The sequence below is a fragment of the Xenopus laevis genome, chromosome 9_10S (genome assembly GCF_017654675.1).
Source record: "Xenopus laevis strain J_2021 chromosome 9_10S, Xenopus_laevis_v10.1, whole genome shotgun sequence".
NCBI lineage: Eukaryota > Metazoa > Chordata > Amphibia > Anura > Pipidae > Xenopus > Xenopus laevis.
The window spans coordinates 108236445-108380623 of record NC_054388.1 but is presented as its reverse complement, the minus strand read 5'-3'; the positions used below and the strand labels follow the sequence as shown (position 1 = coordinate 108380623).

The 144179-nt window shown below is 42.2% G+C and overlaps 3 protein-coding genes across 4 annotated transcripts; 1 reads left to right on the top strand and 2 right to left on the bottom strand.

The window, feature by feature from the left end:
• Positions 1 to 65553: 65553 nt before the first annotated feature.
• Positions 65554 to 72690, bottom strand: cd2bp2.S (CD2 (cytoplasmic tail) binding protein 2 S homeolog). Of its 2 annotated transcripts, none has more exons than XM_018239374.2 (7): positions 72543 to 72690; positions 71139 to 71211; positions 69373 to 69511; positions 68325 to 68482; positions 67153 to 67756; positions 66909 to 67003; positions 65554 to 65872 (listed from the first exon to the last, which is right to left on the bottom strand). In XM_018239374.2, exons 2-7 carry the CDS (start codon positions 71208 to 71210, stop codon positions 65762 to 65764), a joined length of 1179 nt encoding a protein of 392 aa, XP_018094863.1. In that variant the 5' UTR covers position 71211; positions 72543 to 72690; the 3' UTR covers positions 65554 to 65761. The 2 variants fall into 2 exon arrangements, with proteins under 2 accessions (XP_018094863.1, XP_018094864.1); XM_018239375.2 differs by having other exon boundaries at positions 72428 to 72556.
• A 9289-nt stretch (positions 72691 to 81979) lies between these two features.
• Positions 81980 to 105285, bottom strand: LOC108703265 (TBC1 domain family member 10B). Its single transcript, XM_018239373.2, has 9 exons — positions 103159 to 105285; positions 99219 to 99318; positions 98587 to 98694; positions 97955 to 98061; positions 96881 to 96995; positions 95639 to 95704; positions 94867 to 95056; positions 89509 to 89663; positions 81980 to 83021 (listed from the first exon to the last, which is right to left on the bottom strand). Exons 1-9 carry the CDS (start codon positions 105003 to 105005, stop codon positions 82383 to 82385), a joined length of 3327 nt encoding a protein of 1108 aa, XP_018094862.1. The 5' UTR covers positions 105006 to 105285; the 3' UTR covers positions 81980 to 82382.
• Positions 105286 to 133915: 28630 nt separating this feature from the next.
• Positions 133916 to 138768, top strand: mylpf.L (myosin light chain, phosphorylatable, fast skeletal muscle L homeolog). Its single transcript, NM_001090540.2, has 7 exons — positions 133916 to 134018; positions 135281 to 135376; positions 136480 to 136555; positions 136836 to 136940; positions 137628 to 137706; positions 138238 to 138286; positions 138383 to 138768. Exons 1-7 carry the CDS (start codon positions 134016 to 134018, stop codon positions 138485 to 138487), a joined length of 513 nt encoding a protein of 170 aa, NP_001084009.1. The 5' UTR covers positions 133916 to 134015; the 3' UTR covers positions 138488 to 138768.
• Positions 138769 to 144179: the final 5411 nt, after the last annotated feature.

Genomic DNA, 144179 nt, shown 5'->3' with positions numbered 1-144179 from the left:
CTCCTGATGCTTTGGAAACTAACTCCTCTAGTTTTTTTCCAAACAGGAGTTGTCCCTGAAAGGGCAGAGAGCAAAGTGCTGATTTAGAGGTGGTGTCAGCCTCCCAAGACCTCAACCACAGAGCTCTTCGTGCCGAAACAGAGAGAGCTAATGATCTAGAGGCCAAACGAGTGGTATCAATGGAGGCGTTGAGGAGAAAAGAAGCCCCAACTCTAAGTTCAGACAATCCTTCCAGGATGTCATTCTTGTCACGTCCTTCCTTAATGGCAGTTTCTAAATTGTCTAACCAGATTTCCATGGCTTTGGCCACTGAAATGCTAGCTACAGCAGGTTTGACTGTTTCTCCTGCCAGGACAAAGGATTTTTTCAAATCCGCATCAACCTTTCTGTCCATGGGATCTTTCAGAGTTGCTGTATCTTCTACAGGCAGTAAGGTACTCTTGGCTATGTTGATAACTGGGGCATCAACCGATGGAACAGTCCATAAATCCTTTAAGATTTCTTGTTTGAAAGGATATAGTCTGTCAAACTTTGTTTGAGTTTTAAGTTTCCTTGAGATCATCTCCCATTCGCTCTTGATGAGCTCACAAACTTCCTGATGTAGGGGAAAAGTTTGACTTTTCTTTTTTATTCCAGGAAGAAAGGAAGTCGAAGGTACCTGATCATCTTCAGCCAATCCTAGGGATCTCTTCACAGCTTTAATTAGGGGTTGAACCATGGAGAAGTCAAAGGAAGGAATATCATCATCTTCCGATTCTGCATCAGAAGAAGAATCAGGAGGCTGCCCTGCTTCTTCTCCTGCTAACTCCAAATCCGACTGAAAACACCTTGATGTAGCCGAAGACACTTCCTGAGAAACAGCTAGTTTAATCCATGAAATTACTTCAGATTGAGAGAATGAAGTTCCTGCTGCTGAGTTTAAACAAGATTGACACAATCTCTTATCCGGAAGGGGTGGCTCCCCACATGCTGCACAAGAACACTTCAGTAGTTGTAGTGTGTCTTGGCGATGAGTCCTTTCCCTTCGGATTGGGCTTGGCAGACTTCATCACTGAAAAAGAACAAGTCTCTTTTAATACATTAAAAATAATCCTTTCCCCTTTTTTTTTTTTTTTTTTTTTTTATATACCTCAACCTGAGAGTAGACTTTTGAGGGTGGCAGCTGGTGACCCGGGAAAAATAGCCTATAAAACAAAAATTATAGATTGAAATATGGCTAACGCCAGGAGGCATAATACACCTAGGTCACCTACTTACTAGTGAGACCGCAGGAGCAGCAGCGTGGCGGCTGGGCAGGTAACACACAGACGCTAGCACGCCGTCTCTAAAGAATACTTCCTGGTAGGCGCGTCAGTTCCTGCAGTGCGCTCCACCAATCCCCTTCTGCCACCCTCCCCGCCCGGCAAAAATGGAATGCGCTAACTCGGCGATGACCGGAAGTGACAGCCCGCCGCGCTCAGCCGCCAGCGGCATTACCGCTCACTGGGAAGACCGCCGGACGGGGGAACCTGAGACTCTTCCGGTGCGGCAACGCTGGTGAGCCAGCACCGCCGCATCCGATTTGTGCAGCTGACACCATTAGTAGGAAATGGGAGGACAGCGGACTCGTGCACAGAAGTCTCAAACGAGGAAAAAAAAAACCCCGGTTCCAAAACCGCATTTCCGCAGGTCTATGCTACCCTCAGGCAAAAAATAAAAGAGCTCCTTCCAAAAGGAGCGAGGTGAAGAAAGAACCAAAAAAAGACGCGGGTAGGTACCTGAGCTGGATATTTAATTACTTGTGGGAGTGGTTCTTCATTGAGGTGAGGGAGGGGCTAACCCGATGAGTGCTGATATGGAGAGGGACCAGGGAAATGAAGCTACTTCTTCCTCAATCTTACTGTAGGTCAGGGACATCATATCCTATATGACGGAAATGCATTGAAGGTGTAAAAAACGCTGGCAACTTTTTTTTTTAAAGCGGGATTGCCTTCAAAAGTCCAAAACTATTGAAGATGTATTAAAACGTATTTGAGGGGCATCCCACATTTATTTAAGGGTGGGCTCATGTCTAGGGCATTAGAGGATCTCTATTGTCTTTATTATGGCTCATTGGGCATGTGTTTGAAAAAGTGGCCACCTCAAGCATTTGCACCGACATTACAATTGAAGACATCCATTTGACTTTTAGGTACCCGCCCTATTCAAATTAACATAAGCGCAAGAGTGCTGGTAAAGTTTCGCTAGGCAAAAATGAATGCTAGCAAAAATTCGCTATGAAATGCTCACCCAGCCAAAGTAACGCTAGCGAAAATTTGAGAGCATTTGGCTGCTGAGACGCAACTTTGCATTCTAGTGAATTTGCGTAGTGGTAGTGAATTTAAGCCTGGCAAATTGGCGCGAAGTGTGAGAAGTGGTCGCTGGCGAAAATTTGTCCTTTTGTGAATTTGTCCCAGAGTGTTTTGGAAGAGTCACAACCGATCATTTACAGGCAGGGCCACCATTAGAAATCACAGGGCCCCATACAACAACATTTTTGGGTCCCCCAAGCCTTACCCCAGATCCCGTACACTCTACATCACAGTTAAAAGACCACACAGACATCAGCGCTAAAAAAGGTAACCCCCCCACACACACACAAGTTATAAAAAGCTATTGGTGACAAGGGCCCCCCTATAAGTAAAAAAAAAAAAACACTGGTGCTAGGGCCTCCCTTACAAGTTAAAAAAAATTGGGGCCCCAAAGAATATTTTTAAAAAAAAACATTGGTGGCAGGGGCCTATAGAGTATTAAAATAATACATTAGTGGCCAGAGGATTAAAAAAAACACGAATTGGTGTTCAGAGGAATTGAACTCGTGGCTTCAGGGCTTCAACTTTCCTTCCTTTCGTGACTTTGGGCCTTTTCGCCGCTTCAGGACTTCAGTTTCAGGTGTTTTCATGACTTCAAGTCTTTTCGCCGCATCGGGACTTCAATTTCGTCTGTTTTCGTGACTTCGGGTCTTTTTGCCGCTTCGGGACTTAAATTTCGTCTGTTTTCGTGACTTCGGGTCTTTTCGCCGCTTCGGGACTTCAATTTCGGCTGTTTTCGTGACTTCCGCTCTTTTCGCCGCTTCAGGACTTCAATTACGGCTGTTTTCGTGACTTCAGGTCTTTTCGCTGCTTTGGGACTTCAATTTCGGCTGTTTTCGTGACTTCGGGTCTTTTCGCTGCTTCGGGACTTCAATTTCGGCTGTTTCTGTGACTTCGGGACTTTTCGCTGCTTCGGGACTTTGGCTGTTTTCGCGACTTTGGGTCTTTTCGCCGCTTCGGGACTTCGGCTATTTCTGTGGCTTTGGGTCTTTTTGCCGGTTCGGGAATTAAATATCGGCTGTTTTTGTGACTTCGGGTCTTTTCGCCGCTTCGGGAGTTAAATTTCGGCTGTTTTCGTGACTTTGGGTCTTTTCACCGCTTCAGAACTTCAATTTCGGCTGTTTTCATGACTTCGGGTCTTTTCGCGGCTTCGGGACTTCAATTTCTGCTGTTTTCGTGACTTCGGGTCTTTTCGCCGCTTCAGGACTTCAAATTCGGCTGTTTTCGTGACTTCGGGTCTTTTCGCCGCTTCGGGACTTCAAATTCGGCTGTTTTCGTAACTTGGGTTATTTTCGCCGCTTCGGGACTTCAATTTCGGTTGTTTTTGTGACTTCGGGTCTTTTCGCTGCTTCGGGACTTTGGCTGTTGTCGTGACTTTGGGTCTTTTTGCCGCTTCGGGACTTCGGCTATTTCTGTGGCTTTGGGTCTTTTCGCCGCTTCGGGACTTAAATTTCGGCTGTTTTTGTGACTTCGGGTCTTTTCGCCACTTCGGGAGTTAAATTTCAGCTGTTTTCATGACTTCGGGTCTTTTCACCGCTTCGGGACTTCAATTTCATCTGTTTTCGTGACTTCAGGTCTTTTCGCCGCTTCGGGAGTTCAATTTCGGCTGTTTTCGTGACTTAGAGTCTTTTCTCCGCTTCGGGACTTCAATTTCAGCTGTTTTTGTGACTTCGGGTCTTTTCGCTGCTTCGGGACTTTGGCTGTTTTCGTGACTTTGGGTCTTTTCACTGCTTGGGGACTTCAGCTATTTCTGTGGCTTTGGGTCTTTTTGCCGCTTCGGGAATTAAATTTCTGCTGTTTTCGTGACTTCGGGTCTTTTCGCCGCTTCGGGAGTTCAATTTCGGCTGTTTTCGTGACTTTGGGTCTTTTCACCGCTTCAAGACTTCAATTTCGGCTGTTTTCATGCATTTGGGTCTTTTCGCCGCTTCGGGACTTCAATTTCTGCTGTTTTTGTGACTTCAGGTCTTTTTGCCACTTCAGGACTTCAATTTCGGCTGTTTTCGTGACTTCAGGTCTATTTGCTGCTTCGGGACTTGAATTCCGGCTGTTTTCGTGACTTCGGGTCTTTTTGCCGCTTCGGGACTTCAATTTCGGCTGTTTTTGTGACTTCGGGTCTTTTCGCTGCTTCGGGACTTTGGCTATTTCTGTGGCTTTGGGTCTTTTCGCCGCTTCGGGACTTCAATTTCGGCTGTTTTCGTGACTTCGGGTCTTTTCGCCGCTTCGGGACTTCAATTTCGGCTGTTTTTGTGACTTCGGGTCTTTTCGCCGATTCAGGACTTCAATTTCAACTGTTTTCGTGACTTCAGGTCTTTTCGCCGCTTCGGGACTTCAATTTCATCTGTTTGGGGGACTGTTCGGCTTTTCAGCACTTCCGCATTCAGGACTTCAGGAGGGGGCACGGCTTCGGTGCTGTCAAGGGGTCCAGGCTCTTTCAAAAGTTCAGCACTGCCGGGCCCCCCTTCAGGCCCGAGCCCAATACACTTGTACCCCCTGTGCCTCGCTGATAGCGGCCCTGTTTACAGGGTATCAGGCCTTCACCTTCTGGGGAATCAGAATGTTTTAGCAGGTTATCTCTGCACAAGGCACTCCTGCCTCTGGTCAAGGGACATGTCACAAGGGCATCGAGTGCTTCTTGGGCATTTCAGGCTGATATTATATTTGAACAAGTTTGCAAGTCAGCATCTTGGACTTCAACTAAACCATTGAACCATTATCATTTGGATTTATTTTCCTCAGCAGATGCAAATTATGGCAGGAAAATATTAGAAGCAGTTTTTTTCTTTTGGAAACTATTTTGACTGATATTGTTTAACCCACCCTGTCTGATTACTACGGTACTGACCCAGAGGTGTGAAGGCTTCCATGGTAACCAGGGAAAACAGAAAATTTCTATCATACTTACCGTTATTTTCATTTTTTGGTTACTATGAGCTGTTAACTAAATTAATAGTTTTTCTATCCTATTAGTAAGTGAGCATAGAGGGAAAAAAAACAGATGTGTAAATGCTGCCCATAGTAATCAGGACGCCCAAATTACAGGAAGTAGTATCTTCTGGTAGAGTCCTGCGCGGGTCCATTTTTTGGGACCCGAACCCGACCCGTACCCGCAACCTGCAATCCGCAGCCCGGACCCGCAACCCGCATTCTTACCCGCTTGGACCCGCTACCCGACCCTACCCGCAAGTACCTTATCCGCAAACCCGGACCCGCGACCCGCTGACCATCAACAATCAGGAAGTGCTGTCATTGTAAACCGGAAGTGACATCATCGGAAGTAGACATGATCAGAAAAAAAGGAGTAAAACAGGAAGTGCTGTCATTGTAAACCGGAAGTGACGTCATCGGAAGTAGACGTGACCAGAAGAAAGGAGTGAATATCGATATTGAGAAGACCTGCGGCCCGACCCGCAAACCCGCAGAACCGCCGACCCGCGGGTATACCCGCACCTGGAACTTCTAAACGCAACCCGCAGGGTACCGCAGGTTTTTGCGGGTAACCCGCTGCAGGACTCTATCTTCTGGGGGCAAAAGCTGCACTTCCCAAATTCAGCATTCACATTGTAAATGATCCTTGGGTAACATCACTGCACCCTCCCTTTTCCTCTTTATGACTCAGATCCCCAATATGGGCATGTTCAGCTAATGCACATGTGCTATAATGGGCCGGCAGCATGGGCACGGAGGGTAGGGGAGGACTGGGAGAATGTTATGTATGTGCAGTCAGCAGAGCAGGGTACATAGGGCAATATAACATTTTGGCAGACTTTGCTCAAGGATAATACATTGGCTATAATAAGCTATTATAACCGTCAGTCTGCAACTTTAAGAGATTCTGTGACGGGTAAACATGTTTTTTTCAAAACACATTAGTTAATAGCGTTACTACTGCAGAATTCTGCACTGGAATCTGTTTTTCAAAAAAGTAAAACAGTTTTTTTATATTTAATTTTGTAATCTGATATGGGACTAGACATATTGTTAGTTTCTCAGGTGACTTGTGCTCTGATAAACTTCATCTTTTAAGCAGAATGAAGGAGAATAAAGTTGTAAGCCAATCTATAGTAATTGCAAATTTTTATTCGTTTTAAAGTTATTTGTCAATGTAATTGCTGTTTTAAATATGTACCTTGCTTTTTTTAAAAATATATACTCCAGTGTGCAACAAGGGGTCTTTGTACAGAATGATTCCAACCATTTAATCCATAAACATGAATGTGCTTTTAGCTGCAACAAATACAGATATGGGATCTATTATCTGGAATGCTTGGGACCTGGGGTTTTTTTTGGATAAGGGATCTTTCCGTAATTTGGATCTCCATAGCTAAAAATCTCCTCAAAAACAAGAACAGAAAATATCATTGCTCTGTACAGTATCTAGTAGAATTAAGTCAACTGGACATTTAGAGTTTTTCTTGAAAACATTTCACCACGACTGTGAGTGGTTTCTTCTAGGGATGCACCGAATTCATTATTTTAGATTCGGCCAAACCTTTGAGAAAGATTCGGCCGAATATCGAACCGAATCCGAATCCTAATTTGCATATGCAAATTAAGGGTGGGAAGGGGAAAACATTTTTTACTTCCTTGTTTTGTGACAAAAAGTCACGTGATTTCCCTCCCCGCCCCTGATAGGCATATTCAAATTAGGATTCGGTTTAGCTGGGCAGAAGGATTCAGCCGAATTCGAATCCTCCTGAAAAAGGCCGAATCCTGGCCGAATCCCGAACCGAATCCTGGATTTGGTGCATCCCTAGTTTCTTCAGTTCAACTGAAGTGGCAGGGAACAATGATGATAACTGATAAATATCAATAAATGATTTTATCTCCAAACCTCTCTTGATCCTCCAGAATATCTTCTTTAATATTTTATTTAGTTGCTCTCTTTCTACTTCACTCTGCTGCTTTCTCTCATCTTCTAGGCATCCATGTTGTGTTCCTCACCATTATCCTGCTCTCTGTTATTCCCAGAACACCACATCCTCACCCATTAATTCATGTTGCACATCATTCTATATCTTCCCTTTAATCCACTTGCTTCTTCTCAGTTTAAAACTCCGGATACGCTGTTGGCTACAAAGGGCAATGTGTTCTGAAAGAGAATGTCCCCGCAAAAAGAGATTTTGCAGCCTACTGGGCTCTTAGAACTTTAAACTTATTTTAATTATTTTCCTTGCAGATAAAATAGATCATCTGGGGCAACCTGAGGGAACTGATCTCCAAACATCTTTTTCCACCAGAATTTCTTCTATAATATTTTTAAGAGTTGCTCTTCCCTATTAGACCTACATTTCCCCACTGCTTTCACACCCCTTCCAGCCATCTGTGTTCTATTCCTCCCATTTCATCCAATTATCCTTCTCTTATTGGCACACTCCTTTCCCCATCAGGGGCAGATTAACCAATGGCAGGTCCCTGGGCGTTGCTACAATTATGTTTACAAATAGATGTAAAACCAGTGAAAACATTTAACATATATATGTTTGAAAGTTGCCTAAAATTCCATTTTGTTTCATTATGGAAAAATGTTTTGGGTGGAGGAGCAGTTGAAATGTGAAGTGGTCATTTTCCACTGGAAAGCAGTAGACAAAGTGCAACAAAATGGGCTCAATTCATTTTTTTGCAAGATATTGTTTAGAGTAAGGAGACCTGTAGCCACCCCTATAAATATAGCAGCCAGAAACATATCAGTGCTCCAACCAGGACGAATTCACACTAAGTTTTATAGGGGTTTTATACGTTTTATTCTTTGATTCCAATCAGAAGACCTCACTTTATCCATTCTGAATGTATTCTGCCCTTTAATTTGAATTCACAAAGCCAAAGATAATATCTCATGTCCACAGGGCAAAGGTGATAACAGAAGCAGAAGAGAAGATTTGGGAGTAGACTGTATGTTACAATTATCCTATCCCATAAGGGATACAGTCCAGAAAAATTGTAGTTTAGTGGGAGCACTTACCGGACACTGGACTAATCGTGCTGCACACCCTGCCGCCATCCCATGCGGTCAATTGATTGCAGCCAGGGTTCACTGCTGCTGTAATTTGTTTTTATATGTATACTAAATAAAATGTAATTTTTTATACTTTTACTGGACTCCATGGTGCTACGCTGTTTTTGCTCTTTCATAAGGGATACAGGCATGGGACCTGTAATCCGGAATGTTTGGGGACCTTTGGGGACCTTGGGTTTTCCAGATAATGGATCTTTCTGTAATATGGATCTTCATACCTTCTGACCTCTACTAAAATCATGTAAACATTAAATAAACCCAAAAGGCTGGTTTTGCTTCCAATAATGATTATATCATAGTTTGGATAAAATACAAGCTACTGTTTTATTTTTACAGAGAAAATTTTTTTAAAAATGTGGATTATTTGGATAAAATGGGGTCTATTGCAGATTTCTGGATAATGGGTTTCCGGATAACGGATCCCATACCTGTACTTACAGAGTAAATCAGTTTCTGGGCTAATTCCTGCTTATTTAGTTAGAACCTTCCATGACCTATCAGGGACTAATGCTGTTCGAATTCTCTCCCAATTTATTGTACAGGCATGGGAATTGTTATCCAGAATGCTCAGGACCTGGGGTTTTCTTTATATCTTAATTCAAAAGTACTGTTTTATTATTACAGAGAAAAAGGAAATATTTTTTTAAAAATTGGAGCTTTCTGGATAATGGATTTCCTCCTAACGGATCCCATACCTGTATATAATATGATAATTGGACATAAAATATAATAATATACGTGTTTCAGGAGAATTCTACCCACCTCATGTAGATCATTGTATCTTATAATGGGATCAATGTTAGGGATGTGCGGGACTGTTGATTTATAAACTTGTACCCACTCCATCTCTGATGTAATTGGAGGGAGCAGAGTGTGACTATATGAATGAGTGCTTCCACGTTACCAGTGGGACTTCATTGGACTTTTTTAAGGCATTCAGTTCTTCTATAAGAACAAACAAACAATATATAGAATATTTCCTTAAATAAATAGCTCAGATAAGGGTCACATGTCACTAAACTGCTCGGAGGTAATGGTAAGTAAATGAACGGAAGAATCCGGGTGAGTAACCTTGCCTGACCCTGCAAATATGTCCCTTGGTTATTATTTATTTGCCTAAGAGCAGGGACAAGTGGTATTTGCACCTGAATAGCGATGATCAAAATGTTTTTTCTTGTGGGCGTTCTTTCTCTGCAAATTTTGAAAAAAAAATCACACATGGCGAAATGGGGAATTTTGCCGCAAATCCATGGCTGGCGAATACATTCGCTCATCACTACACCCAAGGCATTACTACTTGCTGGGGCACCACCGTCCCACTCACTGCCTTCAATGCAGAACCCCTCCACCACTCCCTGCTGCTCTTGCTCCCTGCTTGACTCGCTGGAAAATAATCCACTACATCCCCATCATCAACCCCCCCAGGTGGCGCATTAACAAGTTGTGAGGCCCCAAGGCGACACTTTCCACAAGTCCCCCTCTTCTAGGCAGGAGATCACGTGCATGCCTGGGGGTCCAGTGTGATCAGGTGCCCATCTAGCTTCTATTAAAGATATTATCTTTCTTTCCCAGTCTTTACATATTTATTTTTCCTTGCGCTGGGTGCCACTGCTCAGGAAGCCACTATCCCTAGTATCGGCCCTGTATCACTCTCTGGGGCATATTCACTAATCTGCGGAGTTGCGCTAGCGCAGGCTTTGCCGCACTTCGCCGCACTTCACCAGGGTGCCGCTAATTCACTAAAATCCGAAGTTGCGCTCAGGGAGGAGAACGGTAGCGAAGTTGCGCTAGCGTTATTTCGTCAAGGAAATGAAGTTACGCTAGCGATGCATAATTTGCATACGGCGCCAATTTAAAGTACAATGGACGTATGTGTAGCAGCAAATACATTACACTACACAAGCCTGGGAAAGCTTCATAAAATAAAATAGAGTTGTTATTTTGCCCTATACATGTGCCCACTGTATAGTTTAGGTGCCATATGTTAGGAAATGTAGGGGGGAAGGAGGGTACCCCCACAAAAATGTACAATCTTTTTCAGCCTATCACCATTAAAAAAGGAAAAGACGCCAGCGTTTTTTGGAACTTAGAAAAAATTTCAACATTTTTTGAAGCAATCCCTATCTACTCTATTGCACTTCGCCTGGTCTGAGGTGGCGAAGGCAAGTCTGGCGCAAGAGGTAACGTTCAGTAAAATGCGCAAGTTAGTGAATTAGCGTAGTTATGTCGTCCCTTCGCCATAGCGCAACTTCGCCTGGCGTAAGGGTGCGACGTAGCGCTAGAGTAGGTCCACTTCGCTAGCGAATTTACGCCAGCACCCGTTAGTAAATCGGCGAAGTAACGAAATGACGTCACGCTGGCGAATTTGCGCTAGCGTTAGGCGCTTCGCACTTTAGTGAATTTGCCCCTCTCTCTCTCTCTCTCTCTCTCTATCTCTCACACTCTCTCTCACACACTCTCTCTCTCTCTTTCTCTCACACTCTCTCTCTCTCTCACACTCACTCTCTCTCACTAAAGCTGTTGCACTAGGCCCAGACCAAGGTTGCCTATATGGTAGATATGGCCCCGTCTTTCTGTCTATATTAGGGTTACCAGATTATATGAAAATACAGCAAACATCTAGAAAATCTAGAAAATCCAGCTAGAAGGGCTGCACTGCAAGTTAATTTATGCCCTGTATCGTGCATTTATTAGACGTGTCCCTGGAATTTCAAAGGATCTGGTAACCTCGGTCTTTCCATCTTTCTTCTGGGCTCAGTAGGGACAGGCATGGGGGGGGTAATGACTAACCTTTGGGGATCACATCAGGGTTAAGGGGACATAAAATTAATTTATGTTCTGGGGCCTCAGCACCCAAAGTTAGACAACTTAGTCCATGTTAATGATTTTGAAAGTTTTTATAATTTATGCACTAGATGGATGTTTTAAGGGCTAACACTCGAATGCCTATGAAGACATCCAGGTCATAATATACAGTATCTAATAGGAATAAGTCTCAGCAAGTCCAGTTGCTTTACTCACTACTAGTAATTAATGATGTTACTGGCAAAACCCCAGAGAGGAGATACGTAATAAAAGCACTGTGTATTGTGCAGAGAGGGGAATTCGAAGGCATCGCGCTGTAAATATTGATATTGCTTTGAGATTTTATAATGTTAAGTATTCTGCATTACAAGTTGTTTGGCACTGAAGCAGTTATCTGGTTGCTAGTGTCCTGCTGATCATAGTAACTGGTTGAAGAAGGACACAGTGGAAGATGAACAGGAGAGAAGTTGAATCTATAGTAGTGGTACAGAATGGATTTAGGTGGCCAAAACATGTGATTCCAGTGTCGGACTGGGTCTCCTTGGGCCCACCATCTGATATCCAGAGGTGCTAGCCACTCAGTTACCATGCAGGCCAGGGAAAGACTCAGATGTCACCTCCACAACCAGAAAATGTCATTACTCTGTGCTAAGAAAAACAAAGGAGTAGTAGAGAAATAACTGATGTTCCTTCAGGGCTGTACATGGAGATGAGCCTTAGTCTGAACATTACACATTGCCCCGGGTGGAAGGCAAACTCCTAGCAAAGGGCAGAATTTGCAATGGCTGAGGGCCCCAGGCATTATGGGGGGGGGGGGAATGTTTCATGAAAAACATCTTTCTCCCAAAAGGTACGCGTCTCTAAAAAGATATTGCTATGGGGGCCAATATTCTTGTAAGAAAATTCTGTGCTGTACTTTTTCTGCCAAGACCTTTGGGTCGCAGTTCCAGAGCAGCGGGTCGGAGCATTCATATGTCAGCGCTTGGGTTATTCTGCATTTTGCAACTGGCTAGTTCTACAGATAATATACAGCCATTATTGGCACACAAAGAAAGGGGAAAATTGCCAAGTGGTAAATATATGCATGAATTATTATAAAAATGTGGTGCTGCCTGTACATTACAGAGTCTAATGGGCAGTTGATCCTTCCAGCAGACCCAAGGTCATTAACTGAGATTAGAAGAAAGGAGGTTCTATCATAAATGGGGTTTATAAAATGGGGGTGTGAGAGCTGGGGAGTTGTGGGATTCTCTCCCTGAATCAGTTCCACTAGAAGATACATTAGATTGCCTCAAGAAGGGGTTGGAAATGAGAACATACAGGTTTATTAAAAGATGATCAAGGGACTGGTTGCCTTCTCTTGGAGTAAGGAACAATATTTTTTACTCCTTTGAGGCAAATTAGAGAGGCCTCAGATCTTCATTTGCCTTCTTCTGGATCAGCTAGCAGTTAGGTAGGTTTCATTAGCCCAAAAGGTTGAATTTGAGGAGCATGTGTCTTTATAACCTAAAAAAATGTTGCTTCAATACAACCAGACAAGAAGTGATACCAATTAAGGATAAGTTACCCTGAGAGAGTCACATGTATCACATGCTCTACCGGGAGTCGCAACTGCCCACATCCAGGTTGGTTAAGAGAAAGAAAGTACTAGGTACAGAACCGAGAGAGAAGCCTGTTTTCAAAATAGTGTTACATATATGCAATATATTGTGACTTACCCTAAGCTCAGGTAAGTGACAGCAGCCCAGAGCACATGCTGGGAATAATGTAGGAGAGAAGATGGGGAGATACTGAGGGGCACAGATCTTCCCTGCTTAAGGGCTTTGTCCAAGTGGTTACATCAGTGGTTCTGTTACATTTATTTTATTCATTTGAAAGACAGAATACAGGTTTAAATGAACAGTATTCATTTTGCATACCGAATGTATTTTTGTAGACAAAATGTGCTAAGGACAGAAAGCACCCCGTAGGTCTGTGTGTTCACAAAATATGGGGTCATATGGGGTCCCTACACATATTTAACAGAGACCTTAAAGAGATGCTAAAACCTCTTAAAATACAATGCCAGTGTTCTCCCTGCAACCCAATATCCTTGGGGTTGCAGCAAACGGGGTTATGACCTATTTCTCCTCTATCAAAAGTATATTGATCCGTCAATGATATGCCACTTGGTGCCATTTACAGCTAACACTGGCATTTGCCAATATGGTCTAGGTCTAAAAACCTGTCACTGATGGGCAGCTGGATGAGGGCAATGGTAGTAATGGGAGGCCAAGCAAGTAATACAGAGTGAACACAACCCTCTCTGGGGCCTAGATAAATATTTTCCCTTATACAAACTTTACAAGGGCTCTAAGGTGACAGCCAGAAGCTAAACTGCTGCATATGGACATTTATTTGAATACTGACCTGTCCATCTGGTTATTGTTTTGGGTTGAGGGTTGGAGGGGAGAAAGGGGAGTGGGAAGGAGACTGCTGGGTATAAAGGGAGAAGGAGAGGGACAGTCCTGTATCCCAGTGAGAAGGAACAAGATGAGAGGCATTATCCTGTGTGCTCTGTTAGCCACCGTCCTGATTCAGGGTAAGTGAGGCTCACCTGGGAAGTGATCTATGGCAACTAATCAAGTTTTTTTACCTTCAACTGGATAAATAAAGCTAATTACTGATTGGTTTTTAGGGTTATTGACAAGGTGAAAAAAAACAAGAGGGGTAAATATCTGTTTCTTAGACTCCAGACATTATAGGGATCAGTTATCTAGGCCACACAGTAAAACATAGTAAAGTATTGAGAGCCCCTTAGTCCAGGTACTCCAAGTCTTATAGAGAACAGAGTGAGGCCTATTTGCTATTGGAATATTACACTTTCCATTACTCAAGTCCAGTCTGACTCGCTAGGGTGCAACCCCCCAAGTGGTTAAACTTCTACTTCTGCTTTAATCATAGGTTATGTTGTACAGACTCAGGTTATCACGTTTGAACAGTATAAAAGCTAATTGAAATGTAACCTGTTACATAGAGCAAAGTAATAGTGTTAAGGACCAACTGCAGAGCTGCAGAGTCTGTGTAAATTCTATGAGGGCAATAAGGAGGTAGTAATGGGGTCAGTTCATGGGGAGGCCAGGAGTACAAGGGGCCCCTACAGAGGAGCAGTGGGGGTTGGGGGCCTGCAGGTGTGCACCAGGTCTCCCATGAAGAGAAAGATAAATATAGTATCTTATACTAAAGTCTGTCTCTTTCAATATCTGACTTGCAGAGACTCAGGCATGGGAGAACTGCTTTCCTTTTTTTCTTCCCTCGTGTATGGGAAAACGAGAAGCTATGAAAGGACCTAAGGCAAATGGTAAGTTTTAATATCCTTAAAGGGATACTGTCATGGGAAAACATGTTTTTTTCAAGACACATCAGTTAATAGTGCTGCTCCAGCAGAATTCTGCACTGATATCCGTTTCTCAAAAGAGCAAACAGATTTTTTTATATTTAATTTTGAAAGCTGACATGGGCTAGACATATTGTCAGTTTCCCAGCTGCCCCCAGTCATGTGACTTGTGCTCTGATAAACTTCAGTCACTCTTTACTGCTGTACTGCAAGTACACAAGATAACAGCTGCCTGGTAGATCTAAGAACAGCACTCAATAGTAAAATCCAGGTCCCACTGAGACTACATTGAGTAGGAGAAACAACAGCCTGCCAGAAAGCAGTTTCATCCTAAAGTGCTGGCTCTTTCTGAAATACACTGATTGGTTCAGGAATAAAATTTTATATTGTAGAGTGAATTGTTTGCAGTGTAAACAGTGTAATTTAGAAATAAAAACGACATCATAAAAATCATGACAGAATCCCTTAAATACCAACCCCCTATTTCACTCCCTACTGCTACAACTTCTCTTCCAGCCATTTATATTATGTCCATCTCTGTGTCACTCCATGATCCTCCTCCCATCTGTGTCCTGCACCCCCCACACCCTGTCCCAATACTCCCGTCTTTCCATCTCTCTGTATATTTCTCTCCTAGATCCTCCCTGATCCTCTCCCTAGGGCCAGCTCTCAACTAAAACTGTGCTTTGAATTTGGATCATCTTGATAAATATAAGGAAAGGCGTGACTATAATAAAGAATGAGTTCACCACTTATGAATTAGAAGTTCAAATGTTTCATATGTTTGTATCAGTTTCCCTCTGTAATGTGGTGCCCTGGGTATTCCAAGAAACCAACCATGTTCTTCTTCATGTGATCCCACCCCAACTGACTCACCCCCTCTCCCCACCAATCTAAACCTTGAGGCAGAGCTAAAAACACAATGAAGCATTTAAGCCCCTTAGCCCAGGGAGAGTTTATAGTTGCTGAGACAGGAATAAAGTGACTCCCCTACTGGGATGTTAGAACATATTATTATTTGCCTTGCAGTGGAAAGTGAAGCTCTGGTGCAGCCTGGGGGAACTGGTAAGTATCAATATCGTATTTCCTTATTTCTCTTGCTTACGTCTTACTCTCTTCTACTCACACATTCTGAAAACTCTGCATCACCTTCTTCTATATATTTCCTTTAATGGGTTCCTCCCAGTTTAAAACTCCAGGACAAGCTGTTATCTAAAAAAAAAAAAAAAAAGGGAAATGCAAAATATAGTTTATGGATTATTCTGAAAAATGTAAAGAAAATAAGTGCAACTATTATCTTTGTAATTAGTCTTTAGGAATGAAAAATCCCCCCTATTTCAACTGCACTGGGCCACATTTTATCTTTGGGGACATTTAGGCCTTGTATATCCACTATTGTGTCCCATATTCCAATACTTTGTGCTTCATATCATTCTATTTCTTTCCTTTAATCCATTTGGATCTGGCAGACATGAGTGTAATAGAATACAGATAAGTCCAGAGCTGAATACAGGAGGAGGGTAACATCATTTATTTTAACTCTGTGGGCATAAAGATATTACAAAAACTTTCCTTCTCCTTTAATGGGGTGTTTTCTTTTATCAACTTGGCTCCTCCCTGATCACCTCCCTAGTCCCAGCTGTCAGATAAAAAGCTGAATTACATTTGGAACATAAAAGGAAAAAAGAAATTATATTGGATAATAGTCACTAAAGCCCCTTAGCCCAGGCACTATATGTTTTTAGGAAGGTTGATGAGAATGGAATAAAGTCACACATATCGGGCTGATAAAACTTCTTATTTTACTTGCAGAGATAGAGGAAGCTCTGATGCAACTAAAGGGACCTGGTAAGTTATATTACCTTTATTTCCAAACCTCCACCAGAATATTTTCTATGATATTTTTAATGAGTTGTTTTTCTCTTTTGGGCGTACTTCACCCCACCGCTTTCACTCCTCTTCCAGCCATCCATGTTTGATTCCTCACCATTTCATCCTATTACCCTGCTCTTATCTGCACAATCTTTCCCAGAGCCCATTGTTCTGGATTCCCAATGGCAGAGCTCTGGGCATAACCCTGGCCTTAACTTCCCTGGTTCTACCCCAATCCATTGTGGTTCAGCCCACCCAAGCCCACCTCTGTCAACTGCACTGGGCCTCATTTTATCTTTGGGGACATTTAGGCCTTATGTAAATCCATAATTGTACCGCATATATCCCAACACTTTGTGCTTTATATCATTCTATTTCTTTCCTTTAATGCATTTGGATCTAACCAAGATGGCAGACACAAGTTTAATGGAATACGGATAAGTTCCAGAGCTGAATACGGGAGGGGGTTATTATAATCTATTTTATCTCTGTGGGCATAAATATGTTGCAGAACCTTTTCTTTTCAATTAATGGGGTGTTTTCTTTTATCCACTTAGCACCTCCCTGATCACATCCCTAGAGCCAGTTGTCAGATTAAAAGGTGAATAGAATTAGGAACATACAAGGAAAATAGAAACTATATTAGATAATACAGTCACCAAAGCTCTAGCCCAGGTCCTATCACATTTGGTTGCTGAGACTGAACTCAAATAACTCCTATTGGACTGTTAGAACGTTAAACTTCTTATTTGCCTTGCAGAGATAGAGGAAGCTCTGACGCAGCTTAAGGGTAAGTTTCAAGAACTTCATCCCTAAAACTCTCTTGTACCACCAGAATATCTTCTATAAAACGTTGGTGAGTTGGTCTTCTTTCTTGGGTCTACTTCACCTCACTGCTTTCACTCCTCTTCCCCCGTCTATGTTGCATTCCTCACCATTTCATCCATTTATCCTGCTGTCATCTACAAACTTCTGCCCAGAGCACCATCATCAGGGGAAAAGAAACCAATGGCAGGTCCCAGGGCATTGCCCTGATCCCCCCTGATTTCACCTTAACCCACCCTGGTACAGCCAACCAAGCCCCACTTCTAACAAATTATACTGGGCATCATTCTTGGGATGTTTAGCCCATATTTACATCCATTATTGTGTCCACTATTGTGCCCCAAGGTTTCTTTGGTTGCTGAGAATGAATGAAGTGATTCCTATTGGGCTGATAAAACTTCTTGTTTGCCTTGCAGAGACAGAGGAAGCTCTGAAGCTACTAAAGGAAACAAGTAAGTTATATTGCTTTTATCTCCAAACCTCCACCAGAACATCTTCTATAATATTTTGATGAGTTGCTTTTCTCTTTTGGGTGTACATCACCCCACTGCTTTCACTCCTCCTCCCATCATCCATGTAGGATTACTCACCATTGTATCCTATTACCCTGCTCTTATCTACACAATCTTTCCCAGAGCACCAGCCCATCAGGGGCCGATTAACCAATGGAAGGTCCCTGGGTGTTGCTGTATGTTTAGAAACAGAAATAAACCCAGTGAAAACTTGTAATTCTTATATGTTGGAAAGTTGCCTAAACCAACATTTTCCTTTATTATGGAAAAACAGCTTTGGGTGTAGGAGCAGTTGAAACATGAAGAGGTCATTTTCCACTGGAAAGCAGCAGGCAAAGTTCCATTCACTGTTTTGGACCCTGCCTTCCCAGATCAATGAGTTACTAAAGAGAACTGTGTTTTGTTTAGAGCAAAGAGACCTCCATGACTTTAGTAGGCAAATACTGTACATGCCCCAACCATTCAGAATTCAGTATGTTTGTCCAAGGCGCTAGGTTTTTTAAGTTTTGATAGGTTTCATTCTTTGATTCCAATCTGCAAACCTTAGTTTATCGATTCTGAATGTATTTTAAACTTTAAATCCAATTGACACAGCCAAAGATAATATCCCATATCTGCAGGACAGAGGAGATAACAAAGGCAGAAGAGAAAGTCTGGGAGTATAAGTTACAATTATCCTATAGTTCTAGGTGCTTCTAGGTGATACATTGACACACAGTGTAATACGGGCAGTTTATTTCTTTGCAGAACCGAATGGGAGGACTTTAGGTGGTGGATACTAAACGTTCTCATTTAATATTTTGCTTGCAGGGCACAATATTCCGGCAAGATTTCGCCGTCACTTGTCTGTTTCTTAAGACCCTATGTCAGATGGTAAGTTTCAATATACTTAACTCCAAGTCTCTCGGAAGGAGAGAGAGACACAGAGAGAGACCCAGAAAAAAAAGCAGGTACAGAAAGAGAATAGTGAGAGATCTATTCAGAGTGATCATATTCAAACACAGGGCGTTTGTCCTATGAGCAAATACCAAGGTGCCCTTTAGACAAAGCCTTAAATTAGAGATGCATCGAATCCAGGATTCGGTTCGGGATTCGGCCAGGATTCGGCCTTTTTCAGCAGGATTCGGATTCGGCCAAATCCTTCTGCCCGGCCGAACCGAATCCGAATCCTAATTTGCATATGCAAATTAGGGGTGGGGAGGGCAATCGCGTGACTTTTTGTCACAAAACAAGGAAGTAAAAAATCTGTTCCCCTTCCAATCCCTAATTTGCATATGCAAATTAGGGTTCGGATTCGGTTCGGTATTCGGCCGAATCTTTCACGAAGGATTCGGGGGTTCGGCCGAATCCAAAATAGTGGATTCGGTGCATCCCTACCTTAAATGGCATCTAAACCCCAAAAAACTGAACTGAAATAATTTTAGACTGCTGTTACCAGGCTTTTGGCTCAATAGCTCTCTTTGAATAACATAGAGTCAGCAATGTTAGGGTTAACTGACTAGTTAAGAAGCAGCAGATGAGCAGCATAAAACTGCTAATATCTCAGACACTGCCTATGGGGCAACTACTAAATGTAGGAAGTAACAACTGATGTTTCAGATTAACTGCAAAGCTGCAGGGATCCATTAGCTGCATTGGGGGCTATAAGAAGGGGACCTCATTTAGATTTGAAAAGGACCCCTAGGTCTTTAGTTCAGAGAGTTAAAGAGAAGAAAAGACAGAGGAGGGAAGGTCGGGCAGTGTTTGGAAACTTGTCTCCATATAACACACAGACACACGGCAGAGAAGACGGCACAGTTTATTTCATTTCAGGGAAAGAATGGAAAGTGATAAAATACTAAACTCTCTCAACATTTTCCTTATAGGGAATGACAGCTGTGAATGCCGGAAAATTTTCATGTGATTTTTGCAAGACAGAAGTAAAAGCCTGAGCTCTGCATGACAAATGTTTAATTTCTGTTACATTTCCTCATCTCCCATTAGTTCTCCCTTTCCTAATCTCAGTTATGTCCTTATCCCAGGCATGCCGCCCCTCATTGCTTATAATTCCAGACACTTGATATCTTCCTTTATATCCACTTTATGTCCTGCCTGATCCTCTTCCTATTGATTTGACTTTGGAACTTCTTTTTAAATACAATGAAAAAAAAAAAGATACAGTTGATACCATTTAAATAAAAAAAAAAACGTCAGTGCATGATTTAAGTACATTTTGTTATGTTCTTGTAATGTGTGTTACCCTTGTTTCTTCTCAGTGTTGTACCCTACAAATTAAGGGCCAGTAAGTGAACAACCTTATCTGTGCACAATTTACTAGCCAGTGCCAGTCTTTTAATCTTCCATATCTAGTCAAATATTTGGTGCCCAATTTTAGTGGGTGCTGAAGGTTTAAGGAAGACAGTTGCATTGTGTGTGTAGGGAATAAGGTGACCCTATAACTGTGGCCCTGACTGGCTCTGTCTGAGTACTCGCCCCTCTTTACTCTTCAGTGGAGCCCAAGCTGCTCAGCCAGTTTATCCACTCCTCTCTCACTAACTAACGGTGGCCATATACTATAAGATCCGCTTGTTTGGTGAGGTTGCCAAGCGATCAGATCTCTTCCATGATATGACGGGCATACCAGCCATCAGGACGGGGACCACATCAACTAGCTAATCTGGCTGATTTTTGGCCAGATATCGGTTAAATCTGCCCATGTGTGACCACCTTAAGGTGAGCTTCACTGAATCTGCCCTAAGTCCGGCCTAACTAAATAATAAAGATGGAACTTCTCTGAGGTTTTCACTTAATCATTTTTAGTGTTACCATGGGTTGAGGATGAAGGGCAGGCAAAGGCTGCAGGGGTATGAGCCAGTGAGCAGTCTGTAGAATGACTCCTTTCATGTAATGTTGCAAATGGATGACTATGGAATTTGGTGGTCATAGTGGTGCTCCAAATGAATGGGCTGCTATAATTAAAGCTGGATATATTTGCACCACCTCTCATTCAGGCTTCCCTAACTGGCCCTTTTAATGAGGGTCCTAAATACGTCCCTAATATGTGTTGGCCATGGAAATCTCCCCTTTTTTCTTTGACCAATGCATTTAGGCCTATGTCAAGTCATTTTTTTTGTTATAAATCAAGTGAAACCTTCATTTTCTGCATCTGTTTCTAAGATTTTGTTCACCCAGGGACTTTTCCCAAGAATGATACAATGGTAACCCCCCCCCCCCTTATTGTGATACTGGCATTTAAACATAAATATATATATATATATATATATAAAACTGTCAGTCTTTACTTAAAGTGGAACCCACTCAAAAATGGTTTTATAGCACAATGAAAGAAAATGTCACTCTAAGCCAATATACATTAAATTACTTATTTAAATTGGATTGAAGGGGCAGCTTTCATTATAAAAAAATTTACTCCATGATACCACAAGGGTTCTTTACACAGAGCAACCTCAACCATTCCGTCCATATATATGAATGTGCCATTAGTTGATAGTTTATAGGGTACAGTTTTGAAAACATAACAAGTGTTGTATATTACATAACATGTAGTTATATTACAGACCAACCTCATTTTCTGCTGGATAATTAGTGACGAGCCCTAAGCTTAGCTTCTCAACAGCCAATCAGAGCCCACTGAGCATGTGAGTGTCACAGACACTTTCCAAGATGGTGACCCCCTGTGACAAGTTTGAAGTCCTGGATCATTGCTGCTATTGACAAGCAGAAACTTTAGGCTGGTGCAACAAGTTCAGTATATAGAATATGGCATTCTTAGCCACATGGATTTAGTTGTCCTTTAAATGTTTTTATACAAATAAAGAGGTTCAAGATGGAATCTGTTTTCTCGTAGTAAAAAAGATTCAAACAGGAGATTGGCTTCTGTCGTTAGTCTTAAAAATTACAAAATTCATGTACAGAAATCTACCTCATATGAGATCGCTGAGATTTGCAATAAGCCAAGATCTCCATTACTAGTCTACCTGTCTCCCTATTGGGTTGGCAACCTCTTCTCACATCTTTTCAAAGATTCGGCAATCACTCATAGCGATCCGAATGTTTCATTATATCAATGATATCCTGATGATAGCACAAGCTCTAGAAGTCTTAATTGGTCTGAAGGTTTTTTTATTATCCAAGTTCTTTATGAACATGGTTGGATGGTTTAACCTACTTAGGAGCCCGATTTCTAACAGCTCAGAGTTTTATAACACTACCGGACAGTAGAAGTAGAAGCTGAAGATGACAGTTTGGACTCTGATGCAGAAACCTTAGAGTTCAGCCACAGAAATGAGCAGTGTATTGGGTCTTCTGACTTCAACATTCCCAATGCTGAAATGGGCAAGGTGGCATTTCAGACTTTTGCAGAGGATTTTTCTGAATCAATGGGACTCAGTCTCACAGGGTTGGAATCAGAGAATCTTTATGCAAACCCAAACCAAGAAGGAGTTGAAATGGTGGTTGATGGAAGTCAATGTAGAGCAGCATCAGTCATTGAGGGACATCAGGTGGGAGGTATTGACCACAGATTCCAGTCCACTGGGTTTAGAGCGCACTTAGGACAAGCTTCTTCAGGGCTTCTGGCAAATAAAGAACAGGCGATTCCTGTATATGTATTGGAACTGAGAGCCGTGTGGAAGGTGGTTGAGCGTTGTAGTCACATTTTGAAAGGGGCATCACTATTAGTGAAGATGGACAATACAGCAGCAGTCTCCTACATAAGGAAGCAAGGAGAGACTCACAGAGTGTTTTGGAAGAGTCACAACTGATCATGTGTGCGGGCAGAGAGGAATTTACAGGGTATATCAGGCTTTCACCTTCAAGGGGAAGCAGAATGTTTTAGCAGATTTTCTCTGTACAAGGCACGAGTGGGAGATGAATAAAGAGGTATTTGCTCAGATTGTACAGATGTGGGGCCTTCTGGGTGGGGATTTTATGACCACTGCAAGAAACTGGAAAGTCAAAACATGTTTTTCTTGATTTCACTGCATACTTACCGTCATTTTAATTTTTTGGTTACTATGGGTTGTCAACTAAACTAATAGTTTTTCTATCCTATTAGTAATTGAGTATAGAGGAAAAAAAACCCAGATGTGTAAATGCTGCCCATAGTAACCAGGAAACCAAAATGACAAGAAATAGTATCTTCTGGGGGCAAAAGCTGCACTCCCCAAATTCAGCATTCACATTGTAAATGATCCTTGGGTAACATCACTGCACCCTCCCTTTCCGCTTTATGACTCAGATCCCCAATATGGGCATGTTCAGCCGGCAGGGTAGGGGAGGACTGGGAGAATGTTATGCATGTGCAGGCAGCAGAGCAGGGTGCATAGGGCAGAGGACCAACGGAGGTTTTAAAATACAAAAATATTATTTAAAGTGCTCATCAAATAAAGCCTTTATTTTCTCACTGCAATGTATTGCATCAGTATCTAACATTTTGGTGGACTTTGCTCAAGGATAATGCAATGTCGATAATAAGCTATTATAACTGTTAGTCCGCAACGCAAAAACGTCGTGTTTTTTTCCCAAAACGCACAAGTTAATAGCACTACTCCAGCAGAATTCTGCACTGGAATCTGTTTTTCAAAAGAGCAACAGCTCAGATTTTTTTATATTTAATTTAGAAATCTGATATGGGACTAGATATGTTGTTAGTTTCCCAGGTTCCCTTAGTCATGTGACTTGTGCTCTGATAAACTTGTCTCCCTTTATGTTATAAGCAGAATGAAGGAAAATACAGTTGTAAGCCAATCTACAGTAGTTGCACATTTTTCTTAGTTTCAAAGTTATTTGTCAATGTAATTCCTGCTTTAAATATGTACATGAATGTGCTTTTAGCTGAAACAGATATGGGATCTATTATCTGGAATGCTTGGGACATGGGTTTTTTTTTTGGATAAGGGATATTTCCGTAATTTGGATCTCCATTGCTAAAAAATCTCCTCAAAAACAAGAACTGAAAATGTCATAGCTCTTTACAGTATCTAGTAGAAATAAGTCAAAGACAACTGGACATTTAGAGTTTTTCTTGAAAATGTTTCACCATTCATCCAATCAACTTCTTCAGTTCAGCTTAAGTGGTAGGGAAGAATGACGGTACATTGAAATATTTAAAGCACCTTAGTCCAGGCCCATTAGGTTTTATAGGTTTCTATGGTTGCTGAAACTGGAATGAAGTGACCCCTATTGAGCTATTGAAACTCTAAACTTATGTCTTTTATTTTCCATGCAGATATAAGTGAAGAACTGGAGCAAACTGGGGGAACTGATAAATATCAATGCCTTTATCCCCAAACCTCTCTTGATGCTCCAGAATATCTTCTTTAATATTTTAATTAGTTGCTTTTTTTCTACTTCACTCTGCTGCTTTCTCTCATCTTCTAGGCCAGGGCTGTCCAACTGGCGCCCCCCCCCCTTCTGTGGCCCCCCACATGCTGTGTCTGTTTACCATTTGTAAGCATTAAAAGGTATCACTACAGAGATTAACTGGCCCCTGCATAGTTTAAACCTCAAATTCAAACTGTAACCACATGCATTGTTCACACCTGTAATCCCCCCTGTATTGTTCACACTTGTGACACCTCTATTGTTTATATCCTAAAGCCTGTACTGTTCTACCTGAGACCCAGACTGAAACTGCCACATTGTTCACCTGTTCACACCTTACTCAAAATGCTAACGGGGCCCTAGGGATGGGCGAATTTTTTCGCCTCGTTTCGCCAAAAAAATGACACCCATAAACTTGTATGGCAGTGTGCGTCAAAAAATAAGACGCGCGACAAAACAATTTCGCCGCGCGACAAAAACTTTTTGACGCCCATAGACTTTAATGGGCGTCTGCGACATTTCGCCGGCGGCAAATTTTTGGCGAAGCGAAACGGGTCAAATTCGCCCATCCCTAGGCCTCAGCACTGTGTCACTGTATGTAGTACATATTAGACTGGTCCTGATTTCCCTGTCTCCTGCTCTGTTCTGCCTTCCTTACCTGTGTGTGCCTCTGTATGTAGCATGCCAACATCTTTTGCAATTTTAGACAAATGGTTTATCTTATATCCTTTTTCCTTGAATCTCTTCCTGGAATTACTGGCAGTCCATACTTCGTCTATAAATTAGACATGTATTTTACTGCAATGTTATGTATCACAGATGTCATTTGTTCTGTTGTGAAGCATTTTTGGAGCTCTCGGCAGGCTCTTGGAGCAATGCCGGGGTCATCTATTGCCTCCAGGACTTGAAAGGCTATTGGACATTTACTCACGTTAATCTTCGGACTTTCACAATGAATTGATTGGACTTTTAATCTCTTGGACCCCCAAGGACTAGGCCCTTAAAATGTACCCCCAGGGCAATGGCTATTTGGGATTCCCAGTGTTCTACTTCACTTTTTTACTACAAAGGTGTGGGGGTGGGAGATGTTACCTAATTACCACTAATTAGGGGTGGAGATTACCCTTTAAGTAAGTACTGGAGACAAACTGTTGTTATCACTTGAGAAAGAGCTCAGCTCGAAACATGTCGTGACACAATAAAGCACTTGAGTTTTGCAGTAAAGTTCTGCGTATTGGACCTATTATTAACCACCACCTCTAATGTTTGAGTATGGTTTGCAGTGGGTGTGGTTTAAAGGGGAGTGGCCAACACTGACTTCCATTATCTTAAACAATGTAGGATAGGATGGAGCTGACCAGGGGCGATCCTGGCCCCTCTGCCGCCTGAGGCAGCAGTTGCTGCTGCCCCTCCTCCCCTGGAAATTCGCTCTTAAAATACCAGGAGCAGCATTTTTCCGCCCCCTGGTACCTAGTGGGGCGCTGCTGTCTTAGGCAACTGCTTCAACTCGCCTCATTGGCGAAGCAGCCCTGGAGCTGACAATCTACAGGCTCTGCTGCAAAAAATTCCTTTATTTCCACAACATGTTTCGGATCAGCATGGATTCTTTTTCAAGTGTAAAATACAAATGGCAAAAAACACACTTTCAACACCAAATCCACTTCATTACTCCTCCCTTTGTGACATCACATGTTCTTCAATCAGTCCATAGTCATCTCTGTTTGTCCATAGGAAAAGTGCAATACCAACCCCCAAACCTAAAGTAGTGATTGTCCACCAGAGGAAATGTGCACTTGTCACACACTGTAACATTAAAAACAATGTAACCATTAAAATGTAATATCCCCAATGTTTTATGTTTTATGCCCAGCAGCTCCAGCACATAAAAATAAACAGAGATTTCTAGGGACTCCCAAAAAAGGCACATTCCCGTGTTTAAACTGCATTTGCTGTGCCTTTATTATAAAAGGTGACAATATCGATCACCCAACACAAGGCACAAAGGTTAAACTCAATGACTATGCGACCTGTGATTCTAAAGGGGTTATTTATATGCTGAAATGCCCATGCGGGTTACTATACGTAGGCCAAACAATAAGGAACATCAAAACGAGAATAAAGGAACACAAAAATGAAATACGTAACTGTAAACAGAATACACAGACTGATACAGTGGTGGCCCGTCATTTTAACTTAGATAAACATACACATGGACAACTGAAATGGGTAGTTTTAGAAATAGTACAACCATTGAATAGAGGGGTAATTTCTACCAAAAACATTTAATTTTGAGATTAAAGGAGAAGGAAAGGTTAAAACTAAGTAAGCCTTATCAGAAAGGTCCACCTAAATATATCAGTAAACCCTCAAAGTAATGCTGCTCTGAGTCCCCTGTCAAAAGAAACAGCACATTTCTTTCCTTCTATTGTGTACTCATGGGCTTCTGTATCAGACTTCCTGTTTTCAGCTTAAACCTCATTGCCCTGGGCAAGAGCATGCTCAGTTTGCTCCTCTTCCCCCCTCCTCCCTTCTCTACTGTAATCTGAGCCCAGAGCAGGGAGAGACTCAGGCAGGAAGTGATGTCACACCATGTTAATACTGCAGCTCCTATCCTAAACAAACAGAGAGTTTCTAGAGCTTTTTACTCAGGTATGGTAAAACATTCTACAGAATAAATATAGCATTCTAGCTTGCACTATTGCAGCTAATCTATTGGCAATAAAATGCCTCAGTAGCTTTCCTTCTCCTTTAAATGCACTAGCCCTTATTCCTACCCCGGAAAGACCTGGGCAACCTGCAAAGGACAGCGGACTTTTTAGAAATGCTTGTGAAACTTGATCAAAATGTGAGTGTAAAAAATTTTTTATGAAAGTTTTTAAATATTTATTAAAACGTATTGCACAATATACGTCTCTATTCCATGTGGGATCGATCGGAGGAACTGAGAAGGAGTCGTAAAATAATACTACATGCGAGCCACATACTAAGGTCTTGTAAGTAGGCACTTTAGCCGCTGTTTGGTGAAAGGCACAGAAATTTGTCGTAAAGGGAAAAGGAAAACACTACTATACGTTGTTGAAACAATAAATGTCTTGTAAGTAGGCACTTTAACCATTTGTTGGTGGAAGACGCACATGCATGTTGAAAATTAAATATTAGTCACAGCCCCCGAAATGGAGGACTAAAAGAAAAGGAATTTTTTGAAAACAAAAAGGGGAACAAACACAACAAAATATATATATAAAAAAATCTTTTGCACAGAACAAAAATGGGAAGTCTTTAAAATGCTGCTTAATAAATATACTTGTCAGTATATTCCACTTGTAAGCAAGGAACGTCGTTGCAAAGCAAAACCTTTTTGGTTCAATAGAAGCATTGGTGTTGAGGTGGGTAAGAAAAGACGTGCTTTTAAGGCTTTCAAGTTAGCTGGTACAGCCGAAACATTTATAAGGTACAAGGAGGCCAATAAATCATGCAAAGAAGCTATAAGGCAAGCTAAAATTGCTATAGAAAAGGATATTGCAGCAAGCAGTAAAAAAAATCCAAAATTATTTTTTAAATATGTCAATAGTAAAAAAATGAAGCAGGAAGGGGTGGGACCCTTACTATCAGAGGGGGGTCAGCTGGTTGATGAAAACAAAATAAAAGCGCAGATTCTGAACTCGTATTTTTCATCTGTGTACACAAATGAAGAACCAGTAAGTGAAGGTTTCCTTCTTAACAGTCCCAATTCTAGTAATACAACTAATGATGCATGGTTCACACATGAAGAAATTCAAAAGAGACTTGAACATGTTAAGATTAACAAAGGTCCAGGGCCAGATGGTATTCATCCCAGGGTAATTAGCGAGCTTAGCTCTGTGATTGCCAAACCTCTTTACTTAATTTTTCAGGATTCATTGAGATCTGGCATTGTGCCGAGAGACTGGCGAATTGCTAATGTGGTGCCTCTATTCAAAAAAGGATCCCGTTCTCAGCCTCAAAACTATAGGCCAGTTAGTCTGACGTCAGTATTAGGAAAGCTTTTCGAAGGGTTAATAAAGGATAAGATACTGGACTTCATAGCAAATCATAATACTATGAGTTTGTGCCAGCATGGTTTTATGCGTAATAGATCTTGCCAGACTAACTTAATTTCTTTTTACGAGAATGTAAGTAGAGACCTCGATTCTGGGATGGCAGTGGATGTGATTTACTTAGACTTTGCTAAAGCATTTGATACAGTGCCACACAAAAGGTTACTGGTTAAATTAAGGAATGTTGGCCTGGAACATAGTATTTGTACCTGGATAGAGAACTGGCTAAAAGATAGACTACAAAGAGTGGTGGTAAATGGAACATTTTCTAATTGGACCAGTGTTGTTAGTGGAGTACCGCAGGGCTCTGTACTAGGTCCCTTGCTTTTCAACTTGTTTATTAATGACCTGGAGGTGGGCATTGAAAGTACTGTTTCTATTTTTGCAGATGATACTAAATTGTGCAGAACTATAGGTTCCATGCAGGATGCTGCCACTTTGCAAAGTGATCTGTCTAAACTGGAAAACTGGGCAGCAAACTGGAAAATGAGGTTCAACGTTGATAAATGCAAGGTTATGCACTTTGGCAAAAATAATATAAATGCAAGTTATACACTAAATGGCAGTGTGTTGGGAGTTTCCTTAAATGAAAAGGATCTAGGGGTCTTTGTAGATAACAAGTTGTCTAATTCTGGGCAGTGTCATTCTGTGGCTACTAAAGCAAATAAAGTTCTGTCTTGCATAAAAAAGGGCATTAACTCAAGGGATGAAAACATAATTATGCCTCTTTATAGGTCCTTGGTGAGGCCTCATCTGGAGTATGCAGTTCAGTTTTGGACTCCAGTCCTTAAGAGGGATATAAATGAGCTGGAGAGAGTGCAGAGACGTGCAACTAAATTGGTTAGAGGGACGGAAGACTTAAATTATGAGGGTAGACTGTCAAGGTTGGGGTTGTTTTCTCTGGAAAAAAGGCGCTTGCGAGGGGACATGATTAGACTTTACAAGTACATTAGAGGACATTATAGACAAATGGCAGGGGACCTTTTTACCCATAAAGTGGATCACCGTACCAGAGGCCACCCCTTTAGACTAGAAGAAAAGAACTTTCATTTGAAGCAACGTAGAGGGTTCTTCACAGTCAGGACAGTGAGGTTGTGGAATGCACTGCCGGGTGATGTTGTGATGGCTGATTCAGTTAATGCCTTTAAGAATGGCTTGGATGATTTTTTGGACAGACATAATATCCAAGGCTATTGTGATACTAAACTCTATAGTTAGTATAGGTATGGGTATATAGAATTTTAATTAAAAGTAGGGAGGGGTGTGTGTATGGATGCTGGGTTTTCATTTGGAGGGGTTGAACTTGATGGACTTTGTCTTTTTTCAACCCAATTTAACTATGTAACTATGTAACTATGTAACATAAGCATCTGGTGTAAAACGAATATTTCCAAAAATATTACACTATGGGGCAGATTTACAAAATTCGAGTGAAGAATTCGAATGTAAAAAACTTCGAATTTCGAAGTATTTTTTGGGTACTTCGACCATCGAATTGGTTAAATTCGTTCGAATTCGAACGATTCGAACGATTCGAAGTAAAAATCGTTTGACTATTCGACCATTCGATAATCGAAGTACTGTCTCTTTAAAAAATACTTCGACCACCTACTTCGGTAGATAAAACCTACCGAAGTCAATGTTAGCCTATGGGGAAGGTCCCCATAGGCTTGCCTGTGATTTTTTGATCGAAGGATTTTCCTTCGATCGTTGGATTCAAATCCTTCGAATCGTTCGATTCGAAGGATTTAATCGTTCGATCGAACAAAAATCCTTCGATCGATCGATCGCAGGATTTGCGCAAAATCGTTCGACTTCGATATTCGAAGTCGAACGATTTTAGTTCCCAGTCGAATATCGAGGGATAATTAACCCTCGATATTCGACTCTTGATGAATCGGCCCCTATATGTCGATTTTCTCTTTTTTTCTCCCATTCTTCTTCGATTCTGTTGAGTTCGACTCCGTTGCCAAAGGCGCTGATCCACTTTTTTCTTATACTAGCCCTCAAAGGCTTGAATGAAGCGTGGCGTGTGAAACGCTTCCTATGAATAGTAATTTAATTTATGAATTTTCTTTTTCTAGACTCCTTTGATCCCGACTCCCATATAATTATATGTAGGTACAGTAAGAGATATTTATTTACTGATCCTAAATGTACTTGCTTAGATCTAATGACATTTATATAAAAAAAAAATGTATGAGAAATGAATCAATACTGTCTAATAGAAAATTGTAATAGGGTATGGGGTCGGTAGACTCCAAGGAGAGTAGGAACTATTTTTCAAGTAAATTGTAATGAGATATCAGGAAGTTGGAACAGTTTTATTTATTGTAACAATTATTGCAAATATTTATTAAGGTTACATTTTAATGGTTACATTGTTTTTAATGTTACAGTGTGTGACAAGTGCACATTTCCTCTGGTGGACAATCACTACTTTAGGTTTGGGGGTTGGTATTGCACTTTTCCTATGGACAAACAGAGATGACTATGGACTGATTGAAGAACATGTGATGTCACAAAGGGAGGAGTAATGAAGTGGATTTGGTGTTAAAAGTGTGTTTTTTGCCATTTGTATTTTACACTTGAAAATGGATCCATGCTGATCCGAAACATGTTGTGGAAATAAAGGAATTTTTGCAGCAGAGCCTGCGGATTGTCAGCTCCAGCCTATCCTACATTATTTAATTATTACGTTTGGTCTGGCTGCTGTGGGCTGAATAGGAAAGTGAGCAGCTACACAGGTGGAGACCGTTTCAACAAAACTTTATTTACATTCACTTCCATTATCGGCCTTCCACCATATAGGCCAGTAAAATTTTGGACTGTTGGACGGTTCAAGGTGATACATTGACACACAGTGAAATACGGGCAGTTTATTTCATTGCAGAACAGAATGGGGGGACTGTAGGTGGCGGATACTAAACTTTCTCATTTAATATTTTGCTCGCAGGGCCCAAGATTCCGACAAGATTTTGCCGTCACTTATCTGTTTCTTAAGACCTTATGACAGCCGGTAAGTTTCAATATACTTTTTGTCCTAAGTGTAAATACCATGGTGCCCTTTAGACAAGGCCTTAAATGGCCTAAACTCCCCAAAAAACTGAATTGAAAAAATGTTAAACTGCTCTTACCAGGCTTTTGGCTCAACAGCTCTCTCTGAACAACAATCAGTAATGTTAAAGGGGAACTCAGGCTTCCAAACCAAAATTTGATGAAGAGGCCCACATAACACAGAAACCCCTAATATACCCATCATAATTACCAGTTTCTTAAAAAGTCTGAATAAATGGCATTTTCTATGCTGAAATCTATCTGTGTAACAGTTCTTCTCTTTCTGCATCATTTGAAATCCTGGCAGGGAAGGAGGGACTGAACACTGATGTTACAAATTGTAACAACTTCTCCACAGCTTACAGACAGCATGCAGGAACTACATAACCCACAATGCATTGCACTGGGATGTTCCTTTCCTTATTGAAATCACGTGCAGGGAATTGTGGGGTTTGGAGGATGCAGGCTGAGGACAGATGGCTGTTGATACAAAGTAACAGTAGTCAGTCAGCTCAGCAAAGTAGTCAGACAGATCAGCAGGAGAGCAGGGGATTACAAATGAGGGAATGTAGGTTGATCTGTCAAAAGACGGACTGTCCCTCTGATAATGGGACAGTTGGGAGGTATGCGAAAACGGTGATGGATATTTTAGAGATTTCTGTGTTATGTGGGCCTCTTTATCAAATTTTGGTTTGGAAGCTTGAGTTCCCCTTTGAATATTAAACTCATTGCCTGTTTGCTATAGGCGGCAGCAGGGGAGTGATGGGAGGTTGGGATGTGTGTCAGGTCCCCCCTGAAGGGTGCGCTGCTGCGGCAATGTATTTAATTGCAGAGAAAGATATATATATTATTAAAGAGTAAAGTCTCTTTCTTTCTGATGTCTGACTAGGAATGTGACAACCTGTTTGGAGTTGAACCAGGGAACTGGCCATTCCCTCTGACCTGTATATTTTGTTTTGAACCTTTAGCTGTGTTTGACACACATTAAAACAAAAATTTGCCTAATCATGGCTTCTAGTCTAGATCTGCAATTTAAGGGTAAACTCTGGGTTATTCAGCATAGAGGCTGCTACCTGCCAGTCTAAGGGGCACATTTACTAAATGGGGAAGTGACTAATTCGCCAGCGTGACGTCATTTTGGAACTTGGCTGATTTACTAACGGTCGCTGGCGTAACTTCGCCAATGAAGGAGATAAGACTGTAGCGGTAATTCTATCCCTAACCCCAGGCGAATTTGCGCTCTGACAAATGGACATAACTACGCAAATTCACTAAGATGCGGATTTTACTGAACGTTACCTCTTGCGCCAGACTTGCCTTCTCCACCTCAGACCAGGCGAAGTGCAATAGAGTAGATAGGAGTTCCTAAAAAAAATAGTTGAAAATCTTTCTAAGTCCCAAAAAATGCTGGTGTCTTTTCCTGAGTGATAGGCTGAAAAAGTGTGTAAATTTTTTTGGAGTAACCAGCTTCCCCCCTACATTTCCTAACATATGGCTCATAAACTATACACTGGGCTCATGTGTAGGCAAAATAACAACTTTATTTTATTTTATTAAGGTTCCCTGGGCTTGTGTAGTGTAATGTATTTGCTGCAACAAATTGAACTTTAACTTCCCACCGTATGCAAATTAGGCAACGCTAGCGCAACTTTGCCAGTGTTCGGTGCCTGGGACACAACTTCGGATCTTAGTGAATTAGCGTTGTCCTGGCAAATCTACGCCTGGCAAAGTGTTGCACTGTGAGCAAAGCCGTCGCTGGCGAATTTTCGGAGGTTAGTGAATTTTGCCCCTAAGTGTGATAGTGTTATAGAAAAAACTCTGGTTTCTGTATGTATTTTACCCTTTAAACAAAGCTAAATGTCATATCCAATATCTGCAGGACAACGTGAGAAAACAAAGGCAGAAGGGAAGGTTTGGGAGTATATGTAACATTTATCCTATTATGAAACTTCTAGATAATATATTTATACATAATGGGAAGATATTAGGTGTTAAACACTTACTCACTATTTACTTGCAGGGGGTAAGGACTTTGCACGCTATAGTTTGCTTTTAAATTCTCAGGAAAACACACATTAGGCTGCAACTGGTAATTTTCTCTGTCCTCCAAACCTCCACTGCACCCCAAAAATCCTTCCACCTCCCCCCACACATGGATGAACCCCTTCTACTCATGGGTCAACTGTAGCGGTGGGCGAATAAATTCGGCAGACACAAATTCACTTTGAATTTCTGCGTTTCGATGCAAGCAAATGAATTTGCAAACTGTGGCGACAATTTGTCGGCGATAAATCCACCGCATCAAAAAAAAATTGGCGCACTTCAGAATTGTTGCTCGCGTCAAAATTGCCACGTGTCAAAATTATTTGGGCGCCCATTGACTTAATGCATTCGGACCAAATAGTCGCGCGTATAAAAATTGTCACTTTAGTCAAAATTGATGTGCATCCAAATTATTTTGACTGCTTTTCACAGTTTTGTGAATTTCTCTGTAAATTCGCAAATTTTTGGGTGAATCGAAACTGTACAGATTCGCCCATCACTGGTCAACTGCATAGCTGCAGGGGGAGTTAGCTGCTTTGGGGGCCAGCTTCAGATGTTGACAAGGACCCATGGTTCTATAAGTGTAGAGAGTTATCAGCTGAAAAGACAAAGGAAGGAAGGATGGTCTGACACAGGGGTGTCAAAACTACGGCCCGCGGGCCAACTGCGGCCCACAATCCATTTTTAATTGGCCCGCAGCAAATTCCAAAAACATAGCAGAATATGGCCCCCACAGTAACAGGCTCAGTTTCAAGAGCTCCTGTCCGCAAATTGGCCCCCATGAAGCTTCCTGTGAGCTGTCATTAAGATTAAAAGCAAAGACTGGTAATTTAACCTTCTCTGAGACTGAGATGCCCAAGAAAAACCCCCTTCCCCTGCCCTTTGTACTGAGTGTGTGGAGCAGTGAAACAAACCTTTATGCAGCCACATTGTCTCCTGTACTTTCCTAACAATCAGCTCTGGGCTGGCAGGCTGCAAACAGCCACAATAGCCAGCTATGAGGTGGCTCAACTTCACCTCGAGTGAGTGGCCCGGCTGTTTGTCTATTTTACCGCATATGGCCCTTGGTGAAAAAAGTTTGGACACCCCTGGTCTGACAGATGGGAAGTCATTTTAAAATGCTAAATTCTCTCTAAAATGTCCTTGCAGGGGGTGAGAGCCTGGAAGAGCTGAAGCTTTTGCTGTGATTTCTTGTAAGACTCGGATATAAGGATGCACCGAATCCACTATTTTGGATTCGGCTGAACCCCCGAATCCTTTGTGAAAGATTCGTCCGAACCCCCGAATCCTTAGTGAAAGATTCGGCGTACACAAATTAGGGGTAGAAAGGGGAAAAAATGTTTACTTCCTTGTTTTGTTACAACAAGTCACGCAATTTCCCTCTCTGCCCCTAATTTGCATATGCAAATTAGGATTCGGATTTGGTTTGGCTGGGGCAGAAGGATTCGGCTGAATCCAAATCCTGGCCTAATCCCGAACCAAATCCTGGATTCGGTGCATCCCTACTCGGATGTGAGGCTGAAGAGAAACTGGAGACCTGGGCTTCTAATTTATACTTCCCATTAAATTTCCTTTTTGTAGATCAATTTGTTGTTACTCCTGAGTCTTATTTGATATCTCCCAGCCTTCCCTTTCCTAATCTCAGTTGTGGCCTCCTTCGTGGCATACCATTCCCTATCCCTAAATGCTGGTTTATGAAATCTCTGGATTTTTCTTTTTATCTGCTTCCTGTTCTTTATGGAGGAGGGTGTTTTCAAATCTTCAGGGCAATGGTCCACAAGGAGATTTATTACCTGCTACAAATCTCCGTTTCTGTGGGCGACTAATTTTCTCCAAATGCTTCCCCCCTTACAATAAAGGGAATCGCTGGGGGTAAAAACCCATGTTGCTTTAGTCTTACGAAGGTGCCTGAAGTTGCCTCAAGAGGAACCTTCGGCGGCTTCGAAAGTCTGATACGACACTTGGGAGGGTTATTAGCCAACTAGGCAGGATCCTTATTACAGCCTTTTGCAAAAGGCATGCGCAATGAACATTCATTTAATGATAATTATCTGATTTTCCCACTCACTGACCAATTTCATCTTTACATAACATAATTCTAAAACCTTACTTAGCTTACTGTATAGAATTCCCAGAAAAATCTTGAGAACTTCTTTGTACAACCTGTATCGTGGCTGACTTTACTCCTTGCTTGAAGAGGTCCATGCTCTTTTGTCTTCAGCTTGGATCATGGACAGTGATGAAGACTTGCTTATGCTTAGCTTAATTACTATGGGTTCGCTGCCAGCAATAACATTCTGATCACAAGGGAGGTTTGTAAATCCTAATTAACATCCACATCCTGTCTGCTTGGCTGTTGGTCTAATTGGGATTAAAGTGTCTCTGATGTGTCCATGCTAACAAAGGAACTTCAATTTACTTGCAGAGCATATGTGGTCATATTGAGGTGTCAAGAAGGAGTTTAGCACCACCATAACTAGTGATATCGAGATGTGCAAAGGTAGCAAGAACTTTCTCTAAGCAGTGGCTTCATACATGGGAGAAAACTGACCATGCAATAGTCAAGATAGCAGCCATATTGATTTAAAAACAGGGTAAAACAAGATGGCAGATAATGTCATCTTTTAGACACAGCAGTAGAAATAACAGGCAAAAGGTGGGTTATATTAAGGGTTGTCATCCTAACCTGTAAAATACCTGCCAAGGCCAGGGCCAGTATTAAAATGCACTAAAATTCAGCCCCTGTCCCACCCAATGCTGACAGTCAATTAAGGTGACATATTGCCAGTACTACATTTGATAAGTGATATGTCTGAACAACGCTCTTAGTTACATAGTTAAATTGGGTTAAAAAAAGACAAAGTCCATCAAGTTCAACCCCTACAAATGAAAACCCAGCCCCATACACACACCCCTCCCTACTGTCACACTAATTCTATATACCCATATCTATACTAACTATAGAGTTTAGTATCACAATAGCCTTTGTATTATGTCTGTCCAAGAAATCATCCAAGTCCCTCTTATAGTCATTAACTGAATCAGCATCACAACATCACCCGGCAGTGCATTCCACAACCTCACTGTCCTGACTGTGATGAACCCCCTACTCTGTTCCTTTAAATGAAACTTCTTTTCTTCTAGTCTAAAGGGGAGGCCTCTGGTACGTGATTCTCTTTATGGGTAAAAAGGTCCCCTGCTATTTGTCTATAATGTCCTCTAATGTACTTGTAAAGTCTAATCATGTCCCCTCGCAAGCGCCTTTTTTCCAGAGAAAACAACCCCAGCCTTGACAGTCTACCCTCATAATTTAACTCTTCCCTCCCTCTAACCAGTTTAGTTGCACTTAGTCTCTGCACTCTCTCCAGCTCATTTATATCCCTCTTAAGGACTGGAGTCCAAAACTGCCCCCATACTCCAGATGAGGCCTCACCAGGGACCTATAAAGAGACATAATTATGTTTTCATCCCTAGAGTTAATGCCCTTTTTTATACAAGACAGAACTTTATTTGCTTTAGTAGCCACAGAATGACACTGCCCAGAATTAGACAACGTGTTATCTACAAAGACCCCTAGATCCTTCTCATTTAAGGAAACTCCCAACACACTGCCATTTAGTGTATAACTTGCATTTATATTATTTTTGCCAAAGTGCATAACCTGCATTTATCAACATTGAACCTCATTTTCCAGTTTGCTGCCCAGTTTTCCAGTTTAGACAAATCACTCTGCAAAGTGGCAGCATCCTGCATGGAACCTATAGTTCTGCACAATTTAGTCTCATCTGCAAAAATAGAAACAGTACTTTCAATGGCCACCTCCAGGTCATTAATAAACAAGTTGAAAAGCAAGGGACCTAGTACAGAGCCCTGCGGTACTCCACTAACAACACTGGTCCAATTAGAAAATGTTCCATTTACCACCACTCTTTGTAGTCTTGATCTCAATGGCAGTGCACCAGAGGAACCTTTTTTCCTGATCAGTGTACAAACTCAGCTATGGACCACTGCATCTCTTTATGATCTGCAACGTAGAGTTGCTAACGATATTGTCTCCGCTTCAGAACAACCGATTCACAATATATATACGACAATAGAAAAGAATGTGCTTCTACAGAGTGCAGCATTTAAAAAGTAGAAAAGATTTTATTTACTTTTTCAAACACTTAAGGAGTCATTGTTACCATATCAAATCACCTGCTGCATTTCATGCCTCATTCGGGCACTTCACCAGAGGTGAGGTTTTTGAGCTTTGCACCTTGCACTCCAAAGTGGGGTGCCCCCATGAATACAGCACTGCCTCTGTTAGGCAATGATGTATTCATGAGGAGCAAATGGGAGGAAGCAACTAGGTAACACCCCCTACACTTCTTACTTACAGCCTGCCCTATGGTGAGTTATGTTGATATATTTGCTGTTCTACAAATTCCTGTAACTGTTTCTAAATGACTGATACCACCATGTTTTCATAGTATTAGGTGTGTGTGTGTGTGTGTGTGGTGGAGCTAAGCACATAATATACAGGGAATTGTACTACAAATAGCTATGGGAGATCAGCTATAAAACATAAGCAATGAGTGAATAGAGTAATTGGGCAGGACTACAAACAACATGACTACTAACCAAGAAGTTCCTTCAAGCAGCTAGAGAACAGGGCCCATGTGTTATTATAATCCAGCAGGTTAGCAGCAATATATGCAACACTCACTAGTTCCATGGTTCTCACAAGAGCATCCTTGTAGTAGGAGGATTCAGCCCTGGCCCCAGGCATCTGGTTCATTTATGTCAGTCTGGGCACGATCAGAAACAGGCGTCTCCAGTTGTCTTTCTTCGTTAGTTGGGCTTGTTTTATAAAACGCCCAGTTTTAAGGGTGTGTGGGGGGAAAAACTACTTGATAAACCACTTCCATGTGAGCCCATTAGTCCTCTGTCTGTATTTGTTCTTTGTTGTGCTCTTTGGTCTGAACCCGGAAGCTACTGTCACTTTAAGGGGATTATTTATTAAACTCTGGATGCCGAAAACCCGAAAAATTTGTTTTTTTTTACTATAAAATTTTTCTTTATGTTTTCGGGATTTATTATACCCCGAGGATAGAAACAGTCAGAATCCAAAATCCGGAATCTCAAAACAGCTGAGGTTGTATATAAGTCAATGCAGATATCTTGATCTGCGCTAGGTTTCGCGCATAAATACGAAAAATTTGTGAATTTCGGGCAAAAATCTGAAAAAAACGTACGATTAGTTTTTTTCATGGTTTTTTTTCCCGCACAGGAAATTTTAGGGAACATGTATTGATAAATAAGGGGGAAAAAACCTGTGCAGATTTGGTTGGAGTATTTTTCAGAAATAATTAGATAATTCAGACTTTGCTAAATGGGCCTCAAAATGTGCCAATAATTGGGACACACACAATGCACATTATGGGTAACATTGATCAGGCTGTTTGCATACACAAAGGAGCAATTCCAAAGGGCTAGAGTATTAGCACTGATTCCATAGCATTTTATTCAATTGTTTTCTATACAGTGCATTGTGCAACAACATACAATCTATTATATTCTTTTCTGTGGAGTATGTAATTCTATCAGCACCCAAAGCCTTTGTTCAAGGGAAATAGGGTGTGTCCCACCCTGCCTCGTGCAATGATATAATAACACTGTATATTCTTGTTCTCATTATTAAATAAGACTCTAACAATTTGCAGAGTCCTTGTGATCATAGAAAGCCCTGGGCAGCTACACAAATTTCACCAGTTGGCTACCAAATAGAAAATTGCCACTCTGTGTGAAATGCGTCAGCATTATCAGAGCGTTAAATTGTTCAAAATTCTGGTTCTGAGGAGAAGGCATGGGACGTACTCTAGCAGAATGCTCACTGCAAAGCAGACAGCCCAAGTCCATCTATGAGTTTTCTTGGACTTCTAGTGATGATCTGGAAGAATCGTTGGGCCTCATGATCTAGAGAAGAGGACACAACAGTGCACTCATCCAAAATGAAGTCCCAATGGCCACACTAACTTCTCTGTTATGGAAAGAGCAAAAAGGCTCTACCATAGTTGGCTTCCTTGTGATCCTGAATGGTGTCAGACATCTGAAGTAAATCAGTGAGATGGCTAGTACATTGCCTTGTTTGTGACCTGACTGTGATGACGTTCTCCATATGCTTTGTACTCAACTTCTTTGGTTCCTATTAAACCTAGGAGATAAGCCAGCGATGGGGAAGCATTCAACCCTGTCACGTACGGCTCTCTAAATTCAGAACAAGTGCTAAGCTCCCTGGTCACGGCTCAATCTTCCACCTGCAACAGCCGTGTTTGGCCTCGGGAAGAGAACTCAGCTACTCAGATGCCACCAGGTCTTAACTTGAGTGGAGCAAAGCAAGCGTTCTGAACGAGCAAAGGGGCACGTTTGTTACCAAGGATAGGAGATAGGATTTCCCCGACCCGCCCACATATGCACTTCTGGGTTGCTTTTATAGACCCGCACCGACCCCCCCCATCGATGACGCCACAAAAGGGGCGGGGTGAGCGGGCGCAGCATTTATAAAAGATGAACCCGGAAGTCGGAAGCCAGCATTTGACCTGTGGGTAAACCCGTATCGGGCAGGCCCGCACATCACTAGATTATGCATATGATGATTGTATAGGGTTAACATGTTTTATTAGTGGGGTGCATGGTTCTTTTAAGGAAGGTGGGGGTTTAGCTGCCGACAGCTTCTGAGGAAGTGGCGGGAAGCCACGTAAAGCGGGCAGCAGATTTCTAGTTTGTGGCACGCTGTTGCGATTTTAATAATGCTTAATAAGTTATAAACTTTTTAATTGTTAGTCTCCATGGTGCTCCGTTTTTGGCATACGTAACAGCAGGTGCATAGTGACTGTGCCAATAATGTACAGTTCTGTAAAGCTGCACAAAAAACAGAACCACATCAACATGCCTTCATTCTTTTCTAACGTGCCTGATAAATTTTGGACAGACTGTCCACAAACACAGGCAATAAGTTGCCAACTTGGTGTAAAGGGAGCATTTATTGACCGATGTAGAGCCATCCTAAAGGGATTCTGTCATGAGAAAACATTTCTTTACAAAATCATCAGTTAAGGGCGCTCCTCCAGCAGAATCCTCCACTGAGATTCATTTGTCAAAAGAGCAAACCGATTTTTGAATATTTAATTTTAAAATGAGGCTAGTCATGTGGTCAGTTTCCCAGATGCCCTCAGTCATGTGACCTGTACTCTGATAATTCAGTCACTCTTTACTGCTGTACTGCAAGTTGGAATGATGTGACCCCCCTCCCCAGCAGCCCATCAGCAGAACAATGGGAAGTCAACCAAACAGCACCCTGACACCTGCATCTTCAAATGTTTCTATGTCCCACCTAGTGGTAGATATGAGAACAGCACTCAATAGTAAAAATCCAAGTTCTGCTAACCTAGGTCACGTCTCCTTCAGTTACATTGAGTAGGAGAAATAAAAGCTTATCTGAAAGCAGTCCCATAATGAAGTGCTGGCTCTTTCTGAAAGCACATGACCAGGTAAAATGACCTGAGATGGCGCCTACATATCAGTATTACAACTTTAAAAAATACATTTATCGGTTCAAGAATAACATTTTAAATGGTAGGATGAGTTACTTGCAAAGTACACAGTGTTATCTAGTACTCATAACTATACCATAAAAATCAATACAGAATCCCTTAAAGTATTTACATAGTCTTTTAGCAGTAATATTTACACTAAATATCATATTATTCAGCTTACAGTATAGCTCCATACCCTCTCCCAATCAACAAAATGGGGCAGATTTGCCCTTTTCATATATTAGGAGATATGCAGTATACAGTAAAATAGAAACTTGTGCTGCTCCTGCTGCTGAACTGTAACTCTCACTCTGTGGATGCAGAGGGTGCCAGCAGCAACAATAAGACTGTGGAAGATACCATTAATCTTATATGGATATTAATGAGATCAATTATGTTTTTTTAAGCAATAAATACATTGTATAACCATTCCCATGATGAGAATGAGGTTTGGCAACTCCCAGATTGTATCAAGCTTTGTGTTACTGTATAATTGTTAACCCTGCCTGGTGTGTGTGTGTTACTGCCTGTCCCTGCGGGGCTGGCAAATGTACCCGGTGCTGCTGTATTTCTTGTTTCTGTATTGTGGGTGAGGCAGGGTTTGGGGCATATAAATGAGGGTGAGAAGGTGCAGGTAAGACATAAAGGAGACAGAGGTTGGTGTTGGTGCAGAATCTGAAGAGGCTGAAGATGAAGTTGTTGGTCACTCTCGTTGTTGTGTTCATGGCAGTCCTGCTTCAGGGTAAGTGATGGGCACTGAGCATGCAATTAGATTGCCAATAAGCAGCAACTAGACTAAGTTAGGTGGGTAATGAAATGGATGGGGTTACCAGCAGTTCAATGATTTAAATGGGCTGTACTGTGAATAAGCAGCCAGAAGGGCCACCCCAGTGCTGTTAAAGGACAATTCAAACCATAATAAAAAAAAAACCCTCCCCCCCAGCTTACCTGCCCCCCGGGCAAATGCCCCTAATTTTTTACTTACCCCTTCGTGCAGATTCTGGCCTCGGAATTCACAGCAGTCATCTTCTTCTTCTTCTCCGGTAATCTTCGTGTCTTGACGGCATTTTTGGCGCATGCGCAGTTGGAGTAAATTTTTTTATTACGGGTTAAATTCTCTTTTAAGAGTAAACCCCATAATGTTGCATTTTTCAGTGAAGGGGAGCAGCTGAACTGCATTTAATTCTATGGGGTTTTTAGAGTTCAGCAGCAGCACTGAGCTCTAACACTAAACCAAAGCATTAAGGAATAATTAGTTAATGCAAATTCATGGGGGGACTTGTAAATGCCTAAAGCCCTGTGTTATTATAATCACCAGTACCTTAATGTAGGTAGCGATGTTCCTTCTAATTTCTTCTTGGCTGTGTGTGCAAAATAAAATTCCTTTGTGCGCACTTTTCAAAAATTGTGAAAATGAATCAGTTTCACACCAAATTCTGTGTGCACACTGCAACCTATTGTGTGAGCTGGACTCTAATTTTGTGTGCGGACAGATTAGAGGGAACAGTGGTAGGGAGTTATAGTCTGTGGTGGACCCAAAACTTATCCTTCAATAGAACCTTCTCATCCTATCGCTGCACAGGCTTCGTGTCATACACAGAATTCAGCATCCTTGACAAAATACTCACTGCTCATCACCATACATCCCCTCTTTAATTACTAAGTACTACTCCAGATGTAACATTCAATCTGCACATGAGCTCCTTCTCTCCTCCTCACTCATTACTTCTTCTCACAATCATATTTAAGACTCCTCTCCTCTAGAATTCCCTCCTCCATCCCTTTAGATACTTCCAGAACCTTCAGGCCTTCAAAGGATCACTTAAAACCCACCTTTTCATTCAAACTTATAACATAAAGTCCTTGGCAACTTGACCACCCAACTAATCCCCTAACTCTTCACATAAAGACACATAAAGACCATTACTCTGCTTACCAACAGGAACACTACAACTACACCAGGTACCCTCACTGTATGTCTTAAATTGTAAGCTCTTCTGAGCAGGCTCCTCCCCTATTGTCTCCTAACAATATGCAAGTGTGTATATAGTAACATAGTAAGTTAGGTTGAAAAAAGACACACGTCCATCAAGTTCCACCTTTTATATATAACGTGCCTAACTGCCAGTTGATCCAGAGGAAGGCAAAAAAACCCATTTGAAGCCTCTCCAATTTGCCTCAGAGGGGGAAAAAATACTTTCTGAATCCAAAATGGCAATGGGACTAGTCCCTGGATCAACTTGTACTATGAGCTATCTCCCATATCCCTGTATTCCCTCACTTGCTAAACACCATCCAACCCCTTCTTATACCTATCTAATGTATCAGCCTGTACCACTGATTCACTTCCCAGCTCTCCCTGTAACACCCCTTTCCCTCCTCTAATCTCATTGGCTCCCTCCTGTCTGCTGGGAGGAGCTACTGGTGAATAAAGCATCCGACCCTTCCTTATACCTATCTAATGTATCAGCCTGTACCACTGATTCAGGGAGACAATTCCACATCTTCACAGCTCTCACTGTAACAAACCCCTTCCCAATATTTAGGCGGAACCTCTTTTCTTCTAATCGGAATGGGTGACCTCGTGTCAGCTGGAAAGACCTACTGGTAAATAAAGCATTAGAGAGATTATTATATGATCCCCTTATATATTTATACATAGTTATCATATCTCCCCTTAAGCGCCTCTTCTCCAGCGTGAACATCTCCAATTTGGCCAGTCTTTCCTCACAGCTAAGATTTTCCCTTTACCAGCTTAGTTGCCCTTCTCTGTACCCTCTCTAATACAATAATGTCCTGTTTGAGTGATGGAGACCAAAACTGTAGGGCATATTCTAGATGGGGCCTTACCAGTGCTCTATACAGTGGGACCCCCTTCTCTCGTGACTCTCTGCCCCATTTAATACAACTCAAGACCTTATTTGCCCTTGATGCTGCTGACTGGCATTGCTTGCTACAGCCAAGTATATCACCTAGTGCAGTCCCATTAAGGGTATAAGTGGATAATGTTACATCCCAGGTGCATGACTTTACATTTATCAACATTGAATCTCATTTGCCACTTAGCTGCCCAGATTGCCAGTTTGTCAAGATCCTGTTGCAAGTGTCACATCCTGGATGGAATTAATTGGGCTGATAGTTTTGTGTAATCTCTATTTATTCAGGTGAAATGTTTGTCTGGTTGTGAGATATTTGTACTCGATCTTTGTTATTTAACACATTTTCTTTTCTCTGCAGGTATCAAGCCATCATCTTCACAAGGTAAGAATATTACAACAAGGGGAGCATAAAAGATGAACAAGCTCTTGGGGGATCTTCCTTAAACTTCAGGCAACATTTGTGCCTGAAAACATAAAGGAGGCCAGCCATAAAGCAGGGATGAACTGCAGTTTATGATGTACACATTAGCAACCAAGCTGCAGTTAGAGTAAATGGCTATTTTCTAAAAGATAATAGACCTGAGGCAATATTTGCCTTTGAGTGCGCTAGGCCCCCCTGCAAAAAAAATCTTCAGAAGGGCCTGGTGCACTCCGATCCCCATCCTCTCACCCACTTCCCACCCCGCCAATGTCCCACCTCCACCCACCCACCCACTCCCGCCTGACTCCACCCACTCCCGCCTGACTCCGCCCACTCCTGCATGACTTACATACTCGGGTAAGAGACCGGCTGGGGAGCAGGGGGGTTTTCATTAGCCGAACACCCTTTAACTACAGGGTCTGCTTCCTCAATAGTTACACCACTGGTTGCTGTGTGGTCCCTGCCCAAGTTGAACAGCATTGGTAATCAAGTAAACCTAATGTGTCAACGTTTAGAGAACTAAAGGAACTTGTGGAGCCACCACACACCCCTACTTCACCCAGTATAATTAGCTTGGTGCACGATGATAGAGGATTCGACGACCTCCAAAGTAGCCAAGAGAGAGAAATTCACAGGCACCAAGATTTCTATTTGCAGTTCGAGCCATTGCCTTTAATTATGTGGAAGTGCAACGTTTATCAAGCATGGTGAGAACCGTGGTGCAGAAAGTATTTAACAAGTGACTAATTAACAAAATTACCATAATTTTACGCAGATACTTAAACCAAACCCACCCCCAGAAAAATAAGTAAGTAAAAGTCCAATGAAAAAGGCAATTGAAAAAAAGGTGAAAAAAAGTCCAATGTAGCAAAGTAAATGTCCACATGTTAAACGTAACCCCAATTAATTCTGTGGTAGGTAAATACAATGTTACCTAAGGAAAAGGGTGGGTTTGGTTCTGCATTAATTATCTCTATCAAGTATCTGCAACAATTATGGTAATTTAGTCACTTGTTAAATACTTTCTGCACCACAGTTCTCGCCATGCTTGATAAAGGCGTGCGGCCCGTGAAACGTTGCACTTCCACATTAATAAAAGGCAAGGGCTTGTCCTGCAAAAAGTTACCTTGTGTGTCAGTGAATTTCTCTCTCAAGGTTTAGAGAGCTGCCAACCCATAATCACTGAAATACAAACTGGGATATAAAGCATTACTCTCGCCATCTTGTCCTGCTGTTGTTATATTTATCCCTATATTTATTTCCAATTTTATCCTAATGCCACTAACTCAAGCTACTGCTTCTACTTGTCCTACTGTTACCATCTTGCTCTACTGCCTCCATCTTGCTCTACTGCCTCCATCTTGCTCTACTGCCTCCATCTTGCACTACTGTCATCATCTTGCTCTACTGTCATCATTTTGCTCTACTGTCGCCATCTTGCTCTACTGCCTCCATCTGCTCTGCTGCCTCCATCTTGCTCTACTGTCATCATCTTGCTCTACTGCCTCCATCTTGCTCTACTGCCTCCATCTTGCTCTACTGCCTCCATCTTGCACTACTGTCATCATCTTGCTCTACTGTCATCATTTTGCTCTACTGTCGCCATCTTGCTCTACTGCCTCCATCTGCTCTGCTGCCTCCATCTTGCTCTGCTGCCTCCATCTTGCTCTACTGCCTCCATCTTGCTCTACTGCCTCCATCTTGCTCTACTGCCTCCATCTGCTCTACTGCCTCCATCTTGCACTACTGTCATCATCTTGCTCTACTGTCGCCATCTTGCTCTACTGTCTCCATTTGCTCTACTGCCTCCATCTTGCTCTACTGTCATCATCTTGCTCTACTGCCTCCATCTTGCTCTACTGTCATCATCTTGCTCTACTGTCATCTTGCTCTACTGCCTCCATCTTGCTCTACTGTCACCATCTTGCCATATTGCCTCCATCTAGTGCTACTCTTGCCATTTTGTCCTACTGTTACCTACATTACTGTCTCCAGTCTTGGTCTTGCATACATTACTGCCTCTATTCTGTTCTACTATTTGCCCAAGAGAGTCTTCGCTGCTCTGACCCCCATTGCTTTGTGATATCCTCCCATTAAAGCCAGACACCTCCTGAGTCTTTTGTCCTCTCCACACAGGCTTGCAGTGCTATTTTTGTGAGTACCCTCCAATGAACTGTTATAAGAAGCAAACTATTACCTGCGATGCTGGACAAGACACATGTGTGAAAGCTTACACTAAAATTTCAGGCTATGATGGCAGTCCAAATAACATGAATGAGTATAACAAATACATGGACATTATGGGTAAGTGTCTCCAACCAGAATTCCAAAACCATGACTCTCAAATGTGTATCTTTATCTCTATGGCATTCTGTGTCTTCTTTCTCAGCACCACACTAGCCAGTAGCCTGATTCCTGCGGCACCATCAGTTTTGCCACCCACGTACTGGCGCAACCCAGGCTCAACCCATTATGATATTATATGTTTAAATACATGCAAATACACAAGGGATTTATTTACTAAACTCCAGTCTCCCACTATTTGGGGCAAAACTCAAATTTTTCGAGATTTACTGAAGCCCGATGCAGCAAAAAGCCAGAATCTGAAAATCTGCCATCTCAGACCTGCCGAAGTTGTGTGTCAATTGCAGAGGTCCCTATCCTATTTTGACGTTTCTGTGGTCTGCGCTGGAATTAGCCCAAAAAATCCGACCTTTTCTGGCTTTTTGGCCAAAAAAGCAAAAAATATGGGCTTTTAGGAAACAGCCAGTAAAAATCGAGCTTTTTTAATAATAAATACGGTCAAATTGTGGATTCTAGTTTGGTCGGACTTTTTTATTTTAAAAAATACGAAAAATTTGGATTTTTAAATTATCAGCCCATAACAGACTCACTTTAGTACATTTTAAGCATTGATACAACATGGGGCAACTGTTAAACAACATGTACCTTCTACTGTTAGCCAAGGGCCCCAGTGCATACTAGGCCCCAACTGAGTCCCAATCAAAATTTCAATATATGGATGCTAAATTTTTCCTTACAAGATATGGGTATTGCAGCAAAGAATAAGAAGTGGCAATGGTAGAGCTCACCCGGGCGTGCAGTGTCTCCTTGCCGGTCGCAACTATCGCGATATTTCAGGCTTTATTATATCACACAAAGTGGAAACATGGTAACAGTGGGTGTGCAAATTCAGAAACCTACGCGTTTTGTGCCTGTATAGTCGGCACTTCCTCAGGGAAGATATGGGTATCTGTATAGGATGTGATATCCAGAATGCTCAGGACCTGGGGTTTTCCAAATAATTTGGATCTTCATACCTTAAGTCTACTAGAAAATCCTGTAAACATTAAATAAAGCCAATAGGCTGGTTTTGCTTCCAATAAGGATTAATTATATCTTAGTTGGGATCAAGTACAAGCTACTGTTTTATTATTACAGAGAAAAAGTTTTTCATTAATTGGATAAAATGGAATCTATGGGGGGATGGCCTTTCAGAGCTTTCTGGATAATGGGTTTCCAAATAATGGATCCCATACTTGTAACATTCAGCTTAGGTCAAGAGCCCTCAAGGGTAATGTAAACCCTTCAAACCAAATGAATGTAAAATTACTCAGAGCAGTGGTGAAATGTACGTTATTTCGAGTAATTATTTGCGCCTAAGCTAAATAAAGTGAGTTACAAGCTGCAGTTTTTAAACATCTACTATAATAAATCTGAAAACAACAGCGCCACCTGCTGGTCATTTTGGATAATTTGCTTAAAGGGATACTGTCATGTCAGGAAAAATGTTTTCAAATCAGTTAATGGTGCTGCTCCAGCAGAATTCTGCACTGAAATCCATTTCTCAAAAGAGCAAACAGATTTTTTTATATTTCATTTTGAAATCTGACATGGGGCTAGACATATTGTCAGTTTCCCAGCTGCCCCCAGTCATGTGACTTGTGCTCTGATAAACTTCAATCACTCTTTACTGCTGTACTGCAAGTTGGAGTGATATCAACTCCTCCCTCCCCCCCCCAGCAGCCAAACAAAAGAACAATGGGAAGGTAACCAGATAGCAGCTCCCTAACACAAGATAACACCTCCCTGGTAGATCTAAGAACAGCACTCAATAGTAAAATCCAGGTCCCACTGAGACACATTCAGTTACAGTGAGTAGGAGAAACAACAGCCTGCCAGAAAGCAGTTCCATCCTAAAGTGCTGGCTCTTTCTGAAATCACATGACCAGTCAAAATGACCTGAGATGCACCTACACACCAATATTACAACTAAATACACTTGCTGGTTCAGGAATGACATTTTGTAGAGTGAATTATTTGCAGTGTAAACAGTGTCATTTAGAAATAAAAAAGACACCATAATAATCATGACAGAATCCCTTTAAGGGGAAGAGCAACATCGTAAGAATTTCCTTTCCGGAGGAGATACATTTTGAGCCGCTGTAGTCAGCTGACAAGGCCAACAGGTGGCGCTGTGGTTTCAAATGTATTATGACATTTGTAAAACTGCCACTATCTTGCAAACCACAAAAAAAAGGATACATTTATTAGTTCTGAAGGTCTACATTTCATTTAATATTCATATGAACCGATGCTGTGCTCTCTTCTCAGTGTGGGAGCGGGTCTGTATGACTAAGAATCAGTGTGAAGATTACAAGAATAAGAAGATCAACACTTACCTCAAGGTGACCTGCTGTGATACAGATCTGTGCAATGCTTGAGAAAGGGCAGCCAGGAGGCACGAGGCCTGGGTCGGAGGGAAGGAAAAGCTGCTGACAGAGGGTTTTCACAGAAACATGTCACGTTTTTCAATAAAAGCACCAGCTGAAAGCAAACTTGCATGCTTGTGTCTGTACACCTAGTAACCCATAGCAACCAGGTCAACAGTTGGAATAATCAAACCTAGCTCTGATTGGCTGCTTAGCGGTTATCAAATGATCACATTGAATGTAAATCAAATGAGCACATACAACATTCTGTTTTGAGATATGCGACTGCAGGTAAGTCTCCCCATTGATTTAGAGGCAGAAATCTTCCTGTGTAAGAAGTAAACCCATTGTATTCCACAGAGCCTTTAACATGTTCCCAATAGTCCAATCAACTGTAGAGATTCTGAAGCTAAAGCACAATGTTTTACCAGTGCAGGGCCACAGCGCATTATATTTAAATACATATAAACCACCTTTATTTATTTTGGTTTTACTGGTCCTTTAAGTCCATGTGCCATGACTGCTTTAGTCCATAAGGTGGCATCAAATGCACAAGAGGAAAAACTAGAACCAAAGAGAATCCTATTCAATGCTTATTTTTGTCTTTAATTTGTCGCTCTGTATCGAAACTTACTTTTAGGGCTAAAGCTCTGGCCTTCATGTTAAACTAGAAATGAATCTCAATTAGGGTAATACCGTTGACATTCGTCAGAAATAAGTCCCTTAATGGGGTAGTTCAGCTTTAAGTTAATAGAATGGCCAATTCTTTTTAATTGGTCCTTGTTATTTTTTTTATAGTTTTTTAAATGATTTGCCTTTTTCTTCTGACCCTTTCCAGCTTTCAAATGGGGGTCACTGACCCCATCTAAAAAACAAATGCTCTGTAAGGCTACAAATGTATTGTTATTGCTACTTTTTATTACTTATCTTTCTATTCAGGCCTCTCCTATTCATATTCCAGTATCTTATTTAAATCAGTGCATGGGAATTTGGACCCTGGCACCAGCTGGAGTGGCAGGTATTTAAAGGAGAAGGAAAGTCATTTAATAGGTGGGGGTGGCAAAAGTAAGACCTCCCCTAAGTGATTGTATTTACTTTCCTGACACCACAGGCCGGTGCTCCTATCAGCAGAAAACTGCACCAGCGAAAAGCCAAACTTTAATGAAAAAGTCGGCTATTTCATCTACTGCGCATGCGTCTATGCTGGGAAATTAGAAGAAGCCGGAAGAGGATGGCTCCGTGGTATAACCCCAGGTTGGTGCAGTTTTCTGCTGATAGGAGCACCGGCCCGGGATGTCAGGTAAATAAATACAATCACTTGGGGGTGCCTAACTTTTGCCATCCCCAAGTATAAAATGACTTTCCTTTTCCTTTAAGGGCAGAGACAGACGAGAAGATTCGGGGAGATTTAGTCGCCCGGCAACAAATCGCCTCTTCTTCAGGCGACTAATCTCCATGAACTGAAGCTAGAATCTAAATCGCCAGCGGGATGGCACACGGAGCGATTCGTTTCCCCAAGTCGCCTAACGAGTAAACTTCAGACGACTTCAGAAATAGAAGCGCTCCAACTGCCATCCTGCCGGCGGTTTAGATTCTAGCCGCCGGGGTGCCAGCTTGGGGAGACTAGTCGCCCGAAGAAGTGCCGATTTGTCTGATCTTCTCGTCTGTCTTTGCCCTTACATTTTTTTTGTGGAGGTTTATATGTCCTTTAAGTTCTGCAAAAGCTCCCTCTAGTGACCAAGGCATCATAAAGCTTTAATCGACCATAGTAATAAGTGGCAGTTTCTTAGTCATGGACCTGCCCGATTACATCAAGACACACAGAGCGTCTGCACCTCTCCAAGGAAGACTTGAATCCCAGGGACACTGTTACTGCGCCACATGCACTTTGGCTTCACTTTCCTCCTTTCATCTCTTTAGTCATTAGAAATATTCCCACATAGATGTCACTGCTCTCCCCACATTCCCCCGTTCTCTTCACCATTTAATTGTGTAACCAGGACATGGGGATGGACATCAGGTCCCACATTCTGGTGCACAAACAATATTCTGAGATGATACACGACTTGTCTTAATAACAGTGTCCATAAAATGGCTCCTGCCTGCTTGTTATAATTATGAATTCCCAGACTGAAGGAAACAAGATTCAAATAATTTATATAGTGTAATTAATGTTCATTTTGCTTGACTAATGTGATAAAATAGGATTATGAATTTTTTTTGGGTGACGGGTCCCCTTTAAACGTAATCGGCTTTTGGTAGAGGGCCCAGAACATTCAGCAGGTGCATTTAGATACTTTTGTAACAATTTAAGATAAGCAGGTCTCTTGGGGAAACGGTGACTTGAAGTTTAAAGGTCAATTCACCTTCATTAGCAAAACTGTAATAACACATTGAAACCACAGAAACTTTTATGACCTGCCAAAATTTTGTAAAATAAACATGGCAATTAGGGGGTGTGGCCAAAAAGTGTTTCGCCAGGCTATGCACGGAAAATCTTTGCATCCGTCTTTCTATTTCCAAAATGTTGGGAGGTCTGGAGATGTGAAACTGAAATGTCAGGACCTGTTTAGAATCTGAACCCGGCCCTGCTCTCCCCCCTCACCCCCAACCTGTGAATTAGCGAGAAAATAGTGTTGAGCCCTCAGGTGATAACTGGGAGGGGCAATGGGCGGGAGTCGTGATTCTGAGGCAAACCAGGAACTGGTTGAAACACGTCCTTCCAGTTTAACCTCGGAACTTGGCCTAAACCCAAATAAGCCTGAGGGTTTGTGGATCAGAGGGACGGCCTGTGTACAAACAGATCAGGGAGGAGCCTCCTCACACGGGGCATTTGGGGTCAAATCAAGCATTTTGCACTATTTATAATTTGGCTGTTGAATTTGCATCTTCATATTTGTTCATGGAAATAGATCTGAGCCTGGAGCTGAGGCCGTGGGGCAAGTGGATATTTCTGACAGTTAATTTCCTAACTGGTAAGAGAGCAGAAATTGCAGCAGTTCTGTCACATTCCAATAACAACTACAAATTCACTATTTCTTTCTATTTTCTTTTTTAAATGGGTCAATCCTTGAACACAGATATTATAGATAAGCCCCTGTATAAGGAGATAGAGACAGGCCAGTGTGCTTGTACATTAGAGAGAGAGAGGCCAGTGTGCTTGTACATTAGAGAGAGAGGTCAGTGTGCTTGTACATTAGAGAGAGAGGTCAGTGTGCTTGTACATTAGAGAGAGAGGCCAGTGGGCTTGTACATTAGAGAGAGAGAGGCCAGTGTGCTTGTACATTCGAGAGAGAGGCCAGTGGGCTTGTACATTAGAGAGAGAGGCCAGTGGGCTTGTACATTAGAGAGAGAGAGGCCAGTGTGCTTGTACATTAGAGAGAGAGGCCAGTGGGCTTGTACATTAGAGAGAGAGAGGCCAGTGGGCTTGTACATTAGAGAGAGAGAGGCCAGTGTGCTTGTACATTAGAGAGAGAGGCCAGTGGGCTTGTACATTAGAGAGAGAGAGAGGTCAGTGTGCTTGTACATTAGAGAGAGAGGTCAGTGTGCTTGTACATTAGAGAGAGAGGTCAGTGTGCTTGTACATTAGAGAGAGAGGCCAGTGCGCTTGTACATTAGAGAGAGAGGTCAGTGTGCTTGTACATTAGAGAGAGAGGCCAGTGCGCTTGTACATTAGAGAGAGAGGCCAGTGTGCTTGTACATTAGAGAGAGAAGCCAGTGTGCTTGTACATTAGAGAGAGAGGTCAGTGTGCTTGTACATTAGAGAGAGAGGCCAGTGTGCTTGTACATTAGAGAGAGAGGTCAATGTGCTTGTACATTAGAGAGAGAGGCCAGTGTGCTTGTACATTAGAGAGAGGCCAGTGTGCTTGTACATTAGAGAGAGAGAGGCCAGTGTGCTTGTACATTAGAGAGAGAGGTCAGTGTGCTTGTACATTAGAGAGAGAGGTCAGTGCACCTGTACATTAGAGAGAGAGGCCATTGTGTTTGTACATTAGAGAAAGAGGCCAGTGTGCTTGTACATTAGAGAGAGAGAGAGGTCAGTGTGCTTGTACATTAGAGAGAGAGGCCAGTGTGCTTGTACATTAGAGAGAGAGGTCAGTGTGCTTGCACATTAGAGAGAGAGAGAGGCCAGTGTGCTTGTACATTAGAGAGAGAGGCCAGGGCGCTTGTACATTAGAGAGAGAGGCCAGTGTGCTTGTACATTAGAGAGAGAGGCCAGTGCGCTTGTACATTAGAGAGAGAGGCCAGTGCGCTTGTACATTAGAGAGAGAGGCCAGTGCGCTTGTACATTAGAGAGAGAGAGGCCAGTGTGCTTGTACATTAGAGAGAGGCCAGTGCGCTTGTACATTAGAGAGAGAGGCCAGTGCGCTTGTACATTAGAGAGAGAGGCCAGTGTGCTTGTACATTAGAGAGAGAGAGGCCAGTGTGCTTGTACATTAGAGAAAGGCCAGTGTGCTTGTACATTAGAGAGAGAGGCCAGTGTGCTTGTACATTAGAGAGAGAGGTCAGTGTGCTTGCACATAAGAGAGAGAGGCCAGTGTGCTTGTACATTAGAGAGAGAGGCCAGTGCGCTTGTACATTAGAGAGAGAGGCCAGTGCGCTTGTACATTAGAGAGAGAGGCCAGTGCGCTTGTACATTAGAGAGAGAGGCCAGTGTGCTTGCACATTAGAGAGAGAGGTCAGTGTGCTTGCACATTAGAGAGAGAGAGAGAGGCCAGTGTGCTTGTACATTAGAGAGAGAGAGGCCAGTGTGCTTGTACATTAGAGAGAGGCCAGTGTGCTTGTACATTAGAGAGAGAGGCCAGTGTGCTTGTACATTAGAGTGAGAGGCCAGTGCGCTTGTACATTAGAGAGAGAGGCCAGTGCGCTTGTACATTAGAGAGAGAGGCCAGTGCGCTTGTACATTAGAGAGAGAGGCCAGTGTGCTTGTACATTAGAGAGAGAGGTCAGTGTGCTTGCACATTAGAGAGAGAGAGAGGCCAGTGTGCTTGTACATTAGAGAGAGAGAGAGAGGCCAGTGTGCTTGTACATTAGAGAGATGCCAGTGTGCTTGTACATTAGAGAGAGAGGCCAGTGTGCTTGTACATTAGAGAGAGAGGCCAGTGTGCTTGTACATTAGAGAGAGAGGCCAGTGCACTTGTACATTAGAGAGAGAGGCCAGTGCGCTTGTACATTAGAGAGAGAGGCCAGTGTGCTTGTACATTAGAGATAGAGGTCAGTGTGCTTGTACATTAGAGATAGAGGTCAGTGTGCTTGTACATTAGAGAGAGAGGCCAGTGTGCTTGTACATTAGAGAGAGAGGTCAGTGTGCTTGCACATTAGAGAGAGAGAGAGAGAGGCCAGTGTGCTTGTACATAAGAGAGAGAGAGGCCAGTGTGCTTGTACATTAGAGATAGAGGTCAGTGTGCTTGTACATTAGAGAGAGAGGCCAGTGTGCTTGTACATTAGAGAGAGAGGTCAGTGTGCTTGCACATTAGAGAGAGAGAGAGAGGCCAGTGTGCTTGTACATAAGAGAGAGAGAGGCCAGTGTGCTTGTACATTAGAGAGAGGCCAGTGTGCTTGTACATTAGAGAGAGAGGCCAGTGTGCTTGTACATTAGAGAGAGAGGCCAGTGTGCTTGTACATTAGAGAGAGAGGCCAGTGCGCTTGTACATTAGAGAGAGAGGCCAGTGTGTTTGTACATTAGAGATAGAGGTCAGTGTGCTTGTACATTAGAGAGAGAGGCCAGTGTGCTTGTACATTAGAGAGAGAGGCCAGTGTGCTTGTACATTAGAGAGAGAGGTCAGTGTGCTTGCACATTAGAGAGAGAGAGAGAGGCCAGTGTGCTTGTACATAAGAGAGAGAGAGGCCAGTGTGCTTGTACATTAGAGAGAGGCCAGTGTGCTTGTACATTAGAGAGAGAGGCCAGTGTGCTTGTACATTAGAGAGAGAGGCCAGTGTGCTTGTACATTAGAGAGAGAGGCCAGTGTGCTTGTACATTAGAGAGAGAGGCCAGTGCGCTTGTACATTAGAGAGAGAGGCCAGTGTGCTTGTACATTAGAGAGAGAGGCCAGTGCGCTTGTACATTAGAGAGAGAGGCCAGTGTGTTTGTACATTAGAGATAGAGGTCAGTGTGCTTGTACATTAGAGAGAGAGGCCAGTGTGCTTGTACATTAGAGATAGAGGTCAGTGTGCTTGTACATTAGAGAGAGAGGCCAGTGCGCTTGTACATTAGAGAGAGAGGCCAGTGTGTTTGTACATTAGAGATAGAGGTCAGTGTGCTTGTACATTAGAGAGAGAGGCCAGTGTGCTTGTACATTAGAGATAGAGGTCAGTGTGCTTGTACATTAGAGAGAGAGGCCAGTGCGCTTGTACATTAGAGAGAGAGAGAGGTCAGTGTGCTTGTACATTAGAGAGAGAGGCCAGTGTGCTTGTACATTAGAGATAGAGGTCAGTGTGCTTGTACATTAGAGAGAGAGGCCAGTGCGCTTGTACATTAGAGAGAGAGGCCAGTGTGTTTGTACATTAGAGATAGAGGTCAGTGTGCTTGTACATTAGAGAGAGAGGCCAGTGTGCTTGTACATTAGAGATAGAGGTCAGTGTGCTTGTACATTAGAGAGAGAGGCCAGTGCGCTTGTACATTAGAGAGAGAGAGAGGTCAGTATGCTTGTACATTTATCATCCCATCTAGGGCCACTTTAATTGGGTTATTTAAATTTTTAAAAAACCCTAGTTATTTTTACTATAAAGTTTTGAATTTTAAGTGGAAATTTTTTTTCGAATTTTTCAGGATTTATTAAAGCCTGATGTTGCAAAAGGTCAGAATCCGAAAATCCGGCATCTCAGACCTGCCGAGGTTGTATATAAGTCAATGGGAGAGGTCCCTATTCTACTTGGAAGCTTCTGTGGTCTGCGCTGGAATTTAGCCCAAAAGTCCGACTATTTCTGACTTTTCGTCGCTAAAGTCTGTAAAATTCGTGCTTTTCTGGAAAAAGTTCTGAAAAAACGTAGTATTCGGATTTTTGCTTGACTTTATCACGTTTGTCCCCGATCTGATTAAATCTTGCTTTTTTAATAGTAAATAAGGTCCAACGGTGGATTCTAGTTTGGTCCGACTTTGCACCACACACATGCGCTGACGGTGCTGAGCGGAGCCGAAAAAAATTTCCGTAGAGAGGAGTTTTCGGAGAAGGGGTCTGGCCCGGCAGGGGCCCATGAGGGGTCGGAGCCCACCGGGTTTTTTCCCGGTGTCACGCCGGGCCAGTCCGACATTGAATCTGGTAAAAAAGCAGGTTTATAGCAGTGTCCTGCAGATGCACATTACGCATTTTGGGAATCAATTCTTTAAAGGACCAGTAACATAAAAAAAATGTAAAAAAATTTGTTTGTACATAATGAAAAAACAAAACCAAGACACATTTAACTTTAAATTCGCAAAGTCTTTATTAAGAAATAACTTACCAATACTCCGCTTGCGCTCCTCTTCAGAAAAGGCGACAGGGCGACGATACATCGTGTGGCGCTCAATTTCTCCCCTGCCTTGTATAGGAGATAGCCAGGGAGGAAGATCGAGCGCCGCATGATGGATCGCTGCCCTGTCGCCATTTCTGAAGAGGAGCGCAAGCAGAGGGTAAGTTATTTCTTAATAAAGACTTTGCGGATTTAAAAGTAAATGTGTCTTGGTGGGTTTTTTTCGTTATGTACAATAGAATAATTTAAAAAAAAATTTTATGTTACTGGTCCTTTAATCATGGGCTGACGAAAATGGCAATACAGGCATGTTATATAGATATGATATGTAGCGACCCCTGTTGGGCTCTCCATAATATTACAATTCATAGGGTATTGTTTATTTATTTTAGTAAAAACATAGCACTAGAAGTGAAAACCTCAATGCACAATAAAAACAATTATCTTATCCAAAAGAACCCTGGATCCTCGTGTTGTATTTGTGTGTTTTTTACTTTCTTTTTTTTTCCTTTTTGTAGTAAATCTAATAAGGGGGATGTGCAGGTGCCCCTTATATTTAATTGGGTAGTGATGGGTATAAGTGGATCACTACCTAATTAAATATAAGGGTCACCCGTACATCCCCCTTATTGGATAACTACAAAATTGTCACAACTATTTAGATAAACACTAGTTAATTCCTAAAACTCTGTGTCTAAGCCTTGGACCCCTAGATGTTGTTAGACTACAACTCCCAGCATTCTTCCACATAGTAAATCAAGGGATAAAGCATGCTGGGAGATGTAGTCTGTGGTTATTCCTACAATAATGTTATTTCCAAGGAACTTTAAAGGGAAAAGAAATATTGGGTTAATAATGGTTTCTCTTTTTAATTGTCTTTTTTTTTTTTTTTCTCCGCAGGGACAAAGCCAACACAAGGTAAGTAGCGAGTATATTGCAATGGGGCGAGCGTAACTGATGAGAATTCTCTTCTTTAAAATTCAGAAAAAAATTGCAATTGTTTCTTAAAACAAGAAGGGCAACAATGAAATAGATCCTATCTGATCCCTATTGTAAGCAGCAGTCCTGTCCTGCTTTATGGCAGCTGAGATTCTAGCTATCTGTATAACAGAACATTCTGTCCCAGTGGCTGCACAGATCCTATCTGATCCCCATTGTAAGCAGCAGTCCTGTCCTGCTTTATGGCAGCTGAGATTCTAGCTATCTGTATAACAGAGCATTCTGTCCCAGTGGCTGCACAGATCCTATCTGATCCCCATTGTAAGCAGCAGTCCTGTCCTGCTTTATGGCAGCTGAGATTCTAGCTATCTGTATAACAGAACATTCTGTCCCAGTGGCTGCACAGATCCTATCTGATCCCCATTGTAAGCAGCAATTCTGTCCTGCTTTATGGCAGCTGAGATTCTAGCTATCTGTATAACAGAACATTCTGTCCCAGTGGCTGCACAGATCCTATCTGATCCCCATTGTAAGCAACAGTCCTGTCCTGCTTTATGGCAGCTGAGATTCTAGCTATCTGTATAAAGTTGTTGTAATATACTATACCAGATCATACCTTGTATCCCTCTCACAGGCCTTCAGTGCTATACATGTGGTCCCAATGTAAACTGTAAGAAAAAGCGCACTATTGCCTGCAGAGAAGATCAGCACGCATGTGTGAAGACTTACAAAAAGATTGGCTACAATGGCGTTCCAGATCGTGAGAATGAGTACAGTCAAACCATGGATGTTCAGGGTAAGTGTCCCCTAAATTCTTATGCTCCTACTTCTCTCTCTCTCAGATGCTCTATGTGTATCTGTGGCCCCATCCATCTCTTATTCTGTGTTCTCTGTCCAGTGGTGGATTAAGGACATGTGAGGCCCCGAGGCTACACGTTGCACAGGGCCCCCTACGCTAGCGGTTTAAAGCATAGGCAATGGCACGTGACACTAGCGTATTTACGTGGCGTATTATTATTAGTAATAGGGTGCACCTGCAGCAGGGGAGAGTGACACAATAGACAAGGTGCTACACTGGTCTTAAAGTTAAATATGGAGAGGACCTTTACAGCCTTTAGTGCAGGCAGAGAGGCAGGTATGAAGGGGTGGATTATGAGCCAGTGACTCACTTTCTTTTTATTTTAGTCAGGGTCACAGGTTCAGCTGGAGACCATTTTTAAAATTATTAGTCTTCTATTCTTTGCTTTTATATGTTCTTCAATATTTATTCTGTGTTGTGCGCTGGACCTGGTCAGGTGCCGTGCAAGCCTGCACATGCACGGTCAGTAGTACTAGTATCCCTTATTTTATTTTCCTTAAAATATATATATTTAACTGTCTGCAGAAATTATTTCGCTGTCTGCAGGCTACAAAAATTATTTTACTGTCTGCAGAAATTATTTCACGGTCTGCAGGCTACAAAAATAATTTCACTGTCTGCAGGCTACAAAAATTATTATACTGTCTGCAGAAATTATTTCACTGTCTGCAGGCTACAAAAATTATTATACTGTCTGCAGAAATTATTTCACTGTCTGCAAGCTACAAAAATTATTTTACTGTCTGCAGAAATTATTTCACTATCTGCAGGCTACAAAAATAATTTTACTGTCTGCAGAAATTATTTCACTGTCTGCAGGCTACAAAAATTATTATACTGTCTGCAGAAATTATTTCACTGTCTGCAGGCTACAAAAAATATTATACTCACTCCTCTGCACACGCAGAGGAGTGAGAGCGATGGCGGCGAATGACGCATACTGCCTGCCTTCAGTCAGTGACTTCCTTACCTAAATTGTCTACCAGTCCTTCCCAGGCCAGGCAGCAAGTGGGTGGGCGGGCGGGAGGGCCGGACCCCGATTTTTTTTTTTAAATAAAGTAAAAATTTTAGTACAAAACGCATGGGCCCCTACCACTAATGGGCCCCTGTCTCTGTCCCATCACACTGATCACTCATTATTCATAGATTCCACATTCAACCACTAGGTGGAGCGTTCAGTAGAAAAACCTCCCAGCTAAAATCTTTGAATAATGGCTTTGCTGCAAAGATTCCTCTCTCAATCCTCTCTCTCTCTCTATTGCACAGTATAGATAGGGTCACCACCTGGCCAGTATTTTACCGGCCTAGCCGGTAAAACACCAGCCAAGGCCGGGGCCGGTATTACAAATTTACCGGCAATGTAGCTGCCGGTAAATTTGTAATACCCTTAAAAAAGACCCTCTCGGCCCGTCCCCAATCCCCTGTAAGACTTAGCTTTTGTCACAGGTCCGCGCTGCAGCCTGCCCCTTTTCAACGTCACACAGCTCCGCACCATGGCCCCGCCTCTTTTTACATCATAGCCCCACCCCTTTTGACATCACTCCTGCCCCTTTTTCTTCCCACCCCCCACCAGCCGGTAACTAAATTACAAAAAGGTGGCAACCCTAAGTATACATGGTATGAGCCAATGCTCTACTTCTTTCAGTGTTGCAGCGCTACTGTCTGACTATTGAGGAATGTCTGCTGTATAAGCAGAAGACCACACAGCCTTTGGTTTCTTGCTGCTTCAGTTATCTGTGCAACGTTTGAGGAGGAGCAAACTTGTCTGGCTAAATCCGATTGGCCTGAGGACGCAGGAGGTGGGCGATGACGGAATGATTTAGACACGTTGCAATAAAAGTACCAATTGACAGTAAACGTGTGTATTTGTGTCTGTATAATAGGAACCCACAGACTATTTCCTCTCACTGTGGTTCTGACTGGGTGAATTAACATGATAACATAGGAAGGAGTTAAAGGGATACTGTCAAGGGGAAAAATGTTTTTTCCAAAACACATCAGTTAATAGTGCTGCTCCAGCAGAATTCTGCACTGAAATTCGTTTCTCAAAAGAGCAAACCGATTTTTTTATATTTAATGTTGAAATCTGACATGGGGCTAGACATATTGTCAGTTTCTCAGCTGCCCCAAGTCATGTGACTTGTGCTCTGATAAACTTCAGTCACTCTTTACTGCTGTACTGCAAGTTGGAGTGATATCACCCCCCCCCCAGCAGGGTAACCAGATGGCAGATCCCTAACACAAGATAACAGCTGCCTGGTAGATCTAAGAACAGCACTCAATAGTAAAATCCAGGTCCCACTGAGACACATTCAGTTACATTGAGTAGGAGAAACAACAGCCTGCCAGAAAGCAGTTCCATCCTAAAGTGCTGGCTCTTTCTGAAATCACATGACCAGGCAAAATGAGCCGAGATGCACCTACACACCAATATTACAACTAAATACACTTGTTGGTTCAGGAATGACATTTTATATTGTAGAGTGAATTATTTGCAGTGTAAACAGTGTCATTTAGAAATAAAAACTAAATTATAACAATAATGACAGAATCCCTTTAGGTAACAATGGGCAGGTAGCTCTCTGCATTCACTCTTTCTGCTCAGAGTTAATAGTGGGGCCAATGCTGCACCCCTTAAACAAGGCAAAGAGAAGGGTTTAACAAGGAGACAAAGCTCAATGAATGGGACCAGACTACTGAGATTAAACCTCAACTAGTGAATGGACAGTGGAAGGAGAGCAGCCACGGAGCAGGAAGTCGAGTGAATCAGAGCTCTGCCTATAGGGACTGTTGCACAGAAATAAAGGGCAATTAAAAAGGGCATAATGACAATTGCAGCATTGTGGTAGTGCTTGCCAGGGTCAGCCTCCCGGTTGTCAGGGAAAATAGGAAAGAGAATAATAAATAGAGTTGTGCTGAAATTATTCATGACACATTCCAAATGCAGGTCAGGTGTAAAATTCTTTGATAACAGGTAATCAACTGCCCAAGGGTGTGTAGAAGAAAGGGGTGTAGAAAAAAGGGGGTGTAGAAGTGCTTTGGAGATAAGGGATAAATACATGATGGTGGATTAGGAGAGGAGAAGTTGTGTTGCCATTAATGTGGCGTAATAGTAGCGCAATAGTGGCGCTAATAGTGGCGCAATAGTGGTGCAATAGTGGTGCAATAGTGGCGTAATAGTGGCGCAATAGTGGCGCAATAGTGGCGCAATAGTGGCGTAATAGTGGCGCAATAGTGGTGTAATAGTGGCGTAATAGTGGCGCGATAGTGGTGCAATGATGGCGTAATAGTGGCGCAATAGTGGTGTAATAGTTAGCACAGATGTGCAGCTGTTGGCATATGTATATATAAATACAATGGATAGTATAGTACTTTGGTGCAAAGGTTAGCATTGGAGCCTTGCAAAACAGTCACTTTCACTTCATTTCTGAGCAGGTTATTGTGTGTATATAGTGTGTGTGTATAGTGTGTGTGTGTATAGTGTGTAGTGTCTATATATTGTGTGTATATAGCGTGTGTATAGCGCGTGTGTGTATATTGCATGTATAAAGCGTGTGTGTATTGTGTGCATATTGTGTATATAGCGTGTGTGTATAGTGTCTGTATATTGTGTGTATATAGCGTGTGTGTGTAGTGTCTGTATATTGTGTGTATATAGCGTGTGTGTGTAGTGTCTGTATATTGTATGTATATAGCGTGTCTGTATATTGTGTGTATATAGCGTGTCTGTATATTGTGTGTATATAGCATGTGTCTGTATATTGTGTGTATATAGCGTGTGTATAGCGTGTGTATATTGCGTGTATATAGCGTGTGTGTATTGTGTGTGTGTATACAGCGTATATATATTGTGTATATATGTAGGAAGGCTGCAAACAACTCCAAATTGATTCCAGGACCTCTGCCACTGACTAAAAATTGGCAAGTTTTAGGTGGTGAACAGGGATGGCCGAATTTAACTCATTTCCTAAAAAAATTAGTCTATGGGCGTCAAAAATTTTTGACGCACAGCGAATTTTTTTGACGAACGTTATTTCTTGTGACACAACATACAAGTCTATGGGCGTCATTTCCGCGGCGAAACAAGGCAAAAAAAATTCGCCCATCCCTAGAGGTTAATCGTCAAATTCGAGTTCTTAAAGGCCCAGTGTATGATAAATCTCGAAAATTGTATATTTTAAAAAAACTCGAATCGAATTTTAATAATTCCGAATCGTCGAATGACAGCTTTGGCCTTAACAAAACTTGAAAATTCGAATTTTCACTTCAAACCTTGTTAAATCTGCCATATTTTGCTCCTAAAGAAGGAAATGAAGAGCAAGGGGATGAGCCCAGGAAACTCCTCACATATTAAATACCAACGAGAATGACAAGCGTTTCATAAAAATATTGTTTATTACATGTGTAATAATAATGTGTACACAAGCAATGTATTTATACACAACATCCCACACACACTAAATGATGAATAAATACCCCTCCTGGATTTAACATTTCCTTTACGTGACTCCTAAATAATAGGTGAGTCCGGGATGAAACCTGCGGCCACATACATTAGCGACGAGAATCATCTCCCCTTCAGTAATGAGTCGGGGACATTAACTTGAATTCTTTCGGTTGTTCCTGGGCTGTACCACTTTCCCTCAGCAAGGGAGGAATTTAGGCTTTAACCCAACTGATGGGACTCATTAAAGGGGTTGTTCACCTTTAAATTAACTGTTAGTATGATGTAGGGAGTGATATTCTGAGACAATTTGCAATTGGTTTTCATTTTTTATTATTTGTGATTTTTGAGTTATCTTTTTATTCAGCAGCTCTCCAGTTTGCAGTTTCAGCCGTCTGGTTGCTAGGGTTCAAATACCCCTAGAAACCCTAAATACCCCTGGAATATGAATAGGAGAGGCCTGAATAGAAAGAGGAGTAACAAAAAGTAGCAATAACAATAAATATGTAGCCTTACAGAGTATTTGTTTTTAGATGGGGTCAGTGACCCCATTTGAAAGCTGGAAACAGTCAGAAGAAGAAGGCAAATAATTGAAGACCAATTAAACAGTTGCTTATCATTGGCCATTCTATAACATACTAAAAGTTAATGGGATACTGTCATGGGGGAAAATGTTTTTTTCAAAACACATCAGTTAATAGTGCTGCTCCAGCAGAATTCTGCACTGAAATCCATTTCTCAAAAGACCAAACAGATTTTTTTATATTTAATTTTGAAATCTGACATGGGGCTAGACATATTGTCAATTTCCCAGCTGCCCCCAGTCATGTGACTTGTGCCTGCACTTTAGGAGAGAAATGCTTTCTGGCAGGCTGTTGTTTGTCCTTCTCAATGTAACTGAATGTGTCTCAGTGAGACATGGGTTTTTACTATTGAGTGTTGTTCTTAGATCTACCAGGCAGCTGTTATCTTGTGTTAGGGAGCTGCTATCTGGTTAATTTCCCATTGTTCTGTTGTTAGGCTGATGGGGGGGGGAGGGGGTGATATCACTCCAAATTGCAGTACAGCAGTAAAGAGTGACTTAAGTTTATCAGAGCACAAGTCACATGACTGGTGGCAGCTGGGAAACTGACAATGTCTAGCCCCATGTCAGATTTCAAAATTGAATATAAAAAAACCTGTTTGCTCTTTTGAGAAATGGATTTCAGTGCAGAATTCTGCTGGAGCAGCACTATTAACTGATGTGTTTTGAAAAAAAACTAGTTTTCCCATGACAGTATCCCTTTAACTTAAAGGTGAACCACTTCTTTAATCTCTATGTGCCAAGTGCTCCCTCAAGTGGCCCAAGCATCATCAAGCAGCTTTGAAGGGCCACAGAAATCAATGTAACCAGAAAAACTCAATGATCAGTTTCTTGGTCAGATCCAAGTCCTGTTCCCTCCCTGAACAGCCAAAACACAGGCTCTGCCCCTCTGGAAGTTCTCAACTGAAGACTGGACCTGCAGGGGGCGCTGTTACTGCAGCAAATGCAGATTTGGTTCACTTTCCTCCATCATCTTTTTAGTAATGAGAAATATTCCCACATACAGGAAGAAACACAAGGGAGTTCCAGAGACGAATTCCAAGGAAATAGGACGGAATAAAAAGACTGGCTGGTCTAAAACAATTGTTAAAAAAATATCATTAAAATAGAAGTAGATTTGGAAAACGGAGAATTAAAGCACAGTCCCTATATAAATGTCACTGTCCAATCTTCTGAAGGACAGAAAATCAGCCAGGGTTCCTAGTACAATTTTATTATAGATTTTATGGTATTTCTCTATACAGACTATGAGCAAATTTAGGGGCTGTTCCTGCTGAATTGTGCTTAGTACAGGGGAATACCTATGCTGTCATAGTTTTATGGGATCTCTCTGTACAGACTATGAGCAAACTTAGGGGACTGTTCCTGCTGAATTGTGCTTAGTACAGGGAATACCTATGCTGCCATAGTTTTATGGGATCTCTCTGTACAGACTATGAGCAAACTTAGGGGTTGTTCCTGCTGAATTGTGCTTAGTACAGGGGAATACCTATGCTGTCATAGTTTTATGGGATCTCTCTGTACAGACTATGAGCAAACTTAGGGGACTGTTCCTGCTGAATTGTGCTTAGTACAGGGAATACCTATGCTGCCATAGTTTTATGGGATCTCTCTGTACAGACTATGCGCAAACTTAGGGACTGTTCCTGCTGAATTGTGCTTAGTACAGGGGAATACCTATGCTGTCATAGTTTTATGGGATTTCTCTATACAGACTATGAGCAAATTTAGGGGACTGTTCCTGCTGAATTGTGCTTAGTACAGGGGAATACCTATGCTGCCATAGTTTTATGTTCTCTCTCTGTACAGACTATGAGCAAACTTAGGGACTGTTCCTGCTGAATTGTGCTTAGTACAGGGAATACCTATGCTGCCATAGTTTTATGGTATTTCTCTGTACAGACTATGAGCAAACTTAGGGGACTGTTCCTGCAGAATTGTGCTTAGTATAGGGAATACCTATGCTGCCATAGTTTCATGGGATCTCTCTGTACAGACTATGAGCAAATTTAGGGGACTGTTCCTGCTGAATTGTGCTTAGTACAAGGGAATACCTATGCTGCCATAGTTTTGTTATCTCTCTGTACAGACTATGAGCAAACTTAGGGACTGTTCCTGCTGAATTGTGCTTAGTACAGAGGAATACCTATGCTGCCATAGTTTTATGGGATCTCTCTGTACAGACTATGAGCAAATTTAGGGGACTGTTCCTGCTGAATTGTGCTTAGTATAGGGGATTATAGATTAGGCAAGGAAGACACTCGAAGCTGAGCGTTATAGAATCTATGATCAAATAAAAGCAAGAGCAAAATAATGATACATCCAGTTCTTAGAATTCCTATGCGGCAAATACAATGGGATATTTGAAACGTGGGTGTATTCGCCCATTGAAAAGGAATCAAGAAAAGGCTCCCGTGGGGAAATCCATTGCTCAGTCTCAAACAGCATGGAGACCAATAAGAGAAATAAAACATTTTATTACAAACAGCGGAAGCCCTACAATAATCCTGTGTAAGAGCAGATTAGCGAGAGTGTCAGCTCCGGAAGGTTATTCTTTCTCACAGCACTCAGAGACATACCAGCAGCACACAGCGGTCTCTTCTCGTGTGAGTGTCCCACAGGGGAGTGCATCTCAGTGGAACATGAAGGGCAGCGAGAGTGACTGTCACATGTACAGCTCAAAGTCTATTCTGTGTGAGTTGTAGAATTGACCCTCAGAGCCGCTCACTCGCCTGCAATAAACTCCCTCGGCGAAATAGCCCTGATCCACCCATTCCTACAACAGAGATACACACAATATTATACTTTATTTACTTATACAGCACCAACATGGTTACCCAGAGATTACACATCATTCCCTACCCCAGTGCAGCTTCCAATCTCAGCTCCTCGTCACTTTCACCCACCACATTAGGGTCAGTTTCCAAGTTTAAAGGAACAGTTCAGTGTAAAAATAAAAACTGGGTAAATAGGCTGTGAAAAATAAAAAAAATGTATCTAATACAGTTATTTAGGCAAAAATGTAATGTATAAAGGCTGGAGTGACTGTGTAAAATAATAGCCAGAACACTACTTCCTGCTTTTCAGCTCTCTTGGTTTACACTGATTGGTTACCAGGCAGTAGCCAATCAGTGACTTGAGGGGCAGGCACATGGGTCATAACTGTTGCTTTTGAATCTGAGCTGAATGCTGAGGATCAATTGCAAAACTCACTGAACAGTTATGTCCCATATAGCCCCCCTTAGGGTCAGTCCACACAAGCAGATTCGGGGAGATTAGCCATCGCAGCGACAAAGCACCTCTTCTTCGGGGCGACAATCTCCCCAAACTGCCTTCCTCCTGCCCTCCGCCGGCTAAAATGAAAATCGCCTGCGGCAATGAACACGCATCGCTTCGTTTTCCAAATTCGCCCGAAGTTTCCTCGTGAGGAAACTTAGCTGGTGGAGGGCAGGGGGAAGGCAGTTCAGGGAGATTGTCGCCCCAAAGAAGAGGCGAATTGTCGCTGGGGCGACTAATCTCCACGAATCTGCTCGTGTGGACTGACCCTAAATGCCGCTGAGTAACTCAGAGTTAGAGAGCTGAAAAGCAGGAAGTAGTGTTCTGGCTATTATGTTACACATCCAGTCACTCCAGCCTTTATACATTACATTTTTGCCTAACTATATTAGAAACATTTTTTATTTTGCACAGTCTATTTATTTACCCAGTTTTTATTTTTACACTGAACTGTTCCATTAAGGGGCTGACAGATTGGAGCAAATAGTGTTTTAACAGAGTGACTCAGTATGTGACGCTCATTAAATGGCACTTACCTGCATCTGTGTGCTGGAGAAGGGGCCGTATAATTCCAATCCATCTTTGTTCTCCCATTTGTACTCCCACATAACGTCATCTGATAACTGTGACTCTGAAAAATTAAGACAGAGAATGATGATGAGGACAGAGTCATGTTATACCTTTAGAGCTAGAGTGCGGGTGCTAGCGTGCGGGTGCTAGCGTGCGGGTGCTAGAGTGCTGCTCAGATACAACACAAGAGTCTGTGATACTGATCCTTACCTGCTGCCTTCTCCAGTGTTTGCTCTTCCACCTCATCAGCAAACATGTCCAGCTCAACCGGTGGAGCGATGGTCTTGAGTCTGTATGACACCTTCTCATATGTGTCCTGATAGATCTCATAGACTCCAAGGGCCACCATCTGATCTGCTAGAGATATGAGCAGCTCCAGGGGCTTTGGCCTATCTTCTGACTTATTTTCTCCCTCTGGTTCCTCAGCCATCACCCTACTCTGTGCAGTTCCCTGTTTGCCATTATCCTGCTCTCTTTCCTTTCCTTCTTCACTTCTATCCCCGCTTTCTTGTTCTCCCTCATCCATTTTTGACTCTGTATTATCTTCCTGCTTTCTGTCTCCTTCTTGCTTAGTCCCTCTCTTCTCTCTCCTGACTGCTGCGCTCTGCCTCTGTCTTGCTTTGTGGCCCCCAGTTGTCTTCTTGCCTCCTGTCCCTCCAAGACGTTGGATTCCTTTAGCCACAGTCTCCCCAGGATGGAGCAACTGCAAGATTCCCTCCAGTAGCACCTTCTTGCTCAGTGGTGCCCTGCCCTCCTCAGAATCAGAGTAATCATCAGTGGCAACTGCAGGTTCAGTGCGTTCCTTAACACGGACCTAGGGCAAGAGGAGAAAGGTTATTATTGGTTACTGGCTGACATCACACATAGGTGTATTGGTTTAGGCATGAGCAAAAAGGGTCCGTGCTTGTCGCTTTCATTTTGCAAATAAATGACTTCTTCCCCTACAATAACATCTTCTCATCCCAACTTCCCCTACAATAATCTCTTCTCATCCCGATTTCCCCTACAATAATCTCTTCTCATCCCGATTTCCCCTACAATAATCTCTTCTCATCCCGATTTCCCCTACAATAATCTATCTGTGTCTGGACAATCAGAAGGGCGAGTGTTGACACACAGGATTGCCAATTCTACTCAGCCCTGGACACTGATGAGAAGAGAAATCAAATAGAAACATTATGGGACGCTGGAAGAGAATAAATATCCTATAAATCTGAAAAAGAGTTGAAAAGCAACTGATGTGATTGAGTTCATACTGTGTCCGACTTGATTCTCTGATGTACTGACCACCCTGTCCCAAGGGGAGGGGCACTTTCTATTATTTACTGCACTCAAATTCTATGATTATGTTCCATGTTCTCCCGCGCTTCATACTCACTCACCCAGTCGATATTATCAAGCCAGTGGTCCCGGATCTCTTCCTCCTTACGCAAAAAGTAGTTGCCCTCAGAGTCAAAATACCCCTCCTCCATTTCTTCATTCAGGTTAAAAGGAGTAATCGGCACACCACCCTCCGACTCCAGAGTAGCATTCTCTTGTCCTGCAGAGGGAAAGGCACAAACACTGACTTAAGTCATACTATGAGCAAACTTTCCTGCTGAATTGTGCTTAGTACAGGGAATACCTATGCTGCCATAGTTTTATGGGATCTCTCTGTACAGACTATGAGCAAACTTAGGGACTGTTCCTGCTGAATTGTGCTTAGTACAGGGAATACCTATGCTGCCATAGTTTTATGGGATCTCTCTGTACAGACTATGAGCAAACTTAGGGGACTGTTCCTGCTGAATTGTGCTTAGAACAGGGAATACCTATGCTGCCATAGTTTTATGGGATCTCTCTGTACAGACTATGAGCAAACTTAGGGGGCTGTTCCTGCAGAATTGTGCTTAGTACAGGGTAATACCTAGGCTTCTGTTGGCATTTGGTAATGGGTTTAGAATGAAACCAGTCTGGTAGCAATAGAAGTCAAAGAAACTGAACCACCAGTCCCTTCACAGAAGACACACAGCGCTAACCCTGATAATGGTACAAGCCATGAGTAGTGAATACAGAGCAGTTACACAAAAGAAGGAACACCAAGTAAGTCATTCCCGTAATCAGAGCTGGAGATATAGGGTATAATTTACAAACAATGGGCAAATTTGCACCTGGGCAGTAACACATGGCAACCAATCAGTGATTAGCTTTTTTTTCAGCCAGCTGTAGTTGAGCACTAAAAGCAATCATCTGATTGGTTGCCATGAGTTACTACCCAAGTGCAAATTTGCCCAGTGTTAATAAATGAGCCCCAAAATGTCAGAGCCTAATACTGGGCAGACAAGGTAGCAGGGTGAAGAAGAATAGCTAATATAGAATATACAATATATAATATACCTAATATATAAGGACCGTGAGACATACAGTAAAAACCATCAAACAAACTCTCACCTTCAACATCTTCTGGTGCTAATATGTCATACTTTGCAGAACGTCCATCGCTGGTTTCCTCGTCATCATCTTCCTCATCACTGTCCAGAGAATGTTTCCCTTTAAATCGACTTCCTGGGCCTCCCATTACATCCGGGAGCTTCAGAAGTGGTAAAACGGACGTCAGACATGCACATGTGCTAATGCTTATCATCTATACAGGCACATCATCATACACGTGGATACTATAGCTTCTATAGGATGTCAAAGCATAATAATTGTATATGGAAAAGATGCTTCTTTTAAGGGGTTTTAACAGAATCCCTAAACTTTCAGGGAAGCCTTTACTTTGCCTTTAAATTAACTGTTAGTATGATGTAGGGAGTGATATTCTGAGACAATTTGCAATTGGTTTTCATTTTTTTATTATTTGTGGTTTTCGAGTTTTTTAGCTTTTTATTCAGCAGCTCTCCAGTTTGCAGTGTCAGCAATCTGGTTGCTATGGTTCAAATTTCCCTAGCAACCATGCACTGATTTGAATAAGAGACTGGAATATGAATAGGAGAGGCCTGAATAGAAACATGAGCAATAACAAGTAGCAATAACAATACATTTGTAGCCTTACAGAGCATTTGTTTTTTTAGATGGGGTCAGTGACCCCTATGTGTAAACTGGAAAGAGTCAGAAGAAGGCAAGTAATTCAACAACTATAAAAAAATAAATAATGAAGACCAATTGATAAGTTGCTTAGAATTGGCCATTCCACAACATACTTAAAGGACCAGTAACATGACATTTTTTTTTTCTTTTAAATTCGTTAGTATACAACGGAAAAAAAAAACCACAAAGACGAATTAAACTTTGAAATCGCTAAGTCTTTATTAAGAAATAACTTACCGAAACTCCGCTTGCGCTCCTCTTCAGGAAAGGCGAAAGGGCAACGATGTATCGTGTGGCGCTAGATTTCTCCTATAAGGAAGGCAGGGAGGAGAAATCGAGCGCTGCACAATGGATCGCCTTTCCTGAAGAGGAGCGCAAGCGGCGTTTTGTTAAGTTATTTCTTAATAAAGACTTGGCGATTTCAAAGTTTAATTTGTCTTTGTGGTTTTTTTTGTTGTATACTAATGAATTTTGTTAAAAAAAAAAAATTGATGTTACTGGTCCTTTAAAGTTAAAGGGACTGTTCAACTTTGAGGTAACTTTTAGTATGATGTAGAAAGTAAAATTTTGAGACAATTGCAGTTGGTTTTCAATCATGACTAAGGTTTTTGAGTTATTTAACATTTTATTCAGCAGTTCTTCAATTTGCATTTTAAGCAGTTTGGTAGCTAGGGTCCAAATTACCCTAGCAACCATGAATTTATGTGAACAAGAGACTGGAAAATGAACAGAAGGGGCCTGAATAGAAAGATGATTAATAAAAATTAGCAATAACAATACATTTATAGCCTTACAGAGCATTTGCTTTTTAGAAGGGGTCAGCGACGCCCAATTTAAAGCTGCAAAGAGTCAGAAGAACAACTGTAGCCACTCCCAAAGACCCGCAGCATCACTGGAAACAATTTGGAAAAGGAAGGTGAACGGGTGCATTATGGGATAAGTGTGTGTGTGATGTGCCATAGTTCTGCTTAGTGCTCAGACAATGCAAATATATAAATAAAATAAATCCTAATGCAAGTGGGGTCAGTACATTAAGTGACAGATCAGAGATTCCTTCCTATATTCACACTTTAACACGAGACTTGCCTCACTCCCTTATAACATTCCATCGCTACTTGTTAACTTACCTTTCTTTTTTTCTGTTGATCATCCTCCTCCTCTTCAATCCCATCCACAAAAGTGACCTTCCTCTTAGACATCCTAAAGGAAAGGAAATATGCTCTATGAATAGACTGCTAGGTAACATGGTTACCCGGTTGTTAACCTAGCACACGTCATTAGCAGTAGTAGTAAAGGTAAACTATTCGCATGTGCTTAAGGGGTAGTCGACATTTAGAGGGGTTATTTGCCTTTAAGTATGATATAGAGCGATATTCTGAAACTATTTGGTTGCTATTTTTTTTATATAGTTTTTGAATAATTTAGCTTTCCTTCTCCTTTAAAGGCATTAACTGAATCAGCATCACAACATCACCCGGCAGTGCATTCCCCAACCTCACTGTCCTCACTGTGATGAACCCCCTACTCTGTTCCTTTAAATGAAACTTCTTTTCTTCTAGTCTGACAAACAATGTTTAAGTTTCATTCTTGAGAGACTGAGTATAAGCGGGGGTACAAGCGGGGGCGCAAGTGGGGGCACAAGCGGGGGTACAATCAAGGGTACAAGCGGGTGCAGAGGTGGGGGTACAATCGGGGGTACAAGTGGATGTACAAGTGGGTGCAGAGGTGGGGGTACAATCGGGGGTACAATCGGGTGTACAAGTGGGGGTACAATCGGGTGTACAAGTGGGGGTACAATCGGGTGTACAAGTGGGGGTACAATCGGGTGTACAAGTGGGGGTACAATCGGGTGCGCAAGTGGGGGTACAAGCGGGTGCAGAGGTGGGTGTACAAGTGGGTGTATAGGTGGGTGCACAAGTGGGGGTACAATCGGGTGTACAAGTGGGGGTACAATCGGAGATACAAGCGGGTGCGCAAGTGGGGGTACAAGCGGTTGCAGAGGTGGGGGTACAATCGGGTGTACAAGTGGGTGTACAAGTGGGTGCAGAGGTGGGGGTACAATCGGGTGTACAAGTGGGGGTACAAGTGGGTACAGAGGTGGGGGTACAATCGGGTGCGCAAGTGGGTGTACGAGCGGGGGTACAAGCGGGTGCACAAGTGGGTGTACGAGCGGGGGTACGAGCGGGGGTACAAGTGGGGTATAAGGAAGAGCAGTAGCACACAGACAGCAGGGTCAGTTTTAGGCAAATAAAACGAGGAAAACAAGTCTCAAAACAAGAAATTGAAGGGGAGAATATAAATTGGGTCAGTTCCAGCTCTGCACGAGTGAATACGAGGGAAAGCGACGTCCCTGTGTTGTTATCAACTTTGCTATAAAACACCCAACTGAGAGACTCTCTATGTCTCATCCGCTTACACACACGCCCCGCCCACCGCAGGGCTGAACTGCCGCACGGGAGGGCGAGTCTTTAGCGACTAACGGGTCACCAGAGTCCATTCGTTCCAGCTCTGCTCGCTAAACACAAACAAACCTTGTCGCTTCTCTGCACCGCTCTATGAGACGCGCGTCGTCGCAACCGGATGGATGTCGCTGGCGCGCCGGAAGTGATGAAAGCAACCCGGAAGTCAGCCGGATAAAGTTGTAGGCAGCTTGTAAATTTCATTAGTGCATTACACTGACCAAGATACGCTTTAAATGGCTGCAGTGCCACAATATCGCCAAATAACATGATTTTAAGGGGCTCTTAGCTTTGTGCTTTTGCCTCTTACCTACAGCAACACTATTTATTACTAAATGACATTAGGATTGAGAGGGGGCTCCTGCTCCTCCCTCCCCAAAAAGAGGGATGTCTAAATGGATAATTGTTAGACACTTTAAACGTATAAAACAGCAACTATGGCGCTTCCCTTCCCAGCTGTAAATTAGGATCCACTTAGCTGACTCAAACCTTGCTGGTGGGGAGGCTGCCTGAATAAAGGGTAACTAAACCAGTCCCCTACACGTATAATCAACGTAATATTGATTAAAAGTCCCAGGAGCAAAGAAACTTTAGTCTTTGTAAACATTAATACAAGGAAAACTCAATTTTACAACCAAGTTTCCCCCTCAAAAAAAAAATATTATATATATATATATATTGCATACATTTAATTGATTTTAGATTTTCTCTGATTTTAAACCTTTATTTTCTTCTCCAGTTGCAAACAGAAAATGGACTGGGGGGTTCTTTTGTATTATACTGTATTCCACAGTGGGATAATTGAAGGTGATCACATGAAATGAAGTCCTGATGCACTCCCTGCAGGCTGCAGCACAGGGACTACAAAGGCCAGAATGCCTTGCGTCTCTCAGTCGGCCAACAGGTCTGGTCTAGTGCAGCACAGGTGAGCTGCTGAGCGAGAGGGACAGTCCCAGTCAGTAAGAGACACACCCACTGGAGAGGTCAGTAAGTGAAACTAAAGAGGGGTTAGTAGGAGAACAAGGAGAAAAAGCACCAAGAATCCAGCCAAAGAAAGTAAGTGTGAGATACAGAGACTGCTTTCATGTCAGGGAGATATCTGCTGTGTACAGATAAGTCTTTCCAGAAGCAAATGCAGGTAGGGGAGAGATTACAATAACTGAGACAGTCACATTGAGTACCTGAGAGGCAGTTACAGGGGAAGAGTGCCCCTTACAGACCGTCATAGTGATCCAGAGACAATCAGTGAGACAGAGGCAGTTGAAGGGAAAGAGACACTAGTAGAGGGCCAGTCTATCTCTATGTGTGACGTTTCCGTTTTGCTATCGATAAGAAGATTGTTTCTGACCACCAGATTATCTGTCACCTCCACTCTTCTGTAATGTGGCAGTTAGAGTGTGCTTCAACAGGGACTGAATTAGCAGCAAGTAGGGTTGACACTTTTTTAAAGAATACTTACCGGCCGTTGACCTAAAAGGGGCATAACAGTGACATAGAGGGGGCGGGGGCACTGCAAGCAATGGCCTGAGAATGGGTTATGAAGCGATCCTTGAAGAAAAAAGGTAAGTGTCGGGTAGATTGGGGGCAGCCAAGAGCTAATCTTAAAGGGATTAGCCCCCGGCTAGGCCAGTAAAACACCATCTGAGTGGCAACCCTAGCAGCAAGGCAGGGGCAGCTTTTGGCTGATATGACAGAAATAAGAATGACTCTATGGCAGAGTTTATGTCTCACTTCCCGTTTATCCCACACACAGCCTGGTGGCAGTCCATTTTATAAATGTCACTTTCCTGGTATCACCCACCTTCCCATTACATGCCGTCTTCCTGATGACAAATAATATGGTGCATAGATTCCCAGACTGGCCAACCATAAGTGGTATAACACAGCATATAGGGAAGGCTGCATAGGTTTCTCAAGAGTCAGAACAATAGAACAGAAAGGGACAGACGGACACTGCTCTCAGCTGCAGTTACTCAAAAACCATTGAAAATTAATGTATATTGGAAAGTAAGGTTGGGTGTGGGGTGGAGTTTCCCTTTAAGGGGTTTAAAGGATCCGTGCACTGACTTATTGTGGATTTAGAAACAGTAAATATTTGGTGTGTGTGTGTGTGTGCCGGCTCATCAAGTGGATTCTTTTTAAAGCAGTGCTAATTATATCATCACGGCACCACAAACAGGTTAAGCTTGACCTGTACTGTGTTAGATCCAATTATGGATTCAAAAGGCAACACACATGATGCTGATTTTCTTGCACCATGTTGTCTGGAAGATGGGGGTCAAAAATCTGGCTTTCCACAAATACAATGCCCAACATCCTCTTGCTCTGGAGTTGCAGTGTTGAAGGTCTGGTTCACTTTATTGGCGATTCTGACTCTCTATAAGTGAAGGTAAACATGAAGTTGGAGAGCATTGCTAGAGATGATTACTTCTGGAAAGGAAGAAAATTTTGTTAATAAAGTAACTGTACCTGCCCATTCATGATAGCAGAATAAGGGGAAGGTACTACTTGGTGCCCTACAGGAGGTTGATAAAATGATGGGGGGTGCTAAAGTCTCCCCTTCTCACACGCTGACCGTTTCTCTTTCAGGGTCCTCCATGAAGTTGTAGGTCAGTTCAGTGTTGGTCGGTTCAGAACAGTAGGGTGTATCTGCTAAAGAAAGGGAGTCGTAGCCATGCATCTTATCAGTGCCGGTGATTCTTGCTCTGGGGCAACCTGTTCTTTTATTATGAGAAGCAAGGAGACCCACAACCACTGGGTGTCATTTTATTGGAAAGGTGCTCTGTCTCTCTTAGGCCTTCCCTAATGGAGTTTGCCTTCTCCCTCTACTCATTCCCGTGTGTACAAGATGGCAGCAGAGTGCCAGAAAGACTTAGAACTCTGGGTCAAAGCATTATTTAGTGCCAATGTTGGATATACTAAGGCCCTCCTCGATGAGGTACAGGGTCAATACCAAATCCTTAATGCAGGAGATGATGGACCAAATACCACATGTCCTCAGGAGAACACATGGAAGGCAGATTTTGGTATGCTCCATCATTGGCTGGGAGAGGAGATCCTTCCTCTATGCACAAAGAACATGACTGATTTGTAATAGCACTATTCATAGTTTGACTGGTTAAACCCAATATGGGCAGAAGGCTTTTTGCTGCATGTACACCATTGCTGGTTCTACACTATAGTGAAAAGCACAGACTCTTAAGACCAAAACTGGCACATAGAATTTATGCAGTGCACGCTATACATTAGGGAAATAACTGTGCTTGATACTGCATGATATGCCCTTACTCATACATCTTACATCTCTCAATCAGGAGCTCAAGGTTGACAACCAGTCATATTTATTTGCAGGGGGCCCAACAGACTCTTCAGCTGTCAGTAGGTGGGTGCTGAGAGTTGTACTTCAGTAGTCTCCGGTTGGGCTTTATTAAGTGTCAACCCCTTTATCGCTCGTGCCATTTTATCTTACTGTCAATCATCTTGCCCAACTTTCTCTCCTGTTGCTGTCTTGCCCCCCTATACCCACTGTCCCCAATCCTTTCTACTTTCAGCTGCCACTTTATGGGGTCCAACTGTTAAACGGGCCGGCCACCACATTTGAAGCCCATACAGGCAGTTCTGATCAGACTCAAAGCCAGCGAGCCAAAGCGCATGAGCAGAGGGCAGAAGCCACCATAAGTTTTTTAATATATGTAATATATTAAAAAAAAAGCCCCACCTGGCCTACTGTGTTCATTGAAGCCCATACAGATATTGTTCTTAGATACAAATGGGGTAATGCAATAAAATGTTTGCCCACATCTAACCCATTGCTTTGATACAACAGCCTGACAGACCGAGTTTGACAGCTTATGGCGTCCTCCGACAGGCTTTTATTTGGCCAAATATCGATCCGATCAGTCATTGGTGTGGTCCTTGCTCTGACTGCCTATATTCCCATCGTTGTGATCTGATCCATCGCCCGCCTCAAGAAGGACATATCAGGGAAAGATCCGCCCAGTTGGTGACCTCGCCATCTTCATGTGTATGGCCAGTTTTATCCAAACTCGCACTGACAACAGTAGGACTTCCTAACCAAAACTCCAGCTGCTGTCTTTGTGTAAATGGCATTTCTGGCAACCAAACGTTTCAAACAATCTACAGCCACTGTGAAAAATAGATCCCTTTACCCTCCGACCCCAGCACAGTATTCTGAGGCAGCAGTGAGTACAGGACTAGAAATGTTTTCTGCACTGACATCGACTCAGACACCCAACCTTAGATTAGTAAAGACTGCAGCTTGCTCTCACATTCCCATGTTAGGTTTCAATTCCAGCAGCCGGGAGCAGGGGACGATGACAGTAACAGCTGTGGCTACATTAGCACTTGCCCACCACAGACCTTACACAACGGAGCATTATGCACAACTACCAGTGGGACTGTAACCTGGCCTGGGAGTCTCTCTGCTGCTCATTACATGTCCTTTTTAAGGCACGTTTCACCCAGGCTGCCTGAACTTTCTCCTAGGAACTGGATGTCCATATGTACACAAATAATTCCTGTCAATCACAAGCATGCACCAGATTTTTTTAAGGGCATGATGTAGCTTAAATCTGCAAGGGAACAGGGCTAGAAATATAGACATAGAATTTAACGTCTCTAATTCAGTCAAAAGGATGTTTACCCTTTAATTTATAGGGGGTATTAGAAGTTAGGGGTTGAGGGGTTCTGTGACCATATAAAAGCACAAGGCTGCAGGCTTAGTTATAGAGGGAACTCGGAGTATCACTCATGTATTATAAGGGATAATGTACCCCCTACTGTAAATGATAAGGATATTAGAAGTCACTGAGGGGTTGTTCTGTGACCATATAAAGGCACAAGGCTGCAGGCTGAGTTATACAGGGAACTCTGAGTATCACTCATGTATTATAAGGGATAATGTACCCCCTACTGTAAACGATAAGGATATTAGAAGTCACTGAGGGGTTCTGTGACCATATAAAGGCACAAGGCTGCAGGCTGAGTTATACAGGGAACTCTGAGTATCACTCATGTATTATAAGGGATAATGTACCCCCTACTGTAAATGATAAGGATATTAGAAGTCACTGAGGGGTTGTTCTGTGACCATATAAAGGCACAAGGCTGCAGGCTGAGTTATACAGGGAACTCGGGAGTATCACTCATGTATTATAAGGGATAATGTACCCCCTACTGTAAATGATAAGGATATTAGAAGTCACTGAGGGGTTGTTCTGTGACCATATAAAGACACAAGGCTGCAGGCTGAGTTATACAGGGAACTCTGAGTATCACTCATGTATTATAAGGGATAATGTACCCCCTACTGTAAATGATAAGGATATTAGAAGTCACTGAGGGGTTGTTCTGTGACCATATAAAGACACAAGGCTGCAGGCTGAGTTATACAGGGAACTCTGAGTATCACTCATGTATTATAAGGGATAATGTACCCCCTACTGTAAATAAGGATATTAGAAGTCACTGAGGATTTATGTGACCATATAAAGGCTGTAGGCTCTGTGACTTCTAATATCCTTATATTTTACAGTGGGGTGCAAATTATTTCACAATCAGTGGGCATCTCAGCCAAACCTCTTCAGGCCCTCCAGAAAGATGCTCCCCTTTTTTTGAAAATATACAATGAAATAATACAAATACCCCACCTCAATGAGCCCAGTTTCAGTACAAAACACCCTCACACATATAGATAAGACAAACTGGTAAGGGTTACATTTTTTATAATGGTGCCGTAAAGAAAGGGTAAAAGTGGCAGCAAGATAGGGAGCGCCCCCATATCTCACGCTGCACCCCGGGGGTTTTCTCTGACAGATACATAATATTACAACAAAATATTCCAGTTCCATCCATCAGTGCTGGAGAGGCTGCAGAGCAGTCGGTATGTAACATGCACAAGGGGACAGTACAATGTATATGTGGAACATGCAGGGCACTTTACATCTCATCTGGAACAGCGCTGGCATTTTGGACATTGTTTGGGCAGAGGAACAAGCCCCCGTGGGCTAATACGGCACCAAGTGGGTTGGACTGGGCAACATACCAGTTCCCACAGCTGAATGAAGCTACAGTCTACAAAGAACTCTTACGCTGGTCACTAACAGGGAAAGGAATCAACAACTACAGCTGACTGGCGGTTCTCCAGGACTGACACAGAGAAACATGCGAGAGCTGCATCACTGATAGAAATGCCGGACAACCGTGAGACATCAGAAGCAGCATTTTCAGAGTGTAAGAAGCACAGACAAGAACAGAAAATATTAACACTGACAGGCAAGAGGCGGTGAATGTACGAGCAGTAAAATTCCTCCACTAATGTATCTCAGATATACACAGTGCTGTGTGTTAGTATAAAGGTCCATTACGGGGGAGTAGTACCGGCAAAACCCACAGCAGCATGTAAAAGTCATCAGCGGAGTCTGTCCATGAAGCAGGATTACATTAAACGATAAGTAAACCTTTAAAATTAGTGAATGTAAAATTGATTCTAAGCACTTTTGCAATGTACATTTATTATTTATTTTGTTTTTTATTCCAAGATATTAAGGGATACATGTACTGTTAATATGAATGAACTGTGTTACAACAGCGCCACCTGCTGGTCAGTTTCCCACCAGTCTGACCACCAAGTAGTCAAGGAAGTTGTCAGGAGAAAGAAAGAGGCTGCTCTGATGTTCTTCTGCTTAGGAAAACAATTAGAAACCTTTCTCAAATCTTTCCTAAGCAGAAGAACATCAGAGCAGCCTCTTTCTTTCTCCTGACAACTTCCTTGACTACTTGGTGGTCAGACTGGTGGGAAACTGACCAGCAGGTGGTGCTGTTGTAACACAGTTCATTCATATTAACAGTACATGTATCCCTTAATATCTCGGAATAAAAATAAAATCAATAATGAATGTACACTACAAAATTTATTAGAATAGCCCCCTCATCAATTTTACATTCACTTATTTTAAAGGTTCTCTTATCCTTTAAACAGATATGCTACCTGTTCAATGTGAGGCGTAAGTAGTAAGTAGCTTGGGGCTGCATTAGTGTGCTTCTAGGTTAGGCATGCAGAAAAGATGCTATGAGGGTCACAAGTGCCCCCTGCAACTGTCAGACTGCTGAGGGACAATACAGCTGCCCTGGCCCCAACTTCATTCATTGTTGGCCCTTGGGTTGTATATATATGGCAGAGACAGAGCACACGTACCCTGATAAATGTCTGGGGCATCTGAAGCGGCTGCAGGGAAGTGTGACGGCATACGACTGGCAATACCATGAAACAGAAGTAGCTGTAAGCAGGAAATCCACCTAGAAGTGAAATGCAGATGGCATTGTGGGTAGCAAAGCAAAGTAAAGGGTTTAGCAGCACAGTAGTGTGTAATCATATTAGAGCAGCGTATCAGGGAAAAGCATAGAGATACAACACTTCATTTAGGCAACTGGCACCAAGCCCCACCCACCGCCCTCCCCAGATGCATCAATAAAGTCTGCTCTACTTGGCACATCAGTGATTCAGCCTCTCTTGCACCCAGCAAAGTCTCTCCTCGTGGGGATAAACATACACACAGTTACAAACCTTGTCAGAACGCTTTCTACTTCTGCAGCCGACAGCGGGAAGCACCGACGCTCTACAGAGCTAAGTGGCATTTAACTGAGGAAATGACGCCCTGCGTTGCTGCCAGGGTTGTGCCTAATCCACGATTTTGGATTCGGCCGACCCCATCGCAAAAGATTCGGTCGAGTACTGAACTGAATCCTAAATTACATATGTACATTAGGATTCAGCTCGGCCTGGCAGAAGTCGCTGTATTCTTCTGAAAAAGGCTGAATCCTGCCCCAATCCCGATCCGATTCCGTGCATCCCTAGTTGCTGCGATGGGGAGGAGGAGAGCTGTGCTGTAGCCTGTAAAGTTAGTGCGGAGCTTTGGGATTACGGCACATATGGAGTCATTTAAAAATAATTAGCCACATGACAAATATATATATATATATATATATATATATATACACACACACACACAAATAAAACAAAAAAAAAAAAAAACCTGAAATGCGTGTGGAGCAGTTTGTGATCACCCAAAATAACATGCGGCTACCCCAGGCCTGCAGACGGGGAGTAGAATAAGCTGAAGAGGTGCCTGCAGGACTCTCACACGCATCACATTGTAAACAAGGACGCCGGGTGGAATTGCATAAGAGAAATGCGGAACGAGGATGAGATAGGACCAGGCTACAAGGGGATTTGGGTGCACAAGCAGGGGGCCGAGGATGCATAAAGAGAAGGAGATATACAATATGGAGGATCGGGAAGGCTTCCAGTGGGAAGTGGTTTCCTATGAGAAGTTCCAGAGTGTTCCAGATTCCTAAATTCCTCATATTATATATATATATATATATATATATATATATATATATATATATATATATATATATATACGCACTGAATGATAGGCAGAGGAGATTGGTCCAAAATATGTGCCCTTCTTAGACCTTCAACTACGGGGGGAACTTTCCTTTTTTCACTGTGCCCCTAACTGCATAGCTATATTCATCCCTCCCACTCTAGGACCGTGCGCGAGTTAAATCTATACAGAGCTCTCGCCCCTTAAAGGGGACCTGTCACCCTAAGAAATAATTCCAAATTCTGATCTGTTGTGTTTGTCAAGCAAAATAAACATTACTTACACTGTATATTATACATTATTTAAATTTTGCCTGCAGTCAGCCTTGGAATTCACCACCACAGCAAGCAGGCAGCAGCCATTTTGTGGACACTTATTAAAGGGGTTGTTCACTTTTGACATAACTGTTAGTATGATGTAGAGAGGGACATTCCGAGACAATTTGCAATTGGTTTTCATTTTTTATTATTTAAGGTTTTTGAGTTATTTAGCTTTTTATTCAGTAGCTCTTCAATTTGCATTTTATGCATTCTGGTAGCTAGGGACCAAATTCCCCTAGCAACTATGAACGGATGTGAATGAGAGACTTGAATATGAATAGGAGAGGCCTGAATAGAAAGAGGTGGAATAGAAAAAGTAGCAATAACAATACAGTTGTAGCCTTACAGAGCATTTGTTTTTTAGATGGAGTCAGCGACTCCCATTTGAAAGCTGCAAAGAGTCAGAAGAAAAAGGCAAATAAATATAAAACTATATATAATAGATAATGAAGAGCAATTGAAAAGTTGCTTAGAATTGGCCATTCTATAACATACTAAAAGTTAATTAAAGGTGAACCACCCCTTTAAGGCATTGTAACACTTCAAAATCTTGTTTATGCACCAGAATGGGGGACCTGATGCCCATCCCTTTGCATTGGCTACACAATTATACAGTGAGAAGAGGAACGGGAATGTGGGGAGAGTGAAAGTAATTGCTTGCCCCGCCTCTAAGGCCTAGAGGAGGGGCAGGCAATATATGATTGACAGCTGAAATCTTTAAATGCGTTTATAACAAGTATGGATGTTTGAATGGAAAAAAGAATTTGGGTTTCAGGTCTAATTTGGAAAGGACTTTTACTATACAGCTTTTTATGTCTGGGTGACAGGTCCGCTTTAAAAACATAACATTAAAACAAATGTATTTTGGACAACTCCTATGTCCTATATGCACACTGTATCCATAAACAGATAAATTGAGGGAGGAGGGGGCAAGTCTTAGCTCAGCTCCTCCCATGCGTGGTGAAAGCGCACACACCTTTACCCCCTCTTGTTGGTACAGCCCTAAGGGAAGCCTCTCCTCTGGATACCATGGGAGCTGGGAGTAGTGCTGTATAAGTCCAGGATGCACAAAGTCTCTCAGTAAGACTCTATGGTGAGGACTTGGTTTGCAATCCAGCGCCAGGCTCTGCTGCTTACACAGGGGTGAAGCCCCCAAGTCAAAGGGTTGGGGGAGGAGTCCTTCAAAAGTATGTGTCATGAACGGCTCCTGCCCCTGCTGCACTGTCCTCTGCACCTTTCCCAGTCTTTTTGGGGGCATCTGCTGCCGGGGTGGATGGGTCTTTGCGCCGAAAAGAAAACTTCCTCTCTCTTTTCTGCTTCCCCTCGACCTTTTCCTTCTGAGCTCGGTGCTCTTTCTCCCTCTGCTTCTCCTCTTTTTCTCGCAGCTTCTCCCTCTCTTTTTCCTTCTGCTTCTCCTCCTTCTCTCGTTTCCGCTCGCGCTCCTTCTCCTCCTTCTCTCTTTTCTTCTCTTGTTCTTGTTGCTTCTCCTTCACTTTCTTCCCACTTTCTTTAGGAGGGACCAGCGGGGTTTTGTTGGAGGTCGGGGAAGGCAGGGCGGGACGAAGCCCCTCAGATATCACCACAGATTCAGGTAGAAGAGCAGTAGTTGGGGGTGGTGAGGGGCGACGGAGGCTGGAGAGGCTGAGACGGCTGCCGCTGAGGGATGGGTTGAGCCTCACTTTCTCTTCATGGATCTGACGAGCTCCGTGTAACCTGCGTGATGGGCGGTACTGTAGCTCGCCTCGATTCTCCCGCCACTTCCGCAGCTGAGTTTTGCTTTCTCTTTCAATCAGCACGTCCGTTATAGGAAGGGAGCTGACCTACAGGGACAGAGGATGGAAGTTAAAGGAGAAGGAAAGGCTAAAAGTAAGTAAGCTTTATCAGAAAGGTCTATATAAATACACCAGTAATCCCTCAAAGTAATGCTGCTCTGAGTCCTCTGTCAAAAGAAACAGCACATTTCTTTCCTTCTATTGTGTACTCATGGGCTTCTGTATCAGACTTACTGTTTTCATCTTAAACCTCCAGGGCTAGGGCTTGAGCATGCTCAGTTTGCTCCTCTCTCCCACTCCCTCTCTGCTTTAATCTGAGCCCAGAGCTATGAGTGAGCAGGGAGAGACTCAGACAGAAATTGATGTCACATCAAGCTAATATGGCAGCTGCTATCCTAAACAAACAGAGAGCTTCTAGAGCTGTTTACTCAGGTATGGTAAAGCATTCTGCAGAATAAATATAGTGTTATCGCTTGCACTATTGTGGCTAATCTATAGGCAATAAACTGCTTTGGTAGCTTTCCTTCTCCTTTAAGTGTAATAACATCTAACACACACACACACACATATATATATATATACATACATTTTGGCAAATACCAGAGGGGCTGCTGTAAGATGCCATAGACAGTCACTATTTATTGGGCCTGTGGGGGGCTGCTTGGGCCTCTGTGTACCTGAAATGCCAGGGCCCGTTTTGAAGCCCAGTCGGGGTCTGGTATTTACTGTATGAGCCACAGACTCAAAGCAGACACGCAAATAGCACCATGCACACAACTAACATCCACATAATGGGAAGTGGCCCTGTACACTCATTGAGGAAGTGCAGTGATAAGGAGAAATTAAACTGCCAGATAAAGGGAAGCTAGGTAAACGTAGCACAAGAGAAATGGAGCAGCATGCACCCAAACCGTGACACCTAAGCACCCAGAAGAAAGATGCCAGCCTCAGCCCAGAAAATAAAAACAGCTCCCTTCTCTAAAACATAAATTAAAGGATAAGTAAACCTTTATAACAAGTAAATGTAAAATTGATGAGGGGGCTATACAGCACCACCTGCTGGTCAGTTTCCCACCAGTCTGACCACCAAGTAGTCAAGGAAGTTGTCAGGAGAAAGAAAGAGGCTGCTCTGATGTTCTTCTGCTTAGGAATAAAATTAGAAAACTTTCTCAAATCTTTCCTAAGCAGAAGAACATCAGAGCAGCCTCTTTCTTTCTCCTGACAACTTCCTTGACTACTTGGTGGTCAGACTGGTGGGAAACTGACCAGCAGGTGGCGCTGTTGTAACAAAATTCATTCATATTAACAATGCATGTATCCATTAATATCTTGGAACAAAAAAAAAAAATAATTAATGTAAATGACAAAAGAGCTTAGAATAGCCCCCTCATCAAATTTACAGTCACTTACTTCAAAGGTTTACTTATCCTTTTATATCTGACTGCAATAGAATTGAAAAATTAATTTTTCATAAATAAAATTAATTAAAATTAAGGGGCAATTTGCTGTTCCCCCATGCAAGCAGTCCCGTTTACAACTGGGGGACCCAGGGACAAACAATTCCATTTTTTTCTACTTTTATTGCCACAATTGTAAAAGCGCTGACTCAAGGCCTTACTTACCATAATAACAAGGGATTTAATTAGTCGTTAGTTTGCACACACAACAGAAGTCTGTCCTTGACAAAGAAACTGTCTTCACTGAGGCAGATCAAGGCAATGGCTCCCAAGTACTACATTTGCTGTTTGACAAACACTTTCATGGTTATTTTTAGGGCTCCCTGCTTCCTTATATGCAGCAGAGACTTTTATATAAATTGGGCCCATGAACCCATAGTGTGCCCCAGCACATGGGAGAAGATGGACAGCACTTCTGTAAAGTGTTGTGACCACATCATGCCCCATTATACAGGTATTCAATGCCGGCATCCTGCGTATAACACATAGGGGAACATACAAAGTATAATTTGGGCACCAACAGATGACTCTTGTCACTTGGTATAGGAACTGTAGGAACAGTCCCCTAAGTTTGCTCATAGTCTGTACAGAGAGATCCCATAAAACTATGGCAGCATAGGTATTCCCCTGTACTAAGCACAATTCAGCAGGAACAGTCCCCTAAGTTTGCTCATAGTCTGTACAGAGAGATCCCATAAAACTATGGCAGCATAGGTATTCCCCTGTACTAAGCACAATTCAGCAGGAACAGCCCCCTAAGTTTGCTCATAGTCTGTACAGAGAGATCCCATAAAACTATGGCAGCATAGGTATTCCCCTGTACTAAGCACAATTCAGCAGGAACAGCCCCTAAGTTTGCTCATAACCTGTACAAAGAGATCCCATAAAACTATGGCAGCATAGGTATTCCCCTGTACTAAGCACAATTCAGCAGGAACAGCCCCCTAAGTTTGCTCATAGTCTGTACAGAGAGATCCCATAAAACTATGGCAGCATAGGTATTCCCCTGTACTAAGCACAATTCAGCAGGAACAGTCCCCTAAGTTTGCTCATAGTCTGTACAGAGAGATCCCATAAAACTATGGCAGCATAGGTATTCCCTGTACTAAACACAATTCAGCAGGAACAGTCCCCTAAGTTTGCTCATAGTCTGTACAGAGAGATCCCATAAAACTATGGCAGCATAGGTATTCCCTGTACTAAACACAATTCAGCAAGAACAGTCCCCTAAGTTTGCTCATAGTCTGTACAGAGAGATCCCATAAAACTATGGCAGCATAGGTATTCCTCTGTACTAAGCACAATTCAGCAGGAACAGTCCCTAAGTTTGCTCATAGTCTGTACAGAGAGATCCCATAAAACTATGGCAGCATAGGTATTCCCCTGTACTAAGCACAATTCAGCAGGAACAGTCCCCTAAGTTTGCTCATAGTCTGTACAGAGAGATCCCATAAAACTATGGCAGCATAGGTATTCCCCTGTACTAAGCACAATTCAGCAGGAACAGCCCCTAAGTTTGCTCATAACCTGTACAAAGAGATCCCATAAAACTATGGCAGCATAGGTATTCCCCTGTACTAAGCACAATTCAGCAGGAACAGCCCCCTAAGTTTGCTCATAGTCTGTACAGAGAGATCCCATAAAACTATGGCAGCATAGGTATTCCCCTGTACTAAGCACAATTCAGCAGGAACAGTCCCCTAAGTTTGCTCATAGTCTGTACAGAGAGATCCCATAAAACTATGGCAGCATAGGTATTCCCTGTACTAAACACAATTCAGCAGGAACAGTCCCCTAAGTTTGCTCATAGTCTGTACAGAGAGATCCCATAAAACTATGGCAGCATAGGTATTCCCTGTACTAAACACAATTCAGCAAGAACAGTCCCCTAAGTTTGCTCATAGTCTGTACAGAGAGATCCCATAAAACTATGGCAGCATAGGTATTCCTCTGTACTAAGCACAATTCAGCAGGAACAGTCCCTAAGTTTGCTCATAGTCTGTACAGAGAGATCCCATAAAACTATGGCAGCATAGGTATTCCCCTGTACTAAGCACAATTCAGCAGGAACAGTCCCCTAAGTTTGCTCATAGTCTGTACAGAGAGATCCCATAAAACTATGGCAGCATAGGTATTCCCCTGTACTAAGCACAATTCAGCAGGAACAGCCCCTAAGTTTGCTCATAACCTGTACAAAGAGATCCCATAAAACTATGGCAGCATAGGTATTCCCCTGTACTAAGCACAATTCAGCAGGAACAGCCCCCTAAGTTTGCTCATAGTCTGTACAGAGAGATCCCATAAAACTATGGCAGCATAGGTATTCCCTGTACTAAACACAATTCAGCAGGAACAGTCCCCTAAGTTTGCTCATAGTCTGTACAGAGAGATCCCATAAAACTATGGCAGCATAGGTATTCCCTGTACTAAACACAATTCAGCAAGAACAGTCCCCTAAGTTTGCTCATAGTCTGTACAGAGAGATCCCATAAAACTATGGCAGCATAGGTATTCCCTGTACTAAGCACAATTCAGCAGGAACAGTCCCTAAGTTTGCTCATAACCTGTACAAAGAGATCCCATAAAACTATGGCAGCATAGGTATTCCCCTGTACTAAGCACAATTCAGCAGGAACAGCCCCCTAAGTTTGCTCATAGTCTGTACAGAGAGATCCCATAAAACTATGGCAGCATAGGTATTCCCTGTACTAAACACAATTCAGCAGGAACAGTCCCCTAAGTTTGCTCATAGTCTGTACAGAGAGATCCCATAAAACTATGGCAGCATAGGTATTCCCTGTACTAAACACAATTCAGCAAGAACAGTCCCCTAAGTTTGCTCATAGTCTGTACAGAGAGATCCCATAAAACTATGGCAGCATAGGTATTCCCTGTACTAAGCACAATTCAGCAGGAACAGTCCCTAAGTTTGCTCATAGTCTGTACAGAGAGATATCACATTACTATGTCAGGAAAGATAAACAGAAACAAGAATATTATAAAGTTCAGTCCTTCCTGCATTCTGCAAGGTTGAGAGCACTTTGTCTTTTCCTTAAGATATTTAATCATCTGTGACATTTGCTTTGTTCATTTAAATCAACTGCCATATCACAATGTTTGGATTTGCTCAAGCCTTTATTTTGTTTATATACAGCCACAGATCTTAAAACAGAGCAGGTTTCCTCCCACTGCTTCTCTTATTTAAGTGGTTTGACACTCCCCATTATGCTTTTAATGCGGTTCACCATTGGAGCTGGTTCCTCTAGCTCCATTAAGTCTTGGAATTTAGGCAACAGCGGTGACTAATATGCAATAAAAGCCTAAAGAACTATTGTGGGATGCGAAAGGGATTTTGTCATCATTTTTATGATGTTGTTTTATTCCTAAATGACACTGTTTACACTGCAAATAATTCATTCTACAATATAAAATTTCATTCCTGAACCAGCAAGTGTATTATTTTAGTTGTAATATTGGTGTGTAGGTGCATCTCATTTTGCCTGGTCATGTGATTTCAGAAAGAGCCAGCACTTTAGGATGGAACTGCTTTCTGGCAGGCTGTTGTTTCTCCTACTCAATGTAACTGAATGTGTCTCAGTGGGACCTGGATTTTACTATTGAGTGTTGTTCTTAGATCTACCAGGCAGCTGTTATCTTGTGTTAGGGAGCTGTTATCTGGTTACCTTCCCATTGATCTGTTGTTAGGCTGCTGGGAAGGAAAGGGAGGGGGTGATATCACTCCAACTTGCAGTACAGCAGTAAAGAGTGACTGAAGTTTATCAGAGCACAAGTCACATGACTGGGGACACCCGGGAAACTGACAATATGTCTAGCCCCATGTCAGATTTCAAAATTAAACATAAAAAAACAACTGTGCTCTTTTGAGAAATGGATTTCAGTGCAGAATTCTGCTGGAGCAGCACTATTAACTGATGTGTTTTGAAAAAAACCTGTTTCCCTTGCGACAGTAACCCTTTAAAGGGGAACGAACGCGAAAATGAAAATTGAATATAAGCTTCTTCATACTGAAGTAAGAAACTTTCTAAATACAATCAATTAAATATTCTGCATTGTTTCTGAAATAATCAAGTTCATCTTCACTATTCCTCTCTCAGCATCTGTTTCTCTTCATTTTGTCTTCATTCAGCAGTTGGGTGTCAGATGAATGATCCAATATATCTAATAGGGGGGCTCTTTTCCTAGCAGATGTGTTAGAGCTCACTCAAATGACTGATTCCAGTACAAACAAAATCTAACAAAATAACTGCCTTTTGCACAAATCCTGCATGTAGAGAGACATGGATGTCTGGTGAGTTTAATAGAGTGAGCTCTAATACATCTTCAAGGCAAAAGGAGCCCCCCTATAAGATATATTGGATCATTCATCGGACACCCAACTCCTGAATGAAGAGAAACAGATGCTGAGAGAGGGATAGTGAAGATAAACTTGACAGTACAGAATTATTAATTGATTGTATTTAGAAAGTTTCTTATTTCAGTATGATGAAGCTTATTTTAATTTTCGCGATAGTTCCCCTTTAAGGAGTCTATTGGCTAACTGAATGGAAAGTTGTGCTTTATTGATGGACAAGCAGGATGCAGAAGACAAAGGCAGAAGCAGATGTCGAACCCGCACCTCTCCCAAAATCAAATAAAGCCGATTACAACTGCAGGGGCCTCATTAAACCATCACACAAACAGAGACAGTTGAATGGGCGCAGCTAAGTGGTTATACATAAAATCACCCATCTGGTTTAACGTCACAACCTTTTCTCTACAGCTGAAGTGTTGCCACAACAGTCCCAGCAAACGGATAAATAAATTTGGCAATGGGATCAGTGAAGGGAGGTAGAAGAGACTACAAGGCCATTAGTATAGTATGTAAGGAAATCCAGCACCTATAGGTTCTATACTGTACATGCTGAATCATTTCCATTTATAAGTAAGGAAAAAGTCGAGAGCACAAAGAGTTAACAACAAGTGTTGACAACTAAAGGCAATTGATCACATCCCTTATGAAATTAAAAACATGTAATAATAGTCCATCAGTAGCAGCAACAGTCTGCAACAGCACTTACCTCAGGAAGCAGGAAATCCTCCAGCATGTACTGCGGCGGCAGGCTCCGAAGCTTTTCCATGGTCTCGTACATCCCCTGACAACTCCGCAACTTGTCCACGGAGCCCAGAGTGTGCTTCAGTAAAACTAGGCCCACGCGGAACACAATTTTAATCCCTGAGACACAACAAAGAGGCAAGTTATAGAGGAAGCTATGAGAAGTGTATTTCTTCTGCTGGTCCCAAGCTTAGTACATAGAATATGTGTATCATATATTATATTATATATATATAACCCGGGTTATGTACGAGATAGGGTCTGTAGGTTTGTTCACCTTTAAGTTAGCTTTTACTATGTTATTGAATAGCTAATTTGAAGTAACTTTTCAATTGGTCTTCATTACTAAATTAATAGAGTTTTTGTAGTTTTTGAATTATTAGCATTTTTCTTCTGACTCTTTTCAGCTTTCAAAAGGAGATTTTGCGTACTCACCGTTAAATCTCTCTTCAGTCGCTTGGGGGACACAGGGACAGTAGGGTATAGCTGGTACCACTAGGAGGCAGGACACAACAAAAAAAGCAAACTGGCTCCTCCTCCACTGGCTATACCCCCAGCAGGCGGAGTCCAGCTCAGTTTGTAACAAAGTCAACAGGAATAATAATAACTAAGTCCATGAACAGTATAATATTTAACTGTAGAAAAAGAAACCGTATCATGACTGACGGAAACAACGAGAGCCTCAATCCAGGGAGGGAAGTCCTGTGTCCCCTAAGCGAAAGAATAGAAAGAGATTTAATGGTGAGTACACAAAATCTCCTTTTCTCCAAGTCTGCTTGAGGGACAGAGGGGACATACCAAAGCTGTCCCAGGCGTTTCTGGAAAGTACCGATAGTGCTGAGGCCTGAGAATTAAGAGAACTTAGGGACAGACCCATGGAAAGATTTTCTTGTAGAAATTCGAGGAAGTTGGAGACTGAGAACACTGAATCTTGCTTTGTGACGGTCGCATCACTGACAGTTAATGGACCAGACTCTATGATAAGCCTCGGTAGAAAGGCAGTTTTCGGGCGGCGCACATGGTGTGTGCTACAGCCCTAGACAATCCCTTCTGAGTTAGGATATGGGTCTCAAGAGCCACCCCGGTAGGTTTAGGTTTGCTGGATTTTGGATGTAGGATAGGGCCTTGGGAGGAAGGTCCTGAAGTAACGGCAAGGTCAAGGGCCTTGCTACTGACAAGTTGAGGAGGTCCGTGAACTAAGAGTGCCGAGGCTATCAGTATGAGTGGCAGAAGTGGAAAAAAGGTGGGAAGGCGTACGCTAGCCGAAGATGCCAGACAGCTGTGAGAGTGTCGGCGGTTAGAGCTAGAGGATCCCTGTAGCGAGCTAGCAAATTTGTCACTTTGCGATTGCTTTGCGTTGCCAGGAGATCCACCTCTGGGACGCCCCACCTTTGTGTTATCTCCTGGAAAACTCATCCTTGAGTGATCACTCACCTGGGCCTATAGACTGCCTGCTTAGGAAGTCTGCTTCCTAGTCTAGCAAGTTCGGTATGTAGATGGCGGACAGAAGGGTTCGCTGGGTTTCTGCCCATCGGAAGATAAGCCTGACTTCGTTTAGGGCCCCTCTGCTTCTTGTGCCGCCTTGGTGGTTGATGTAAGATACTGCTGTGGAGTTGTCCGTCTGGATCTTCACAGCCTGATCAGTCAGCTCTCGCTGCCAATAAAGACCTAACCGGATGGTTCGGATTCAGAGAATGTTGATCGGTAACTTTCTTTTTGGCTGGGTTCCAAATTCCCTGTGCTGTGCATCCTTTGAGGACTGCTCCCCAGCTGAACAGACTGGCGTCCGTTGTGAGGAAAAGCCAAGTTCCCTGAGCGGTTAGCCTGGGGTGAGATGGGTGGTCTGTAGCCACCAGAGTATATAGACGTCCTCGTCCTGAGGGTTCGACGGTTTTCCCGAGTAGGTATTTCCGTTTCCAGGACGCCAGGATGTTCCATTAAAGCTCCCTAAAGTGGAATTGGGTGAAATACACCGCTTCTATGGTGGAGACCATGACTCCCAGCATCCTCATTGTAGTGGTTTCTGCAGAAGTGATTTTACGAATGATCGAAGGTGAAGGACTTTCTCTTGTGGGAGAGAAATCCTCCCAGTCTGTGAGAAAAAAATCATACATTTGGCTGGGCGTCAGTGAAGCTTTGTTTAGGTTCAGGACCCAGCCCAGTTCCTGGAGTATGTCCATGGTCACCTTGAGTGAATGTTGAGCCTCCAAGAAGATGGAGCAGCAAAGGTTTGTCATGGGGGGATGTTCTCATGTTGGGATCTACGAAAAAAAAAACGTACTCCATGAAAAGAGGAGCGTGCTATCGCTTGCGGTAGGAGGGTACCTTTACCTCCTGTAGGTTGGCTGATGATTTTATCTAGCACAGGGCCGAAGAGAAGTATACCCTTGAAGGGTATGGGGGTCAGAGATCTTTTGGAAGAGAAGTCTGCTGTCCATAAGGACCTGTTGGCTGCCACTGTGAGTGCCAAGGATTAGCTGATACGATACCCACTCTTTCAGAAGAGATTCTAGACTACTGCTCCCCCTCTTTAGCAGAGGGTAATTCGCCTTCGGAGCGATCGTGTTCATCCCCGGAATCTAGTGGAGGTGAAAAGGCAATTCTGGATGAAGAATCACTGTCTTCGTCAGACAGGGAGGGTGCTCTGCATTTTGAGGCCCTTCCCTTGGGATTATCGAGGCAGGACAGGTTTTAGCCTGATGTAAACCAGACTTCAAAAACGAAACTCATGGTCATACCTCTCCAAGGAATCTTTAGTAAGGGCAAAGATTTATTCAATTTGAAGAGAGTACAGCTAGTCTAAAGACTGTGCCAGCCTTGGTATCCCTGCGGCTAATTGTGAAGCCCACTCAGGAGTGGGCTGCCCCCCGGGTGGTAAATTGTCCCATGACTCTGGAGCGGGCCTTGAGGTTGATAATTCGCCTTGGGCAGCTCGGTTCACCCGGAGGTGAGGAAGGTTCTGGAGGTTCAGATCCCTGGTCAGGTGGCTTACACCTATTACATAAAGGTTCTTTGTGCCCTAAGGGAGTCGTTTGCGGCATTTGGCACAGGCAAGGACGCTGAAGGTCACTTTGTCCCTAAAAAGGGGCAGCCAAATGGAAGGTGGATAATGGATTTCCGGCACTTGACCCTCCACCACTCTGGAGAGTTGGTTGAACCCCAACCAACCAGAGCAGCTTTGGCACTGTGTTAAGCAGAGGTGGGAATGAACCCACAAACCTTTGGACGCAAAGCACACGCTCTAATGACTCAGCTATTCAGGAAGCCTCCTCTCTTGCATGATGACAGTGTGCCCTTTAATTTAGGGCTGATAAAAAACCCTTGCCTGCAAGGTTGAGCCTAACTGGGCACTAACCTGAAGGTGATGGAACAGGAGAGAGGGAACCGGCTACTCTGCAAGTGCCTATTGTGCCAATAGTAAAAGCCAGGAAAGGGGAGGGGGGCATGTCTGTTGCTGGAGCTGGAGGATGGTATCTCAGCGTAGCATATTTCTGCACTGGACGCTGGTGCCAAAACGGCAGCAGAGTGAGGGACTTGCGTGCGTGTGTGGGAATGAAACCAGCAAGAGACGGGGAGGGAGGATAAGCACCAAGAAGAAAATGGAAGGAGGAATAGTGCCAATACCATAGTTGCACACCGTGGAACAACCACCTCCTTCCACTGAGCCAGGAGTGGAGTCACATAGGCAGCGCATGGCTGCAAATGGCCCAGAGTGTCACCTGTACTCTCTGTCAGAGTACCGTGTGTACTGGGCTGAACACTGAACTGCAGTATTAGAGCAGGAGAGGTGTTGCCTTTTGCTGAACGTGCCTGTTGTAAGGCAGTAGCATGTAGAAAAAACCCCACTATGTCAGAGTTGGTGGAGTCTGCAGTGTTTAAGCCCCATTGAGGAGGCTGTGTTCCAGTGTGGGTGCATGTCACAAAATGGCTGCCGGGTCATGGGCGCGCGCCTGTGTTTGCACGAGATCCCAACCAAAATAGCGCCAATTTCCAATGTCCACACCGGCGGTGAACTGAGGTAGCCCTGTGAGCTCAGGCCAGCACCGTCCACCCCCCCTTGTCATTGCCGGACGTGGAGGCCCTAAACCTCGGCCCGACAGTAATAAAAATCTTTGCCCCTGCTCAGAAGTGCCACACCAGTGCATAAGTGGTCGGCTTTCCAATGGAGGAGAAAGGGAGGCTCCAGTGTGAGTATTTGCCGATGGGGAACGGGGGGGGGGGGGCTGGGGGTGCTGCTGCTCGTTGAACAGCTACTTATCAGTGACCAAACCGCTCTCATCTGCCCTCTGGATAGCACACTCTCCTCCTGTAAGGGAGAGGTCTCAGTCAGGCTAGTTGGTCTGTGAATTAAGCACTTACAAGACCCCAGAGACAGGTCCCACGCTGGAGGATGCCTAAAAGGTTTATCTACTCAGTGTAGAAGTCCTGGACCATCCCCTGGTGTCAGTTTAACTGAACAATAAGAATTCTTAAATAAAATAAAACGCATCCTAACCTCCTGAGGACACAACTAAAACTGAGCTGGGCTCCGCATGCTGGGGGTATAGCCAGTGGAGGAGGAGCCAGTTTGCTTTTTTGTTGTGTCCTGCCTCCTAGTGGTACTAGCTATACCCTACTGTCCCTGTGCTGTGTCCCCCAAGCAGACTTGGAGAAATGGGTGTCGCTGACCCCTACTATAAAGCAAACACTCTGTAAGGTTACAAATTTATTGTTATTGCTACTTTTTATCACTCATACCTCAATTTAGTCCCTCGGCTATTCATATTTCAGTCTCTCATTCAAATCAATGCATGGTTGCTAGGATCATTTGGAACCAAGCAACCAGATGGCTGAAACTGCAAACTGGAGAGCTGCTGAATAAAAAGCTAAAAACCTTAAAATCCACAAATAATAAAAAAACTATTTTAAATTATCTCAGAATATTACTCTCTACATCATAATAAAAGTTTCCTCAAAGGTTAACAATCCTTTTAAGTTGAATTTATATGTAAGTTGAAACATACACATTTACTTATTAAATGCAATTCAGACAGATGACGGTCTTAACATAGTATTTATTTTTACCTTTCTGTGCTCTGCAGTAGTAGGTTTATTAAAGCTAAATGCTAATAAAGGTCAAGCAAACCATAGTGTGTTACTGTTACAGCCCCCTCTGTAAGTAGGAGTTGTATGTAAGTCGGGTGGATGTAACTCAAGGACTGGCTGTATTCCCAAAACACCACATCACTTACAATGGGCTTCTCATTAACATACTATCTGAATTAAAATCAGTGAAAGCTGTCTTCTTGCTATGTATAGTTATACAGTCCCCACACATACAAACCTTCACAGAAAAACATATCCCAGACACGCAGCACTGATGCCCATGGCAGGGTGCGGGAGAAGATGCACATAAACCACTCGGTCATGTAAAGGATGGGGTCAATCTTGAACTTCCTCAGGTGCCGGTAAGCCATGGGACACACCTTCCGCAGGAGGGCGAAGAAAATCTCCCCGTCTAATTGGATCGCTTCCTAGAAGGCAGTGAACAAGAGACTGAGTAAAGAATGAAGAAGGCGGCTTTGATTGATCTAAAAAGTGCGGAAAATGAATAATATACTATTCACTGCTCGTAGTCTTGCAGTTCCAGCTCAGGGAACTAGCAGAGAAGAATATTAATACAGAGCAGAGTATGGAAGAATACTACATAATAATTAGGGATGCACCGAATCCACTATTTTGGATTCGGCCGAACCCCTGAATCCTTTGCGAAAGATTTGGCTGTATACAGAGGAGGAAAATTTTTTTACTTCCTTGTTTTGGGACAAAAAAAGTCATGCAATTTCCCTCCCCGCCCCTAATTTGTATTTGCAAATTAAGATTTGGATTCGGTTCAGCCAGGTAGAAAGATTTCAACAAATCTGAATCCTGCTGGATAAGGCTGAATCCTGCCCCAATCCTGAACCAAATCCTGGATTTGGTGCATCCCTAATAATAATAATAATACAAAATAGGGTGTGAGAGCAGTACAGGGTGTCACATGAGAAGACAGTGTGGTAGAATGAAATATAAAAAATGTTGTATACTGTGGGATACAGGGTAGAAAGTTTACTCACCAACCCAGCACTGTAATATCCTGGTAAGTATTTATCACAGATCTGAACCAAGCACCAGAAGGCTTGCTGAAATGACAAAAAAAAAAAAATACCATACCATAGGAAGCAAGCACTCTCGAAAAATGGTTCATGTGCCTGGGTGCAGAATCCATAACTTTATCCACATCAATTTCAAAAGAGATACACACGCTCAGGTCTTTTTCAAGTTAAGAAAAATGTTTTAGTGTAGAGCTAAGGACTAACGTTTCGGCCTACACCAAGACTTTGAGAAAGGCTCTACAATAAAACATTTTTATTAACTTGAAAAAGACCTGTGAGTGCGGATCTCTTTTGAAATCGATGTCTGTGTGTGTATACTTCCCATTCTCCCCTCTTGCTATTATATATATATATATATATATATATATATATATATATATATATATATATATATATATATATATATATATATATATATATATATATATATATATATATATATATATTAATTATAGCAAGAGGGGAGAATGGGAAGGTGAAAAGAGAGACACAACAGAAAAAGAGAAGGGGTTAATTGGTCATAAGGTTAGAGTAAACGGTGCAGAGGAGAAACCATGACTCACTAGACAAAGAGAAGGGGTTAATGGGTAATAAGGTGAGAGTAAGAATGAGTAGTAGAGTATCACTCACTAGACAAAGAAAAGGAGTCATGGGTAATACTCTTAAAACAAGAATAAATAGAGGGAATAAGAAACTATGAAACTATATAAAAAAAAGTAAAGAAAAGGGTTCATGGGTAACCAGGAGATTATCAAGAACAGGAAAGGGACAAACTGAAACCCTACAGACAAATAGGAGGAGTTCATGAGTAACCAGTAAAATGAAGCAGGGGAAGATGGAACTAAGCACTGAATTTCATCTCTGTGGCAAACAAGGAAGATAAAGTCATTTCGCTGGAAGGGCTGGAGATGTTTATCCCTAGTAATAATAAGGATAGATGAAGGTTGTTGTATAGGGGGATGGTAGAAAAGTGAGACAGAGAATCTCAGTTTTATTGGTAGGGATAAAGGAGGAACTAGGAAGTTCTGTGGGCAGTTACCATGGCCAAGAATAACAGAACAGTTTGTATAATTAGTTTCAATGGGAAGGCAAAATACACAAATACATGAACTAAGATGGCAGAGGAATGGGGACGTGGGTAGAAGTGGTGGCGCAAGTGTTGTGGTTAGGAATGAGTGCGGAAGAGATAAAGGAGACAATAACCTCAGCTGGCATGTGCATGAGAAGAACAGCTGCCACCGGAGCCTGCGCCTGGCAATATCCTTCCTCCGGCCGGTACACAGTGTAGGCTTTTAGTATACGGTACAGATCCTGCTGTCTGTGGGTGCAAGAACAGGAATTCGGGAGATAATTGATAAAGGTGAAAAAACATTACATTGTTGGGGAGGGAAGTTCTGTTAAAACACAACCCCTCTTACCTATCACCAAATTTCTTTCATCCCCAACTAAATAAAAAGAATCAAGGGAACCTACCTGTTATTCACTATTCTCTTTTCTTCACCACACCCTGTCTCACCATCTCTTAAAGGAGAACTAAAGAAGTAGCTAGAAATGTTGTACATTATGTTTTGTGCTTTTGTACCAGCCCAAGGCAACCACAGCCCTTTAGCAGTAAAGATCTGTGTCTCCAAAGATGCCCCAGTAGCTCCCCATCTTCTTTTCTGCTGATTCACTGCACATGCTCTGTGCTGCTGTCACTTACTGAGCTTAGGGACCCACTCACAATATACAGTACACATAGAATAGAAATGTCACAATATAAGGCTGATTAGTAATTAATACACATAATTACTACATGGCAGCACAGAAACCAGTGGAATTAGCATCAGAATTTAATAATCAGCAAACCTGTAGCATCAGCTTATATTACAGCCAGGGAAGCTCATTTTCTGCTGGATAATTAGTGACGAGCCCTAAGCTTAGCTTCTCAACAGCCAATCAGAGCCCACTGAGCATGTGAGTGTCACAGACACTTTCCAAGATGGTGACCCCCTGTGACAAGTTTGAAGTCCTGGATCATTGCTGCTATTGACAAGCTCAAACTTTAGCCTTGTGCAATTAGTTTAGTGTATAAAAGATGGCATGTTTAGCCATTCATTTTTAGGGTTTAGTTCTCCTTTAAACCTAATCTACCACCCCACACCCCCCACCCCCGCCAACCAAGGAACATTCTTGTCTTTGCCTTCCTTCAACCCAACGCATGCCACTGCCAACAGACAGTATTGTTATTGCCTGGCCAGTTTCCCGGAAACTTCATCTCCTTCTTTTCAGACTCACCCGTGCCCACCGCGAGCAGCAAACATCTCATGAAAAGGAAACTGTCGGTGAAGATCCTTCTCAATCACGTCCAGCCACTTGGGGTCTCCCGGCTGCCGCTCCATCTCCTGTAGCCACAAGAAATGTATTATTATTAAATGTATTATTAATTAATTGTATTATTATTAAACAGCTTGCTCTTCCATACCATACCAATTTTTTTGCTCATATCCCACATCTCCCAAGACCTTCACTAAGGGGTAGATTTATCAAGGGTCGAGTTTTTATAGCCAAAACTGTCAAATTCCACTAGGGAGTTATTCAAATTAGTTTTGCGTTTTTACAAAAATTCGATTTTCGACATTTATCATACTCTGGCCCTTCAAGAAGTCAAATTCGACTATTCTCCACCTAAAACCTGCCGAATTGCTGTTGAAGTCAATGGGAGAGGTCCAGGGATCAATTTGGAGCTGTTTGCAGCCTTCCTGACATTCGAGTTTTTAAAATTCTAATCGAATATGATTCACACTTTTAAAAATTTGATTTTATTAATAAATTTCAATTGGCCGAATTTCGAGTTTAGGGGAGTATATAAAAACTCACATGAATTCAAAATGTATCCTTTGATAAATGTGCATCTAAGAGTTGCTCACCTCAAATTTCCCTGGATTGTTCCTATAAAGTTCTTCACTGTTAGACAGAAGCTGCCATGCTTTTGCACGCAAAGAGGATGGAATTCCCTTCCTGCAACGGAGCTTCACCTGGTGAAATAACAAAGCTTCTGAGTCAATATGCTCTCCTTTACACCGTCTTTACCTGTCTGACCCCCTTCCATCTTCTCATCTTTGTTGAAGGGGAAATACCCTCCCCCCCTGTTTAAACATGTACCAGCCCAGAGGTTCAGCAGCCCTAGAATAAAAATGGTCCATGTTTTCAAAGTTGTGCACAGCAGCTCCCGTCAGCTCTTGTCAGGCCATCTTCAGAATGTCAGTGGCTTTGCACATGCTCAGTGTGCTTTTGGCTGCAGAAGAGCTGTAGTAAATCACTGGACTAGTGAGATGACATCTGCTATAGATGCTACAGAGCCTGTTATCAATTAATTCTCAAACAGACTACACTGGTAAACTGTGAGCCCTAAGCTCAGGTAAGGGACAGCAGGTAAATGCATGTGCAGCGAATCAGAGGAAAAGAAGATGGGGAGCTACTGGGGCATCTTTGGAGGCACATATCTTTACTGATAAAGAGCCTGCTGTTGCCACAAACAACCTCCTTATTTTATTCTAACCTTCTGGAACCGACGGCTCAGCCATTTATCCCAGTGACTAAACATGTCCAGCCACTTCAGCTCCCTCTGTCGGGAGATTTCCACAGATAGAGCGTTTTCTCTGCAAAACAACAAGGGTAATAATCAGTTCATGTATAGAGTGTTTTCCTTGCAAAGCAACAAGAGTAATAATTAGTTCATGGATAAGGGTAATAATCAGTTCATGGATAGTATGTTTTGCTTGCAAAACAACAAGGGTAATAAATCAATTCATGGATAGAGTGTTTTCCTTGCAAAGCAACATGGGGAATAATCAGTTCATAAGAGTGTTTTCCTTGCAAAACAACAAGGGTAATAAATCAGTTCATGGATAGAGTGTTTTCCACCAATGTTTTTTTTTAACTTATATGTTATTTTATATATTCTTTTTTTTTTATTTGTAGGGGGGCCCTGTCTACCAATTTTTTTTAAAAAAAACTTTTATTGGCGACCCTGGCGCCACAGTTTTTTTTTTTAACTTATAAGGAGGCCCTGACCATCAATGGCTTTTTATAACTTGCGAGTGGGAGGGGTAACGGTTGTGTGGAGTGGACGGGATTTGGGGTAGGGCTTGGGGGCAGGGATGGCCCCTAAAAATTGTTGTACAGGGCCCCGTGATTTCTAATGGCGGCCCTGTCACCCATAGCAACAAATATACATTAGCGATGTATTAGAATTAGGGATGTGCAAATTTGAGCCGTTTCGTTAAAAATTTGCTGCCGGCCCATCCCTAATTAGAATAATGGAAAAGAAATGATTGGTTGCCATGGGTTACTGCACTAATACATATTTGGCCCACTGATTCCTTAAGAAAAAATAGGACTTTAGTTACAGTATGTGTTCAAGTGCAGGCCAAGAAACGATCATTCTGCTCACAAAACCAAAACCTGCTCTGAAATACACTTGTCCGACACAGTAGTTCCAAGTGCAGAGACACAACTGAGCTGCTACCTGTGGATCAGCACATTCTCAGCCAATCATATGCAGGCTAAGAGTTGGCCTTAACAAGTGCCCCCTGACCTGATTCAGAAGGAATAAACACACAGCAGGCGACAGACAAACATCCTTATTGCATTACACTGGGGGGAATTCCTACTGATTTGCCTCAACCCAACAAGTGAATCACTCGTTAAAACCCACTCTCATTAATAGGGAATTTAATATTTTCTCTACCCATGTAAAGGGGAACTAGCCTGAAAATGAAATTTTAATATACGCGTCATCATACTGAAATACGAAAATGTCTGAATACAATCAATTAAATATTCTTCATCGTTTTTGAAATAATCAAGTGTATCGTCCCTATCCCTCTCGCAGCATCTGTTTCTCTTCATTCTCTCTTCATGCAGCAGTTGGGTGTCAAATATTCATTGACAGTTAGATTCAATATATCTTATAGGGGGGCTCCTTTCCTAGCAGATGAATTAGAGCTCACTCAAATAACTGATTCCAATACAAATAAAATCTAACAAAATAACTGCCTTTTGCACAAATCCTGCATGTAGAGAAACATGATGTCTGGTGATTTTAATAGAGTGAGCTCCAATACATCTTCTAGGCAAAAGGAGCCCCCCCCCTATAAGATATATTGGATCTAACTGTCAATAAATATCTGACACCCAAATGCTGCATGAAGAGAGAATATAAATAAACAGAGAGTGAAGATAAATTTAATTTTCTTGACCCCTTTAAGAAAAGCATTCCCTGCTCTTATCTGAGCCCAGAGCTATGAGTGAGCAGGGAAAGACTTAGCCAGGAAGTGATGTCACACCAAGCTAATATGGCAGCTGCTATCCTAAACAAACAGAGAAAGCTTCTAGAGATGTTTACTCACGTATGCTAAAGCATTCTACAGAATAAATATAGTCTCATAGCTTGTACTATTGACCTATATTGGAATTCCATTAATGGGGTTGTTCACCTTTGAGTTAAAGGGTTCACCTTTAAGGTAACTTTTATTATGTTATAGAATGGACAATTCTAAGAAACTTTTCTATTGGTTTTCATTATTTATTTTTTATAGTTATTTGCCTTTTTCTTGTGACTCTTTGCAACTTTCAAATGGGCGTCGCTGACCCCTTCTAAAAAACAAGTACTCTGTAAGGCTACAAATTTATTATTAGTGTTACTTTTTATTGCTGATTCTCCTATTCATATTACAGTCTCTTATTCAAATTAGTTCATGGTTGCCAGGGTCATTCGGACCCTAGTTACCAGATTGCTTAAGATGCAAATTGAAGAGCTGCTGAATAAAAAGCTAAATAACTCAAAAACCTTTAATAATAAAAAATGAAAACCAATTGCAAATTGTCTCAGAATATCACTCTCTACATCATACTGACAGTTATCTCAAATGTGAACAACCCCTTTCACTTTTAGAATGATGTAGAGTGATATTCTGAGGCAATTTGCAACTGGTTTTCATTTAATAATTTTGGTTTTTGAGTTATTAAGATTTTTATTTAGCAGCTCTCCAGTTTGCAATTTCAGCAATCTGGCTGCTACGGTCCAGATTACCCTAGCAACCATGCATTGATTTAAGAGACTGGAATATGAATAGGAGAGAGTCTGAATAGAAAGATGAGTAATAAAAAAAATCAGCAATAACAATACGTTTGTAGCCTTACAGAGCATTGGTATATTAGATGGGGTCAGTGACCCCCATTTGAAAGCTGGAAAGAGTGAGAAGAAGGCAAATAATAAAAATAAAACTATAAAACATAAATAATGAAGACAAAGCGAAAAGTTGCTTAGAATTAGCCATTGTAGAACAAATAAAAATGAAATTGAAGGTGAACCACCCCTTTAACGGATGCTCTTTATTACTATAACTGCAGTTTGCACGAACTCTGTTTTACAGCAAACCATGTTTTGCATAGGGAGCAGAATGCAATTCGGATTCTGATGATTCTGATTGGTTGCCATGAGGTTACATTGGGGCACATTAACCTGGAGGCCCATTTATCAAAGTCAGAATTTATCTCATTATTTTCTGAAAACTACTCCGACCAAATACACGTATTTATCAATACATTTTCACGAAAATTTCCTGTGCGGGAAAAAAATCTGCAGCCTTAGCATTTCTGAGATGCCGGATTTTTAGATTCTGACTTTTTTCATCCTCGGGGTATAATACATCCTGAAAAATTTGTGGGTTTTTTTTCCCACTACATTTTGTGGGTTTTTGGCATTCAGAGTTTAATAAATAACCACCTTAGTGTCTGTACTTGAGCCATAGTGAGCACTAGATCTCTTAACCAGCAATCAGATCACACAAAACTTCCCACGAGAGAGCCACATCCACAAGCTGCAGTTGGATTAAAGGGGCTGTTCACCTTTGAGTTAACTTTTAGTATGATGTAGAGAGGGATATTTGAGAGACAATTTGCAATTGGTTTTCATTTTGTATTATTTGTGGTTTTTGAGTTATTTAGCTTTTTATTCAGCAGCTCTTCAATTTGAATTATAAACAATCTGACAGCTAGGGTCCAAATTCCCCTAGCAACCATGTGAATAAGAGACTGGAATAAATAGGAGAGGAACTTACTAGAAAGACAAGAAATTAAAATTAGCAATAACAAATTTGTAGCCTTACAGAGCATTTGCTTTTTAGATGGGGTCAGCGACGCCCATTTGAATGCTGGAAAGTATCAGAAGAAAAAGGCAAATCATAAAACTATAAAATAGAAATAATGAAAACCAATGGAAAAGTTGTTTAGAATTGGCCTATTACGTACTAAAATTTTACTTAAAGGTGAACCACCCCTTTATTGGTCAGGGAGGCCATTATTTTGGTCCCATACAGGGGCTGATAAGCCGTCAAATTAGTCAGAAAAGGCCAAGTTTGGCAGCCGTCAGCCCATGTATAACAATCATTATTCCTACGTAATACTTTGATTACATAGGATCATAGGAAACTGACCCATTGCCGCTGAACTGATTTCCTCCCAGGAATCCATATTTGTCGGTCTTGCGGTACGGCATGCCGTTGATCTCGGAATCAGAGCCCAAAGAGCTGGCATCGTCCATGAGGGTGAGCGACTCCAATGTACCAGACATCAGGCTAACAGAGTCCAAGTAACTGAGGGTGTCTGGAGCCGGAGCCTTCATCCTGTAGCTGGACAAAGAGGCCGTTTCACTTCGGAGGGAAGAATCCTGATCATATCCCGGAAGCTGGGAGCCAGGGTACAAATTTGATCTAATTGGGATGGGGAGAGGGGGTTTAGAAGAGATGTTCCTTTGAGGGCTTGAGAGGTCATTAACACGGATAGGGGAAAGTGCAGCCCCTTCAGGGGCAGCAAGTGGGGCTGTTCCAGGTGAAGAATGAGAAGGTCCTAAAGATGTGGAAGGTTGGTCTGCTGGATCGTTTTTTTGCAACGAGGGGTTTTGTACAAAAGTCACGGCACCATCCTGAACCACCGTTCCATCCTTCGGATTGGTGCTCTCCTGAGGTTTGGTGACATTGCCTTTCATGACGTTATCCTGCGCTTGTGTGACATTAGACTGCATAATGGTGTTCTGTGGAAGAATTACATTGGTTGGTTGTTGTGCCTTTTCACTGGATGCCATGCTGTCCTGCTGAGGTAAGTCTGCTCGGGGATGTTCACCGCACTTCTGCATCGTCTCTTGTATCTGAGCTGCCCCGTGTATTTCTGCTGCCCCGTCAGCCTGCCAAACGGTCACCTTATTCTCAATGGCAATTTTGTGCTGTACAGTTACATGATTTTCAGTATTTACTGCCTGTTTCTGTTCCCGGGCAGAATCCTGTGGACCGGCACTGTCCAACTGCGATGCTGCTTGGTTTGCACTGACCGGCTGTGCCACTGTCGCTTGGCTTGTGCCGTCGTCTGGCAGCGACACACAACTCTGACTATGTGAACTGCCTTGTTGTGGTGTCACGGTATTGTCTTTCTGCTGTGCTTGTCCTCGAACAATCAATTGTGGTGGGGAAGCAACAAGGCTCCCGTGATCCGGTTCCAACACCTCCCCTTGTTGTACAGTCACTCGGCCCTCCCTATCTGGTTGCACTTTAACTTGGCTTGCGCTATCCTGCTGTACTACTGTGCTGTCTTTTTGTGCCATCGACCGATGTCCCCTATCCTGGGGGCAAATGATCTTTCCATCGATGTCGATGACTTTATGCTGCGCTGGAGTGTGCCGGCTCACATTCTCCTGCAGCAGAATCCCTTGGGTGGTGCTGTTCTGAGGCAGAACAGGTTGGTTCTCTGGTTCCAGTTGTGCCGGCACATTTGTGGTTGAGGGTCCCTGTCCGCTAGTGATGTCCCTTACTTGTGTTATGATGATTTGTTCATCTCGGTGCAGAATCCCTTGTCCCTCATGAAGGTGCTGCTGAAGGACATCACAACTCCTGGCATCGTGTTGGGGTGTTGTTGTTGTTGTTTTTGTTGTTGTGTCACTGCCCTCCAATTGTGCTGACAGGTCCTGCTTGTCTGCTGATGTTGTGACACTGCTCTGCATCACTATGACAACTCTCTGGGTGTCACTCCCATCCTTGCTGTGGCCTTTATCACTGCCGGCTTTCTCAGGGGTGCCAGGAACTTCCCCCCTGACCACTGAATCACCGCTACCATTGACATCACTCCCTCGCTCCCACAATGCCCTCTGCTCACCGCTGACGTCACCTGCCTCGCTCCCCTTTGCGTCTCTCCTCACAGGGCTAAGCGTCCTGCGGTCCATAGAGCTCTTGCGGGGAGGGGGTATGGGCCGCGGTCCCGGCGGGGAGGAGCCGCGTCCAGGGGGTAATTCCATGTTGGGGCCCCCAGTTTCCTGCGTATCGCTCCTCTCCGAAACGGTGCAGGCCGGTGGCTTAAACGCGCACCGGCCCGGACTGACAGGGAACCAAGGCTGACCAATCAGAAAACAGACAAGAGAAATAGTCAGCCAATCCAATTACAGCAAGGTGCGAACTGTGGGAGCACAATAGACGAATCACAAGACCGAACAGAACCGCCAAGGCGAAAAACAATAACAGACGCGCTGTGATTGGCCAAATGCGCAGCTTACCCTACCAATCAGTGAGAAAATACGTGCGGTCGGCAGAAGGGCGGGACCCGGAACAAGGAAAAGGAAATAGCGGCCTGATAACAAAGGGTGGAGCCCTGACCAATCACAATTGAGATTTTTTTTTATTCACTCAATAACTTTATTCAGGGAAACAAAATATAGCAGCTCTGTTTTTCCTTTTCCACAGCTGATGGAACAGGTGCCAAATTTCATGGGTTGCAGAGCCATTTGGGGTTTTATGTCTGAATTCCACTCACTGCACCAATGGGCGGCTTATTTTGTCTGTGCTTGACATAGTTTAGCACAGCTATTGAAGTGTCCCTTGGGCAACTCCTGTGAGACATTAGGGCTGTACTGAATTAAACTTCAAACCCAGTCACTCAAACAGACATGGTGACATGGTTGCTTCTGGTGTCACCCTGATTTGGTTGCCATCTTTTCCAGAAAAAAATACCAGCCTTCCTATATATTTATCTTTTTTCCCTGTTAATAACATTGGGATCAGCCATCATTTATACTGGTCTGAGGCAACCCTATTTGGAGCCCATTCCTCACCTGGTAACCAGAAGCAACAGCTTGACAGTAACTGATGACAACCAATCACATGTTTGCTTTCATCCTTCTATGAGCGTCTGGCTGAAATAAGCTAATCACTGATTGGTTGCTATGGGATACCAGTTACCAGAAATCTATCTATTGTTTATAGATGAGCCCCAGTGTGTGGCCCTCAGCATTTTTCAGACAGACTACACCATTTCATAAGAGAGGAGGCTTGCAAGGAGCAGGACTTTTATATATCCAGGACAGAAGGATAGGGTCTTAAAACTGGGATTACCATGCAAAAAAGAAGGACAGTTGCATACCTCCCAACTGTCCCTTTTTCGGAGGGACAGTCCCTCTTTTGACAGCTCAACCCGCAGTCCCTCATTTGTACTGGAAATTCCCTCTTTTCTCTGCACTGAACAGCCAGAAAAAGAAACAAAGTTTCTCACTTAAGAGCCCAGAACAGCTAACAGCTGCAAATAAGATACTTTGTAACAATTTTGAGACACAAAAACACAGTTTAGATAAGGAGAAATATTTTCAAACTTTCATAACCTGCCAAATTTTGTAAAACAAACATGGTAATTAGGGGGTGTGGCCACAGAAAGTGGTGTGGTCAAAAAAATTGCTGCGCTACATGCGGAAAAAAATTTTTTGTCCCTCTTTTTACTTCCAAAATGTTGGGAGGTATGCAGTTGCAGATGCAGAGTATTGTAATTTTGCAGAGTTTACAGTACATGTGCCCAGCTTCAATTGTCCTATGGGATACCTGTAGGGTTGCCACCTGGCCGGTGTTTTACCGTCCTGACTGGTAAAAATGATGCTTGACCCCAATGTTATGAATCGGGAAAAAAGCTAAATATACAGGAAGGCCAGTATTTTTTTCCAAAAACAGTTGCAACCCTAGATACTTGTGAGAAGGCTAAGCATGGCGCTCTGCAGGTGTTTCTTTAATGGAAGTCATTCTTATTATTAATGTGTATTTTTTATAGTGCCAACATATTTCGCAGAGCATAAATAACTCATACCCAAGGCAGGGCTAAAAAAGGCTAATTAGTAAATTTGGGCTCCAGTTGCAAATTCCGCAGACCTACAGTTTAAGGAGGTAGGGTTGCCACCTTTCCCCACTGTTAACTCCAGGTGGGGTGATGATGTCACGGGTGTGGGGCCGACGTCACAGAGGCGGGTGATTATGTCACAGGGCGGGGACTATGAAGTGGGGATTGACCAAACCCTGCATCAATCACAGGGAGTCCTGCCTGGTTTTACTAATACAGAAAACTGGGCAGGCAGTTTTGACCTGGGCAGCCCTTCCAAAAACAGGGCTGCTTGGGCCAAAACAATACAGGTGGCCACTCTACAAGGAAGTAATCTATACTCAGTATATATGGCAGGCAATCACATGAGCAGGCGTTAAAGGGGACCTGTTACCCAAAAAAAAATGTTCCAAATCCTATTTTATCACTTTAGTCAAGCAAATTAAACTTTGATCACACCATTTTAATTACTTGAATTCTGTTTCTTTCAGTCTGGGAATTCATAACTATAACAAGCAGGCAGGAGCCATTTTGTGGACACTGTTATTAAGACAAGCCTTGCATCATCTCAGAATCTTGTTTGTGCACCAGAATGGGGGACCTGATGTCCACCCCCATGTCCTGGCTACACAATTAAATGGTTAAGAGAACTGGGGAATGTGGGGAGAGCAGTGACATCTAGGAAGTGCTGAATGGAAAGTGAAAGTAATTGCTTGCTCCGCCTCTATACCTAAGACATAAAGGAGGGGCAGACAATATTTGATTGACAGCTGAGATTTTTAAATTAGTTTACAGCAGCTATGAACACTTTAATAAAAAAAAGAATTTGGATTTCATGTTTAATTTGAAAAGGGTTTTTATTATATAGATTTTTATGTCTGGGTGACAAGAGCCCTTTAATAAAAGTAAGGATTCTTTATTACAAAAGAACATGGGTACAAAAAGCCTTACGCATTTTGTGCTTTAGTGCACATACTTATTGGCTAGTGCGGTCTGCTCAAAATAAAGACATGCCAAAAACTCTCAGCTTTAGATCTCGGGAGTATAGCACTATTCCTCAGACATAGGGGCTATTAACAAAGGTGGAGTTAAGCAAAATTGAAGTAGAAAAGATTAATGGTGTAAAAGTGCTTTAAAAAAACATCTGGGGGCCACCTCTGTAAATGTAGGGTACAATTTGGGATTGACACATATATATTTCAAAACAACTTATGACAATTTCAATTTGAAGTCTGTATATATATATATATATATATATATATATATATATATATATATATATATATATATATATATACACAGTTCCAAAGGCTGTGATGCACTAATCCAAAAGATTTACAATATAAAGCGATAAGTAGGGTGCTGATCCGAATGGCGGTGAGTAATTCCGCTCTTCATACAATATCTATCCAACCAGGTCGCACTCCGTAGTTAAAACATAGCATTTATTAGCTTGTTTAAAATGTATCAAAATGTAGCGTCATTTGTAACACAACACTTATCTGTTTGAAGTCCAGTAATAACGCTAAATTCATCCACACTGACGCAACGTTTCGGGAAACATCTATTCCCTTTCTCAAGCGTTTGTATCATGTAGTAGCGTGTAGGACTCCATTGCACAAACAGATTACTTCCTTGTCAGGCGGAGCAGACGTAGCCAGTCACTGTGATGACGCGTCCTCATAAAAGGGACGGAGCTGCGCGTAAGTGGCAGCATCTCTCCACCCTCCCGTTGCTATCTTGAGTCCATAGTTACAACAAAGTAAATAGCGATAACAGCAAATTACATGGACATTTTTCACTATATCCTGACCAGTTTGAGTTACATCTATACATCCTATACATACTATACATTATTGATATAAATTCCATAAAATACTTATAAAAACAAATGCAGGTCAAAATCACGATTTAAACCCTGTGGACAGAGAGTACCTAGCCTATCAATCCATTTAACTTCTGCCCTTTTTAATGCAAAAGTTCGATCCCCTCCTCTCTTGAGAGGTGGAACTTATTGGATGACCCTAAATCTCAGGTCATCAGATGTATGACCCTGATCTAAGCAATGTCTGGAAACTGGCAATGATCTATTACCCGTATTTATGGTTAATCTATGTTGGGAAAATCTATCCCTCACCTTTTGTGTGGTTTCCCCAACATAGACCAACCCACATGGACAAATTAACATATATACAGCAAAGTTTGTATCACATGTGTTATAGCCCCTAATTTTGTATTTCTTATCTCTATGAGGATGATCAAACTCTGGGCCTGTGAGTACATATCGTCACTGAGCACAGCCTTTACATTTATACATACCTTCTATCTTGGGACCCCAAAACATTGCCTTCTTTGGGGGTATACGTATATCTGCATTTACTAACTTACTACCTATAGTGGCTCCTCTACGATAAGACATCGTAGGACCTTGTTGGAATTCTGAAATTGAAGGATATGCTTCTCTTAGCAAATGCCAATGTTTGTCCAATATAGATTTAAATTTCGGACTTGCTGAGTTGTATTGAGATACATAAGACAATCTATTTCCCACAGTGCCACGATCTCTCGATTGACCCCTAAGGGTACATCTCTTGCTAACTGTTTATTTTTCTGAATCATCTCACTGGGGTATCCCCTATCTTTAAGCTTATTACTCATTAGTTCCAGATCTTGTTCTAATGCTGTTGGATTATTCGTAATTCTACTTACCCGTGTAAACTAACTAATGGGAATTGACCTTTTGACTGAGGGAGGATGAAAACTGTCATATGAAAGAAGTTGGTTACGATCTGTTGGCTTTGTATAAATCCAGGTATCAAACCCTGTCTGTGTTCGTTTAACTAATACATCTAAGAAAGTAACTGCTTGGCGATCAGCTGTCATCGTGAATTTAATATTATTATGGGCTCCATTAATTTGTCCATGTGGGTTGGTCTATGTTGGGGAAACCACACAAAAGGTGAGGGATAGATTTTCCCAACATAGATTAACCATAAATACGGGTAATAGGTCATTGCCAGTTTCCAGACATTGCTTAGATCAGGGTCATACATCTGATGACCTGAGATTTAGGGTCATCCAATACGTTCCACCTCTCAAGAGAGGAGGGGATCGCACTTTAGCATTAAAAAGGGCAGAAGTTAAATGGATTGATAGGCTAGGTACTCTCTGTCCACAGGGTTTAAAACGTGATTTTGACCTGGTTGGACAGAGATAGATATATATATATATATATGTTTAGTTTTTTGGTGTTAACTCACTTTTGCTTGCTCTATTAGCTCAAAGGGGTGGTTCACCTTTATGTTAACTTTTAGTATTTTATAGTATAGCCTGTTCTTACCAACTTTTCCATTGGCCTTCATTATTTATTTTTTTATAGTTTTTTAATTATTTGCCTTTTTCGGCTGACTCTTTCCTGCTTTTACCAATCCCATCTAAAAACAAATGCTCTGTAAGGCTTCAAGTGTATTTTTACTGCTACTTTTTATTACTCATATTTCTATTTAGACCCTCTCTTATTCATATTCCAATCACGTATTCAAATCAATGCAAGGTTAAATATATATATATACATAACAGTAGAATTGCTGAAGCAAACAAACCAGTTTTACCAGTGTAGGGCAACAATGCATTATATTTTAATTCATTTAATACACTTTAATTTGTTGGTTTTACTGTTGCTTTAACCAGTGAAGAGGGTAGTGTGTATATATATATATATCTATACAGTATAAAGACTGCCGTCTCTTTATATCTCAGTCTCACATGTTCCCATGCACTGAGCTCTTTTCCCTACAACTAAAAGGCTGATCCACCCACTTGACTTTTCTTAGCTGCTGTGTGGAGGCACCAAACATCAAGCAGCTCTAATATTAGCCTGCACTTCTCCAGCTCCTGAGGTAGGGGGAGATATTTGTGAATGTCTGCTGTGCCTTCTTACAGGGCTGCAATAATGTGCAGTTGCATTGGGAGATCAGAACTTATTTGTGGTCATAATAAATACCAATATACATACATAAATATAGTTATATACACTCGATTTTTTTTGTTGTTGTCTCCTTATGGGTTTCTTTTTCTAGGTCACTGACACTAGTGGTTTCCAGAGCCAGTATCCCTAGCAACCAGAAAGCAGTTTACTACACCAAATAGAAATCTGGGGAGCAGTTTGATCCTTCTGTTGTGTTGCACTTGTGCGGCCTTGTTCATAGCTGCAGCCAGGATGAGTGAGACAAAAGCTGTAGGCAAACAAAATAGAGACCTGCACGGATGAATGGGACCAATAATTGCATGCAGTCACACTCAGAGGAATGCATTCAAATGCATCAGACAGGCAACTGGTAGAGAGAAACCACATCGAGTCCATGCGCTAAATGGCAAACTGAAGAGGAAAGTTAAAAAATAAATATAAATATTCTGGCAAAATTCTGTGTTAATCAGTAAAAGTTGCATGGATTTCTAGAAATCCATTTAGTCTGCAGCAGGCATTTGTGCTAATAACCAAAAATCAGCCTTCCAGCACATGGACGGAATGCTTGTCTGGCTAAAGAGTTGAGGTAGGGCTCCTTCTCCCCTTACATAGCACCCAATATTCTCCTATAAATAGCTTCCAACTGGAAATGCATTGTGCAGCCTGGGCTGAAATTCCTGCATTCCCTTATTAGGCACATTTCATAAATCTCCTTTTTTTTTAAATTGTGTTGTGGGAAACAATACGAGAAGCTGCTGAGACTGCAGCACAGCCAGCACTTTTTATCTGTACATCTATTCATGTGTCAGATTTAGCATGCAGACCAACCTCTCTGCAGTCCTGGTCACATTAGGAGTAATAAGGGCTTCTTTACTATTTCCATGGGTGCAAGAGTCCTAAACAGCAAACAATGGCACACCTTAGGGTTAAGGCGTGCCTGGCCGGTAAAGCACCTGCCTATGCCGGGGCCAGTATTACAAATTTACCGGCAATGTAGTTGCCGGTAAGTTGTAATGCCCTTAAAAAAAGCCCTTTTCACCCCCAATTCACTCAGAACTTAATATTTTTTTCCAGGCTTCTGGCCATCACGTGTGTTGCTCCTCCCCCTTTTGCGGTACAGTGAATGGATCCGCCCCTTTTGCATCAATCCGCCCCATTTGCGTCACGGACTGCCCCCTTTTGTTCCTAAAATCTTTTAGAAAAGGTGGCAACCCTTCTTAGGGCCCATGTGATTTTCTGTGTTTTCCATCTTACACCAGATAAAATAATCACAGCACACAGTTTAAAGGAATGCCAAAATACCAAAATGTTTTTAAAGGAGAACTCCACAAAAACTCAACTTGATCTTTTTGAAAAGTAAACATAATTTCAAGCAACTTTACCATATACATCAATTAAAAAATATGCAGACTTTTTTAAATTGTTTCTAGCCTTCCTGCTGATCTGTCTGACTACTTTGCTGAGCTGTCTGACTACTGTTACTTTGTATCAACAGCCATCTGTCCTCAGCCTTCATCCTCCAAACCCCACAATTCCCTGCACACGTGATTTCAATGAGGAAAGGAACATCCCAGTGCAATGCATTGTGGGTTATGTAGTTCCTGCATGCTGTCTGTAAGCTGTGGAGAAGTTGTTACAATTTGTAACATCAGTGTTCAGTCCCTCCTTCCCTGCCAGGATTTCAAATGATGCAGAAAGAGAAGAACTGTTACACAGATAGATTTCAGCATAGAAAATGCCATTTATTCATACTTTTTGAAGAAACAGGTAACTGTGATGGGTATATTAGGGGTTTCTGTGTTATGTGGACCTCTATCAAATTTTGGTTTGGAAGCCTGAGTTCCCCTTTAAGTAATTCAAAGATAATGTACTGTTGTCCTACACCAGTAAATGTTGTGTTTACTTCAGAAAGACTACTATAATTTATATAAACAAGCTAGGAGTCAGAGCCAGCCGTGCAGAGAATATAAACACATACAGCATCTCAAGTGACAGTCTGCTGGGCCTGACAACTCCAAGCTATTTGCAGTGGCGGCCGCTGATCCTCATTCTGCTTCGTTACTGAGTACCCCTGTTTACTACAGATATCCAACTCACAGCTTTCCAACTACAACTCACAGAATTTTCCGGCAGCCACCAGTTGGGGCCAGATTGATGACATTTTGGGGTAGATTTATCAAAGAGTGAATTTACAGATCTCCACAGTCAGCAGAGTGAAATACCGCCTATCTCTATTCATTTCTATGGGATTTTGAACTTTCGATATCACCCTTTAATAAATACGCCTTTAAAAACCCCATAGAAATGAATGGAGAAAGGCAGTATTGGAGATCTCTAACTTCACTCTTTGATAAATCTACCCCTTAGAGCTGGAGTCGGTGGCATCCTAGCAGTTTCTACCACGATTATTTGCTATTGATTAGTTACCTGCCCAAGCCACACCCCAATTTGTCTCTAGCCACCCACATTTTCCACCCCGTTGTGACTGTGATTTGGGGTCATTATAACTAAACAGAGTTACTGTTTGTACAAAATTGATAGAATGTATCAGTCTATAGTGGGTTGGTGTGGGATCTGCGCTAGTGATGAGTGCACCTTAGTGGGCTTAATGTGAACGCAGTCTTCTAGGGGGGTGGAGCCCTGAGTCAAGTTCTGCATCTGGGCCTGTCAAAATATAAAACTTGCACCCAACCTTAAACTGCTTCTAGGGACACACACTCACCCTCTTTTTATACCTCCCAACATTTTGAAAATGTTAAACTGTATCAAATGTATATAAATGCACCTGCCACATATCCTAGACTCTCTGCCAAAAGCCAATTAAGTTTTAGAAACATTTTGTCTGTTCAGTGTGGGAGATAAAAGAGAAATTTGGGACATTTCAGTAACAATCTGAGCTGTCAAAATCAAGACTGCAAATAATGGGACAGTTAGGAGGTATGCGTTTTTCATTGCAAACGGAAAAAAGTAGGGATGCACCGAATCCACCATTTTGGATTCGGCTGAACCAAATCCTAATTTGCATATGTAAATTAGGGGTGGGAAAGGGAAAACACTTTTCACTTCCTTGTTTTGTGACAAAAAGTCACGTGATTTCCCTCCAACGTTTCGGTTCGGCCGGGCAGAAGGATTCAGCCGAATCTAAATCCTGCTGAAAATCCTCCTGAACCAAATCCTGGATGTGGTGCATCCCTAGAAAAAAGTGCTCCAGAATTATAGTATAAATCACAAATGTGAATAGCTCACCAAGTTGATCATGTGATCCAGGTGCACCAGCCCTAGACCCTCCACGGGGAGCTGAAAACCGAATTGTATAACAGAAAAAGCAGGGCTATCCACGGGAATCCACAGGGCCAAAAATAAGTTAAAAAATACATTTTTATTGGTCAAAGTTAAAAATGTACATACATCTCCTAGGGCCCTACGCGTTTCGTACCTCTAGGGCTGATAGCCCAGCTTTTTCTGTTATACAATCAGGTATATGTTTTTCCTCAACCCAAGGAGTGGTTCTCTGTGGAGAAAATGGCTAGCTTCTTCTAATGTTTTGCTAATAATAATTGACATCAAGCATCTTTAGCAACAGCCAGGTGGCATCCTTGGGTGTAACCGTTCCTGCCTCAGGCTGGGGCCCATAATGTTTACTTACAGGGGCTCATTTATAAACACTGGGCACATTTGCATCTGGCCAGTAACCCATGGAAACCAATCAGGTGATTGGTTTTAGCGCTCAACCTGCAGCTGTCTGAAAAAAGCTAATCACTGATTGGTTGCCATGGGTTACTGCTCAGGTGCAATTCTGCCCACTGTTTATAAATGAGCCCCCTGTACAGACATTAGCAACAGATAGGGTTGCCATCTGGCTTAGCCGGTAAAACACCTGCCAAGACTGGGACCGATGTGGCTCCACCCTTCTGCGTCACTAAACGTGGTTCCGCCCCCTTTTGCATCACGGGACGCCCCTTTTGTTCCCGCCCCCCACCGGCCAGTGCCAACCCTAGTAACAGATAATAGTGATTAACAAATCATTGACAGCAAAATAATAACCACACAACGTACATTTCTAGACGTGGGTCTGATTTGTCACTTGACAAACTGGTAAATGTAAAGGTGTATTTCACCTGTAAATGAACTTATAGCATGATGCAAACAGCGCTATCTAGATTTTTTGGCTTCTAGGAATAGGATGTATGCAGGTTCATTTACAATCCCAAGTAAGCACACTCCTTAGTGCTCATTTAGCAGCACTTGCAACACCCTGACATTGTAGTTCTCTTTACAGAACGCTGAATAAAGGACAGGGGCCTCCTTCCATTTCTACCTTGTACCTCAGAAACTGATGCGCAGGGTGAGGGCAATAGGAGAGGACGCCTACGGGACGTAACTATAGAGAAAGCAGAGCCTGCGGTTGCGGGGGAACAGGGGGGCCCAGACTGCAGGGTCTGCCTCTTCTATAGCATTAAAGTCCCCCTCCCTGAATCTCTTCTTCTTTAAATTGGCCCAATATTAAACTGACCTTCTTTAAAGGGATACTGTAATGGGATAACATGTTTTTTTCAAAACGCATCAGTTAGTAGTGCTGCTCCAGCAGAATTCTGCACTGAAATCCATTTCTCAACAGATTTTTTATATTTAATTTTGAAATCTGACATGGGGCTAGACATTTTGTCAATTTACCCAGCTGCCCCCAGTCATGTGACTTGTGCTTTGATAAACTTCAGTCACTCTTTACTGCTGTACTGCAAGTTGGAGTGATATCACCCCCCTCCCCCCCCCTAGCAGCCTAACAACAGAACAATGGGAAGGTAACCAGATAGCAGCTCCCTAACACAAGATAACAGCTGCCTGGTAGATCTAACAACAGCACTCAATAGTAAAATCCAGGTCCCACTGAGACTGATTCAGTTACATTAAGTAGGAGAAATAACAGCCTGCCAGAAAGTAGTTCCATCCTAAAGTGCAGGCACAAGTCACATTACTGGGGCAGCTGGGAAACTGACAATATGTCTAGCCCCATGTCAGATTTCAAAATTGAATATAAAAAAATCTGTTTGTGCTTTTAAGAAATAGATTTGAGTGCAAAATTCTGCTATTAACTGATGTGTTTTGGAAAAAAACATGTTTTCCCATGACAGTATCCCTTTAAAGGGGGGGTTCACCTTTATTTTAACTTATATGGGGGAACGTAATAAAAGTCGGTAATGGAAAAACTATTCTCAACGCGAAAGTTATGCCTTTGTGCGAACAAATTTTGCTTTGCACGAATTTAATATTTTGTGAATCGCAGAAACTGTTTAGCAACCCCTTCCGACAGTGGAAGACCGTTTGCGAATTTTATAGTTTGCACCAATGCACCGTAAATGAAATAAAACTTCTTACTGAAAAAGTCGTTATGTTTGCTCCAAATGATTACGACACCTTCAAGCACTTCTTAAGAGTGCGCAATTAAATTAAATTAAATTACATTCCCCCCTTTGTATGTTATAGAATGGATAATTCTAAGCAACTTTTAAATTGGCCTTCATCTTGTCGTTTTCATAGGTTTTTAACTATTTGCCTTCATCTTCTGACTCTTTTCAGCTTTCAAATGGGGTTTACTGACCAAATCTAAAAACAAATGCTCTGTAAGGCTACACATTTATTGTTATTGCTACTTTTTATTACTCCTCTTTCTATTCAGTCCTCTCCTACTCATATTCCAGTCTCTAATTCAAATCAGTGTGTGGTTGCTTGATGATTTTGACCCTAGCAACCAGATGGCTGAAATTGCAAACTGGAGAGCTGCTGAATAAAAAGCTAAATAACTCAAAATCCACAAATAATGAAAAAAAATGAAAACCAATTGCAAATAGTGCCATAAGATCAATCTCTACATCATACTAAAAGTTAATTTCAAGGTGAACAATCCCTTTAAATTGGCCCAATATCAAACTGAGCTTTGTTCAGTTTCATAGCAGAACAAAATTGGGTTGATCCAATCGCTTGGACACTGAGCCAATAATCATATAATAAGGGGGTGTATGCAGACTTATAGGGAGATGAATCAATGGTCAGAGTTCTTCCAAAGAGATGTTTAGACTTTTCAGTTTGTGACACTGGCGTAACTACCCAGTTACTAGTGAACCCAGAGCTGTACCCTCATGGGGCCCAGCAGTGGTTGGTAAGTGGATATTGTGTAAAATGTTGCACTTGGACCTATGAATGTACAACTCCATTGCTATGTAACATAGTAACATAGTAACATAGTAAGTAAGGTTGAAAAAAAGACACACGTCCATCAAGTTCAACCTTTTATTTATTTATTTTTTACTCTGCCTATCTGCTAGTTAATCCAGAGGAAGGCAAAAAACCCATCTGAAGCCTCTCCAATTTGCCTCAGAGGGGGAAAAATTCCTTCCTGACTCCAAAATGGCAATGGGACCAGTCCCTGGATCAACTTGTACTATGAGCTATCTCCCATAACCCTGTATTCCCTCACTTGCTAAACACCATCCAACCCTTTCTTATACCTATCTAATGTATCAGCCTGTACCACTGATTCAGGGAGACAATTCCACATCTTCACAGCTCTCACTGTAACAAACCCCTTCCCAATATTTAGGCGGAACCTCTTTTCTTCTAATCGGAATGGGTGACCTTGTGTCAGCTGGAAAGACCTACTGGTAAATAAATCATTAGAGAGATTATTATATGATCCCCTTATATATTTATACATAGTTATCATATCACCCCTTAAGCGCCTCTTCTCCAGCGGGAACATCCCCAATTTGGCCAGTCTTTCCTCATAGCTAAGATTTTCCCTTTACCAGCTTAGTTGCCCTTCTCTGTACCCTCTCTAATACAATAATGTCCTGTTTGAGTGATGGAGACAAAACTGTACGGCATATTCTAGATGGGGCCTTACCAGTGCTCTATACAGTGGAAGAACGACCCCCTCCTCCCATGACTCTATGCCCCTTTTAATACAACTCCAAGACCTTATTTGCCCTTGATGCTGCTGACTGGCATTGCTTGCTACAGCCAAGTTTATCATCTACAAGGACTCCAAGGTCCGTTTCCATAATGGATTTGCCTAGTGCAGTCCCATTAAGGGTATAAGTGGATATTGTTACATCCCAGGTGCATGACTTTACATTTATCAACATTGAATCTCATTTGCCACTTAGTTTCCCAGATTGCCAGTTTGACAAGATCCTGTTGCAAGTGTCACATCCTGGATGGAATTAATTGGGCTGATAGTTTTGTGTCGTCTGCAAACACTGATAAATTACTAACAACACCCTCCCCTAAGTCATTAATGAACAAGTTAAATAAAAGTGGTTGTTTAGTGAAAAGAGGTCCTTATTATTATCTGCAGTTACACCGTACTGCTAATTATATGCTGAACTGTACTCAGAGTTGTCCATGCACATGTAGTGCTCAAACCCGGGGCAATGCTGAATAAATGTGAACTTTCAAAAAATAAATAAATAAATAAATAAATAAAAGTGGACCCAATACTGAGCCCTGGGGGACCCCACTAAGAACCTTACTCCAAGTAGAGAATGTCCATTAACAACCCCCTCTGTACCCGATCCTGTAGCCAGTTTCCTATCCATGTGCAAACGACTTCATTAAGCCCAACAGACCTTAGTTTAGAAAGCAGTCGTTTGTGGGGCACAGTATCAAACGCTTTGGCAAAATCTACTGCCCCCCAGAATCTTACTTACCTCATCATAAAATGCAATCAAATTCGTCTGACATGACCTATCCTTCATAAAGCCATGCTGATTGCTGCTCATAATGCCCATTCACTAGGACTAAAAATTTTGAATGTGATCCCTTAACAAGCTTCAAATAATTTGCCCACCCACAGATGTCAAGCTTACTGGCCTATAATTACCAGGCTGAGATCGTAATCCCTTTTTAAATATTGGAATAACATCAGCTTTTCTCCAATCCATAGGCACCATACCAGATTGAAAGTGAATCTGAGAAAATCAGAAATAAGGCTCGGTCTAAAACTGAACTAAGCTCTCTTAGAACCCGGGGTGTATGCCATCAGGCCCTGGAGCCTTGTTTACATTAATTTGTATTAAAACTTTTTGAATCATATCCTGAGTCAGCCACTCACTAGACTGAGCCATTAGTGCAGCTATAAAGTGAGCCTGGGAACTCAGACTCCTCTATTGTATACACTGAAGAAAAGAACTGATTTAACACATTTGCCTTTTCTGTATCTGTTACAATCATACTGGTACCATTATTTAATGGAGCAACACTCTCAACCTGCATCTTTTTACTATTAATATATTTAAACAACTTTTTAGGGTTAGTTTTCACCTCCACCGCAATTAACTCTTCATTTCCTTTCTTTGCCTTCCGGATTGCTGATTTACAACATTTATTACAGTGTTTATTATAATATTCATTAAATGCAGCTTTTATCCCAACAAATTTGTAGTTTTTAAATGTCTTTCTCTTCTTTCCTATTAATTTCTTTACTTCTGTATTAAGCCACATAGGATGATTCTCAGAGCTTCTACATTCTAATAAATTGAGAACAGTAATGATTTAATATCATTTTAGATGACAACCATTTCTGTTCTGTGTTTTTAGCTGAAAAATCCCCAATCAATGCTCTGTAGGGCAGCCCTTAAGGCACTAAAATTAGCCCCAGTATTTATTTGTTTTTTTGCACCAGACATTAAAATATATAACATTATGGTCACTATTACCCAAGGGTTCAATGACTTGCACATTTGCTATAAGTTCTGGGTCATTTGAGATCACTAGATCCAGAATAACATTTTTTCTGGCAGGCTCCCATGTCATTGTCCATACATGGGATAATAAACTGCAGATTCAGTCTGGAGTGGCCAAGTCAGCAATCATACAAGTCAACCATACATGGCTAACTTGTGCCAAATTTGGAGCAAACATGCCTTCAGACTGGGCAGGGCTGTATATCGTTTGTGATAATTAGTAATAATGTATCCTTCAGCTCAATGCAGTGGCAAGGCCAGAGAAGTGATCAGAATGCTGTGTTTGTGTACTAACCAGACTATATGAGGTATTCCAGTGATGCAACAAGCAATAACAAGTTGGCTGAACCTTGAGAAACAGGAATCCTCATGGGAATATTTTTTTTTTGCACATTCTATTCACTGGTTAGGAGTTTTGCACAATGAAACATTGGCTTTTATTTTATAAATATGAGTAAATCAATGACACCGAGACCTGTTAATAGGAATATACACTCCATTTATAAGCTGGCGTATTTTTCCTTACATAGATAGGCTAATACGAGTGTGTAATTCCTCATCAGCATGTTTACATTCATACCCGAGTAGGAGCTGCCATAAGGGTTGTAATTCAAGGCCCATAGGACCTGGTGCAATATTTCCATCTGGACCCCCTCCTGTACCCCCTCTCCCCCAAAATCCCATAATAACCCTTAGCTTCTTTCTTCTCGTATCATTAACTGCCCCAATTTGCCCTTGAAGCAGTAGATGGAGGAAAGCAACAGTAGTTATGCAGCAAACTAACACTCCCTTATCATCAATGGAAAAGTTGCAACCTAATTATGGCCACTAGGGCTAAGATTTTATTGAAGTCTATGGAAAATACTAAGGTAGTTTCTATACGAAATAAAAACAAACCATATTCAGTTTAAGGAGGGAGACTTTGAGAGACTGAAAATGTCTACTAGGTTTTTGTCTTCCACCTGTTAATTAACTACAACTCCCAGCATCCCCACAAGTAGTTGTAGTTCAGCTGGTTGTATTTAGGAAAAGAGCTCCTCCCCCACACCAAATCTATTAGTGTCTACGCTAAGAACACCCCCATGTTTAAGCAATGGTAAAATGCACTTCAAGGAGTCACAGGAGGTGCTGGAACAGCTGACGGGGAGGGAAGGAGACAGCTGAGATGGTTCCACAACCATTAAAGACACTGACAGAAATACTCTAAGGGAAAATATTGCAGCATAACCCCCCACCAGCTCTGAAAACACATACACACATGCAGGGGGCTATGTATAGACAAGCCATCATTTCAGAATTGCAGTTCCAGTCCCACCTCTCTATGAATGGAATCCCCGCATACTTGTTATTGCTGCCCCTGGTATTGTTCCATTCTTTCCATGAATAGTGTACGATCAAAGTTTGAAAATCTCTTCTTAGCAAAGAATCTTAAAGCGAGCAATATGGTGAATAATAACCTCCATAGTAGCAGCCACTGGGAAGGGAGTGTGACTGTGGGATAGCAGGTATAGTAGGGAGAGATGGTGTCTATAGTAACAGTGGATAATAGTCTCTGGGAAGGCAGTGTGACTGTGGGATAGCAGGTATAAGTAGGGAGAGATGGTCCTATAGTAAGCAGTGGGATAATAGTCTCTTGGGAAGGGAGTTGTGACTGTGGTAGGCAGGGTTAAGTTAGGGAAGAGATGGTGCCTATAGTAATGCAGTGGATAATGCGCATTCTGGGAAGGGAGTGTGACTGTGGGATAGCAGGTATAGTAGGGAGAGATGGTGCCTATAGTAACAGTGGGATAATAGTCTCTGGGAAGGCAGTGTGACTGTGGGATAACAGGTATAGTAGGGAGAGATGGTGCCTATAGTAACAGTGGGATAATAGTCTCTGGGAAGGGAGTGTGACTGTGGGATAGCAGGTATAGTAGGGAGAGATGGTGCCTATAGTAAACAGTGGGATAATAGTCTCTGGGAAGGAGGAGTGTGGCTGTGGGGATAGCAGGTATAGTAGGGAGAGATGGTGCCTATAGTAACAGTGGGATAGTAGTCTCTGGGAAGGGAGTGTGACTGTGGATAGCAGGTATAGTAGGGAGAGATGGTGCCTATAGTAACAGTGGGATAATAGTCTCTGGGAAGGGAGTGTGACTGTGGGATAGCAGGTATAGTAGGGAGAGATGGTGGCCTATAGTAACAGTGGATAATAGTCTCTGGGAAGGGAATGTGACTGTGGGATAGCAGGTATAGTAGGGAGAGATGGTGCCTATAGTAACAGTGGATAATAGTCTCTGGGAAGGGAATGTGACTGTGGGATAGCAGGTATAGTAGGGAGAGATGGTGCCTATAGTACAGTGGTAATAGTCTCTGGGAAGGGAATTGTGACTGTGGGATAGCAGGTATAGTAGGGAAGAGATGGTGTCTATAGTAACAGTGGATAATAGTCTCTGGGAAGGGAGTGTGACTGTGGCATAGCAGGTATAGTAGGGAGAGATGGTGTCTATAGTAACAGTGGATAATAGTCTCTGGGAAGGGAGTGTGACTGTGGGATAGCAGGTATAGTAGGGAGAGATGGTGCCTATAGTAACAGTGGGATAATAGCCTCTGGGAAGGGAGTGTGACTGTGGGATAGCAGGTATAGTAGGGAGAGATGGTGTCTATAGTAACAGTGGGGATAATAGTCTCTGGGAAGGGAGTGTGACTGTGGGATAGCAGGTATAGTAGGGAGAGATGGTGTCTATAGTAACAGTGGATAATAGTCTCTGGGAAGGGAGTGTGACTGTGGGATAGCAGGTATAGTAGGGAGAGATGGTGCCTATAGTAACAGTGGATAATAGTCTCTGGGTAGGGAGTGTGACTGTGGGATAGCAGGTATAGTAGGGAGAGATGGTGCCTATAGTAACAGTGGATAATAGTCTCTGGGAAGGGAGTGTGACTGTGGGATTAGGCAGGTATAGTAGGGAGAGATGGTGCCTATAGTAACAGTGGATAATAGTCTCTGGGAAGGGAGTGTGACTGTGGGATAGCAGGTATAGTAGGGAGAGATGGTGCCTATAGTAACAGTGGATAATAGTCTCTGGAAGGGAGTGTGACTGTGGGATAGCAGGTATAGTAGGGATAGATGGTGTCTATAGTAACAGTGGATAATAGTCTCTGGGAAGGGAGTGGACTGTGGGATAGCAGGTATAGTAGGGAGAGATGGTGCTATAGTAACAGTGGATAATAGTCTCTGGGAAGGGAGTGTGACTGTGGGATAGCAGGTATAGTAGGGAGAGATGGTGCCTATAGTAACAGTGGATAATAGTCTCCGGGAAGGGAGTGTGACTGTGGGATAGCAGGTATAGTAGGGATAGATGGTGTCTATAGTAACAGTGGATAATAGTCTCTGGGAAGGGAGTGTTGACTGTGGGATAGCAGGTATAGTAGGGAGAGATGGTGCCTATAGTAACAGTGTGGATAATAGTCTCTGGGAAGGGAGTGTGACTGTGGGATAGCAGGTATAGTAGGGAGAGATGGTGCCTATAGTAACAGTGGGATAATAGTCTCTGGGAAGGGAGTGTGACTGTGGGATAGCAGGTATAGTAGGGAGAGATGGTTCTATAGTAACAGTGGGATAATAGTCTCTGGGAAGGGAGTGTGACTGTGGGATAGCAGGTATAGTAGGGAGAGATGGTGCCTATAGTAACAGTGGGATAATAGTCTCTGGAAGGGAGTGTGACTGTGGGATAGTATAGTAGGGAGACTATAGTAACAGTGGATAATTGTCTCTGGGAAGGGATACTGTGGGATAGCTGGCTATAGTAACAGTGGGTAATAGTCTCTGGGAAGGGGTGTGACTGTGGGATAGCAGGTATAGTAGGGAGAGATGGTGCTATAGTAAAAGTGGATAATAGTCTCTGGGAAGGGAGTGTGGCTGTGGGATAGCAGGTATAGTAGGGAGAGATGGTGCTATAGTATAACAGTGGATAATAGTCTCTGGGAAGGGAGTGTGACTGTGGGATAGCAGGTATAGTAGGGAGAGATGGTGCCTATAGTAACAGTGGATAATAGTCTCTGGGAAGGGAGTGTGACTGTTGGGATAGAGGTATAGTTAGGGAGAGAGGTGGCCTATAGTAACAGTGGATAATAGTCTCTGGGAAGGGAGTATGACTGTGGGATAGCAGGTATAGTTAGGGAGAAGATGGTGCTATTAGTAACAGTGGATAATAGTCTTTCTGGGAAGGGAGTGTGACTGTGGGGATAGCAGGTATATGTAGGGAGAGGATGGTGCTATAGTAAACGTGGATAATAGTCTCTGGGAACAGAGTGTGACTGTGGGATAGCAGGTATAGTAGGGAGAGATGGTGCCTATAGTAACAGTGGGATAATAGTCTCTGGGAAGGGAGTTGTGCTGTGGGATAGCAGGTATAGTAGGGAGAGATGGTGTCTATAGTAACAGTGGATAATAGTCTCTGGGAAGGGAGTGTGACTGTGGGATAGCAGGTATAGTAGGGAGAGATGGTGTCTATAGTAACAGTGGGATAATAGTCTCTGGGAAGGTAGTGTGACTATGGGATAGCAGGTATAGTAGGGAGAGATGGTGCCTATAGTAACAGTGGGATAATAGTCTCTGGGAAGGGAGTGTGACTGTGGGATAGCAGGTATAGTAGGGAGAGATGGTGCCTATAGTAACAGTGGGATAATAGTCTCTGGGAAGGGAGTGTGACTGTGGGATAGCAGGTATAGTAGGGAGAGATGGTGTCTATAGTAACAGTGGATAATAGTCTCTGGGAAGGGAGTGTGACTGTGGGATAGCAGGTATAGTAGGGAGAGATGGTGTCTATAGTAACAGTGGATAATAGTCTCTGGGAAGGGAGTGTGACTGTGAGATAGCAGGTATAGTAGGGAGAGATGGTGCCTATAGTAACAGTGGATAATAGTCTCTGGGAAGGGAGTGTGACTGTGGGATAGCAGGTATAGTAGGGAAAGATGGTGCCTATAGTAACAGTGGATAATAGTCTCTGGGAAGGGAGTGTGACTGTGGGATAGCAGGTATAGTAGGGAGAGATGGTGCCTATAGTAACAGTGGGATAATAGTCTCTGGGAAGGGAGTGTGACTGTGGGATAGCAGGTATAGTAGGGAGAGATGGTGCCTATAGTAACAGTGGATAATAGTCTCTGGGAAGGGAGTGTGACTGTGGGATAGCAGGTATAGTAGGGAGAGATGGTGTCTATAGTAACAGTGGGATAATAGTCTCTGGGAAGGGAGTGTGACTGTGAGATAGCAGGTATAGTAGGGAGAGATGGTGCCTATAGTAACAGTGGATAATAGTCTCTGGGAAGGGAGTGTGACTGTGGGATAGCACAGGTATAGTAGGGAGAGATGGTGCCTATAGTAACAGTGGGATAATAGTCTCTGGGAAGGGAGTGTGACTGTGGGATAGCAGGTATAGTAGGGAGAGATGGTGTCTATAGTAACAGTGGATAATAGTCTCTGGGAAGGGAGTGTGACTGTGGGATAGCAGGTATAGTAGGGAGAGATGTGCCTATAGTAACAGTGGGATAATAGTCTCTGGGAAGGGAGTGTGACTGTGGGATAGCAGGTATCCCAGTTATGGGTTGGTAAATATCTCGCTGTGAGGGGGGATGGCTGTGGGCACTAGCAGAGGGAGGTGGAATGCCACTGTAAGGACAGGTGGGAGCTGAGAAGTAAAGCCAAAGTACTAATAAACACGTTACTATCACACTTCAGCTGAGTTTGGCTTTCAGGGGATGCTGGGAATTGTAGTTTACATTTGATATGATCTAAAACTGTGCATGTATAGCAATGTATGTAACAAAATACTGTATATATTATAGACCATTCTGTTTGTGTTGCACTCATACAATTCTACACACATAGAAACCAATGTACCTCCTGTTGTAAATGATAAGGATAATATAAGCCACAGAAGTCCCATGACCATATAACAGCAGGAGGCAGGAGACTTGGTGCATATACACAAATGGTATATTATTTCTTACTATATACAAGTTCCAATGACTAATCTGACTCAGGTGACATCACTAAGCATGCATCATCACTGATGACATCACGGGGCATAGTTTATAAAGATGCTTTAAATAATTTCCATGGCGCTTGTGTGTATGTAAAATCATGGGCACCGTTTGCTCCAGTCAGTAACCAGATATTAATGATGTGGGGTATGAGTGATACCTGATGATGGTGGTGAGGAATTAAGTTTTGGATGAAATCGGGAGAAAATGCAGCACCAATAAAACCATTTATAAAACTGTGTGTTTTCTGTTTTCCCATTTTTTCTATTTTCCCTTCCTTTATCTTCACATATTATATTCCTCTTGCACTTCTCTTTACTTCCCCCCATTTGTGCCTTTCCTCTTAGCTTCTGTCATCTCTTCCTATTCTTTCCCACTCCTTCTTTCCTTGTTTCTCCTCTCCCCTCCCCTAGTGCCTCTCCTATTACTTTGTCCCAGATCTTCCACCTTCCTATGTGACATTCCCATAAAACGTCCCCTTTATCCTCTTATTCCTTCCTCCTCTTTCCATGGTTTTGCTTTCCCTGTTTGTTAAAGGGCTCATTCACCTTCCAAACCTTTTTTTTTCAGCTCAGATGGTTTCAGATAGTTTACCAGAAATAAAGATTTTTTTTTCAATAATTAGCTATTTGTTACTGTTTTTCTAATATTGAAGTGTAAAGTTTCATTTTTTCACCTTACTTTGGGGGAGGTAATAGTCTTTCTCCATTTTTCATCCAATTCCTTATACTCTTCTCCTCTTCCTTTGTGCTTTTGTCTCCCTTTCTTAAAGGGATACTGTCATGGAAAAATAATGTTTTTTTTCAAAATGCATCAGTTAATAGTGATGCCCCAGCAGAATTCTGCACTGAAATCCGTCAACAAACTGATTTTTTTATATTTAATTTTGAAATGTGACATGGGGTTAGACATATTGTCAGTTTCCCAGGAGACGCCAGTCATGTGACTTGTGCTCTAACAAACTTCAGTCACTCTTTACTGCTGTACTGCAAGTTGGAGTGATATCACCCCTCCCTTTCCTTCCCAGCAGCCTAACAACAGAACAATGGGAAGGTAACCAGATAGCAGCTCCCTAACACAAGATAACAGCTGCCTGGTAGATCTAAGAACAACACTCAATAGTAAAATCCAGGTCCCACTGGGACACATTGAGTAGGAGAAACAATAGCCTGCCAGAAAGCAGTTCCATCCTAAGGGTAGGGGCACACTGGGCGATTCGGGGAGATTTAGTGGTCTGGCGACTAATCCCTGCGGTGACCAATCTCCCCGAACGCCTTTCCTCGGTCTTGCGCCGGCTAAAATGAAAAATCGCCTAAGCTTCATTTTCCAAAGTCGCCCAAAGTTGCCTCACGAGAAAACTTGGGGCGACTTCGGAATGCGATGCGATGTGATTTAGCGCAGGCGATTTTTTATTTTAGCCGGCGCAAGACAGAGGGAAGGCGTTCGGGGAGATTGGTCGCCGCAAAGACAAGGCGATTAGTTGCCAGGCCACTAAATCTCCCCGAATTGCCCAGTGTGCCCCTACCCTAAAGTGCTGGCTCTTTCTGAAATCACATGACCAGGCAAAATGAGCTGAGATGCACCTACACACCAATATTATAACTAAATACACTTGCTGGTTCAGGAATGACATTTTATATTGTAGAGTGAAATATTTGCAGTGTAAACAGTGTCATTTAGAAATAAAAACTACACCATGAAAATCATGGCAGAATTCCTTTATACCACTTTTTGCCCCCTACTGTGCCATTTTTAGTTTACATTCCTTCCACACATTCCTGATATTCACTCCTGCTCTCGTGTCACCTCTCCAAATGTGTAAATATCTCTATTGCCTGGGCCACAGTAAAACCATTAATGTCCACAAACAACGAGAAAGATAAAAAGTCATCTTCCCCTCATTAGATGTTTTCTTCCCATTCTTCTTTTTCAATGATTATGTTTGCATGAGATGTCCATTCCCCTTTAGAATGTATTGTTAGCACTGACAGAATAGCACAGTATGATCTTGGTTCACCCTGCTATACGCATATACAATATATATATATCTATACACACATACACAGTAGTAAAATCCAGCACTCACAGAATTTGGAAGATGCAGTAAAAATTCTTTATTGGAGAGATGTTTCGGTCTACATCACAGACCTGCATCAAGATCAGACAGGCACACAGCGTTCTTTCTAGCCATGGAATGAGTATAATGAGCATGCTCACACTTTATTCTAGGAATAGAAAAGATATAATAGACATACTGTTCCTTCTAATGCCATGAGTATGATTCTTGTTCTTGTTTTGTATAATGTAAAGGTTCCTATCTATAATGAGTATAGCAAACACACTCTGTGCTAGTGATAGAGTAAGTATAATTAGTATATACTGAGCATTCTCGTTGTGGCCTCTGTCACTGGGCAAATCCCAATTTGCATTTTAAGCTTTGGCCAGAGATAGACAGCCAATCCAGTGAATGCCTGGACAGAGCCAATTTTGGCCATGACATACTGTAAACACAGCTGCAGTAATAACAGGCAGTGTAAATAACATAAGATACTGGACTTCATAGCAAATCATAATACTATGAGTATGTGCCAGCATGGTTTTATGTGTAATAGATCTTGCCAGACTAACTTAATTATTTCTTTTAATGAGAAGATGAGCAGGGACCTTGATTCTGGGATGGCAGTGGATGTGATTTACTTAGACTTTGCTAAAGCATTTGATACAGTGCCACACAAAAGGTTACTGGTTAAATAAAGGAATGTTGGCCTGGAACATAGTATTTGTACCTGGATAGAGAACTGGCTAAAAGATAGACTACAAAGAGTGGTGGTAAATGGAACATTTTCTAATTGGACCAGTGTTGTTAGTGGAGTACCGCAGGGCTCTGTACTAGGTCCCTTGCTTTTCAACTTGTTTATTAATGACCTGGAGGTGGCCATTGAAAGTACTGTTTCTATTTTTGCAGATGATACTAAATTGTGCAGAACTATAGGTTCCATGCAGGATGCTGACACTTTGCAGTTGTCTAATTCTGGGTAGTGTAAAGCAAATAAAGTTCTGTCTTGCATAAAAAATGGCATTAACTCTAGGGATGAAAACATAATTATGCCTCTTTATAGGTCTCTGGAAGGGCCACCATTAGAAATCACTTGGCCCCGTACAATAAAACATATAATGCACTTATTTTATGTACAATTATTTATTACATTGTAAGAGTTTGTGCAAGAAAATAGGAGGAAAGAGGCAAATAGGAAGAGGAAAGGACTATTAATAGAAAGGCCAACACTTACAATAACAAACAGACAAGAGATAGATAGATAGATAGATAGATAGATAGATAGATAGATAGATAGATAGATAGATTAGATAGATAGATAGATAGATAGATAGATAGATAGATAGATGATAGATAGATAGATAGATAGATAGATAGATAGATAGATAGATAGATAGATGATAGATAGATAGATAGATAGATAGATAGATAGATAGATAGATAGATAGATAGATAGATAGATAGATAGATAATAGATAGATAGATGATAGATAGATAGATGATAGATAGATAGATAGATAGATAGATAGATAGATAGATGATAGATAGATAGATGATAGATAGATAGATAGATAGATAGATAGATAGATAGATAGATAGATAGATAGATAGATAGATAGATGATAGATAGATGATAGATAGATAGATAGATAGATAGATAGATAGATAGATAGATGATTGATAGATAGATAGATGATAGATAGATAGATAGATAGATAGATAGATAGATAGATAGATAGATAGATGATTGATAGATAGATAGATGATAGATAGATAGATAGATAGATAGATAGACAGACAGACAGATAGATAGATAGATGATAGATAGATAGATAGATAGATAGATGATAGATAGATAGATGATAGATAGATAGATAGATAGATAGATAGATAGATAGATAGATAGATAATAGATAGATAGATAGATAGATAGATGATAGATAGATAGATAGATAGATAGATAGATAGATAGATGATAGATAGATGATAGATAGATAGATAGATAGATAGATAGATAGATGATAGATAGATAGATAGATAGATAGATAGATAGATAGATGATAGATAGATAGATAGATAGATAGATAGATAGATAGATAGATAGATAGATAGAGCAAGTCAGTGAAGAGCTGAGCAGGGGTTAATGGCTAAATTTAGGGTGGAGCCAGAGAAGCAAATCTCAGACTGAGGTGTGTGAGTGTCAGATTCGGGGGCTGGAGGCAGACACCTCATGAAGTATGAATGGAAACAATACTGGGGCCCCTCCTCTCTTCCCTTATGGGCTCTTTGGCACAAATAAGAAAATGCAAGGCTCACTATTTAAGGCTTTGTCTTTACATCAGCATGAAGCTCTATGATGTCAGCCTATGTCAGCATCGGAGGGAAGGACTAGAGTTACAAAACAGGAAACTGTAGAAAGGTTGTGGACCCCACAAGGCTATAGTTACACCACTGTGCATCTGTGTAGTAACCCATGGTGACCTGTGAATTATCTGCTCTTAAAAAGGTGCAATTAAATATTTCAATAGGGCCCTACAATGATTTTGATGTGGGACCCATAACCTCTAGTTACACCACTGCTGTCATAAGTCTAACTGCACTAGGTTGTTGTGGGTTACTGTAACTTCTTTATTGGTGAATCTGGCACCAATAGTTGAATCTCGTGGGTGCAGGGTCGGACTGGATCATTGGGGCCCACCAGGTTCCAAACGTTTAGGGCCCCATGTGCATGTGAGAATGCGAGTAGCGCGAGTAGCCGCACATCTTTTTTTTGGGGCCAGCTGATCTGGGGAACGGGTCCAACCCTGCATGGGTGACATATAAGTGTTGCTCTTTTGCACCCGCCTTCCTGCAAGGGAAATAACTTCAGGCCCAGACTGGCAATCTGTACATTCTTCCAAATACCAGAGGGCAGGTCCGGACTGAGAATCAAAATAGTCCCTGGCATTTCAGGTTCCCAGAGGCCCACTCAGGTCACACAGAGCCCCCAAACAGCCTCCACCAGCCCACTAAATAATGACTTTCTATGGGACCTTATAGCAGCCCCTCTGGCATTTGCCAGAACCCACAGATTGCCAGTCCGGGCCTGCCAGAGGGGCTGCTGTAAGATGCCATAGACAGTCACTGTTTATTGGGCCTGTGGGAGACGACTGTGTGGTCTTCTGTGTACCTGAAATGCCATTCCAGACCTGCATAGCTTTGTGGCTGTAAAGCCAAAAATAATACAGAATTCGACCTGTTTGTACTTACTATACCCAAGTCTATGGAATCATATGACTGGAATTCTGGCCATGCTATGCATAACATGCAATGGGAATCCATCTCTCCCTACTATACCTGCTATCCCACAGTCACACTCCCTTCCCAGAGACTATTATCCACTGTTACTATAGGCACCATCTCTCCCTACTATACCTGCTATCCCACAGTCACACTCCCTTCCCAGAGACTATTATCCACTGTTACTATAGGCACCATCTCTCCCTACTATACCTGCTATCCCACAGTCACACTCCCTTCCCAGAGACTATTATCCCACTGTTACTATAGACACCAACTCTCCCTACTATACCTGCTATCCCACAGTCACACTCCCTTCCCAGAGACTATTATCCACTGTTACTATAGGCACCATCTCTCCCTACTATACCTGCTATCCCACAGTCACACTCCCTTCCCAGAGACTATTATCCACTGTTACTATAGGCACCATCTCTCCTACTATACCTGCTATCCCACAGTCACACTCCCTTCCCAGAGACTATTATCCACTGTTACTATAGACACCATCTCTCCCTACTTTACCTGCTATCCCCCAGCCACATTCCCTTTCCAAAGACTATTATCCCACTGTTACTATAGACACCATCTCTCCCTACTATACCTGCTATCCCACAGTCACACTCCCTTCCCAGAGACTATTATCCACTGTTACTATAGGCACCATCTCTCCCTACTATACCTGCTATCCCACAGTCACACTCCCTTCCCAGAGACTATTATCCCACTGTTACTATAGACACATCTCTCCCTACTATACCTGCTATCCCACAGTCACACTCCCTTCCCAGAGACTATTATCCCACTGTTACTATAGGCACCATCTCTCCCTACTATACCTGCTATCCCTTACATTGCCTACTATAGAATATGCTTTGCTGCTTGCATAATAAAAACATCTTTGCTGCACTAGTAGGCTAAGGCCTACAAGAGCATTGGCTCCACTGGTATAATTTTTGAGAGAATCAGATCCACTCCATGCCCACAGCATGTGGCCGGATCTGAAAACACAATGCTGTTTCAGCTGAAATACACTCAGTGTAGTGACACACAGACCTGCCTGTCAGAGTAGCTTCATAGAGCAGAGGATTCATTTTTTAAAGATGGCCATAGATGTTAAGTTTTTTTCTCCTGTCCCTAATGACCAATTAAAGTGCGACCTGACAAATCCATCAAATTATTGTGAATTTAGTGGGCGCAGAACAATTATGCATCTAACAAATTCTTCCAACATCAGAAAATTGATCAGTCAGGTTACAAAATTGTCATTGTTTGCAGTGAAATTTACCCATTGTCCAATTGTTTGCTGGACCAAGCAGGGAGCTCCCCACAGTTTTCCTGGCTTCAACTAGACGATATCACTTGAAAAGGTCATTTTCATTGATGGACAAATTGTACATTTAAACGATCGTTTCAGCATATGCTTGGTCCTACAAAATGAAAAGATATTTTAAAAATCTTAATATCTGTGGCTCCCTTAACTCTGAGTGCAAAAACAGGAGGAGAAAAGTGGATCATCCACATAGAGTGCCCTTAGCCTTAGACTAATGCCACATGTAGCAGATCTCGTCCTGCTGAAAAAAATTAGGGCAATTAGGGCCTGTGTTTATCTGCAGGCCAAGATCTGCTACACGTGACACTAGTCTTAAGTGTTCCTACAATCTATTCACCCCCATCTGTGGCTCTGCTGGGCCCCAAGCAGTGAGGAAGGTCACATTTTTGTTTGGGGAGTCTACAAATAAAAAGGCTTTCAACTGAAGAAAATATAGATATATGAATATATAGGGGCACATTTACTTAGGTTTGAATATCGAGGTTTAATTAACCGTTGTTAAATCCTTTGACTTCGAATATCGAAGTCGAAGGATTTAGCGCTATTCGTTCGATCGAACGATCAAAGGAATAATTGTTCGATCGATTAAATCCTTCAAATAGAACGATTTGAAGGATTTTAATCCATCGATCGAATGATTTGCCTTCGATTAGAAATTGGCTAGAACGCCTATGGGGACTTTCACCATAGGCTAACATTGGTGCTCGGTAGGTTTTAGGTGGTGAAGTAGGGGGTCGAAGTTTTTTTTAAAGAGACAGTACTTCGACTATCGAATGGTCGAATAGTCGAATGATTTTTAGTTCGAATTGTTTGATTCGAAAGTCGAAGTAGCCAATTCGATGGTCGAAGTAGCCAATAAAAACGTTCGAAATTTGAAGTGTTTTTTATTCTATTCCTTCACTCAAGCTAAGTAAATGTGCCCCTTAGTGCTTGTTTTCTTTTTGGAGAGGCTTTACCTCCGTAAAACAAGGAACCAATGCATTTTACCCTGGCTTATAGCCTCCTTAGGGCAGAGACACACATGGAGATTCGGTGAAATTAGTCGCCTGGAGACAAATCGCCTCTTCTTCGGGCGCCTAATCTCCCCGAACTGCCTTCGCGCCAGCTACAATCTAAATCGACGTCAGGATGGCACTCAGAGAGCTTTGTTTTCTGAAGTTGCCTATAGAGGAAACAAAGCATTCCGAGTGCCACCCCGCGGGCGATTTCAATTCTATCGGGCGGGAAGGCAGTTCGGGGAGATTAGTCGCCTGAAGAAGAGGTGATTTGTTGCCGGGCGACTAAATCTCCCCAAATCTTCTCGTCTGTCTCTGCCCTAAAACAGCTCAATAAACTTACTTATCTTATCTGTGTAATACACCTTCTCTGATTGCTATGATAGCTATGCAGACCCTTATTTCTTCACTTATCAAACTCCTTGGCCTAATTCATTTCTCCTTTCTTCTCATCTCCCCTCCCCCCGTTTTTCCCCTCCTCCGGCTCTAGCCCCCCACTTGCCTATAAGCTCTTCACATCTGAGTCCAGCAGCTGTTCCCTTCTCTCCTGTGTCCAAGAAAGGAATCAGAAGACGCCTTGAGAATTCACATCTATTTTGGTCAGGACAATTTTGTCCCCGGTTCCTCCCCTCTCCTCCCTTCTCCTTGCAGCCAAAGTTAAGGATGAGGCTAAAGTTAGAAGCTACGTCTTCTGGTGGAGGGGTATAAAATCCCACCCTGCAGACCTTCTTCCTATGTCACTCTCTCTTCTTCTGACCAGGACAAGCACCAAGCTCAACCGAGGACATGGTGAGTGCTAGGGGGTCATAGTTCTTAGACTGCTGCATTGGCCCCAGCATGTGAGGATAGCAGTGTCTGGATCCTGAGAGGATGGGGAACCTTATCATTGCAACTGGATTATAGAGGGAAGAGTAAAAAGAAAGGAGTGAACAAGAGGTGGAGAAATGGGAGAGAAAAAGAAGATAAACCCTACTTATACTTGCACAACTCTTCTTCTCTGCATATTAGAATTTGTACATAAGGATGTCACCCATGGTGTTTCTAATTTTCAATGGCTACAATATGGGTTTCATTGTTTCCAATGTAGTAAGCCTCAAGGGCTTTGACTCTCTGTACCCACTGGAAACAAGGAAACCTATTGAAGCTAAAATAGAAGAACCAGTTACTAATCTCCATGGGTGATATTACTCTTAAGAGAATGAGCTTTCATAATGATTACTATGGTAGAAGCTTTCTCCATAGAAACCATCAGCAATGCTTGATCAGTAGACGGTCTCCTGATGTCTATTGAGTTAAAGCAAGCGATATGGAAGCTTTTGAGCACATTATGCAGTGAAAAACTATTCTGTGAGCTCAGTTAGTTAATATATATAATTATACAGGGTGCATGTTTCGCATTAGCAAAAAGTAACGTAATGGAGAAGTGGGTGGCAGAGAGGGGAAAGACACAAACGGGTCCATAGTTATTCCACTTTATGACTGTAGGATGCATTAGAGAAATGTACCCTACTGGGTTTTCTCAAACAAAAGTGGAATAAATGTGGGCTCATCTGTGTATGTATAAGAGCTAGCAGGGGATAGAAGGGGTAAGAGAATGGGAAAGGCAGATTAAGGTTACAGGGGTAGGGGGTTGTTATAACAGACATATTTAACATTGGGTGAAGAGAAAATGAAGTATAAAATTCATCAAAAAATGCAACCAAATTCCATTGCATGAGTTAATAGCTTTAATAGTGTTATTACCATTGGATAAATATGTCCCCAGGGAGTCTTTGCAGTGTATTGGCATAGGAGTGATGTCTGCACCAGGCTGGATTCTATAGTTACAACCCTACTTTGCATTTACTCAGTCTGTCATCCTAGTTACACCAAGTGCTGTATATATATATATACATCATTAGAAGTGCCCCAATTTCCTGAATACCCATTAAATGTTTTTTGTAGCCCCCAAGCCTTTCCCCAGTTAATACTGTTATTACAATGACCCCCTGCCTATGTCCCCTGAATTTCCACTTCTCTCTCCACTCATGTCCCCTCTCTTCCGACCACAGGCACCAGCAAAGAAGGCCAAGAGAAGGGCAGCAGAAGGTGGATCTTCCAATGTGTTGTCCATGTTTGACCAAACCCAGATCCAGGAGTTCAAGGAGGTGAGTGCACTGTGGGAGTGTGGTTACTTCTCAGACACAGAATTGTAAGGGTGGGGCTACTATAATATACACTACTATAGGAGTATGCTTAATCTGTGATACACAGTACTGGAAGAGTAGTGTTACCTATGATGCACTCTGCTCTAGGAGTGGGATTACCTATGATACACATTACTATAGATGTAGGGGTTACCTATGATACACATTACTATAGATGTAGGGGTTACCTATGATACACATTACTATAGATGTAGGGTTACCTATAATACACATTACTATATATGTTGGGTTACCTATGATACACATTACTATAGGCGTAGGGTTACCTATGATACACATTACTATAGATATAGGATTACCTATGATACACATTACTATAGATGCAGGGTTACCTATGAAACACATTACTATAGATGTAGAGTTACCTATGATACACATTACTATAGATGCAGGGTTACCTATGATACACATTACTATAGATGTAGAGTTACCTATGATACACATTACTATAGATGTAGGGTTACCTATGATACACATTACTATAGATGTAGGGTTATACATAATACACAGTAATGCAATTGCAGGGTTACCTATAATGCACAGTACTAAAGCAGCATTAGGGTTACCTTTATATAGTAGGGTAGGAGTAGGGTTTGCATTATTATCTTTGACACAGCAAATTGTAGGAGTAGGGTTACGAACACAGCACGACATGAGTAGGGTTACCTTGTAAACATGCCATGTCTGGGCTTATTCACTTGCTGCAGTCGTGTGTAAGGAGAAGCATCCTATAATTCCATGTCTCCTGGTTCTCTCCAGAGGATCCTTCTCATTCCGCAGAAATTGGGAGAGAAGGGGACAGGTGTGGGCTTTGTGAGGGGGTGTGACCTGAGCCAAATATAGAGTCACTCTGGGCAGATGGGCAATATGTCAGACACAGACAGGGACCCCAACTGCCTAGGGACACATATCCTGACTGATAGGAACACAGGCATGGGGAAAACCTGGAGAATATAAAAAGGAACAAAGAGTTGTTCTAGCATTTGCTTTGTACCATGCTTAATTCTCAGTGTCTCATGTCCTTCTCGCTGTCATTCCCACAGGCTTTCACAGTGATTGATCAGAACAGAGACGGCATCATTGACAAGGAAGACCTGAGGGACACATTCGCAGCTATGGGTGAGTGTCAGCGATGGAATGTAATATATTTTAGCACATGCTATAAAAAACTGTCTGTCTAAGCTCTTTGTATAAATCTACAAATAATGGGCTACAATAATCCATGTGCCTTCCTACCGACAAACATTAAATTCAAAACCCAAACTCAATGCTTCAAACGGATTCCAAAGATATATTCCACCTTTGTAGAGCTTACTCCACACTTTCCTGTAGAGTCTTGTGTATCTAGAAAGGCATGTGAGGCCCCCACCCTTCCTGATTTAGATTTTGATCTCCCCAGGCCGCGTGAACGTGAAGAATGAAGAGTTGGAAGAGATGGTCAAAGAGGCATCTGGACCCATCAACTTCACCGTCTTCCTGACCATGTTTGGAGAGAAGCTCAAGGGTAAGGGTCTTGCACGATCTCATTTCACTTAAAGGAAAACTATACCCCCCAAACTATGTAGGTCTCTATAGAAAGATATTGCATAAAACAGCTCATATGTAAAATCCTGCTTCATGTAAATAAACCATTTTCATAATAATATACTTATTTAGTAGTATGTGCCATTGGGTAATCCTGAATAGAAAACTGCCATTTTAAAAAATAAGGGCAGCCCTTGGGATCGTAGGATTCACGGTGCACATAAACATACCAACAAACCATACATGTTAGGTCACATGAGCCAATTAACAGACAGAGTTGTGTCTTTTGCTTCCTCACTTCTTCCTGTTACAGTTACAGTTGCAGTATTTCTGGTCAGGTGATCTCTTCCTGTTACAGTTAGAGCTGCAGTATTTCTGGTCAGGTGATCTCTGAGGCAGCACACAGACCATCACTAAATGGTGGCTCAAGGCAAGAGATGTAAAATGGCAGTATTTACTTAAATATATATTCCAGTTTGATAAAATTCTATAATATGATATATAAACTTTTGATATCTGTTGCTCAAGTATTAATTTTGGGGGTATAGTTTTCCTTTAAGCAGCACCCCCTCTAAATAGTAGTCTGAGTGGCACAGTCTGTCCCCATCCCACTTTACTTTTCCCAGTCTTCAAACCTCAAGGCTAAGTCCCTAACTCTTTCTTCTAGGTGCTGATCCCGAAGACGTTATCACTGGGGCATTCAAGGTGCTTGATCCTGAGGCCAAAGGATCCATCAAGAAGCAGTTGTAAGTAGCCACACACAAGATACATGCTACCACCTTCTTCCAGTAATGCCCTATTTATCATTTCACCGAACATCTTGTCCCTCCTAATTAAACCTTTAATATTAATCGACAAATATAATCACCTCTTACATAAATAAGTACCCCCTTATCAGTCCCCAGCACTACCCTCTTTATAGAATCACTGCTTATCCTCACCCCAGTGATCTCTTTCTGCCGCCTCTCTATATCAAACCTACACTAATATCTAGTAGGCAAGTCAGAAGGGGCCCCATGTGTTACATTTCTACTGGGTCCCCTAATGTTAAATGTTCCTGATGGTGGCCCTGTTCTGCATCCTGTGCCCTTATGTGGTCATGCAGCTTCTCTCATACCCTTATATTGTTTGAGGGTGGGTACATTACTCCATGTAAAATCCTACTCTCTTTCTTTTTCTCTTTCTTTACTTCTACTTGGACCTCCATTTAATCTGCCCAATTCTGCCTCATCACACAAACCACTTACTGATCTTTCTACTTGTCTTTTTCCTTCCAGCCTTGAGGAACTCCTGACCACACAGTGTGACAGATTCACCCCAGACGAGGTGAGGGTCAATACCGAATACCCCCGCAGGGTTTGGTGCACATTTTCTATGTCTGTCAGTCCTTTCCTAACTGATATTTTTCTGTTTGACTTACAGATCAAGAACATGTGGACAGCGTTCCCCCCTGATGTTGCTGGCAACGTAGACTACAAGAACATCTGTTATGTCATCACCCACGGAGAGGACAAAGACCAGGAATAAACAGTCTTGTCCTCCTGATGGAGCGGGTGCACTCTCACGCCCAGCACCAACTTTGCTGTATATTGCGTCTTATTTTATAAACTCATCCCATCAGAGACACAACTGTAATTTATTTCTTCTAGGGGTGGTCTGAAAGGGGAACCCACATCTGTTGTTCTTGACCCCTTTCTTGCTGTCCCCTTCCCTCCTCTTTTACCCTCCCTCACATTTTGCTCTTTGATGTCTTAAACTGGAACTCTGGAGCCCACAAGGGAAGAACAATAAAGTAAACTTTTTATTCAAAATATTGAAGGCATTTATTTGAATTTCATTGTATACATGTCTGCAAAGTGGCACTAATGGGTCTCCTCATCTGCTTATAACACCTTGGATACTATAAAATAGCACAGTTTGCTTGATACCACCCCTCTCACTGCTTTATTTGGTACGGCTCCTGTTGGTCCTTCTATCTGCATTGGGTTAATTTTAGTTATAGGATATATATATATATATATATATATATATATATATATATATATATATATATATATATATATATATATATATATATATATATCATTCATTTGTTGGTTAGTGAGTGCACCAGAAAGGAGGACAGTTAGGGGACACAGGTTACTTCCCTGGGGGGCCCAGTTAATAGTTAGTGACCAATAATATAAGTGAGCAATGGGCTACTTATATAGGGGGTCTAATAGAGCCAAATGGATGGAGGATTTAAAATGCAAAAGTAAATCAAGTTAGTAAAACAAGGGTCATACTTAAGGTGGTCTAAAAAGTATCTGGTTCAAACATCTATTAGCAAACAAAAAGAAAATAAAAAGTACAAATTTCACCCATTCATGGTTACAAACTACATTTCCCTGATTTTACAATTTTCTAGATTTTACACCTTTTTTTGGTCCCCTGAATATATATATGTATATATATATATATATATATATATATATATATATATATATATATATACATATATATACATATATATATATATATATATATATATATATATCTATATATACTCCACAGGGTTAATGCATCGCTCTAGGATGTATGGGAAAACAGGCAATTTATATTTGATACATTAAATGAGATCAATTCGATGTTAATCGCAGGCACTGTCCCTCCCCTCTGCGGAAACTAAAAGCTGAAGAAATCCCTCTGCCACATCATAACTGGCACTAAGCAGCCCAGGTTCCTGACAAACTGCCACTCTCTTTCCTTTGCTCAGTAGCACCATGTCTTTTTATAATGTATTATTCTAATTACACACGTCTATTGCAGCAGGAACTGCACTGTAGTAATAATACAGAGGATCAATTTTTCGCTACTGGCTCAAAGGCTTTGCAAAATCTGGGGGTTCTGGGTATGGAGATGGGAGGGGTCCCACTTATTTCTCGTGGCCGCAAGACGCTGGCCTGGGAGAACCTGCTGGGCCAGGAAGAAGTGTATTGTATTACCTTGGCCTCCCTAGTGCTCAGAATGACAGTTTTGGGCTTGGACAGGTGTAAATATCACCGCCTTCATGAAGTTCTCTTTAAGGAATTCTTCCCCTCATGTGCTGTTACTAGAAACCACTTCAAGTGTTCAGTACAGTGTGATCAGCTGCCATTGCTTAAATTCCTTAGAGGGAGACTTGTAACTGTCACCAAGCTGTCGCTTTCCTTCAGTTCAACATCCCGGCTCAGTCCTCTATTCAGAGCCAAAACAGATTAGCGCTGTTAAAACATGTCCATGCAGGGCAGCTCTCTTTACTCTTTAAAGGGCAAGGGAAGGTTAAAGGAGTTCTTCACCTTCCAAACACGTTTTATTCCAGTTCAATTGTTTTCAGACTCTTCACCAGAAATAACTTTCCATTTTTTTTTTTTTTTTTTACCCTTTTCCCAAAATTGAAGTCTAAATTGTAATGTTCCTGTGCCTATTGTTTCACTCATCCAGGTACAGATTCTGAATGGTTACATTTATTTGTAGCAATTGTTACCATTTGCTACAGTAGTTGCTACTACTAGTGTATCAATTCTAACAGCTGCCTTTAATGTAACTCAGGGATTCTGCTCAGCCCTGGGTACCCCTGGAACTATAGCAGGGTGACTGTTACCCCAATGTTTCTATATATCTGTAACCTTGTTATGAGCTAAGGGGGCCCAGTCTGAAGGTCAGTTAGTGGGAGATTTGGGGTGAGAGATTATTTGTGCCCTGGGTACCCCTGGAACTATAACAGGGTGACACCCCAATGTTTCTATATATCTGTAACCTTGTTATGAGCTAAGGGGGCCCAGTCTGAAGGCCAGTTAGGGGGAGATTTGGGGTGAGTGTTTATTTGTACCCTGGGTACCCCTGGAACTATAGCAGGGTGACTGTTACCCCAATGTTTCTATTTATCTGTAACCTTGTTATGAGCTAAGGTGGCCCAGTCTGAAGGCCAGTTAGGGGGAGATTTGGGGTGAGTGTTTATTTGTGCCCTGGGTACCCCTGGAACTATAGCAGGGTGACTGTTACCCCAATGTTTCTATATATCTGTAACCTTGTTATGAGCTAAGGGGGCCCAGCCTGAAGGTCAGTTAGGGGGAGATTTGGGGTGGGTGTTTATTTGTACCCTGGGTACCCCTGGAACTATAGCAGGGTGACACCCCAATGTTTCTATATATCTGTAACCTTGTTATGAGCTAAGGGGGCCCAGTCTGAAGGTCAGTTAGCGGGAGATTTGGGGTGAGTGTTTATTTGTACCCTGGGTACCCCTGGAACTATAACAGGGTGACACCCCAATGTTTCTATATATCTGTAACCTTGTTATGAGCTAAGGGGGCCCAGCCTGAAGGTCAGTTAGGGGGAGATTTGGGGTGAGTGCTTATTTGTACCCTGGGTACCCCTGGAACTATAACAGGGTGACACCCCAATGTTTCTATATATCTGTAACCTTGTTATGAGCTAAGGGGGCCCAGTCTGAAGGCCAGTTAGGGGGAGATTTGGGGTGAGTGTTTATTTGTACCCTGGGTACCCCTGGAACTATAACAGGGTGACACCCCAATGTTTCTATATATCTGTAACCTTGTTATGAGCTAAGGGGGCCCAGCCTGAAGGTCAGTTAGGGGGAGATTTGGGGTGAGTGCTTATTTGTACCCTGGGTACCCCTGGAACTATAACAGGGTGACTGTTACCCCAATGTTTCTATATATCTGTAACCTTGTTATGAGCTAAGGGGGCCCAGTCTGAAGGTCAGTTAGGGGGAGATTTGGGGTGAATGCTTATTTGTACGCTGGGTACCCCTGGAACTATAGCAGGGTGACTGTTACCCCAATGTTTCTATATATCTGTAACCTTGTTATGAGCTAAGGGGGCCCAGCCTGAAGGTCAGTTAGGAGGATATTACAGCTTTACTACACAAGGGTATTTTTGGATGTTTTTGGCCCATGAATTCATACTAGTGACAAAAGGCACCGCTCCATTGTATTAATGCCAAGAGACAAAAATAATTTGAAACATTTTCTTGTGTTTATTACATTTCTTTTGCAATTAGACACATTGCTTAGTGATTGCATTTTATTTTACGTATCACTTCCTTTATACTTTTACTCCAGCAGACATGTTCTTTCATTTAAAGGAACAGAGTAGGGGGTTCTTCACAGTCAGGACAGTGAGGTTGTGGAATGCACTGCCGGGTGATGTTGTGATGCTGATTCAGTTAATGACTATAAGACTATGATTTTTTGGACAGACATAATATCAAAGGCTATTGTGATACTAAACTCTATAGTTAGTATAGATATGGGTATATAGAATTTAATTAAAAGTAGGGAGGGGTGTGTGTATGGGGCTGGGTTTTCATTTGGAGGGGTTGAACTTGATGGACTTTGTCTTTTTTCAACCCAATTTAACTATATAACTATGTAACTATGTAACTATATGTTCTAGTGTCTTAAAAAAGGAATGAGAAATAAAGTATGATCTGTAGCAACATTTACTCGTCAGCATTTACTGGACATTTAGTCCATGACTAAAGGTGCCATAGACGTTACAATTAGGATCTGTTGATGTTTCCAAGAAAGATCGTTTCAATCCACACGTGTAGAGCTGAATCATCAGATATACAGAGAGAAACAATAGAAATCTACCTGATGATTCAGCACTAACAATGGCCGTTGTTCAGGTGCCTTCAAAGACACCCGATCAAAATTTTCAGCCAGCCCGATCCACGAGCCGACCGATATCCAAGTCTTCTGCTGTGATGAGTTGACTCATCTCCCACCATACACACGCCAAATATCACATGAAAATTCATTTAGTATGATATAATCGGTACATCTATTGCCATCTTCAGTGGATAGAGTCTGTGACTTACTGACTAGAGTCAGTGGCTTAGTGGCTAGAGTCTGTGCTTATTGGCTAGAGACAGTGGCTTATTGACTATAGTCTGTGCAGAGTCCATGACTGAGTGGCTAGGATCAGTGGCTTAGTGGCTAGTCAGTGGCTTGGTGGCTAGAGTCCATGACTGAGTGGCTAGGATCAGTGGCTTAGTGGGTAGAGTCCATGACTTATTGGCTAGAGTCACACTTAGTGTCATTTGCTTTCTTCTGAATCCTTCTGGCTTTGAAATAGTTGTCACTGACCCCATCTAAAAATACAAATACTCTGTAAGGCTAAAAATGTATTGCTATTACTACTTTTTCCTATTCATCTTTCTATTCAGGCCTCTCCTATTCATTTTCCAGTCTCTTATTCAAATCAATGCATGGTCGCTAGGGGAATTTAGACCATAGCAACCAGATGGCTGAAATTGCAAACTGGAGAGCTGCTGAATAAAAAACGAAATAACTCAAAAACTACAAATAATAAAAAATGAAAACCAATTGCAAATTGACTCTGAATATCACTACCTCATACTAGAAGTTCATTTAAAGGTGAACAACCCCTTTAATTTACAGGTGAAATGCCCCTTGAATGTTTAATTCACCTTGTTCCTTTATATAAAGTCGTGTTCTCAGGATCTTTCCTCTTAAAGCAACCAATAACCCCTTGTGGCCCCTGTGTCTAAGGAGGGCTTGACTTCCTTGTGTAAGGAGCGAATCCTTATTTTAGCCCAAATGTTGACTCATCTGCTGTAACATCTCAGGGTACCAAATGGCAGACAGTAAAATAGAGACACAGGCCGTGGCATTTAACCCCGAAGATGTGAGTTTTTCCAGCTGTCAGTTTCAGCCTCTACGTGTGAGGTGTAAGTTGCACAGACTTATCCTTACAGCATTAACTGAAGAGCCGCTGCCTATTGAAGAAAATGTTGTATTTACCCTTTAAATTAACTGCAAATCAATTAAATATATAAAAAAAAAACACCTCTGCAAGAATAATGAAAAGATATGTTGTGGGGGATCTAGGTTAAAGGGGATTCAAACCTTCCCTAAAAATGAATGCCTCTTTTACACCCCTAGCTCTTTAAAGTAGGATATTATTATATATATATATATGGTAGCCATATTGCTTGCCAGTACAGGTATGGGACCTGTTATCCAGAATACTCGGGATCTGAGGTTTTCCGGATAAGGGATCTTTCCATAATTTGGATCTTCATACATTAATGCTACTAAAAAAACATGTAAACATTAAATAAACACAATCAGCTGGTTTTGCCTCCAATAAGAATTAATTATATCTTAGTTGGGATCAAGTACAAGCTACTGTTTTATTATTACAGCAAAAA

What these genes read in the sequence shown, in the direction of transcription:
- cd2bp2.S (XM_018239374.2), bottom strand. Translation starts at nt 71,210, where the DNA reads ATGTCTAAGAGGAAGGTCACTTTTGTGGATGGGATTGAAGAGGAGGAG. An exon ending in AGCACCAGAAGATGTTGAAG is followed by an intron (nt 68,483 to 69,372) that starts GTGAGAGTTTGT and finishes TTCCCTCTGCAG; the next exon opens with GACAAGAGAATGCTACTCTG. An exon ending in AACACTGGAGAAGGCAGCAG is followed by an intron (nt 67,004 to 67,152) that starts GTAAGGATCAGT and finishes TTAATTTTTCAG; the next exon opens with AGTCACAGTTATCAGATGAC.
- LOC108703265 (XM_018239373.2), bottom strand. Translation starts at nt 105,005, where the DNA reads ATGGAATTACCCCCTGGACGCGGCTCCTCCCCGCCGGGACCGCGGCCC. An exon ending in GCTGCTCGCGGTGGGCACGG is followed by an intron (nt 96,996 to 97,954) that starts GTGAGTCTGAAA and finishes TTGCACCCACAG; the next exon opens with ACAGCAGGATCTGTACCGTA. An exon ending in GGATATGTTTTTCTGTGAAG is followed by an intron (nt 89,664 to 94,866) that starts GTTTGTATGTGT and finishes GTTGTGTCTCAG; the next exon opens with GGATTAAAATTGTGTTCCGC.
- mylpf.L (NM_001090540.2), top strand. An exon ending in GTTTGGAGAGAAGCTCAAGG is followed by an intron (nt 136,941 to 137,627) that starts GTAAGGGTCTTG and finishes TCTTTCTTCTAG; the next exon opens with GTGCTGATCCCGAAGACGTT. An exon ending in GGATCCATCAAGAAGCAGTT is followed by an intron (nt 137,707 to 138,237) that starts GTAAGTAGCCAC and finishes TTTTCCTTCCAG; the next exon opens with CCTTGAGGAACTCCTGACCA.